At 35.2% G+C, this 144,179-nt stretch overlaps 3 protein-coding genes and 2 pseudogenes across 4 annotated transcripts; 1 reads left to right on the plus strand and 4 right to left on the minus strand.

The window, feature by feature from the left end:
- The first annotated feature begins 20,560 nt into the window (after positions 1-20,560).
- GYRA (DNA GYRASE A) lies at positions 20,561-75,328 on the plus strand. The gene is made up of 27 exons (XM_039029191.2): positions 20,561-21,201; positions 22,075-22,144; positions 22,251-22,316; positions 25,483-25,584; positions 26,275-26,319; positions 26,489-26,587; positions 26,686-26,772; positions 28,017-28,087; positions 28,711-28,819; positions 28,958-29,020; positions 42,391-42,456; positions 42,804-42,892; positions 45,112-45,160; positions 45,495-45,581; positions 46,476-46,569; positions 48,326-48,396; positions 48,484-48,573; positions 49,432-49,557; positions 49,659-49,816; positions 57,674-57,755; positions 57,845-58,009; positions 58,097-58,198; positions 58,763-58,899; positions 65,175-65,295; positions 65,409-65,463; positions 65,566-65,665; positions 74,780-75,328. Exons 1-27 carry the CDS (start codon positions 20,816-20,818, stop codon positions 74,871-74,873), a joined length of 2,784 nt encoding a protein of 927 aa, XP_038885119.1. The 5' UTR covers positions 20,561-20,815; the 3' UTR covers positions 74,874-75,328.
- A 1,278-nt stretch (positions 75,329-76,606) lies between these two features.
- Positions 76,607-87,563, minus strand: LOC120075537 (EAP30/Vps36 family protein). Its single transcript, XM_039029024.2, has 9 exons — positions 86,798-87,563; positions 86,019-86,222; positions 79,818-79,911; positions 79,662-79,719; positions 79,337-79,406; positions 78,548-78,683; positions 78,386-78,470; positions 78,187-78,240; positions 76,607-77,049 (listed from the first exon to the last, which is right to left on the minus strand). Exons 1-9 carry the CDS (start codon positions 87,413-87,415, stop codon positions 77,040-77,042), a joined length of 1,329 nt encoding a protein of 442 aa, XP_038884952.1. The 5' UTR covers positions 87,416-87,563; the 3' UTR covers positions 76,607-77,039.
- Positions 87,564-108,994: 21,431 nt separating this feature from the next.
- LOC120075168 (putative lipid-binding protein At4g00165 pseudogene) lies at positions 108,995-109,918 on the minus strand (annotated as a pseudogene). Its single transcript, XR_016529344.1, has one exon. The product of XR_016529344.1 is annotated as a putative lipid-binding protein At4g00165 pseudogene (transcript).
- A 17,098-nt stretch (positions 109,919-127,016) lies between these two features.
- Positions 127,017-129,317, minus strand: LOC150036389 (uncharacterized; annotated as a pseudogene).
- A 395-nt stretch (positions 129,318-129,712) lies between these two features.
- LOC120076355 (Exostosin family protein) lies at positions 129,713-133,775 on the minus strand. The gene is made up of 4 exons (XM_039030164.2): positions 133,417-133,775; positions 133,171-133,334; positions 131,830-132,181; positions 129,713-130,590 (listed from the first exon to the last, which is right to left on the minus strand). The coding sequence occupies exons 1-4, from the start codon at positions 133,609-133,611 to the stop codon at positions 129,922-129,924; spliced, it is 1,380 nt and encodes a 459-aa protein (XP_038886092.1). The 5' UTR covers positions 133,612-133,775; the 3' UTR covers positions 129,713-129,921.
- Positions 133,776-144,179: the final 10,404 nt, after the last annotated feature.

The following is a 144,179-nucleotide window of genomic DNA, read 5'->3' on the forward strand; positions in this document are numbered from 1 at the left end:
ATATATATATATATATATATATATATATATAACTTCTTAAAAAATGGTAACTCCACTAATTATCCATTTTCTAATTTTCATTCATAATTTTCCATACCTTAATATAATAAATTTCTAAGATATGGATGTTACAATATCATGATTTCTTTATTTTAAGGTCACGAATGTTGTATTGTTTCAAATTTAACTTTTAGAAATCATAGGATAAAAAATTTTAATTATGTATTTATAGGTAAAGTATAATTGTTTTATGAAGAATTTGTATGTATTTTTTAATTAAAAAATGTATTGGAGAAAATCCCATTTAATATATATATATTTTTAAATTGTATTTGGTTAATAATAAATTTAAAAATTTGTTAAATACTAAATATAAAAAGGGAGAAAATTTCATGTGGGAAATCTGATACCTTCGAATTCCTTGTGGGAAATCTCTATGTCAGGTCCTCGTGAAAAATTTCATGGGGATAGGAAATGAAATGAGGGCGAAGACGAGGAAGCTATCCTCAACCCCACCCAATGGTCTCTAGTGAAGGTGACCTTAGAATGAACATTTAGATCACCACACTATTTTAAGTCACTAACACACTACTCCAAGTAGGGGTTTTCACAATTTGATTCGATTTGGTAGCCAAACCAACCTGAACTGTAAATATTTGGTTTGATTTATTATTATCTATATAAACAATTCAATTTGATATATAAAAAAGGTTTGGTTCCTTTTTCAGTTTTACATGTAAATATAAATGACTCAATTCGGCTTTGGATTTAGTTTTCAAGTCCAAAATCGAGTTAAACCAAAAATTTTGTTTTCCTTTTAATTTTAAATTGGATTGAACCAAAAGTAAAATAAAAATTTTCATGGTTTTGTCATCTGGTTCGATTTGATCGGTTTTAGTGTCCGTTCTTAATTTCGAGTTCATGTTTCATCCTTAAATTATAAAAAAGTTTATTTTATATGACGATGGTGGCGTTGAATTATTTGTGAATATTTATAGGGATAGTATTGAAATTTGTTGAAGTAATATTTTATATCAATAGTTCTCTAACTTTTGATAGGTCTCATAAATATATGGTTTTTTATTTAAAAAATGTCATAGAACCAATAATCCATTAAACATAAAATTAAATATTTTAAAAATTATTAAACAAGATAGTAAAAGTTCAAATGCTTATTTGACACTTTTAAAAATTTATATATTAGACATAAAATTGAAATAACAAAAACTTGTTAAAGTTTAGAAACTAAACAAATACAATCCTAGTTTACCGTCTTAACTTGTAATTTAACCTCAAATTTAATTTCACTATTAAATAATAAAGAATCATTTCACCATATGTTTAGAGTAAAGAAAGTTCAACAAAATGACTTGGACTTATAAGATTTGAATCCAATAAACGATTCTAGATTCTTTATTTATTTGGAAAGAGAAATATTTGCAATAATGTAAAAGAATGCCATATGGAAAAAAGAAAATTCCAAACGAGAAAAAAAAAAAAAACACAGACGTGAGACAACATAATTAATATTATGGAAATTATAATAATAAATAGATGCTCATTGTTTAATGTCCCAAAAGTCATGTATCATATTTCGTATTGTCCATGTACATCGTAGTTATTCATGTTTAGTTTCAATGTAAGTCCACATCATACTTGCTATTTTGTCCATAAATAGCTGCATCGGTGGATCTTAAAATTACATACACATTGGGCAAATTCCATACAAAATGGATAAAGTGGAGAAATTTGAAAATTTTCTCATTTCTCATTTCTTTTTTGTTTTATTTATTTTAATATTTTATCATCATCCATGTCTCCTTTGTATTCTTCAAATTCATGACACGTTATCGGCATGAGCTTCTATCGTTTTCTTCGCTAAAGGTAGGTCCTAAAAGTATGTTGGTTTTTTCCTCTTCGTTATAATTAATAAATTTAATGTTATTTTGCATATTCAGTATCTATTAAATTTTTAACATAAGTACAATATTTTATGATAGTGCTTCCATGACAGATCTCACAAAATTAAAATTTGTCGCCCTTGATATTTACAACAATAATTATTTTTCATAAGTACTTGATGTTGAAACCACCTAGATGCTACGAAACTTGGGGAGACTATTAAAGAAGGAAATATGACATCCAGTCATAACAAAGTAAAAGCTATGATTTTCCTTTGTCGTCATATCCACGAGGAATTGAAAATAGAGTATCTTACAATAAAAGATCCTCGTATCTTACAATAAAAGATCCTCGTATCTTGTAGAACAAATAAAAAAAGAGGTGTCATTATAAAAAAAACAGTTATTCTTCCTAAAGCTCGTTATGAGTTAATGTACTTGAGGCCTCGAGATTTCAAATCAGTAAATTATTACAATTCCACATTATTTAAAATCTATTTGAAATTGTTATTATGCAGAAAGAAAATTACTGATTCTGATATGTTAGAAAACACAATTTCTACATTTTATATCTCGAATATGCTCTTGCAACGGCAATATCTAGAGAAATATTTTAAATAGTATTCTAAATTAATTTCATGTATTCTCATGGCCAAACAAAATGATGAGTTATTGATGAAAAATCATGAAACTCGATCAACAGGAACAACACCAGTCCCTGAAGTGAATGTTGTGAATTTTAATAATAAGAGAGGTCGAGGTCGAGGTCATGACCATGGTAGAAAAATAAATTATTATTATTTTCGTGGTGGTCATTTTAATAATTCAATTTAAAAAAAAACACACAAAATGATGATCATAAAGGAAAAGTTCCACAAGATAAGAATTAAAAAATGTTGAAAATAAATGCTTTCAATGTTGGGCATTGATCACATACTTGTCATACGTCAAAACACTTAGTTAACCTTTATCAAGCCTCCTTGAAGGAACAAGAGAAAAATGTGGAAGCAAATTTTGCATACAAGAAAATTGATATATTTGACCGATCCCATGTGACAAATTTGGATGTGGTAGATTTCTTTGAATCTCCTGAAGAGAAGATTGGCACAGTTGATGGAACATCAAGTGTTTCTTTTGATTTTGAGAATATCTAGACTTAATGTTATTGTTTTCTCTTATCTATCTTCATGTTTTTTAGTAACTTTTGTATCTTCCTTCTTGGATAAAAAATGGTCAGATTTACTCCCAGAAGACGACACTTTCTGGGATTTCCTCTTTAAGGTGGATGTAACATTTGCTTCTGCCTCTTTTTAAATAAAGATATGTAAATTTGGAGTTTGTTGAGAAGAGTCGCCTAACTCTTCTTGGCTTTTCTATGATTTAGCGTTGTAATGTTGGCCTTGGCATCGTGACACTACGCCTACTGATATAAATTTCGTTGTTTCATCTTCAGTGAGGAAGGGAAGAAAAACTTAAACTTTTAGAGAGAGACTTCGAATTTACAGAGCTATTCTTGTAAATTTTTTAAAGATTGAATCAATTTGCATTCAATCCTTGTACCAATTATTCAACTATCAATGGATTTCTTGAAGAACATTCATGAGTAGGTAATTATTTTTCTTGGAAAATTATGTAGATTGACACTTTCTTGAGATTTTTCCTTACAATTTCTTTCATGTAATTACTTTCTTTTGAATGTTCTTACTGGAATCTAGAATAAATTTGATTAAGAATTAATTGACAACTCAAAATTAATCAATTTTTGTATGCAAAAATTACATAGTTCTATAACAAATTTGTAATTAGGGTTGCAAGAATTAGTAGTCTCGATAAAAAAAAAATGTGGACTTCTTTTCCTCTTTTCTTTAAAGAACCTATTAATTTAGAACATTTATGCAATCGATCTTGAATTTTCAGTCTTTTGATTTCAAGATTTTGAATAGTTAAGAAAACCCATGAGTTTAATGCAATTTAGGGATTAATTGTGAAATGTTTCTAGGAAGCAATTAAGACTTAAATTAGGGTTAATTGTCAAATTAGCTAATTAGGACATTAGAAATTTATTCTTAATGAACTATTGGATAGTCTAATTGCATGATTGTTTGTTAAGTCAATGATATAATTGTCTAGTTTACATAAAATCCCTAAGATTTCATTTTAGTTGAATCTTATCTCATAATCTCTCTTACTTCTCTCATTACTAAAATTCCTAAATCAATTATTGTTTTTTCACTTAGTTACTTTTTAGTTCTTTAAAACAAACAAACCCCTGTTTAATATGTTGCATTTTATAATTCAATTAGTATATTTTAGGTCAATTAATTGAGGTTATCTTGGGATCGACCTTTTACTTCACTATTACTACGTACTAGTTTTAGTTATAATTAGAGTAATTTTGTTGTAGATATCGATGATAAAGGGAATTTAGTGTCGCTTCCAACCCCTTGCTATACAAATAAAATTTATAAATCACCTAATAAACCCTTTATATCAACTACTAGTACAAGTAGCAAGTCGGGGGTCGAACCACAGAGAGCCTAATATGGATTCTTAAAAAGTTAGAACTTGTACAGAGTAACCCTAGGGGAGAGTGGAGGTTTGTGGAAATTGTTAAAAACTAATTCTGAAAACAAAAAGAAGTGCAATGTAACAATTGTGAAAACTATCAATCAAACAAACACTTAGCTTGGGCAATTGTAATTTAATTCATTCCTCAGTAATTCTATCATAGACTACTGAAGATTTGTGTGAGATTGATTGAACTAAAAGCTTAGCCTACTCAATTAAAATTCTAACCGATAGTCCATAAAATCAAGTTAATTAAAAGAAGAGCGAGGATCCTCAACCAATCAATTAACTAACATGCTTTAAGCTTTAGGGCCAAACTAAGTCAATTAATTGGTTTTCATCGTCTAACCGATTAATTGAGTGAAAATTGTCTAAGTTAGAAAATAAATGCTTATTAATTGGAATCCCTAATTAACACAACAAACTAACTTAACTTTTGCTTTTAGATGATGGCTACCTAACGATTACAAATTAGGGCCAATCAAAGCAGCCAATTAAACGTGCATAACTAATTTGTCAGATTATCCCATACATGAGAACTGAAAATTTACTCAAGACAAGTTCCATAAAGTCACAATAATACTCAGGGAATTATGGAACGAGTCGCAAGAGTTACATTGGAATGAAATCAAACTAACTAACCCAAGCTAAGTTCTTACCTATTAGCCACGAAACATGTGAAAAATCAACATGATTGGCAAAGGGAGTAACTTATTACAAGAAACTATGAGAAAAAGCACAAAAACAAAACAAAAAGAGAGCTGGCGGCGAGGGATTTTTTTTTTTCATCTGTTCTATCCCAGGACCGAGGGGTCTATTTATAGATGGTGCTATCTTGGGCATCTTAGCGTCTTTTTTACCCGAACACTTAACTTGATCACTTGTGCACTTGACTTCTACAAAACAATCAATTAAAACACATTAAATAACTTATCATCCCTGAATTAAGCAAGAAAAGATAGCACATTTCCGGTGCTATCAAACACCCCCAACTTAATTCTCGATCGTCCTCGATCAAAGTAAAACAAGCAATCATGCATGAGTAATTAGTTTGTCAAGCTAGAGTGTTCCCTACTCAAGCCTCAATAGTCAACTAGAATCTAATTCGCAATCAAATAGGTGATAAAAAAGCATCCCATCATTTAATGAGCAGTTTGAAAATTCGTTTTAAAAATATTTTTAATGCATGTAGAAGCTCAAAGTTATTTATTTTGAACCAAAGCGAGCTCGGAATGGCTTTATGAATCTTCCATTTATTTTTTCCTACACTAGCTTGAAGGATAATGAATTAGCTTTCCTAAATTCAAAGTGGTAATGACATAACATTGGATTGGTCAAAATCTATTCATCCATTACCCATTTTTTTAACAACAAAAAAATAAAGAGAGGGAAACTTAGTACAGGAAACCGACTTTCGTTTTGGCTTGCCCACACAGGTGTCATGCGAATCATCAAACTATGGGTCAATTTTTCTTAAAAGATGCCTAAGCTTACTCATTCCTCTATGATACTTTAGCGCAGAGGGAAATCACGAATGTCATGTGTTAAAATATACCATCGTACAATAAAAGTGACCAGGATCTATAAGCAATCTAATTCATTCATTTTGGCAGAAAAGAAAACATGCTTCAGCATAAATAAATGGGTTTCAAGACATACCTTTGAGGAACTTCCTCAAAGCTTGAATCCAGCTATAAATCTCCTATGAATCTTGTTGTAGACCGCCATAAGATCTTCCCTACTATCCTCTTGGTACTCTAGATTGATTTGTGTGACTCAAAATAAGCTTGAATTAAGAAAATATGGAGACTAACTCACTACAACAACCCAAATGAAGAATACCTTTCTTCTCATGAAATTTTCAGAAAAAATTGATCGGTTGCATTACTTCAAAATACTCTAATCTCTTCAATATAGTGCAGACAATCATGTAAAGAGATTTACTGCATGAGATGTGAAAGAGTTAAATAATATGCAGTAGAAGTATGAAGGATCCATAAGCATTCAAATTCACTAATTTTGGAAGAAACTAAAGTATGCTCTTCTAAAAAAGTGGGGTTTCAGATCATACCTTTGATGAACTCTCCAAGAAACTAAGTGTACAACAACAGTCTTCACTTGTTATCACCGTGAACCACCTCAAAGCCTTTTCTACTATACTCTTGGTGCTTTAGACAGAGTTGTGGGATTCAAGAACAGCTTGAAAAGGAGAAGAACCAAAAAGAACTCACAATAGCCAATAAGAAGAACCGTTTTCTCTAACAGAAGTTTTTCTCTAAAAAATTCAACATTCCTCCCCTCAAATGACTCCAATCTTTTTTATATATTGTAGATGAACATGCAAAGAAGTGGAGTGCATGGCTTGCAGCTCATGCTCGGAGAATCAATAAAGAAAGGATAGTGGCATTTATGTGAGCATGAAGAATAAGGTAATGGAAAAAACTCATTTTCCACTTTGTGTAACATGCAAAACGAATTTCCATTTTTCTTTTAAAACAAAATTTTATTTTAAAATCATTTGAATTGAAAATTAGTTTTCTTAAATTAATTTAATATCAAATATTAAATTGATTTTTGTACAATAGTCATCTTCATATATTTAAATCATATTTAAATATATATATATTTTCATGTTCCATTTAATTTGAATATTTCAAATTAATTTCTCAAGTTACCCTAAAGCTTATCCATTTACGAGCTAGTAAGGGGACCTCGCGGGCCTACAGATCATGGGCTCCAACGATTCGAGATTAATCGACTAAACTCATTAGTCTGATCTAACCCCCATTCGTTAACTAATAAAACACTCCACTATAGCCCATAGTTGAACTCCCCTCACGGTAGATATATTATGTCCACTTGATAACCATAATCAGTAAGTCGATCCTTCACATGTTATTCGTAATCATAGCTAGGTCAACAATACCGTTTTACCTATGTGAATACATCTTGTTCCTTAAGTTCATACTGATCCTCTAATGAACAATTTTGATTCATAATCTCTATGACTCAAATCCTTTCTCTATCACGAGAAAGCGAGGCCTCGATTGTTCAATACCTGGAGTTAGTACTTGAGAGAACAACCTATTTGCTAACCCTAAATAGGGTATGAGTGAATTCCATATTGCAAGGCTATGTTCCCAGCTATTCATCCGGTCTTATCCCAAAAATGGCAAGCTTATTAAGTAGTGTTGTTGGACTACTCTCATCTTTTGCAGATCAAAGGATAATCCCGAACAAACAGGAGTTCATAACTAGCTCAGGATTAAGATCGAGTTAACCTATGTTATATAATAAATGAAATAGTCAGTTTTAACAGTAAACGGTCGTTATAAAGAAAATTGACTATTTTCATGGTCCAGTCTATATGCAAACTCATTGCATAGGATGCCTCCACTCTCATGTCTCAACATGAACGCTTTGTGGATCACATCGTTTGTAGCACCTTACAACTTCTTGTAACAACTACAGAGTGGGTTGTATCCATTAGTGTTACCAAGATGAGATACCCAATTTCATCCATATACTCATTAGACCATCTAGGCTATATACTGTCAACTTAGTCCTTTTTATGTCACTACATAAAGTTACAGTTCTCAAACTATAACTAAGGATGCGTTTATTGGATTTTCACAATAAGATGCAAAATCAACAAGTTATTATTATTGATAAAATATAATGTTTAACACGAACTACGAGTTCTAAGACATTCCCAACAAGATGCAGCTCATGCTTGGAGTTAATGAAGCTTGAAAAGTGGTTTGTTGGTGAACTATTTGATGAAGACAATGGAAAATGTTTATTTTCCATTTTTGTGATTTTCATCTTTTTTCCAATTTCTAAAATATTGATTTCATAAATCAATTATTTTAATAAAATTGAAAATATTATTAATTTTACAAAATTAATTTTATTAATAAAATTAATAAATAATTACTTAAACAATTTAAATAATTCTAATTAATTTAATATCAAATATTAAATCAATTTTTACACAATTCCATCTTCAAATATTCAAATCATATTTAAATATTATTTCTTCAATTTCATTTAATTATAATTTGAACGTTTCAAATTAGCTTATCATGAGCTAATCCATTTACGAGCTAATAGGGAGACCTCGCGAACCTACAGATCATGGGCTTCAACGATCTGAGATTAATCGCCTAAACTCATTAGGCAGAACTATCCTCCACTCGTTAATTAATTGGTGATTCCACTAAAGCCCATACCAGGACTCCCCTCACTATAGATATATTATGTCCACTCGATATAACCATGATTAGTAAGTAGACCCTTCACAGTTTGTTCGTAATAACGGCTGAGTATAATCTTTGTTTTACCCCCAAAATTACCTTTTGTTCCTTAAGTTTCATTGATCCTCTAATTAACAATTGATTTGTGATCCAAACAACAAATCGAATCCCTCTCAGGCCAATGAAAGAGCGAGACCTCTTGTTCAAGACCCAAAATCAACACTTGAAGGGAATAACCTCTCTACTAACCCTAATCGGGTAGGAGTGAATTCCGTCTTGCACCCTATGTCCCCAGCTATTCATCCGATCCTATCCCCAAAATGGGAGGCTTATTGAACAGAGGCAGTTGGTCTACTTTCACCGTTTGCAGACCAAAGGATAACCACAAACAAATAGGAGTTCATAGTTAGCTCATGATTAAGGTCAAGTTACCCAGGTCATCGCTTTGAAATAGTTAGTCTTAAACAGTAAACAATGTTATAAAGTAAGAGTGACTAGTTTCGTGGTCCGATCTTGCACAAGACTTATTTGCACAGAACGCCCCCACTCCTCGTGTCACAACATGCACAAATTAGGATCACTTCGTATGTAGCACTTTACAACTCTTTGTAACAACTACAGAGTAGGCCACATCCAATAGTGTTACTATAATAAGGCACCCAACCTTATTCATATACTATAGATCATTTTGACTATTTACTCGAACCTGATCTACTTGTATGTCTCCACATAAAGTTCAAGTACTCGTGTAATAGTCAAGAGACTTAGGTTTATTGGACTTGTAAAAAACAATATATTCAATAACAGCTTATTGGATTTTCAGAATAAGTTATATTGTTTATAAACCACGAGTTTTAGGACATAAAACCCAACAAACTCCCACTTGGACTAAAACTCCAGTGGTAACTTATATATCTGATATATAAGACCGAGTTTTCAAGTTTTATAGAGAAATTGAATAAATTAGGGCATCCCATACCCATGCTTTACCATTCAGTATCCCATACCCGATATTTCTCCTGCTTGCTTTAGGTTATTAACCTGGTATTTCTAGTCTTACTAGGCGATTCTCAAACATTTTAATCGAGAGAATCATTGTAAACATATTAGTGTACAATAGGCTTCTTATAAACTATATGGGGAATGCATCTACTTCTCGATAATGACTAGGAAGCACACTTTCCTCCCACTACATTGAGGTACTCTCAACTCTTTGATTAAAATGCGTTGACCTGCGTTAACAACTACTCTTGTTAACCGTCAGATATAGAAATCTTTGAACTTTTTATACTTTGATCTCGCCATTTTAAATATCTGAATATTTGCAAATGACTTTTAATAATTTGATTCTTTACAGAAGTTGCTATGAGATAGAACAAACATATTTTATGAAAATGAACATTTTATCAAAACAAAAATATGTACAATATGTTCATTACAAGATTTACAAAACCATGTAATATCATCAACGAGCAGAAACTTCTCCCACTGAATGAGCTGAGCAAATGGTCTCCAGGAACTAGTTAGCCTATTTACCTTTCTCTGCTCTATTCTCAGCAAGATATTTAGGGCAATTTCTCTTCCAGTGCTCTTCATCGTTGCAGTGGAAACATTTCCCTTTCTCTGTAGCGGTTTTCTTACTTTTATTGCCAGCAAGCTTCTTCTTCCCTTTCCCTTTGTCTCTATTTGCTTAAATACTTTTACTCTGCGAAGAGAAGGCAACATCAAGCTTGGAGGACATTCCTCTATTCTCAACAGAAGCAACATTTATTTCTTATTCCAGACCCTTAGTTTTAAACATAGTTTGGAAAGTCTGTAGCTCATTCAGTAGAGTAGTCAAGTTGTATTCAATTTTATTCATCAATGCATTCGTACATAATTGCAGAAAACTTTTTGGAAGAGATTATAGAATAAAACCAACTTAATTTCTCTCATCCATAACAGCGTTGTTTACTTCTGCCATATTAAAGTGGACCATCATGTCCAGGATATGTTCACGAACTGAGGTCCCTTCTTTCATGCAGTTATTATAAACGTATTTGATAGCATCATGCCTTAGGGTGAAGGACGGTTGTCCAAAAAACCCTCTCAAAAATTAAATAATCTCTTTGGCAGTACTCATATCCTCGTGTTTATTCGCTAGATAAGCTGGTGAAAATATAAGCACGGGCTTTATCATTCGCCCTGATCCATTTATCAAACACTTCCCGAATAGTTCAGTTAGAATTAGAGCTAGGAATGGGTGGACATTCCTCTATTAATACAAATCGCAAATCGTCTATCGTAAGTATCATGTTCAAATTTGATTTCCAAGTCACATAGTTATCCCCGATAAGTTTGCCCGATGCCAACAATTGTATAATTGAACACGTCATTCTGAAATTATAAACAAATTCTATAAGTGAATTGTTTTTAAATCCAATCAAGTTTTAGCAAAGTGATAATATACCCATAATCATTATTTTTGTAACGATACTTAATTGATTTATAATAAATGCTACTGAGGGGCAGTCAAGAATTCATTCACAAAAGCAAGACAATTCTTGACCAAATACTATCTCAAGAATAACTCATATTCCGATAATCATTTAATTATCATTTTCAGTCAAAATCATTACTAACACTTAGTAAGTATTGTAAATGTAGACCCACCATTATCAGATCTTACAGAACAGTATGAGTATGCCTCCGAAATGAAAGACAAATACCTAAGACAGACCTTATTCATTTTATCGAAGCCTGGGTTGTTCCGGATCCTATGTTACAACCCTCCGAGGAGATCACCACTCTTTTTATTCCCAAAAATCATAAAAACTAAAATAATAGAAAGAATTAGTCTCGATAAATGAGAAAAAATAAAAGGAGAAAAATACTGAATTGAAATCTATCCTAAAAAGCAAGTAAATTTAAATCCTGGTTGCCTCTAGGTAGCGCAAATATTTATGGTCTGTTGCTCGACCGTGATTGCTTATTTCAGATGTAGAATGGCTAGTTCAACTAGTAGGCAATGTCGAAGCAATCCAAAGACTCGCCATCATGGAAGACCTTTAACTTGTACCCATTAACTTTGATGTATTTTATTGTCTCAAGATTAACAATGTCTACTAAACCATGAGGATAAAGATGAAAGACACCAAAGGGCCTAATCCACTTGGACCGGAGTTTACCACACATAAATTTCAATCGAGAGTTATAAAGGAGTACCTTTTACCCTACCTGAAACTCTTTGGGTGCAAGCATCTTGTCACGAAAGTCTTTCGCTCTTTACTTATAAATCAAGGAATTATTAAAATATTCTAACCTCAGCTCTTCCAACTCCCGAAGCTATAAAAATTTGGCCTCCCCAATTGCCTTTAAGTCCCAGTTGCACTTCTTGATAGCCCAATAAGCTCTGTGTTGAATTTCAACTAAAAGATGGCTTGCCTTACCATAAACCATCCAATAAGAAGACATTCCAATAGGAGTTTTGAATTTTGTCCTGTAGGCCCATAGAGCTTCGTCAAGCTGGAGGATCCAATCCTTTCTTCCTGGGTTAATCACTTTTTCCAAAATTGTCTTTACTTCCCTGTTGGACACCTCTATCTGCCCATTGGTCTGAGGGTAGTATGGGGTGGCAATACAATGTTCGACACCGTACTTCTTTAATGGGGATGCTATGATTCTATTGCAAAAGTGTGATCTCTGGTCGTTGATGATTGCTTTAGGGAAGCCAAACCTGCTAAGAATATTAGTCTTAAAAAAAACCTGCAACCACTTTAGCATCATCAGTAACTGTAGCCTTTGCTTCCACCCATTTGGAAACATAGTTCACTGCCAATAAAAATATATTTGTACCCACAAAAAGAAGAAAAAGGTCCCATAAAGTCAATCCCCCAAATATTAAATATCTCACAAAAAAGTATAAGGAATTGTGGCATTTCATTCCTATGGGACATCCCTTCAGATTTCTAACACTGCTCACAAGTTTTGCAAACATAATATACATCCCTAAATAGTGTATCCCAATATAAACCATAATCTAAGACTTTTTTTGTGGTTCTCTTGGGATTCCCCCAAACATAATATTTTGACTCACTTTTAATTTTATCTTGCCTATGTTTGTTCATGCCAGGCAAGAACTTACTAGTGGTCAAGTAATTCACAATATCAATGTATCAGAGAGTAATAGAAATAACATCTACCTGCATCAAACTGTGGTCAAGGAAGTCTCCATCAGAATCGAGGCAACTGCCCTCTGGTACAATTCTACTTAGGTGATCGACAACGACATTCTCACATCATTTTCTGTCTTGGAGTTTTAGGTTGAACACCTGAAGAAGAAGAACCCACCTCAACAATCTAGGCTTAGACTCTTTCTTTAACATCAGGTAGCGTAGAGCTGCATGGTCGAAAAAAATAGTAACTTCAGATCCCAAAATATAAGAGCGAAATTTGTCTAAAGCAAAAATAACAGCTAAAAACTCATTTTCTGTCGTGGTGTAACTGCACTGAGCTCGATTGAGGGTCTTCAAAGCATAGTAGATGACGTGATGTTTCTTATCGATCTTCTGCCCCAACACTGCTCCCACAACATGGTCATTCGCATCACACTTGATCTCAAAGGGATGGTCCCAACGAGGAGCCTGAATAACTGAAGTGCACGATAAGGCGTTCTTTAGCACATCAAGACTTTTCCTACATTCATCATTAAAATCAAAGGTCGCGTCCTTTTAGAGAAGGGAGGTCATCGGCTGAGTAATCTTACTGAAATATTTAATGAACCTGCGATAGAAACCTGCATGACCAAGAAACAAACGAACCTCCCTCATATAGGGAGTTTAGCAATAACATCAATTTTAGCAGGATCTACTCTATGTCATGCTCAGATACTATATGTCCTAAAACTATGCCATGCGAGGCCATAAAATGACACTTTTCAAAATTCAGAACAAGGTTAGACTCAATGTATTTTTCTAGCACCCTAGACAGACAATTAACAAATGAATCTCCATATACAGTAAAGTCATCCATAAAAACCTCCATGCATTTTTCAATATACTCAGAAAATATGGACATCATACAACAGTGAAAGGTGTCGAGAGCGTTACATAGTCCAAATGACATTCTTCTGAAAGTGAAGGTGCCATAAGGACATGTAAATGTTGTCTTCTGTTGGTCCTCTTGATTTATTGGGATCTTGATGGAAACCCGAAAAACCATAGAGAAAATAGAAGAAAGGCTTTCCAGCAAGCCTTTCAAGCATCTGCTCAATAAACGGAATGGGGAAGTGGTCCTTTCTAGTTACAACATTTAATTTCCTAAAATCTATACACATCCTCCACTCATTTTGGCCCCTAATAAGAATTAAACTACCCTCATCATTTTTAACCACAGTAATACCCATTTTCTTAGGCACTACATGAATAGGATTGACCTACTCGCCATCAGGGATAAGATAGATAATACCTGCATCCAAGAGTTTGAAGACCTTTTTCATAACTACCTCATTCAAGACAGGATTCAGACGTCGTTGGGGCTGTCAACAAGGCTTGGCTTCATCTTCCAAAGAGATTTGATGCATGCATACAATGAGACTAATACCTTTAATGTCGACCAGCGTCCATCCAATGGCCATTTTATATTTTTGCAGTATCTCAACTAGCTGCTTTTCTTGTTCCTCGGTTAGGTGCTTGGAGATAATAACAGGCAAGGTCTCAGCTTCCCCCAAATAGGTGTACTTTAAGTGGTCTGGAAGCTCTTTCAGCTCCAATTTAGGTGCCTGCAAAATAGAAGGAAACACCTTATCAGAAGATTCATCATCATAACACGAGGGCATACTTACTGGCTTTGTCATGGACAAAGTGGCAAGCTCTCTAAGGGGGATTAAATCTCTCGAGTCATCTTCATCATCGTCATAGACATCCCATATAACCTCATACTCAAGAGAGTCAAACACATCAATCTGGCATAAAGAATGTAATTGCCCTATGGTGGAAGTTTTCATAGCATCGAAAATATTAAACTTGATCAACTCACCATCGAACTCCACAGACAAATTACCCTCATCTACATCAATCTTAGTCTTGGCCGTCTTCATAAAAGGCTACTCAAGCAAGATTGATGCAGATAAGATGGATGTGGGCTTTTCCATCTCAAGAACATAGAAATCGGCAGGAAAAAGCAAACCATTGACTTGAACTAGGACATCCTCTATGACTTCTAATGGATGAATAAAGGACATATATGCTAATTGTATGACAACTCCAGTTTTAGTTAAGTCCTTTAATTTTAATTCTTGATAAATTGAATAAGGCATAATGATAGCGGATAGAAATACAAGTTATTGTAGCCTTTTATTTAGAATTACGAGGGCTAACAAGCAGTATATGCGGTGATAATACTAAGAATTTATGCAAAAAGTGAGCTTGCATCGATCAACACTAAAAATCCTCGCAAACCTTATATCACACATTATACGACGTCGAAGTGTCTATTTTTGTAGCTATCGCTAGAATCGATCGCATGCCACAAATATCAAGACAGAAAGGCTATTTGCGGGGTTGAAATTGACTTTCGGCGCATCGCCTTCACTCAAATATCGTTTGCAAATTGGTCGCACAAGCCACAGCACGCCCAAGACTTAAAGGGGTGCCTACAAAAACACAAAACTTAACAAACTGAACATTTTGACACCGTATAACGATATTTATGGCATGCAATTGATTCTTGCGATAGCTACAAAAATAGACATTCTGACGTCGTATAACGCATAATATAGGGTTAGCGATGATTTTTAGTGCTGATCAATGCAAGCTCATTTTTCGCATAAATTTTTAGATTATCATCACATAGACTGCTTGTTAGCCCTCATAATTCTAAATAAAAAGCTACAATAGCTTGTATTTCTACCTGCTATCACATAACATTTATTGATGCACCTAAATCTAGCATGACCCTATCAATCTTCCTTTTCCCTATGATGCAAGGGAAAGAAAACATACCTGGATCCTTATATTTTTCTAGTAAGTTTTTCTGTAGGATTGCAAATACTGATTGACTTACCACCATTCTCTCTTTTTCCTTGGCTTGTATTTTCCTCGTGCAAAGCTTCTTAAAAAATTAGCATATTTGGGGATTTTCTTGACGACATCAAAGAGAGGAATAATTATCCCAAACCCTTATAAATCTTCAAAATCTCATTGTCCTTGTCTGCAACTGCTTCCTTTGGCCTAGCAAGTCTGGAAGGAAAATGAGCTTTAGGTACATATGCATCTAAAGGGGGATAAGGGTGAGAAAATACTCCCTGTTTATTTTGTGGTGGAAAAACGGTTTGATCTGAAGAAGGAATTTATGGTTTCTCCAATTCTGGCTCTTTCACTAACTCAACAGGTGGCTCCAACTCCTTGCCACTCCTCAATGTGATTGCACTAACATTTCTCTAAGAATTGACTCAGGTTGGGACAAAAGTTTGCCACACTATCTCTCCAATTTGCTCACATAGGTGGTTAGCTGTGAGACTTGGGTCCTCAAAGCTTCAATGGCTTCCCTTGTATCTTGCTAAAAATGTTGTGTATCCTGTTGAAATTTAAAAGAGTTGTTAGCAAGACTTTTAACAATGTCTTCCAAGGATATACCTGAACCAGATGAAGCTCTATGATTAGGTTGGGCCTGCTCATTCTATCCTCCTCATTTGAAGTTTGGGTGGTCTCTCCACCTAGGATTGTAGGTATGACTAAATGGGTCCCGCCGTTTGTTTTTCCCATTATAGTTGTAGCTTCAATGACATTCACCTCGAAAATTACTCATTGCAGAGCACTTAGGCAAACGTCAGCGGAATGGCCAGTTCCATGACATACTTGGCAAACAGCAGTGGGTTATCTAATCTCCACTTTTGCCAATTGTTTCACAACAAAAACTAAGTAAGATATTTCTTTCTTAAGTTCGCTTACCTCATTGGCAGACTTTACACTGACTGCAACTCTAGTATCAAATTGTTGAGAATTTGCTGCCATAATAGCTATCAAGTTCATTGCCTCAGTCAAAGTTTTATTGACTAAAGCTCCTCCCGTAGCTGCATCTATGCTACTTTTGTCAGTCTGCATCAATACCTCATAAAAGTACTGGATCAAGAGTTGGTATGAGATCTGATGATGGGGGAACTTGGCACGTGTCTTTTTGAATCGTTCCCAATACTCATGAAGGGTATCTCCATCGAACTGCACAATGTTGTAAATTTCCTTTATGATGCTAATAGTTTGGAATTCTGGAAAGAATTTCTCCAATACTGTTCTATAGTTCTTTCTAGGACGCGATGCTTCCAAGCGGAAGAATATAGAGCTATTCCTTGGCATCTCTCTTCAATGAAAAGGGGAATGCCCTCATATTGATCTACTCTTGGGTCACTTCATTGGGTTTCATTCCATTGCACACGACATATAAAAAACTAAAGAGGAGGTAGCTGAGTTTGGTCGGAAGCACGAAGTTAGTGTTGGATGAGGTGGCGGTTTGACCATTGAACATGGGAGGCGGCATGAAGTATAAATAGAGAAACTTCAGAAACTCGGTTTTAGCAAGTGACTTGAGCAAATTAAGTGAGATCAGTGCCGTTCGAAAGCTGGGAGAATCTAGTTTTTGAGGTTGGTCTGCTAGAGAAAGATCTCATAGAGAGAAGAACAAAAAGTAAATAATTTGTAAAAGAGGCAGATTCTCGGATATAGCAAGGCCAGAGGTGAATATTGGAAGCTCCATGTCAAATTACAAAGAATTTTTGGTTGAGATTTTAAAGTAAGAAAGCTAAACAAGTTTGTAGAAGGAAGTTTCTTGAAAAGAGTCCTGGATTTTGAGTTATGGATTTTTGAAGTTGAAACAGGAAATTGGTGCGTAAACAAGCACCTGCTTGGGAAGATCAAGCAAGCAGCTCGCCATAGAGAGCGAGAGCGATAGTGATAGCGAGATAAGGAAGAGGTGGATCTCGCTAATGATGGAAATCTCGCTAGTTTTGTGCTAATCTCGCTCAAGAAGAAAATCTTGTTGAAAATTTTGGACCAAATCTCATTGGTGAAGGTACAAATCTCGCTATAAAGTAGTAAATCTCACTCATGAGGATGATCTTGCTCATAATGATCATCTCGCTAGTAATGCTGATTTTGTTGATGAAGGTTGCACTAGTAAACAAATATCTTGAAGCATTTTGAGGGAATTTTAAGGAATCTAACCAGGATTAGGTTCTTTCAGGCCAATAGGAGTTAGGAGAGACCTATAACCCGTTAAGAGCCCCGACGAGTAGTGAGTGACTTAAATGAACTTAATGCTTTCAATATTTATGTATAAAAGACCATGCAATTTATGGTAATGTTGATGATGAGTTTATACTCTCTCAAGCAACAAATGTTAAATGAATCGCATAGCATTTCTCCTTCAACTTGTATATGATTTAATGCATGCCAAGGTATATTTGTGAATTCATTGCAAAGGCTAAGTTCCTATGATGAGGCATGCATGTCTGGAGAAAGGCTGGGATAGAATGATACTTTATGTAAATGGTATGCAATTAAAGCTCGATTTGATGTTAGAGAATAACTCGGCATTGAAGGACACGAAGAAGATATCTGGGTAATAGTACCTAAGGTACTGACGATACTTAGAAAGATTTCACGTGCACGTGGGTAGTTCTAAATGAGAGGTCGAAGTACGGGTTTCCCAGGCCATATACCAGTAAAGAAAGGTTGAAGTATGAGTATATTGGCCGGTTACAGAAGTTGGGAGCTAGAGCGATGTATACTCGTTCTCAACTAAGGATTAATGATGTTTAATGATGTAAAATGATGTTTAAGAATGTTGATTAATGTTTATGTTTAAAAGAAGTTGCTTGAAATATTCCTCAATATATTTACATGTTATAATATTGTAAAGCACATTGTATTGTGGTTTTATTAGTCATTCACTAGGCTACTAGTTCATAGGTTTTCTATGTTTTTCCTTTCCAGGTAACGGTCAGATTCCTCAAGGTTGATCCTGCCGCTGCTTGCCACTGAAAAGCCCGACTCGTTGAGAAGAACTTAGGTTGATGGTTTATGTCTATGTATACATATTTTGAGAGGAATCGAGCTTTTGTTAGTAAAGTGTGGGCTCAACTGTAAATATTTTCCTGTAGATGTTATGTCATGACTGCTTGCATGTGATTATATAAATTTATATAGAGCCTTATGGGGCGTGCTGCTTTTGTACATTAATAATGTTTATTTGGTTAGGGGTTTTAAGGTGGTAGGGGCTGGCCACGAGGTTAGTAATTGCTACCATCACATCTTCTTTCTGATTAAAAGGGTAATCTGAGAGGGGGGTGTAACAACTACATTATTTTTAGTAAGACTTCTAGCATAACAATAATTTGTGTTAATACTTTATTCCAATGTTATTGTTATTTATTAATTAATTCTCGAACATATCTGTCAATTGTTTTATTTTTTAACAATCTAATTTGTAAATCAATCAAAACATTCATATCATGTGTTCATCATTAGTTCCATGACTTTTAAGTCGATAACCAAGATTTTTCCAATCATTAACTCTTTTATCAGTCAATTGAACTATATTAGATTTAGTACCAAATAACTTACGAAAAAAACAATAAACTTTATCGAAATATTTCGAGTAAATTTAGCCAATTTCTATCATATTTTTCGTCATTAGATAATTTTTTAATATAATAAATATTAGAAAAATGTATAGAATTTTCATATTTTGGAAACAAAATGCATGACTTTCTTTAATGGGGTTTTTTTTCTACTAATAAGTCAACAAATTTAGAAGCATTATTTTTCCATCTTTATGTATCATATATGTCATATTTATAATGCACCATATATGTTTCATTATCATTTCTGATATCATCGTTATTTTCTCTTTTTTACTTTTCTCATTGCTCTCCAGCTTTTTTTTTTTCCTCATTTAAGTTTATTTGATTACATACCTCATTTTTAACCATATAATTATCTACTATTTTCATTTTATCTTTTGATTTGTCTATACTTATTATTTTTTATATTATTTCATTAGTTTTATTACTTTTACTACCAATGACAAATTTATCAAGAGCATTGAGATCTAATCAAATTTTTTTTTTTACTCTTATTTCTTCTCGAGCCTTTCATATCCAAATTCATGTTTTCTAATAGATATGTTGATATTCCAAGGATGCAAATATAAACAAATATTAGATGTTAAAGTATTGACAAATCAATAATATTAAATAATTATCTCGAACGGAAAAAATCCTAGAACTTTGAAGCACCTAGATTGAGTCGAGGAAATGATTTATGCTCTATCATTTGATAATCAAACTTGGACTCGTGAGGTCACATACAATATCGATGAAAATATGAGAGATGAGAGAGATTTAGAGAGAGAGATAATTCAAATCTAACCTACCAAAAACAATATATTTATGATGGAATTGGAAGAGTTTTAGGTTTAAAAAAATAAATAAAAAATAAGAAATATGAAAGATCTTAAACTTTCCCAACGTAAAATTATGAGAATTTTGAGTGAATTACATTAATGGTTGAGATGAAAATTTAAAAGGAAGTATGAATAATAAAAATAAAAGGTTAATAAATTTGAAATGTGAGTCAATTAAAATTAAGAGAGTTCATGAGTTAATTCATTATGATTTTTTTTTAGTAGTTTGTATTTTCAATATTATAAGAAATTTTTTATGAAAAATAATAAATATATTATTTTAAATTTTAAATTTAATTCCATTAAAATTATATTTAATATATATGGAGTAATTCTAAAATGGGGTTAGGCAATAACCTCACTCAGCTATAAGCCTCAGCTGTGCGGCGTTGCATTGTTGACTGAGTAAATAAATAAATAAAAATACTTTAAAGCGGGAGAAAATTGGCGCCAGCGATTCCCAAAAGCCCTAGGGTTTTAGCTTTTACCCTCTTCACTCATTGTTAACAGCGCAATCCTCTGCACTCTGTCTTCCCAGTCCCCCCCACAAAACCACCCCAAACACTCCATCAAATAGCTAACAGCATCCATGCGACCCATCGTCTAGGTGTAGCAAACTGCAAAAGTTCTCAGTCTCTTCCGTCCAGCTCTTCCATGGCGTCTTCTTCTGGACTCCGTATATCTTCCCTGCTTCGCCATCAGCTCGCTCCACCTTCGGTGTCCAATCGTTTCGTTAGAATCTGCCATGGGTTGTCAGAACTTCGCTTTCTATCTACCGCGAATTCCACATCCTCCAGGTCCATCCGATTGGTGAAATCCCGGCGCAGAGACGAGCCTGTGAAAGAGGGAGGGACTGACGGGCAGGATGGAAATGGCAGTTTAACTGTGAAGGATAGAGGTGGGAGTGATGGAAGGATTGTTCATGCAGAGCTTCACAAGGAGGCTACTGATGCTTACATGGCTTATGCAATGTCCGTGTTGCTCGGCCGTGCCTTACCAGATGTTCGCGATGGTTTGAAACCTGTCCACCGCCGGATTTTGTTAGTGATTTCCCCTCACAACTTTTTATTTTATTATTTTATATAGATTCTGATGAACATGAGGACGATGTAATTTATGCGAGGTCTCCCTCTCTCTTAAATTTCATCGGTCTGTTTCTGAAGTACCGTATTTTACGCTTCTCTCTTTCACCCAATTTACCGGCAGTTTATGTTTCTCTTGTTCATTACATCAGCATGGTCGAAACTATATTCGCTTGAGACTATGTTTTAATGCTATCATGCCGAACGGATGGTTCTTTAAACTTTCCACATAAACTCGAGATCCTCCGATATGTCCATAGAGTTGTCGAATGGACAGATTGGAGACTTCATAATCAATATATCACTTCTATCACTGGATTAGGTATGTAGCGGGAGTTAGGTTAGTTGGGAATATATGGAGAAGAGGGGATTTTTTTTGGAGAGAGAGGCGAAGGAATTTTTGAAAACATCAAACCAGTATTTATTTTATTTTATTTTTGAAACAGGAAAACCAAAGCATTGATTGATAAATAAATTATAAAGAAAAATGGATTAGAACAGCTTTTAGTTTTTGGGTAGGGACTCACATTCTCTATAGAAGATATGCCCCAAAGAAGCATTGCTTTGATTGACATTCCTCCCTTGAGATAAGATAACCCCTCAAATCTACAATGGATAAAAACTATCACGCGAAATCAAACCATCTACAAACCTACAATGGCTTGTATGCTCTCAAGTAAATATTGGAGCAATAATAATTATAGTTGTATTGACCTGCATATAGTTGTATTCACCTGCAGTGGGAAATAATATCTCCGTAGATCTGCTGCATATAGATGAATTAAGAATAATCAATAACTGTGTTGACCTGCGGTAAAATTTTGGCTACAGGTTTGCCATGCATGAATTGGGACTTTCATCAAGAAAACCATTTAAGAAATGTGCAAGAGTTGTTGGAGAGGTTAAATAATATACATTTACTCTATGAAGAGTTGAATTCATTTCTCCCTTTAGTCATATTTTATTATCTCAATATGTAACAACATTTTTTTTTATTCTCTTAACAGGTTTTAGGTAAGTTTCATCCGCATGGGGATACTGCTGTGTATGATTCCCTTGTTAGAATGGCTCAGGTAACAGGAAATATTTAATCAATTTGATATTGATTAACTTAAAAAGAATTTGTAGTAACCAAGAAAATATACAATAGACAAGTCAGTGAGAAGGTATCTCCCAAACCTAAAGCAACCATGAGTAAATAGCTACCTAATTGACAACAATGGTTTATTCTTATATATATATTTTTATTTATAAAAAACAATTTCATTGATGTAACATCATTGAGGGTTTTGAGGTTGGGAGTAATAGGGTACCCCTTTCTCATCTTCAATTTTTTGATGATACTATCTTTTCTTGCCATTGAACGTGGAGCCCTTTCTCGTTGTAAACTGCATTTTAGCTTTTCTTGAGGCCATATTGGGACTTAAAATCAATAGGAATAAATGTTAAAATTTAGCCTTGAGTTGTGACCCTGGAAGGTGAATAGTTGGGCCGTTCTTGTTGGTTGCAAGGTTGGATGTTTTCCCCCATCCTACTACCTTGGCCTCTCCCTTGGACATAAGTTGGGGATTCTCTCTCTTTGGAACCTTGTGGTGCACCCTCATTCACTTGGTGTTGTGTGAGATCCCTATCAACCTCTTCTCTCTCTTCTGTGCTTCGCATTATGTGTATAAAGGTCTTGAGAGGCTTATGAGAGACCTTTGGAATGGGTTGACAAGGTTAAAGGGGCACATCTTGTGAGTTGTGAGGTGGTGGGGCAGTTGGTAAGCCTTGGGGTTCGGGTTTTAGAATAGGGAATTTAAGGAATTGTAAAAGGGATAAGTCTTATTAGAATAGGGATAAGCCTTGTTAGAAAGAAATCGAAGTGGTTTTTTTAATTATTTTTTTAGTTCTTATTTTTTAAAAAGGGATAAGTCTGTTCCATGGAATGATTGCGTTGATTGTGCTTGGGTTTTTAAGCTTCTTCATGTTACTCTATTTCCAAGTATTTTTGCAGATTTTTCTATTCAAGATTTATGTTTGAACTGAAATGCATTTATTTCTTCTGCTTAGTCTTTTTCTGTCGTGTCCTTTTTATTTAGTTTTTACTTTTGGTTTCTTTCTGTTTTCTATTTTTGGTTTCTTTGTGTTTTCTATTTTTATTAATAAAAAGTTTTGTTTCCTTGTCAAAAATAAAATAAAAAACAAATAAAAAGCTCAGTTAGCGAAGCCATTTTCCTCTTAAGTCTATTACCCTTTGCTATATGATTATAGCAAGCAAGCACGATTCTCATTCTTATGAGTGCATGCTAGGCGGAGTCAAAGACACTTAAATAAATCCTTGGAAACGAATTACAAATGAGCTCCCTTGTTTTTCTCACCTTTGTTCATTGCTTTTGGGTACCTTTGGGAGGATGGGTGAGTGGGGGATAGACCCCTATGCTTTATGTTTCCCTGATTATATCATATTTTCTCCATGATAACCACTTTGTTGTTGATGTCTTGATTAATTCTGAGAGCTCTTCCTCTCTTTCGCACAATTTGGTTGCTTTTTGTTCAATAGGGAAATTTTGGATGTTATGACTCTTATCTTTATTCTTTGATTAGGGAGTTTCAGTTTAGGCTGGAGAGGGGTGATGATTGTTTTTGGAGTCATAACCTGACTACAGTTATTTTGTTGTTTGTTAGACTCTTCTTCCCCCCGCGTTGATTTTGTCTTTTATGCTATTTGGAATGTGAAGGTTCCAAAGAATGTTAAATTCTTTACTTGACAGATTATCCACAAAAGAGTGAACGCTCTTGAATGGCTTTGGAGAATTTTACCTTTTTTGGTTGGACTTTTTTGCTGTATTCTTTGTCGGAGGATGGAGGAAGACTTGAATCATATCCTTTGGAATTGTTTTTTCTTTTGACGTATTTTTTTTCTAACAAGAAATAGAACTTTTCATTTTTTTTGGTAAAAGAAACTATTATTAATATGAATAAGGGGAAGGCCCCGAAGAATAAAAAATAAAACTTTTTATTGATGTAATAAAAATCAACTAACGTTGAAAAGATATGTTTCTTTTGATGTGTTTGGATTTCTGTTAGTCAGATGTAAACAATGCAAAAAGATGATTGAGGAGTTCCTCCTTTATCTGCTATATTGGGAAGGGGGGGAGGTTCTTGTGGCATGTCGGGGTCTATTCTCTTTTGTGGGGTCTTTATGGGGAGCGGAACAATAGGATTTTTAGATTAGTTGAGAGGAAAAATAGGATTTTAGATTAGTTGAGAGGAACCCTAATGATGTCTTTACCCTCATTAGGAATATTTCTCTTTGGGTAGTCAATGATGAATGCTTCTTATAATTACTTGTTAGGTCTCATTCCTTTTGATTGGAGCCCCTTTCTCTACTTGGGCTCCCTTGTTTGGGCTTATTTTTTCTAGTATGCCCTTGTATCCATTTATTGAGAAAATAAAAGTTGATTCTCTCATATAAAAAAGCCAAAATGAAACAATGGAAGAAAAACGAGAAGGAAGGAAAGTAAAATAATTTCCTAAAATCGGTTAACAGATGGTATTCAAGAAGAACGCTGATCCTAACAAGTCCAAGAAGCAACCTCCTCCTTTGTGCAATAAGAAAACGAGAAAAAGTATATGGAAGGAGAGGCCAGCAGTTAAGAAGAAATTGGATTAGTGAAATGGAAGCATCTGACTAGTTCCGGGTTCGAGTCCAAGTGGAAGAATTTTTTTTGGAAAGGAGGTCTATCTTTGATCACTTGCTCTTGCTCCATTGCTAGCGCTCTGAGTTTAATAAGAAAAATCCTTAATGACCGATGGATTTGACTTGAAAAGTTCAGATAACGAGTGACATGTGCTTCCCCTAGGTTGAGGTAAAGCAACCTTAATAAGGCATTTATCTAGTTTAACGATTTGAGATTAGAGTAAGACGAATGTAGGCTTGGAGACACCTTAACAAAATAAGATGCCAAACCAAAGTTGGGGTCATTTAACCAAGTCCATGATGGTTGTCAAACTTAAATCTTTTGTTTAGTTCTTGCCATGTTTTTCCCCTCTCAATACTAGTCATTCTAGTTCTTTGGGGTTTCACTACTGGATGGTTGCTGGTCACTTTTCATTTTCATTATTTTTTAAAGGAACACAAACAATTTGATAGGTGAAATACAATTACAAAAGGGAGACTTATACTTCATTATTATATTTCTGTCACTTTTGTTCGTATTTTTAGTTCTAATTCTCATTATCTCATGCTTTGTACAGGATTTCTCTTTAAGGTGCCCACTCATCCAAGGCCATGGAAATTTTGGTTCCATTGATGCAGATCCTCCTGCTGCCATGCGTTATACGGAGTGCAGATTGGAAGTGCGTTTAAATATGTTTGCTTTAGAGAATTCAGTTCTTTGAAGATATGAAAAACCATTTTGTCATGCTTCAGTTGACCTACTTTTCCTAAACAAATAAAACTCAACCCCTTGTTTGTCACTAGGAAAGTATAAAGAAAATCATCATAGGAAGTAAAGTATTAGCTGATGATTAAATGCTGCATTTTTTCTCGAGTCTTTTCCCACATTTTGCTCAAATATCTGTAATTTTGGAAAACTGTCAATCCTGTTGTCATAATTGCTGTCTAGGATCTAAAATGTCTGATCAGGTATAAAGCATATGTGTTTGCTTGTTGGCATGTTGGACTAAAATTATATGATTTATAATGAAGTCCCATGTTTGCTTTTGGGCTCACACTTGTTAATAACTCGCAAGGTAGGAGTGTAGGAGTTTGAGATGTGTGGAAATTTGCTCCCAGGTCTTCGTTCAAACAATTTGGTGTGAAGTTCTATCATTTAGAATCTTGCCTTTTTTTTTTTTTTGTTTTTTTTGTTTTTATATGAGTCATTTGGAATCTTGCTGTCTCTCTAACTGTGGAAGAACCTCTGGGAATTACAGTGAGGGTAGGACCATGTTAATGGATTACTAGTTTAAGTAGAAACTTTGATTCGTTACATGTTTCTTTACAAAGTTGGATGCTCATCACGTGTTAGATATCTGATCCTGTAGGCACTTGCAGAAGCAATGTTGTTGTCTGACTTGGAGCTGAATACGGTTTGTTCTACATCTTACATTTGTTTCAAAGTTATTCATTTTTTTTTCCTGTTAATATCTTTTTTAATGTGTGTGTTTATGTGTGTGGTTATTTTTTTTTTATAAATTATAAATATTTATTTATCTATATTTGTTTTTAATTTTTATTTTTTTTAAAAAACTTCTATAGGTTGATTTTGTTCCAAATTTTGATAATTCTCAAAAGGAACCTTCACTTCTACCAGCTCGGTTGCCAACTTTGTTGCTGAATGGTTCCTCAGGGATTGCGGTGATCCATCTGAGTTGTCTTTCTTTTCCCCCCTTGTAGATAGTTTTTTTTTTTTTTTTTTTTTTTTGTCGTTCTTAGTTAGAGGTAAATGCTTTCAGGTTGGAATGGCAACCAATATTCCACCGCATAATCTTGGCGAGTTAGTAGATGCACTCTGTGTTCTTATTCATAATCCGGAGGCTACAGTGAGTACTTTCTCTCTTCCTAGATTTTTCTTTTTGGAAAATGACATCTTCTTTCTGTCTTCCTGAATGTTTGGTTTGACTAGCGTGTGATGAACCACAATTTAATGATGCCAGAAGCCAAATATAAGAAACTTTTTGTATCTTTAGTAAACTCTGGATGAGAAATATTTTTCTTTAGGTTAAATTACAAGTTTAATCCTTAACCGTTTATATTTGTGTCTAATAGGTTTCTAAACTTTAAAAAAGTATCTATTAGGTTCATACACTTACAATTTATTTTTATTATTTTATTAATTTTTGTCTAATAGGTCTCCTCTGAATTTTAAAGATGTCAAAGAAGTCCTTGAATTTTCAATTTTGTATTTAGTAGGTCTTTTAAATGGTCAACATTTCTTAAGATTAACAATTCTATTAGACAATATTTTGTGTCTAATTATAAGCTCGTAAATTTTAAAGAAATGCCGGATATGTCAATGACCTATAATAAAATTGAAAGTTCAAAGACTTATTAGGTACGAAATCGTAAGTTCAAGGACTTATTAGTCATAAAATTGAAAGGATATCTATTGGTCACTTTTTAAATTTAAAAAATCTATTTGACACAAACTCGAGAGTTTAGGAATTGAACTTGTAGTTTAACTTAATTTATAGTAGAGAAAAGATTATGGCTGGTTTTCAACAAAAATTATTTCTGGAGTCTTTGGTGTGAATGAAATGGTAGAATTTTCAGGGACTCGTCCTCAAATCGTGATGGCCTGTATTAATTGTATTTTATGCTCTGTACTGGTGCAAAAATATACATTTTTTGATCATTACAGTCTTACTACGTTAATTTCTAATTGGAAAGCTTTACTGTAATACACCTTTTAGTGTTTTTGGGACTTTTTCCTCCCCATTTCATTCATCAATGAAATTGTTTAATTTTCTAGAAGAATTATAATAGAGTCGAGTGCAGATAATATTTATTTTTCTGGATTTAAATCACATTTCCATGAACTGCATTTCGAGTTGTATATTTTAAACGTATCTTGAATTTTATTTGTTATTATTATTTTATGAGCATCATATCTTTGGAGGTTAACATTTCAATGATTTTATTAATGGACGGAAATATGTTTACATTTTTTATTCATAGTAAAAGTCAACCTAGGCATTGAAATCTTCTAATATGGGAGTCAATCTATCATTGTGCATTCCTCATTTCTTCTTTGCCAGTTCATTAATTTTATTTTGCTTTGTTAAAGTTGCAAGAATTGTTGGAATACATGCCTGGACCTGACTTTCCGACTGGTGGATTAATTATGGGAAATAATGGGTAAGATTTAGTTTTTTTATTCCCTTTTTTGAACAATTTTTTATTCCATTTCATTTGTCGCACTTGTCCCCTTCCGGTCCCACTAGGAAGAAGCCTCATTTAGGATATCTTTGACAACCCGTTTAGTGTACATGCATTCTAAAGTTCTTTTTTCGCCTTCCATTTTCTTATGGAGCAAAATATCATAATCAATTCTAGTGCTTGTCAATTAATTAATTATTAATTATTTTAAAAATTTTAAATCTCTAATTGTCTCTCCAATCGTTTGCCATCTCTCCATGCATTCTAAAGTTGCATTTTTTGATTATATTGGGAAGTTAGAAAGAAAATGGAAAAAGACATGAGGATGGAGTGGCCTTTCAACTGGAAAAGTAATTTCAAATCATGCTTTATTTTCTAAGAATTTATCTTTTAGTTTTGAAAAGGTAAAAGGTTTCTTAAAATGTTGTTACTTCTAGAATAAATATCTTGTTGTTCTGGGAAAGCAATCTTTGTCCATTTCAGTTAGCTATTTGTAAAACATAAACTGCCTGGAATGTGAAATTAGTCTTAGAAATATCCCTTTTATATTTATTGTTCTTTGGCTTCTTTAGGTCATCCTAATAGTTGTTCATCTTGTCAAGTATTTTAGAGGCATATCGAACTGGACGTGGACGTGTTACAGTTAGGGGGAAAATTGACGTTGAACTGCTTGATTTAAAAACTAAACGAACTGCCATTATTATAAAGGAGGTGACTATCGTGGCTTTTCTTTATAGTTTGCTGTTTTAACATGTATTCCTCTTCAACGGTAGAACTTTTAGTAAATAAGAAAGTGACTTTTTTTATTATTTATTCATTTTTATTTTTATTTTTATAAATGGAATACAGATACCTTACCAAACAAATAAATCTGCTTTGGTGGAGAAGATAGCGGAACTTGTGGAGAACAAGGTGATTGTGAGGAAAGTTATATTACCACATGTCTATCTATATATTATTTATTATTATTTTCTTTTTATAAGAAACATAACTTTCATTATGGTTGACTGAAAATTAATTGATACAAACTTTTTCCATTTTCTTGTTATATATTTGTTTGTGTTTATACCATTCTGTGTTTTCGTACCTCGTTGATCAATGAACTTAGGAATTATTTGGCAATGATTTTAAAAGTAGTGTTTATTATTATTATTATTATTTTAACAAATATATCATGACGGCCGATTTGTGCTTTATGATTATTTATTTATTTTTGTCATGGCCTCTGGGAGCGAGCTGGTTCTCCCCCACGTGAGCAAACGACTCAATTCACACTTGCCTTTCACAAATGCCTTATTTTCCCTATAAATCAACCTTCTAACATTCATGCACGCATGATCCCTCTACCTATAATTCCTTTACTTTTCTCACTCAAGGCATCTACCTCCACTCAATCTGATCATGATGGAGATTTCAACATTACATTTGAGGTTGGTATGAGCAGTGAGGAGATTGACGAGCAATTGGCAGATACTCAGTTAGATGATCTTACCGTTGAAGACCTTCTCATAGAAGTTTTTGATAATCTCTTCTCGGTTGATGTTTCTTTCACTAAAAAAAAAAAAATCTCTTCTCAGTTGATGTTTCAGATAAGGTTTTACTTTCATAAGCACTAGTTGAATAGTCTCCCTTAATTCCCACCTCAATCCCTTCCAAATTTCATTCTTTAATTGAGGTGTGTGGTTTACAATCAAACCTTAGTCATCACAAATTAAGATTTAATTGAGGATTTGGGTGGATGCTGTAGTCTGGATGTTGTTTCTCCTTTCTTCACTCTTAGTGGGTTTTTGTTAGCTCGTTTAAGGCCAATAGTTTCTAGTTTGGTTGGGCTTTTCAGAAGTTTTCCTCAGTTGTTTTGTCCACTGGTGGTGTTTGTTTACTTTAAGGATTTTCGCCTTGGAAGAATTCTTTAAGTCTTTCAAGATTAGTGGCTATTTGGTTTGTAGGCCTGAGATTGATTAAAGTTTTGTCTTCTCTTTTTTGTTATATTTGTTTGTATTGGTTGTAATTGCAATATTTTCCTTCTTTTTGTTTCTTTTGTATTTTGAGCGCCATCCATTTTTCATTTATTCAACGAAAAGTTTTATTTCCTTTTTTTAAAAAAACTCCTTTCCTTTGCTAAATTTACCCCTTCTCACACGTGTCTTATTTACTTGGGGCCTAACAAAGTTCTAGTGTTCTTTTTATGATTATATTTGGAGAGAACACTATTCGAGAAGACTAAATTCTTTCTTCAAAAGCTTAGCCACTGAAACATCAAAGCACAAGAACAAGGCTCAACGTTACCTGATTTGGTCATCTCCTCACAATTGTGTTCTTTGCAAGCATATTGCAGAATCTCAAGGCCATATCTTTCTCTCTTGTAATCATGCTACCAAATTGCGGGGGATTATTCTTTCAACAGTCAATTCAAGTAGAGTTTTTCATATGATCCAAAGACTCTTCTGCCGCTTTGTCTCATTTCATTATCTTAACGAAGAGATTGTTTCATTTTTTTTTTAAAAAAGACCCTTCTGTCGCTCTTTCTATTGTGTAATCTTAAAAAGAAAAGGGGAAAAAGCTTCTTTGGATGCAATTGAGCCTTCTTTTTCCTCAAGATTGGAGCTTCTTTTTGTTTATATGGAACGAAAGGAATCAAAGGATTTTCACGGACAAAGAACAATCATTTGATAGAAAGGAAACGTGTAGCTGTGAGGCAAATAGTTGAGTCGGTCTGGGCTAAGGATGGGAATTGTAATACTTCGCTTTTCCATAGTGTGGCGAGTGGTCGAAAGAGCAAGAATAGAATTGAGCCCTTGATCGGTGACTCAGGGGAGGTTTTAAAGGAGGGGAAAAAGATTGAGGAGGAAGTTATTAGTTTCTTCTATCAGTTGTATGGTCCATAGGTTTCAACTGAATCCTTTGTTCACGAGATTGAGTGGAACCCAATATCTGAGGAGGATAAGGATAGAATGTTTGAGCGTTTTACTGTTGAAGAGATTAAAACGATTGTTTTTGGGAGTGGTAGTTCGAAATTTCTAGGGTCGGATGGGTTTATAATGGCCTTCTATCAAGAGAATTGGTCTCTTATAAAGGAGGATCTTGTTAGGGGTCGTTTGGGGAGTTGGAATGTAATAGGATTATTGGGAATCTGATTACGATGGGTTTTGTTGTCTGGAATTAGGATTACTGGGAATCTGTTTACAGTGTTTGAAGTGCAAGGTTGAGCTTGCTGTATTTCAAATTATAATGTTTGGATTTTAGGGTTGGATTTGGGTTGGGTTTGTCTGTTTTTTTTTTCTTTTTTTATAATAATTATTAATTTGACTATTTTTTTTTATATATGTTTCCTACATCATATTATCTAAATTTGTGATACTATATAGATCCTAATTTCATGAACCTATAAAACATAAAAACTTCAAATTGAAACTCATAATGATGCTTTTTTATTATTATTTTTAAATATAGTGATGTTTGTAAATTAAGCCATACTATTCCAATTATTTTTATATTGATATTTAAAATCATTATTATTTTTAAATGGATAATAATATCAAATTATTCTAAAATTCATCCCATTAAATTAAAAATAGTTTTGTTTAATCTAGTTTTTTTCCAAAATAAAAAAAATTGAGTCAATCAAATGACAAATTTGGAATTATTTTAACATTGTTATTTAGGGGAAAATGAAAACCATTTTTTAATCTCATGTCTTTTCTTTCTTTCCCCTCTCTCTGTCCTCCTTCTTCCTTCTCGCTCATTCTCTTCTTATTCTCTCTACACCCACTCTAGATTTCCAAAAAAAAAACCTAAAAATAAATCGAGAAATCTTCTTGGAAAAAGAAAATTTTGTGAAAGACATCTCAATATTTCAAGTAATTTAGAAGAAAACAGTCCTCATACACCAATGAAAGTAGTGACTGGAAGAGAAAAACAAGAAATTGAATTGAAGAAGGGAGTAGAGAAAGAATATGAGAGAAGAGAATGAGAGAGAGAGGAAGATGGGAATTTGATGGGGGAAGAAAAAGGGAAAGAAAAAGAGAGAAGGAAAAAGATGGGAGTGGGAAAGTGATGGGATGTGAAGGACGTGTGGGAGTGGAGTGGTGTAGGGATGGGAATCAACTAGGGTTTGGGAGGGGAATGGAGGGTAAAATTGGAAGGAATTGGGCAAAACCTAGGGATTGGATTACAACCTCCCAAGCATGAGCTTGTAATGCAAGCCATTACATTCCAATCCTATTATAGGTGCCCAAATGGGCACTTAAAGTCTTCCAGGAGTTTTATGAAAGGGGAATCTTAAATAACTCTTTTTCTGAAACCTATGTCTCTTTGATCCCTAAGGAGTCCGTGATTAGGTTTAAGGACTTTAGACCGATAAGTCTTACCACGAGTGTGTCCAAAATTCTAGCTAAGGTTTTGGCGAATTGGCTAAAGAGGGAGCTTTTGTTGACCATTTCAGACGTGCAATGGGCTTTTGTGGCAGGGAGGCAAATTTTAGATCGAGCCCTTATAGCTAATGAGGTGATCAAGGACTATAGAGCTAGAAAGAAGGGAGGGGTGTTGTTTAAGATTGATTTTTAAAAACCTTATGTCCACGTGGACGGGAACTTCGTGGATAAGGTTCTAGATAGGAAAGGTTTTGGTTATACGTGGCGAATGTGGATGTAGGGTTGCTTGAGAAATGTGAGCTATTTCTTTTTCATTAGTGGGAGCCCTAAAGGTAAAGTTAGGGCATTGAGAGGTTTGAGGCATGAAGATCCTCTTTCCCCTTTTCTTTTTCTCTTTGTTGTGGATGTACTAAGCAGGTTGGTGAGTAAGTGTGTCGAAGGTAATGTTATTGAGCCCTTTCAAGTGGGTAAGTATAGGGTGGCCTTTTCTCATCTTCAATTTGTGGATGACACTCTCTTCTTTTGCTTAGGTAGTGCTAATTCGTTCTTGATGTTGAATCATGTTCTTGCCTTCTTCGAGGAGATGTTGGGTCTGGAGATTAATAGGGGCAAGTGTTGTGTCTTGGGTATCAATAGTGAGGAGGATAAGATTAAAAGATGGGCTGAGTGGATTGGTTATGAGGTTGGTAACCTTCCGTCTTCCAACTTGGGCCTTCCTCTTGGGAATAATCTGAGGTGTGTTTTGTTGTGGGATCCTGTGGTAGATAAAGTCCATCGTAGGCTGGTTTCTTGAAAAAAGAGTTTCTTTTCTAAAGTGGGGCTATCTTACTTTGATTAAGTCTGTTTTGAGTGGCATTTCGATTTATTTCTTCTCTCTTTAGAGCTCCGTGTGAGGTTTATAAACGTTTGGAGAGATTGATGCGTGACTTCCTTTGGGAAGGGATTGATGAAGGAAAAGGAAAAGGCTCACACCTAATTAGACAGGAGGTTATGTTATGTAACAAAGCTTGTTTAGGCAAATAGCTATGGCACTTTTCTGTTGAGCCCATTTTTTTTGACGTAGGATTATTGTTCGTAAACATGGTCCCCATCTTTTCGAGTGGTTGGCTAAAGGGATTAAAGGCACCTACCAGAATCTTTGGAAAGATATCTCGAAAGAGCTCTCTGCCTTTGTTCTTTAGGTTCGGTGTGTGGTCGGAGATCGGAGAAAACATATTTTTGGGAAGATCACTGGGTGGGGGTAAAAGTCCTTTTGTGACGGATTTTCTTGTGTGGACAGGGAGCTCTTGTACGTATTCCTTTGGGTTTCGTCGTGCTTTTTCCAATAGGGAAACGAAGGATGTGGTGGCTTTCCTCTTTCTTCTTGAGAGACCCTTTTCGTCTTGAGAGGAGAGATGTGAAAGTTTGGAGCTCTGATCCTTTAGACGGGTTTTCGTTACATCTTTCTTCCAATGTTTGGTTAACCTTTCTCCTATGAGTGAGTTTGTTTTTCCGTTGCTTTGGAGGATTAAGGTTAATTATTTAAAATTAATTATTAGAATTAACTTTATTTTCGTTACATCATTCAAGCCACTCTCTCTAGCCTTCCAACTTATTATTTGTCTTTGTTTCAGGCCTCCTCATTTGTTATTGGTTGTCTTGATAAGTTGGTTAGATATTTCTTTTGGGAAGGTTCTCGTGGTGACGGTGGCTTACATAATGTGAATTGGGTGGTTTCTTAGCACCCTCGATTATTGGATGGTCTTGGCATTGGAAATTTTAAACATCGAAACTCAGCTCTTCTTGCCAAATGGACTTGGTGATTTTTATTTGAGCATGATGCTTTATGGAGGAAGCTCATTGTTGCTAAGTATTATTCCATTGATTGTGTTTGGCCCTCTCCTATTTCTGGTGGTTCTTCTAGAGTTCTTTGGAGGTACATTTGTATTGTTGCTGATCTGATTGCCAATCGGATGAGATGCCGTATTGGTGATGGTTCTTCTACGTCTTTCTAGCATGACTCTTGGCTAAGTTGTGGTGTCTTTGCTAACACTTATCCAAGGCTCGTTTGTCTTGTGCAACAAACTGAGGTTACTGTTGTTAATGCTTGGATCTCTTTTACGTCTGTTTGGAATTTGAATTTACGTCATAATCTTACCGAGTTGGAGATTATTGAATGGGCTTCATTATCCCTTCACCTGGCATCTGTCCGTTTACGTTCCTCCCCTGGTGCTTGGTTGTGGCCTCTTGATCCTTCTATGGGCTTTATTGTTAAATCTCTTATGCTTGATTTGTTGGGGTGATATGGATTTGGTTTTGATTGGCATTTATTCGGTGATTTGGGAGGATAGATATCCCAAGAAGATTAAAATCTTTCTTTGGGAGCTTATGGGGGTGCTATCAATACTGCTAATTGTTTGTAGCGCCGCATGCCTTATATGTATCTTTCTCCCTCTTGGTTTCATGTGTGTCATAAGCATGTGAATCGTCGGTTCATCTTTTTTTTTTCCATTGCTCTGTTGCTACTAGCTTTTGGGATCTTCTCTTGCTTGATTTTGGTTGGTCCTTCACTTGTCCTAATAATATTTCCAATGCCTTGGCCTTTGTTTTAGTGGGTAATCCTTTTGGTGGTACTAAGTAGGTGATTTGGTTGGCCTTCATTCGTGCGTTCCTTTGGTGCTTATGGGGTGAAAGGAACGGAAGACTTTTTAATGATACATGTTCTTTCAGTGCTCGATTTTTAGAACTTGTTTTGTCTACTGCTTTTTCTTGGTGTAAATTAAAGCACCCTTTTGCTCACTTCAGTTTATCTTTTTTAGTCACTTAATTGGCAATCTTTATTGTAATTTCTTTGCTCGGGGTTCTCCCCTTATACATATCAATTAATTGTTTTTTTTTTACCAAAAAAAGGTTTCTAGAAAGTAAGTTCTTTACGGCCATATTAATACGCTGGACAGACATCGATGGTTGAGCCTTCCTGTTGTATTCTTTGTCGGAAGGTGGAGGAAGACTTGGACCATATTATTTGGCATTGACATGATGTGTGCTCATCATAGAGATGTTAGAGATATGATTGAGTAGTTTCTCTTCAACTTTCCATTTGGGGAGAGAGATCGTTTTCTTTAGCATGCTAGTGTTTGTGCTATTATTTGGGTGCTTTGGGGTGAGAGGAATAGCAAGGTGTTTAGGGAGGTTGAAAGGGATGCTAGAGAAATAGGGTCTCTTGTTCGTGTTCATGCTTCTCACCGGGCTACGATTTCGAAGGCTTTTTTATAATTTTCCACTTGACTTGATTTTGTATAGTTGGAGTCCCTTCTTGTAGAGGGTGTCTCCCTTTTATGTGGGCTTGTTTTTTATACGTCCGTGTATTCTTTCATTTCTTCTCCATGAAAGTTATAAAAAAATCATTTGATAGGAAAACTACATTTTATCCTTTTTTTTTATAAGCAAATTTCATTTTATCTTTGGATAGGGTCCTTTTGTATATCTTGGATATTTCATTCATTCAATGAAATCGTTTCCTATAAAAGAAAACAAATTTATTTATAATCATTTTTCCCCTTATCTCTAAAAGCTTGGGCATTCCTTATGAGTTGGGTGGGTATTATTTAGTGTTTATCTATACCTCTTAGCCCTTTTTGTTGTGGGCCTTGTGGCCTTTGTTTTTGTCGCTTTATATATATATATCTATCTATCTATATATATATATATTATTTATTAATTTTTGAAAAATAAGAAGCAAACTTATTTCATACTGTTGAAAATAAGGTTATTAACCTAGAGGCGTTTATGTAATTGTGTAAACCCCTAGGGTTTCCTACTATCTATTTATACAGTGTCCCTGTGTATTCAGTGTATCAGTTTTAAAAGATAATAAGAAAAGTCTCTAAATCGTGGTTTTTCTCCCTGTACTAGGGTTTCCACGTAATTGTGTGTTATTCTCTTCTCTACGCTTTTACTTTTAACATGGTATCAGAGCTAGGCGACGAAACCCTAGCCGCTATGGAAGAGAATCAAGCACAGTCATCTTTTGTAGATGGAACTTCGAGTTTTGACATGAAGACGACGATTCAAGCGGCTGTAAAAGAATGTTTTCAAGCAGCCTTACCGGATTTGCTTTCGGCCGTTCAACAACAGTCGATGGAGAGCCGTCGTTCGTGGGAGCTGCCGTGTCAGACAGGAGTTTCGATCGAGGACGAACAGACCGCAAACAGATCGATCCAACTGTTCTAGGTGATAGGGTGTTGCCGTTCGTGCCATCGGATTCCGCCGTGTTTCCTCAGACGTCTTCGCTGGTTGGGGTCGCGCCGATCGGCCAGCTTGCCTAAGATCCGGTCGAATTCTAGCGGGCTATGCCGAACACGAACGCAACGGTGATCGACAACGTGTTTGACACCTTTGCTGCTGGAGTCGATCGATCGTCCACGTCAAATGGGTCTGACCGACCTTCTGCGTCAAATGTGCTCGACCAACAGAAAGGGTTTCAACCATCGATCTACTACCCAACGGCGAGCCAGGCTGTCGGCAATCACCTCGAGTTGTCCAGTCGGCTGGGTACTTCACAGTTGCCGGCAACCTCCGTCCAGCTGGCGACTACCTTCCAGCCGGTGATGTCATTTCAACGGAAAGTAGCAAACCCGGTTCCAGCCACTTGTGGTTTGACCCATTACCCAGACGATGTGAGATAATGGTTGGCCTATCTGCAACAACAGATTTTAGATTTGGATATAATGTTTGGCACAAATCCCAATCCTGTTCAACCAGTTTATTCAGAGAACTCAGTAAACTCGTTCCCTGTTCTGCCGAATGTTTCTTTTTTATCTAGTTCAATGGGTAATTCTGTAGGACTTCTTGTGGGGGAAAAGTTAAATGGCCAGAATTATTTCTCCTGGTCCCAATCAATCCGAATGGCCTTGGAAGGGCGTCACAAATTTGGGTACCTGACAGGGGAAATTCCTAAACCAGCACTTGGCGATCCACAGGAACGAATCTGGAAAGGAGAAGACTCACTGTTTATGCTATGTTTTGGTGAATAGTATGGAGCCTCAAATAGGGAGACCGTTATTATATACTGCAACCGCCAAGGATATCTGAGAGGCAGCGCAAGATTTGTACTAAAAAAAACAGAATGCCTCTCGTCTATATACAGGTCCATGAATGCAAACAAGTATCCATAGATGTTACATCTTATTTTAACAAACTGTCAATGCTATGGCAAGAAATGGATTTGTGTCGAGAAATTGTCTGGAACTGTACACAAGATGGGGCCCAATACTTGAAAATTGAAGAGGCAAATCGTGTTTACGTGTTCTTGGTTGGATTAAACCCTAAATTCGATGGTGTTCATAGTGGAATATTGGGCCAATGCCCGACTCCTTCATTTAGAGAAGTCTGCTCTGAAATATGACTTGAAGAGGATCGGTCGTGTGCTATGAATAATTCCATTCCTACCATTGATGTAGCTGCCTTCGTTGCAAAGTCGTCCAGTGCTGATGACGATAAAAAACCCCACCTGTGTGTGAACATTGTAAAAAGCTTTGGCACACAAAGGACCAGTGTTGGAAATTGCACGGGAAGCCTCCAAACAGCAGATGACGACAGTCTCATGACAAATATAATACTAGTCATGCCCTGGTAAGTGACTCAGTAGATAAACAGACTCAGAAGCAATCTTTCGTTGACAGTAAGCACAACTTGAGTACGGTTGGGATGAGTGCAATTGCACAGTCAGGTAATTTCTCTTCATTTGGCTTGATTAATATAAATGGTAAAAAGCCATGGATTGTAGACTCAGGAGCCACAGATCATTTTACAAGTTCTTTAGAATTGTTTATGTCATATAACCCAAGTGCTGGTAATGAGCGTATTCACATTGCAGACGGGTCTTTTGCCCCTGCTGCAGGGAAAGGCAATATCTCTCCGTTTGACGGTTTAATTCTACGTGATACCTTATATGTGCCTAAAATATCGTATAATCTGTTGTCTGTCAGTAAAATAACAAGAGATTTGAAGTGTAAGGCAATTTTCTCACCTGATTCCGTTTTGTTTCAGGATTTGAAATCGGGGATGACGATTGGCACTGCCCGGCACGATGGGGGACTATACTTCCTTTCTGAAGAAGCTTCCTCTAGAGATTATCATCAAACTGGGTTTATGTCCTTAAATTTCTCTGTTTCTGAAAATAACTTTATGTTGTGGCATTTCCGTTTAGGACATCCTAATTTTCAATATATGAAGTATTTATTTCCGCATTTATTTCGCAATGTTAATACTTCTTCTTTAAATTGTGATGTGTGTATTCGTGCCAAACATCATCGTGTTTCTTTCCCGTCTCAGCCTTACAAACCCTCAAGTCCTTTTTTCCTTGTTCACAGTGATGTATGGGGTCCCTCATCAGTTACTACTTCTACTGGAAAACGGTGGTTTGTCACTTTTATAGATGATCATGGCCGCTTTACCCTGGATTTTCCTTACTGACAAATCTGAAGTGTCATCTATTTTTCAACAATTTTATACAACTGTCGAAACTTAGTTTAAAACAAAGATTGGGATTTTACGAAGTGATAATGGGCGAGAGTTTTTCAATGCATCCTTCAGGGATTTTCTTGTTTCTAAGGGTATTGTCCACTAGAGCTCGTGTGCTTACACTTCGCAAAAAAATGGAATAACTGAGCGTAAAAATTGTCATCTAGTTGAAGTAGCCCGGTCTCTTATGTTATCTGCCACTCTTTCGTCATATCTATGGGGAGATGCAGTTCACTGTTGCCCATTTCATTAATCGGATGCTTTCTTGTATTCTTAATCTTCATACTCCTTTAGAATTGTTTAAAGAGTCCTTTTCAACTACTCAATTGATCTATGATGTTCCTCTTCGGGTTTTTGGTTGTGTTGCTTTTGTTCACTCCCATGGTCCAAATTGCACAAAATTTACTCATCGTGCTCAGAAGTGTCTTTGTTGGATATCCACTCCATCAATGTGGATATAAATGCTATCACCCGTCATCTCGTAAGTATTATGTCTCCATGGATGTCACCTTCCTCGAGAATTAGTCATTTTTCCCTGTTAGTCATCTTCAAGGGGAGAACATGAATGAAGAGACTAACTTGTCATCTTATGCTATTCCCTTAGAGTCAGCTTCCATTCAAACCATGTCTAAACCTAGTTCTGAACATGATAGTCTGGTCCTTCCTACCAACCAAGTTCTTTGGAAAACTTACTATAGGAAGAATCTCAGGAAGGAAGTAGTGTAACCTGTCGAACCAGAACTGCCGGCTCCAGTGCAGGAGTCAGACCCACCATCAGGTCTAGGTACGCTCCTGTTGTTGAGGAATGGCGGGATTGATTGACCCAATACGTATATTCCTGAAATTAATGATGTTGATGTATGTAAGGAGACTGATGAAGGCAGACAAGACAAGGGAGAAGGAAGCAGTAATACTGAAAGAGTGATAGAAAGGGAAACTGTAGAGAATGAAATGATTCATGCTAATGATGATGTGGAGGATACTATTGAAGGTTTCTGATACACAGATAGTCGATCATGGTGAGGAGCCTGGAGAGGTGAAAGAACGTGATGCATCGCTTGATCTTCCTATAGCTCTGAGGAAAGGAACTCGTTCATGTACTAAATACCCTATGCATAGTTACATGACGTATAGTAATCTGGCATCTGAGTTCAAAGCATTCACAACTAGTTTGGACACTGAGGTGGTTCCAAATGACATAAGTGTTGCAATGAAAAAACCAGAATGACGGTATGCTGTTATGGAAGAAATAAGAGCTCTCGAGAAGAATGGAACTTGGGAACATGTGGCTTTTCCCGAAGGACACAAGATAGTTGGATGTAAATGTGTGTTTACTATAAAATACAAGTCAGATGGGACTATTGACCGGTACAAGGCTAGATTTGTTGCAAGAGGCTTTACTCAAACCTATGGAGTAGATTATTTTGAAACTTTTTCTCCCGTGGCTAAACTTAACACTATCCGAGTGCTCTTGTCAGTTGCTGTGAATAAAGATTGGCCTCTACACCAACTTGATGTTAAAAATGCTTTTTTGAATGGGGAACTTGAGGAGGAAGTCTATATGAGTCCCCCTCCTGGGTTCGAAAGTCAATTCAAGAACAAGGTGTGTAGATTGAGGAAGTCACTATACAAATTGAAACAGTGTCCAAGGGCCTGGTTTGACAGGTTCACAACTTCTGTGAAAGCACAGGGGTATGTTCAAGGACGTTCTGATCACACTCTTTTTATAAAAAGATTGACATCAGGGAAGATAGCTATTCTTATTGTCTACGTTGATGACATTGTTTTATCTGGGAATGATGATGCAGAGATCATGAGGCTCAAAACAGAAATGGCCCAAGAGTTTGAAACTAAAGACTTCGGGAAGTTAAGATGCTTCCTGGGAATGGAAGTGGCTTGCTCGAAAGAAGGTATATCAGTCTCTCAACGAAAATATACTCTGGACTTACTAAAAGAAACAGGCATGATTGGTTGTAAACTTGTTGACACACCAGTAGAGTACAATGCGAAGCTCAGTGATAAGAATGATAGAGTTCCTGTTAATAAAGAAAGGTATCGGCGGTTAGTCGGGAAGTTGATATACTTGTCTCACACAAGACTAGATATTTCTTATGCAGTAAGTGTTGTGAGTCAGTTTATGCAAGCTCCTTGTGAGGATCATACGACAGCGGTTGAACGTATCCTTCGGTATCTGAAAGGAACTCCTGGTAAAAGCCTAATGTTCAGAAAGACCGATAAACGATCTGTGGAAGCCTACACTGACTCTGACTGGATAGGGTCTGTGGTTGATAGAAAATCGACGTCTGGGTATTGTACGTTTGTCTGGGGTAATCTAGTCACCTGGAGAAGTAAGAAACAAGGAGTTGTTGCTAGAAGTAGTGCTGAGGTTGAGTATAGGGCCACGAGTCTAGGGATTTGTGAAGAAATTTGGTTGAAGAAGGTATTATCAGATCTCCAGCAAGATAATGAGCTTCCGATGAAATTGTTTTGTGACAATAAAGTTGCCATCAGTATTGCGAATGACCTAGTTCAACACGACAGAACTAAACACGTAGAGATAGACAGACATTTCATTAAGGAGAGGTTGGACAGTGGAAACATATGTATCCCTTATATTCCTTCGAATCAACAAGTTGCTGATGTACTTACAAAAGGGTTATTGAAACAAAGTTTTGATTATTGTGTAAGCAAGTTGGGCCTTGTCGATATTTATGCTCCAACTTGAGGGGGGGGGGAGTGTTGAAAATAGGGTTATTAACCTAGAGGCGTTTATATAATTGTGTAGACCCCTAAGGTTTCCTACTGCCTATTTATACAGTGTGCCTCTGTGTATTCAGTTTATCAATTTTAAAGATAATAATAAAAGTCTCCATATCGTAGTTTTTCTCCCTGTTCTAGGGTTTCCACGTAACTGTGTGTTATTCTCTTCTCTACGCTTTTACTTTTAACACATACAAAGGCTCCTATCCTAAGGATTTATAATAAACATCTCCAATGGGAGAAAAGAGAAGAAATAATGTAGAGGAAAATAGGGAATTCAATTTACTCCAAGATGGAGCAAGGAAGAGATCACTATAAAAGACGTGATAGGTTTTTTCTTTTGAACCAAAAGTCCATTTCTTTCAATCCAAACTGACCACAAAAAAGCACGAACAAGATTCTTCCAAAGGATCTCCTTCTTATTGAGAGAATGGTCCTAAAGGAGGAGATGAAGAAGAATGAACATTGGAAGACCACCAGCCAGTTTGGTCTTTCATTTTTAGAATGATAGCAACTAAATTTCTAAGTCAGCCACTGTGTGGTAGAAATTAAAATTTCCCTGGTCATGATGTATGCCACCATCTCTTGTTGACTTTAGTTTAATTTATTGTTTGATTAATATTTAAATGTCATTATTTTTATGAACAGACACTGGATGGTATAAGTGACATTAGGGACGAGAGTGATCGGTCTGGAATGCGGATTGTAATTGAGGTAAAATGATGTTGCATATTATAATTTTCTTATCATTATGACCTATTAAACTATCTTGCAACTTCTACTCAGAATGATAAACTCCTATATAGTTCTCGGCAACCCAACTTTTGTAAAATTGAACAATTGTTGAGATTACTCTCCTAGACACTCACAAATTACATTGTAATTGTTACACCAACAAAAAGTTTAAAAAAGGCCTTTGCATCTTAAAAATTGCAGGGAAGTTTAAGAGGAAAAAGTTGACTTCTATCAATTGCTATGTCATGTGAATATTTATTGTGCTAGATAATAAAGGGAGTGGACAATGCTAGTTAGATTGACAGGTTCTTTAATCTTCTTTACAGCTTAAGCGAGGAGCAGATCCATTAATTATTCAGAATAATCTATTTCGGCTTACATCTCTTCAGTCTAGTTTTAGCTGCAATATGGTGGGGTGAGTGGTTTGTCCTTACAGTTCAATTTTCAATGTCTTCTCATTGTAAGATATTTACTTCAATTGCTTTGCCAATTACTACTCCATCTAATGTGATTGCTTAATGAAAAATTTGTGTAGTTTTCATTCTGAAATTTGAATCAGTTTAATGCTTATCTCAAATTCTTTAAGTTAAGAGCATCAGATTCTTGTCATGATTCAGCAACAGCCTGGGCTCGTACAAAAAAAAGCTAGGATTTGATGCACAAAAGAATACAAAAGTATTTGTCAATTCAAATTATTTGCAAAATAAATATTATTCAACTTGCTAGGAATAAATAACTTTGATTTCTATTTAAAATGAAATCTCTTTTTTTATCTTCTTCTTTTTTTAATATGTAACATAACTTAATGAAAGATACGAAAGAAATAGAAAACGAACCAGAAAAACATATATCATAAGAAGAAAAGTCAACATAATATCTCGAAAAATAGGTAGGTCATTTGTGTGTTGGGTGGGAGATAAACCTTTGATATGGTCAGGGAGCTCTTGTTCTTTTTCCTTCGAATTGGGAGGCAACGGAGGTGGTTTCTCTTTTTTCTTTACTCGAGAGTCACCCCTTTAGAAGTGGGAGAAGGGATGTTAGATTTTGGAGCCCTAATCCCCACCTCTTTAGAAGTGGGAGAAGGGATGTTAGATTTTGGTGCCTAGTCCTTTAGAAGGGTTCATGGGCAAGTCTTTCTTATAATGTTTGGTTAACCTTTCTCCCTTAGGTGTGTTCATCTTTTCTGTGCTTTGGAGGATGAAAATTCCTCAGAAGGTGAGGTTCTTTACTTAGCGGGTCCTTCATGGCTGTGCTAATATGATGGATCAGCTTGCAAGGATATTACCTTCACTTATTGGGCCTTTTTGTTGTTTTCTTTGTTGGAAGTGGAAGAAGACTTGGACTGTATTCTCTGGGGGTGTGATTTTTTGAGTAGTGTTTGGGATCTTTTCTTCTAGACATTTGGTAGGACGGTTGTTAGTCATGCTAGTGCTGTGATCATTGAGTTCCTTCTCAATTTTCTGTTTGGTGAGAAGGGCCAAATCTTATGGATGGCGGGGGTGTGTGCGTGATCTTATGGGTTTTGAGCAGAATAGTAGGGTGTTTAGGGGAGTGGAGAGGGATCCTAGGGATATTTGGTCCCTTGCTGTTTCTTTGTGGGCTTATATTTCGAAGGCATTTTATAACTACTCTGTAGGCAGTTAAACACTATTTTGTATAGTTGGAGCTCCTTCTTGTAGGGAAGTTCCGTTTTTGTGGGCTTGTTCTTTTGTATGCCCGTGTGTTCTTTAATTTTTTTTCTCAACGAAAGTTGTGGTTTTCACAAAAAAAAAAAGGAATCTAGAAAAATATGTCCAAGATGAAACATGGAAGCATTCAAACGGGTCAACCCAAGGAAGATTCTTTTCTTTTTTCAAAAAGTTCTAATCCTTTCCCACCACAATTATGACGAGAACTTTGTCCACATGAACCAACTAAAAGCTGATGAATGTTCAGGATAGAGAGATTATTGAGTGAAACTCAAGTCAACGGAAATGTAAACTTACTCGGCGTGAGATTTATGCTAGAAAACAACCAATGGGAGATTTCTCAAGAGCTCAACAAATTCTAATATCACCTCCCATGCATCAACAAATTCTAATATCACCTCCTATGCATCGCTGAATGTTACAGCAGGGAAAAAAATAATCCTCATTCCACATAAAGCTTTCCGACAATCATTTGTAGAGCTAATAAAATATTATCTAAATTCTCTTACAATAATAATTCTTTTAACCCTATTGTAGAGCTAACCAAACTTAGTTCTGTTACTATCTAAAGCTCATTAGTCTTCTTTCCCCTGAAATTTTTTGTCTAATAAGTTTGAAATTGGGATTTTTGTAAACTTCTGTAAATTGAGACTTCTTTAGTCACAAATTTGAATGAAATTCTTGTCTATTTTTCTACGTTGTTTACGGGGACATAGATTAATGATAATTTCTCGAATCACATAATTGAACCTTAATTTTTCTTCTGTATGATGCACTCTTCTTTAATGCTAATATGTGGATATAAGGTTTCTCTTACCATTAGGTTGTTCCTTTTGGCTTTCTATTGCATATACATATCTGCTTCTTATCAATATATGTATATATATCTTATAACGTCTCTTTTGAAACTCCCTTGCATGTAATGCAATTTTAAATTTGCGTGCAGTATCATTAATGGACAACCTAAACTGATGGGTCTGAAGGAATTGTTGCAGGTAAAGCTTCACATAATTCTTTTATTTCTGTCATTTTTTTAGTCTAAAAAAATTCGAGTATAAAAAGAAAACTTTGGCCCTCTGAATTGTTAGTAATAAAAGGTGTTATCCATATAATTTATCTTATGTCAAGCTAAATGCAGGAACTATAGGTGACTTGTGGTAGCTATTATTTATTATCTGTAATTTGTAGTGGGAGCTAGTCATTGAGTACATGTTTAGCTTGATTTTGGCATCATAATAAATAATAGCAAACTATATTTTTCTTTAATTTATGGTGGTTGAGATGAAGATAACTTATTTTCCTTTTTGTCTTAACTTGAGTAAATTCCAGGCATTTTTGGACTTTCGATGTTCTGTTGTAGAGAGACGTGCAAGGTTTAAGCTATCACAGGCACAAGAGAGAAGACACATCGTAGAGGTCTGTTACTGTTTCACACTTACCTGATGACATTGTCTGGGTATTGTCACAGGTTTCGAGGTAGTATGTTATGCAGAGGACATATCTTAAAGGTGTCTTTTTTTCTTTAATTGCTCCATTGTAGAATTAAGACCTAACCATTAATCAAGAGGTGATGGGAATGAGGGAATCCGTGAATACATAATATTCTAAAACAAATCTTAACAATTCATTGGGTAGGATGGCGGAAGGAACCCAAGACCAATCCAGTTATTAAGCAAGACTTTGCATAATGTCTTATTCTCTCATAATGATTTGGAGTCGAGGAAGGCTCCCTCTGAATTCCAAAATCAAAGATTCGCTGGTTAATTTGCTTCCCAGAAGCTTGTTCTTTGTTGTATAAAGAAAGTTCCCTTTTTTTTTTTTTAAAAAAAAGTTTAAATTTAAATGCAGCAAGAACCTCGAAACATGTGGTCTTAGTTTATGTGCAATATGCAATTTTGGTGAAGATTGTTGTATCACAGGATTAAAATAACGCTGATTATTTCAATTATTGAGTTTAAATAAAGTGGAAAAATTGTTGGAATGTTTTGGAGAGCAAGTCTCGTCAGATCTGTAGTGTATTTCCTTTATTAATTTTATGTCAAACGTTAGGTTTATATTTCAAATAATTAAATTTCTTTTATTTCCCTCCTTATCCCTCTGCTTTTATGTTTCTTTCTAATGTATAGATTCTTATTCAAAGAAATCGTAACTTTCTATTATATTCGTGCCATTAACCTTTTTCTTTTAGTGTCACCATTTAGTAAATATTAACGAGAAATTGTCTCAGTTAGAAAGCATTATTTTGCTTTCAGAGGTTTTATTCTTCTCTCGGTTTTCTTGTAGTACTTGATATCATGGCTCTGTTTGTAGGGTATTGTTATCGGACTTGATAATTTGGATGGAGTTATTCATTTGATAAGGGAAGCTTCCAGCAATTCTATTGCATCTGCTAGTCTGAGGACTCGTATGTTTCTTGAAACTTCAAATTTCTTCAATTATTGCTTTTTCGGTAGGTGGCATTGCCCCTTGGTGTTTTTTTTTTAATGAGTCATGATTATCGTTAATTTTTATTAAACGGTAACAAAATTTTTCACTGAAACAATGAAAAGAGACTAATGCTAAAAAATACAACGACCTTCGAGATAAGAGAAATAAAGTAAAACAGAGGTAAATTTGATGCTGAGAAGCCACAACCATTTTTCATGGAAGGACTTACAGTGGAAGGAAATGGAAGGGCTAAGAAGCCATTATCATTCGATATTTAAACACGGAAGGATGATATCTGTAATGGAGAATATTACCCGTAAAACTTCTTTATATGTATATTTTTTTTATCCCCGATCATTTTTAATGTAGAAGCAAATTTGATACTAAGATGATTAAATGCGTCTTCATTCTTACGTAACTAATAAGATTTATACCATTTATGAACGTCACTTTGTGAGATGACCAACTACCGAGATTCCATTTAGGGAGAGCCTAATAGAAGATGCCTTTTGAAGTAGTAATAATAGGAGAAACCAACATTGACTCTCAATAAACTATTTCAAGACTTTCTTACTAGAGGACTTCCTAAAATGCTGAACTCTTGGAATCATAGGGCTCAAACAAACCAATATTCAAAAGGAACCTATTAGTTTACACTCGAGGAAAAAAAAAAAGATCAAGAATTTGAGGGGGATCAACTGATGTAGGAAGGGTCGAGAAACTCTTCAATAGGGATCCTTTGGAATTTTGGTCTCTCGTTCGTTTTCACGTTTCTATGCAGGCTTTGATTTCGAAGACTTTTTGTAACTATTCTACATGCATTATTTTGTTTAGTTGGAGTCCCTTGTAAAGAGAGCTTTTTTCGTGGGTTTATCTTTTGTATGCCCATGTATTTTTTTTTCCCTCAATGAAAGTTATTCTTTTCATAAAAGAAAAAAAATACAAATGAAACTAATGACTTACCTAGTGAAGTAATAAAAAGTTGCAGATGATGACGTGAATTCATTGATTGCTAAAAGAAAAGAATTGTGGACTAGCATTCAACTTCCTATACAAAATTACATCTCATAGAAGTTATTCTTTTCATAAAAGAAAAAAAAACGAATGAAATAATTACTTACCTAGTGAAGTAATAACAAGTTGCAGATGATGACCTGAATTCACTGATTGCTAAAAGAAAAGGATTGTGGACTAGCATTCAACGTCCTATACAAAATACATCTCATAAAAGTTATTCTCCTTTTTCTATGCTTTCACTAATAACAGGGGTCAACCATTCAACTCCTAACAACTAACTAGATAAAACAAGTGATAGAATTACAAGCAATTACAAATGTGCTCAACTAGATCATGAATCAATGAGGATAATGTATTTCACATCAACCAAATTATGAGCTTCCAATTGCTTTACCATTAGGGAAATTGTTTTAATTGGCGAAATTATTGAAAGTATTTTCAAATGCACTGGTATACACTGATAGACTACTATCATCTATGTCTACTATCATCTATAGTGATAGATGATAGTAGTCTATCCACTGATAGACAGTGAGTTTTTGCTATATTTGTAAATATTTTGATTCATTTCACTATATTTGAAAACAGCCCTTGTATTTATTATTTTCTATGACCTATTTTGGATCAAAATTGTATTTATAAATATTTTGATTGCCGGCTCCTTGTGATGTAAATTAGTCTGAAATTATTGCTGCTTCTTATTTTCCTTTCTGCAGAATTCAATCTTTCTGAAAAACAAGCTGAAGCTATATTGGACATTAACCTTAGGAGACTTACACACCTCGAGGTTTGAAGTGGTCATGCTAATCATGTTATTGTCTCCTGTGGCCTTTTTTGAATTGCATCAAATGAGTTATTTTGATCTCTTGTTCAGAGGAAGAAGTTTATTGATGAAAGTAAATCCTTAATGGAGAATATTTCCAAATTAGAGGAGCTGTTGTCTAGCAGGAAGAACATACTGCAGGTATGCCGCCTAATATAGACTTTAATTTCCTATTGGTGTTCATTTGGAGTTCCTTTTACTTTTTCTGATGTGGTATATAAGTTCACTTGAAGCAGTTGTAATGCCAGCTGGTTATCTTAATCTGTCCCATGGATTGTGTGTTATGAATGCAAACTCAGGTTGTTTCTTATGCTTATTTGTTTTGCAATGAGCAGTCTACTACAGTATTTTTTAATGCTTTCCTGGTGTTCCACTGCAGAAGAATCTAGGGAGCTTTGGCTATTATCAGTTTTTTAATTCTTGTTTGAGGCCAGTGAATTATTTTATTTAGGCACTTGTATCATTTGGGAAAGCTTTTTTCTTGTTAACCAATAACCTTATTGTCCATTTTCTTTTCCTGTACAAGTTTCCTTTCTGTTCTTTGTGGTTCTATAAATACTTAAATAGAATTATACAATGGTCTGTTTATGAGAAAAAAGTTAAATGATTAAATGAAACGAACGAAAGGGAGCTAAAGGGTATTTTATTGCATATTCTTTTAGTGGCAAACATCATTTGCATCGTTGCAAAACTGGATACAATAACTTTCATATACCTTCCAATTAATAAAGGATGGGAAATGTTACGTTATATTATGGACACATTTATGGTGACAGTGTGACTCAAGAGGCTAAACATCTAATTTGGTCCCTGATGATTTTAATCTTAATATTTTCCAACAACCGCCTCCCCTTCCTGACTTGTAATGCCTCTATCTACCATCCATACTACTTGCTCATCATTGTAGCTCTCTTCCATCTTTCAATTCATATGATACGCTTGTGGTTTTTATTATGGAGCGAGTTGATTCTCATCCTACCTCTTTTATTGAAATTCTAGTTAATAGAACAAGAAGCAATTGAGCTGAAAAACAAGTTTCCCAGCCCTAGGCGTTCAATTTTAGAAGACACTGATAGTGGTCAACTTGAAGACATCGATGTCATTCCAAATGAAGAGATGCTTTTGGTTAGTTGTAAAGTTCTTTGATATTTATTATATGACATTATCTTCCCTCATGGACTTTTTTAACCCAATTTGTGTAAACGTGTATAAATTATATCTCTCAGGCACTTAGTGAAAAAGGATACGTTAAGCGGATGAAACCCAGCACCTTCAATCTTCAGCATCGTGGAACAATTGGAAAATCTGTTGGAAAACTGAGAGTTAATGATGCAATGTCAGACTTTATTGTTTGTCGTGCACATGACCATGTTCTATACTTCAGGTATTTTTTATATGACTTTATTAAAAATTTGCATTTACTTAACTTAAAAATGGGAGTAGTGTTCGCATTTGGATGATAATTTACTGGTAAATCGGCATTCAAAGTTGGTAATTACCTGAAGATCATTGGTGCTCTTTTTCTGATCAGAAACGATTTCATTGATGAATGACATGATTCAAAAGGATTTAAAAGGGCCCTATTCATAGGGATTGCAAAATTGCCCTATCCAAAAGGTGTAACCTTTGAGGGAAAATAATCATTTACACCAAAGAGAACATTGAAAATGAACATTTCTAAGCCAACATGAGCATAGCTCAATTGGTAGAGTGCTCTACTATCAACCTCGAGGTTAGAGGTTCGATTCCTCCACCTCACACTTTAATTACAATACCTTTGTAAAAAAAAGAAAATGAATTTCTAATACAGCTTTTGAGGACTTGGACATGTCTTTGAAGACTTGCATTCCGCTCACTGCACGATTGATATTGGACCGAACATCTTTCGTGGCTTTGAAGGGGTGTTCGATAAAAGATATTCTGAGCCGATCATAACAGATTGTGGAGCCACAGTGGACCAACCAAAGGCACAAAAAATCTAAGCCCAAATATCTTCGATATAGTTGCAGTGGAACAAAAGATGATGAAGAGACTAATTGAATTCTTGACAGGTGAGCACTATTAAGGGGATAGGCAAGGGCATCGAATTTGAAGTCTGTCAATAGCAATGAGGCGTGAGTGGAAGCTTCCATATGTTTTTGTATAAAATAGATCGAGCTGTTAGCAAAGATTTTGTTGAAAAAATACCACTCTTGCCATATGCTTAATTGGAAACCCTTTCTTTAGAGGGTCGCTTTTAGTGGCTTGTTTTTTTATATGCCCATATCTTTTCATTTTTTCTTAATGAAAATTGATTTTTCTATTTAAAAAAAACCACTCTTGCCAAGCTGCCAAATCCAACAATCTCATTGATCAGTAAGGTGGATGCTAGGTGACACGGTCATGCTTGTCCAGGGCCTGTTGCCCATGGCCGCATGCCCGATCCAACCCCCTTCTAGCATACTTTCATATCTTGTATTGTATTAGCTTAGTTAGCTTGCTTTCTTTACATTTTCATTGTAAGTGCCCACTCGCCCTTTTGCATATGCAAGAGAGCCAGCTTGCTTTCTTACGAAAACCTTTTCTCCAAACCCGTTTTCTAAAACCGTTTTCCCTAAAACGGGGGTGGAGGTTGCGAGAGGCGCTCGGTGTGCCACCGGCAGTCCGTATTCGAGTTGGCTGACTTGTTCGTGAGCGGGAACAAGTGCCGCACAATCGCTAAGAGAAGCTTCCGAAAGAGCGATTGTGACACTAGGGATGATCTTAATTAAACGAGCCCATATGATGATTTCATCATCTTTTATATGCCTTCTGAATTTTAAAGACCACGATTCATTCACATTGTCCCCCATGTCAGCAATGGATGCTTCCTTCATTTCAGCAATAGCATAAACTAGGAGAACTGCATTTGAAGAGAGACGGACCATCCCAATGATAATTCCAAAAGGCATTGGAAGACCCTTTCCCACTTTGATTTGAATATTGCTGTAATTAAGATCCTTCAGCTTCATGATGCGACTCCATGGACTTTTAGAGGAGGTTTGTTGATAGATGGAAGGGTTTTGGTCAAAGTGACAAGACCCATACTTAGCCTTGATGAATCTCCTCAAATTGCCCGTCTCATGCTTAAAACGTCCAATCCATTTGGCTAAGAGAGAGTCGTTGCAGATTCTAATTTCCACAATGTTGAGACTACCCTCATCCATAGGATACTTGAATGTTCTAACGAAGGAGGTTTGATGTGGAACTATTTCTGCTTCCAGTCCATAGAAACTTTCTAAAGCATCTTTCGATATCATATGCCACTTTGGAAGGAAGAGGAGCTGAAAACAAGGGTAAGTAATAAATAGGTAGATTAGAAAGGGTGGAATTCAAAAGAGTAAGCCTACACCTTTGGTTCAATCTTGTTCATGATGGGCTGCCAAAAGGACGGAGAGGTTAGTTTTCAATAGAGAAGTAAGTCCCAGATGGCCAATAACCCACCTTCTATTCATATTTAGCTACCCTTATACATTTCCTGCTGATCTTGCAAGTGAAAAATGGTAATTTGCATATCGACGAGAATCTATGGGTGGTTTCAGGTCGACACATATTTCCCATTGATTCATAATCCTTATTATCTTAAATTTAGTATGTCATTACTTGTCATTTGTGTAATGTGCAACACCTTCTTTTTGGTCCGTGTTTTTGGAACTTTCATCTATTTAAATATAGGCTAAATTATATAAAATGCCATTTAACTCTGACACAAGGTATTTACGATTTTCATCCATATATTAACAATATGGGTCTTTTTGAACTTTTAAAAATTTAGGGGTATTATTGAAACTTTTGAAAGTTCAAAGACATTTTTAAAACAAAATACAAACATTTTCCATCCAACTAGTGGCAAGAGTATTTTTTTTAAACTTTTTTTCAAAGGTTTAAGGGTTTTATTGAAAATTTTGAAAGTTTTGATACAAAGTACAAAATTATGTAATTTTTTTCTTTTCATGTTATTTGTTTGTTTTGGGATTTTATTTTCTCTTATTAACCATTGGTCTAGTTCAAGGTACCCTTGGGATTGTACTGTTTAAGTTTACTGTTTCTTCTTTTTGTTTCCTGTATTTTGAACATTAGTCTATTTTCATTATATCAATGAAAAGTTTTGTTTCCTTTAAAAAAAAGAAAAAAACTATCTTAAGTCTTTTTAACATTTTTATCCTACTAGGCCAGGTTATTAAAATGTGCTATTTGATTCCATCGTATGTCCAACTTTTTTTGAGTTTACAGGTCAACCATGAAAATTCTGTAATTTGCTCTTTTCAATATCCTGAAGAGAAAAGTTCGTTATCCTCCAACAAAATTTCTTCTAGGACCGTTTATCAATGTATTAGTTCTCTATCATTTTATTACAAAAAAACTTCTGTCTATTATCTTAGTTTGTCAATTTATTTAATTAGATTTTTTTTCCTTGTTTTCTTGTGCTGAAAAATATTAATTTCTCTTATTTCTTCTTTGGAGGAAAGGGTTTCTTAAATCGAACACCCCATTACAAATATGGAAAAAAAATGTAGGAAATATAATACGATAAATACAATGGAGAATTTCACAAAAAAGAGAATAATCAACACTCCCCTTCAAGCTGGTTTGAAGATATCATTCATGGCCAACTTGCCAATCAAATTATTGAATTGCCACTTTGGAAGGTAGGGGATGCATATTATTCTTGCATCAATCTTCTCCTTTATGAAATATTTATCAACTTCAATATGTTTTGTCCTATCACGAAGGACTGGATTGTGGACAATGGAAATTGCTGATTTGTTATCACAATAAATGTGTATGGGTATTGTCTGAGAGAATTTCAATTCTTCCAATACTTTTCTTATCCATATGCCCTCACAAATACCATGAGCTAATGCCCTAAATTTTGCTTCAGCACTACTTCTTGCAACCACACTTTGTTTTTTATTTCGCCAAGTAACTAGATTTCCTCCAACAAAAGGGCAATAACCCAAAGTGGATCTTTTATCAGTTGTGCTGCCTGCTCAATCAACATCAATGTAAACCTCAACATGTAGGTGGTCATGCTTCTTAAATAATATACATTTTCTTGGAGAACCTTTCAAATATCTCAAAATTCTATAAACTGCTTCAAAGTGAATTGGCCCGGGAGCATGCATGAACTGATTTACCATGCTAACTGTAAAAACGATGTCAAGTTATGTGTGATAGAGGTATATGAGTCTCCCCACAAGTTTGGTACTTTTTTTTTTCTTTTACTTCTTTTTCAGTTGCAACTACTAATTTTAAATTTTGCTTAGTGGGAGTTTTTGCTATCTTGCAACAAAGTAAACCTGTCTCGTTCGATAGGTCAAGAATATACTTCCTTTGGTTGACAAGAATGTCGCTTTTGGACCTGGAAAACTCCATGCCAAGAAAATTCTTTAAGGTTCCTAGGTCTTTGATTGGGAAATCATTAACAAGTTTTTTCTTCAAGATACTCAGTCCTGTCTCATCATTACCTGTAAGTATGATATCATCAACATACACTATCAAAACAACAACCTTGCCATTTTCTAGTATGTTTATAGAACATAGTATGATCAACTTGACTTTGACTGAATCCATAGCTCGTGGCTACCTTTCAAAACATTCAAACCATGCTCTAGGAGATTGTTTAAGGCCATATGATGATTTCTTTAATTCGCACACTTTATTAACTCCAAGATCCACCTCAAAATCACGTGGCAAGTTCATAAACACCTCTTCAATTTTCCCATTGAGAAAGACATTCTTAACATCTAGTTGATACAGAGGCCAATCAAAATTGACTACAATAAAAAACAGGATTCTGATAGAATTAGTTTTAGCAATTGGAGCAAATGTTTCTTGATAATCAACTCCATAGGTCTGAGTGAACCCCTTGGCAACCAATCTGGCCTTGTACCTTTCAATACTGTCATCAGCTTTACACTTTACATTGAACACCCATTTGCATCCCACAATTTTCTTATCTTTTGGTAGTTCAACTATGTCCAATTTGCAATTTTGTTTTAGCGCATTAATCTCTTTTATCACTTATAATTTCCAATTCGAATCATTTAAGCCTTCTGTATATTCCTTGGAACAAATAGGTTGGTTATTTTGGATGTGATGGCTTTATGAAAGTAAGACAATCTATGATAAGAAAGATAGTTCGCAATGAGATATTTGGTACATTTACGAGTACCTTTCCTATGGGCTATTGGAATATCAAGATTAGAGACATTAGGTAAAGGATTATGAGAAGATGAAGAACTAGGAGGAATAGGAGTGGAGTGTCTAATACCTGGAGCTTTAGGATCATCATCGGAGCATTAGATTGGTCCTGCAATAAGTCAATTGTCTAACCTTGATCTCTTTGAGTCAAGTTTCTTCTAGTATAAATCTGAAGTTTAGGTTTTCGATTTCTAGTATAATCCCACACTTGGCATTGAAGGACTAGAATTCGTTATTTCGGAACCAATGATGTTTCAGAGAGGTGAAGTATTCCAAAAATTATCTTCAAGGTTAGATGTCTCCCTCTGAAGAGAAATTATGGTAAAAAGTGGTTGATTTTTCAAAAAAGACATCCATACTCTGAAAATACTTGGTCAAAGGATCAAAACATTTGTAAACCTTCTTATGAGAGACAACCTACAAAAATGCATTTAATGGCTCGAGGATTAAGCTTAGTTCGAGAAAGGGTAGGAGTAAGGATATAAGCAGTACACCTAAATAATTTTATTGGTAAACCAGAAAACAGTTGGGCATCAGGTAAAAGCTCTTTGAAGTGACTTAGAGAAGTTTTAAAATTCAAACCCTTAGACGACTTTTGATTGATCAAGTATGCAACTGTAAGAATTGCATCACCCCACAAATACTTTGGAACATTCATAAAAAAACATAAGAGCACGAGCAACTTCAAGTAAGTGTATTTTTCCGCTCAGCTATGCCATTCTGCTGATGAGTGTCGCGTCACATAGCTTGATGAAAAATATCATTCTCTTGTAAAAAATTGGTTAATTGTTCAGTGAAAAATTCAGTGTTGTTATGAGAGTGAAGAATACGACTTTTAGTTTGAAATGAGTTTCAATCATATTGAAAAACAGAACAAAAATCTCTTTGAACTCTGACTTTTTTTTGTTAACAAATAGAGCCAAGTTAAACGAGTGTGATCATTTATAATGGTAACAAACCATCGCTTATCACTATGAGTCAAAACTTTAGATGGATCTAAGACATCTGTATGAATTAAGGAAAAATGTGATGAAGCCTTGTAATGTTTAGGCAAATAAGTGGATTGATGATGTTTTGGCAAAAATGCAACTTTCACAATGAAAAATTGAACAATCAAATCCTTTAAATAAATCGGGAAACAAATACTATAAATAGAAGAAGTTTGGATGCCCTAATCTACGATGCCAAAGCATGATAGTTTCTTTAATAGAAGGAGAACAAACACTAATTAAGTCCTAGATTTTTTTATGACTAGCTGAAACTTCATCAAAGTAATAGAGACCATCAATCACCCTAGCACGTCCAATCATCCCCCGAGTCTTGATCCTGAAAGATACAATAAGTTTCACAAAAGATAACACGATAGTAGCATCCTTAGAGATTTTACTAACAGATAATAAATTGCAAGCTAATTTTGGAACATGAAGAGCAAAACATAATGTAAGTTTTGTAGTCAAAGGAATAGTTCCTTTTCCTGCAATTGAGGTGAAGCTATCATCGACAATGCGAATTTTTTATTACAATACATGAGAGAATATGATTCAAATAAACAAGAAGAATTGATCATATGATCATAGGCTCCGGAATCTATAATCCACAGAGATGAATCGAGGCAAGAGAGAGCTTGAGGACAAGTACCTGATTGTGCCAAGGAAATATTAGGATTACCAGATGATGAATTGGTCTTTAGCAACTTCAAAATTTGATCAATTCTCTTTAGTAAATGGGCTGGAGTCAACAACATTAGCACTAGAGGTATGTTGATGGGAATTCCTCTCACCTTGCTTAGAACTTTTCCAATTTGCAGGTTTTTTATGAAGTTTCCAACAAGTTTCACGCATATGTCGAGGTTTATTGCAATGGTCGTACCAGACATGACTTTTCATGTGGCTTGTTGGATTGATCAGACGCCTTCAGTTTAGTATTTTCAGTCACCAACACAGAGCATTCAAATGAATCAATAGTATTTTTTGCCAATTATAACATTCATGCGGCTTTCTTCCCTGCGAACTTTAGAAAAACATCGTTAATAGTTGGAAAAGTAGTTTTCCCAAGTATCCTACCTCTAACTTCATCAAACTCAACATTGAGACCGACTAGGAATTTGTAAATGCGACCATCTTCAACAGTTTTCCTATAGTGCTTTTGGTCCTCTTTAGACTTCCACTCATACCTATCAAAGAGGTCAAGGTCTTGCCAAATTCTTTTTAGGGAGTGAAAGTATTGTGTAACTGAGTTACCTCCTTTTCGTATATCATCCAATTTAAGATTCAACTCAAACACCTGTGACTTGTTGCCCAAATCAAAATACATCCGAGTCACACTATCTCATAATTCCTTGGTTGTAGAGTAACACATATAATTACATTCACAAGCCACGTTGTAACCATGGAGTTTTCCGTGTCCCACCCAGCAAATGAAGGGTCATCTGGGTTGGGGGCGGTTGTTTCTCCAGTAATGTAATCAATCTTTCCTTGTCCACGAATATACATCCGAACACTTTGGGATCAATGAAGAAAATTATCCCCATTAAGTCGAATGGTGGTTATTTGGATAGTGGAATCGTTGGAATGGATGTGATTGTTGATGACTTTAGTGATAGGTGTCTTAGTGTCTGACATATTGCTAAAAAAACGAAGAATCCCCCTCCAAAAAAAAAAAAAAAAATTAGCTTTGAGAAAAAATACCACACAGTGGCTAAACAAACCAATAGTTAGACACTGGCGGCAAGTGGTGAACGGTGATGCAGACTAGATTGGCCAGTGGAGATAACTTGTTGACGAGAGTTGATACCCTAAAAACGCGACAAATTGAGGCGGCCTATAAAATAGAAGAACATCTTGTAGAAGAATACTCCATTACAAATAAGGAAAAAAATAAAATACAAAAAATATAATACATTAAAAATGGAGGATTTCACAAAAAAATGAAATAATTAACATCTTGTATAGTCTTCTTCAATTGTATTGCCTTCTGTTTAAATATCATGTAATGTTAATGGAGAAGCTACTGTGCGTAGTGATAAAGGAATAGTCTATTCAGCTCGTGCCTATAAAATTCCAGAATGTGGCCGAACTGCTACTGGCACTCCATTAGTTCAGGTATTCATAGTTTCACTTTCCTTCATTGAAAACTTCAAAAGTAGTTGATTGCTTTAAGTTTGATCGATCTTCTTTTGTGATCGAGCTAGATCCTATCTTTATCAGATGGAGAGAGAATAACCTCCATAATCCCTGTGAGTGAATTCGATGGCGAACAGTTTCTACTAATGCTCACGGCAAATGGTTACATCAAGAAAGTATCTTTGAACTTCTTTTCAGCAATCAGAACAACTGGAATTATAGCCATTCAATTGGTTTGTTCCCTTAGTGGTGCTTTGATCTTGCCTTCTTAGTTTTATTCTTAACCGAATACCTATCAAGCCTTATGAACTATTTTGCAGGTGAGTGGTGATGAGCTAAAATGGGTCTGCTGTTGCACAAATGACAATCTTGTGGCAATGGCTTCTCAGAATGGAATGGTCATTTTAAGTTCTTGTGATATTGTAAGTCATTGCATGCAACTCCTGGGCTCTCGCCCCTAGGCTATAATTTTATGGCTTTGTTTTGTTTTTTATAATATATCAGTGTTTCTTAACTGAACACGACTGATTCCAATGGTTCAGCTGAAACAAAGTTCATTCAGACTGTTTTCTTATTTCTATTTTTTTTCTAAAAAAAGAAACAGAATAAGAGATCTTATTCAAGAAAGAATGCAAACAACAATACAACCTGGATGCCCCCTTCTTTCAACAAAAAGCCAAATGAAAGGCCAACAATCTAAACTCTAGAAGCGTGGGACCACATGACTCTGGCCTTGGCCTTGAACCACTATCGTGAAAGTATTTCTGGGACTTACTCCTCCAGCTTGTTTTAGCAGCACCACACCATTCAAAACTATTTACAAATAAAATTCGAATCTTGTTGGCAAAACTACATAGTCTACATTGAATAAAGAGATTGGAGAAGGATTCCACATTTCAATTACACAACACACAGGACTGGAAGAACGCATGCCAAAATTACATTGTTTACCATGTGACATTCTTGCACTTGCTTTTATTTCACAGATCCGCTCACAAGGCAGAAACACCAGGGGTGCAGTGGCCATGAGACTAAAAGCTGGGGATAAGATGGCAAGCATGGATATAATTCCAGCTGCTGTGTGGAATGATTTAGAAAAGATGCCAACAACTCCACGTGGCAGGTAAATATTTTATTGTGCCATATTAATTGAGATATTTAATTTATATCAATTTTTTATGGTAGTTTCTTTTAAGGTGCAACGGAACCGTTTTAGAGACAAGTGAAAATGGTTACAAAATAACCCAAAATCTATATTTGGTTTACAAGAAGCCCCTCAATTCAAGATAATCTGATAACTAGAATAGTTACATAAAGAACATGACAAAGTTCATTGTGAAGAAGCTTGAAACTTAGACAGGTCGGCTATTCGTAAAATGCCCTTGAATTGGCTTTGAAATTTCGATAGTTCGTTCTTGTTGATTGAACTGCAGTATTGTAACATTTGTAAGTGACCAATAGAGGACCTCAATTATTTTTTGTCTTGTAGTTGTGATTATGCATGGACAATATAGATGTGTTTATTTCAGAACTTTGGCATCAGTGTATTTCGGCCTCAAGTTTTTCAGTTCTATGTTCAACTGGAGTCATTGCATCATTCATCCTTTAGTAAAAATATGTATATGTATGTGTGTGTACATATATATTTTCTAGTTAGCAAATATTTATGCTTTATTTCTAGAGCGGGGAGAAAAATTTAGTGTGTTTAAATGGATGGAGCGGTCTAGGGAGAAAATTTGGTTCCTTATTAGGTTCCATACCTACCTTTTGGCTTTATCGTATGAGTACTTTTGTAATTGTTTGTTAGGTTTCATCTTTAATTTGGCTCATTTGGGGTTTGGATTTTATGTATGCTCCTTGCATTCTTTCATTCTCTCTCTCTCTAATGATAGCTCAGTTTTATATCCGAAAAGAAAAAAAGGAAAGTCAAAAGTTCATTGCGGCTAGTGAAAAAGTAAAGAGATTTAGAGGAAATGAATTCAAACAAATTGTGGGCCTACATAGAATCTAAAGGTCCAACAAGTTTCCTTGACAACTAAAGGTAGGTCAAGATGGGTTTTCTAGAGGTGTAATCGATTCAGCTCGGCGTTGAACCGCTAGAATTATTGAGGAAATTGAAGAACCAAACCAAATTGCCTAAAGAATATTGATCAATCTGCGTTGAACCGATTTCTAATAGGTTAATCGGTTTGGTCTACCTAGTTCACATCTGTTTAATCTGTGGCTTGGTGGTATTGGTCTCCAAGCGGGCCACTAGCTCACTTTGTGCTAGTGGGCCAACCCAAAAGAGAGTTTACGAACTTTGCCGCACAAGTGTTAAGTAAATTATCTCAGAATATAATAGTTTGTGTTTCCATAGATCGAACACACGAACTGTCATTTCCAACCTCATAACCTTGCCACTGATGCTGCCTATCTCAGATGTTATTGAATCGATTTTTATTGTAAATATAAATATTCGGCTATAGTTATTCTTGGTCCACCTAATATGAAACCCGAAATTGACCAATTATAATCGGGTTTTTTTTGGGATAAGAAACACTTCATTGATGAATGAAATATCCAAAGAGTACAATAAGGAGATACACCAAAGATAATAGAAGATGCCCATACAAAAGGGAGCAATACAACTGAGAAAGATGTAAAGTGTACGAGATGAAAGGAAGATGTACAACCAAAAGATTATTAAGAACAAAAGAAGAATGCCCCAAAAGGAACCAGAACTCACACATCCTTACACAAGAAACGATTATGGAGAAATAAAGTTGATGACGACCCTTCTCCGATCAATGCCTTTTCTTTTTTATCAAAAGATGTAAAGCTTTCAAGATTTCGAAGCTCTCTCAGCCCTTTTTTCTTTGTTGTTTGTCGGTTCAATTGCTTATGAGCTAGGATTGCCTTAATGCGAAGTTCAAGTTCTCTAAACTTGGTGTTAATGCCATCTAATGAGGAGACTCAAAACTTCTATAGAGGAATTAAATCATACCAGTCATCGCCCAGATGTTCATGAAGAGAGTGAGGCGAATGTGGCATGGGGTTGGAAAGATAGGCATCAAATGGAATAGCAATGATGGTTGTGGAATGTTTAGTACCTGGTCGGAAAACCGTTTTTAAGGTACTAGAGGGTGGTCCATAGCTATTGTAGTTGATTGAGGAAGCTCCCATGTTATGATTGGTAGGGTAATTCAAAGATGGTGGAGGGTAAGGAGCTTTCAAAGAGGAAGAATCAGTGTTGTTGGTGAAGGTTAAGAAGGAAGCCACATTGTTGCAGGTTGGATAAGTTGAGGGAGTTGACCATGGCTTTCCATGGATTTCTATCAAGATAATTGGCCATTGATAAAAGAGGATTAGTTTTTCTAGAATTCTACGAAAGGGGTATCCTAAACTCTTCGGTTGCGGAAACTTTTGTGTGCCTTATCCCTAAAAAGGAAAATATGAGTAGGGTTAAGGATTTTAGGCCGATTAGTCTTATCATGAGTTTGTACAAAATTAATTGGCAGATTTGGGTGTGGGGTTGCACACGAAACGTTAGGTTTCCTTTCCTCGTTAATGGGAGCCCTAGAGGTAAGGTGGTGGCTATGGAAGGTCCTCTCTCTCCTTTCCTTTTCCTTCTTGTGGTGTACGTTTTGAGTAGTTTGGTTAGCAAGTGCGTGGAAGGTAATGTTATTAAGCCTTTTGAGGTGGGGGAGGGCAAAGTTCCCCTTTCCCATCTTCAATTTGCAAATGACATGCTCTTCTTCTGCTTGGTTAAGGATAGCTTGTTCCTCATGTTGAACCATATTCTTACTTTCTTTGAAGAAATGTCGGATTAAACATTAATAGGGCTAAGTGTAGTATCATGGGAATGAATTGCGAGGATTCTAAGCTTAGGAGATGGGTTGGGTGTGATATTTGCAGTCTTCTCTCTTTCTCTTGGTAGTAACCCCAAGTCTGCCTCTTGCTGGGACCTTTTGGTGGATAAAATAAAAAAAAATGTTTGCCTCTCGGATGAAAAGCTTTTTTTCTAAAGTTGGTAGGCTAATTCTGATGAAGTCTGTTCTGAGTGGCATTTATGTTTACTTCTTCCTTTTTAAGGCTCTTAGTCGGGTGTAAGCTCTTGGAGAGGCAGATGCGAGACTTCCTTTGGTAAGGGGAGGGTGAGGAGAAAGGTAAAGGATCGTATTTGGTCAGATGGGAGACTATTGATACTCTGGGTGGATTGAATATTGTGAATCTTAGGTTTCACAACAAATCTCTTTTAGCCAAATGGTTATGGCACTTTTCCTCTACGTCTAACTCTCTCTGGCGTCGGGACATCTCGAAAGAGCTCTCTTCTTTTGCTTCTTTTGCTTCTTTTGCTTCATGGGTCTGTCATGGGGAGGGGAGAGAAACTTACTTTTTGGGAGAATCATTGGGTGGGGGAGAGTCTTTTTTGTATCACGTTTCCTTGGTTATATCATTTATCGTCTCTCAAAAATCATTGTGGCAGACTTTCTTGTGTGATTTGGGAGCTTGTGTTTCTTTTCCTTTGGCTTTTGTCATTCTCTTACCAATAGGGAAGCTTCGGAGGTGTCCATCCTTCTTACTTTGCTTGATGGTCACCCTTTTAGGTTGGGGAGAAGGGATGTTAAGAGTCTGGAGCCCTAGTCCTTTGAAGAGGTTTCATGCAAGTCTTTCTTTCATTATTTGGTTGATCATTTCCTCTTAGGCGAGTCTGTCTTTTCGGTGGTTTAGAAGATTAAGATTCTTAGGAAGGTGAGGTTCTTTAGTTGGTAGATTCTCCATGGCCGTTTGTGAAGGAGGGGGGCAGGGTAGAATCGGATGGGAGAGATAATGGAAATGGAGTTGTAGCTTTCGGATGGGAGAGATGGAGAGATGATGGGGAAGAGTAGGAGGCTTGTTTGAGGGATCAGTTGGGAGGGCTGAAAGATGTGCTTGGGGAGATGAAATGGCCGAGGGGTTTATGACTAAGGGTAGAGAGGAAAATTGGTGGGAAAGAGTTTGTGGAGAAAATGTGGGAAGGGAAGTTTGGATAGCTTGGACAATTGGTGGAGTGTTAGAATGATTTGAGGAGAGTGGTTGCTTGTGAGAGGCAAAAAGTAATGATGTGACTGCTGATGGGGTAGGAGGTGGGTGGTCAGTTGATGCTGACGGCCCATCAGTGTGCAGCATTGGAGAGAAAACAGATTGGGCAACTTGGGAAGTGTGATCATTGGTCAAAGGATGGAGCGCGTCAGACAAAAAGGTAGGACAACCAGCTTTCCACACTCTCCCATTGTTTGGTGCCTCGGCTAAATATTAAGGAAGGACAGAAACATGCTTAAGTCCATTGGGTATTGCAGGAGCAGTGGTTGCAATCCATTGGGTAAAGTAGATGGAGCAGTGGTTTCATTGAGCAAGTGACTGTTTTCAGCCTTTTCCTTGGTGGGTGAGAGGGAGGTGCACCTTCGATTGATTGTGTCCTCCATGCGATCAATCTCATGTGCCAGCAAGGGGAGATGACCATGTTTATTAGCCCAACGATCAATCTCCATGCGACCCCTGCCTTTGCCCCAAATTTTTTCAATTGTTAATTTAATATATATATATATATATAAATTACTAAAATAGTAGCTGGTTTTAGTTAATTTTTTTTTCTAATTTTAATTTTCTAATATAATGAATTTAATTTCTATTAAATGTATAATAAAAAGAACTAAAATATTTTTTTTAATTATTAATTTAAACAAATACTTAATTTACAATTTCCATTAATTAATATATTTTTATTTATTAATTATTAATTTATATTAATATTGATACTAACTTCTTATACAAAATTTACAATTTCAATGTAAATACTAAATTTAGTTAATTTTAAATAATAAAAATAATAAAATAAAAAGCAAGAATTTTTCCTTGCAGAACCCGTATCCCCGAATGGGGATTCCTCAACCCCTCAAAACGGGAAATGGGCGAGGACGAGGATGGAGAGTGCATTCCCTAGTTGTGTGGAAGTGCAAAGGATCGGATGTTACCAATTTTAAATTCTAATCAATGGAAGTTTTTGCTAACTTGCAACCAAGTAAACCTGTCTTGTTCAGTAGATCAAGAATATACTTCCTTTGGTTGACCAGAATGCCACTTTTGGACCTGGCAAACTCCATGCCTAGGAAATATTTTATGGTTCCCAAGTCCTTGATTTGGAAATTATTAGCTAGTTTTTTTCTTCAAGATATTTAGTCCTGTCTCACTTGTAAGTATGATATCATCAACATACACTATCAAAACAACAACCTTGCTATTTCCAATATGTTTATAGAACAAAGTATGACAACTTGACTTTGATTGAATCCATAGCTCGTGATTGCCTTTCCAAAACGTTCAAACCATGATCTAGGAAATTGTTTAAGGTTGTGTAATGATTTCTTTAACTTGCACACTTTGTTAACCCCAAGATCCACCTCAAAACCAAGTGGCAAGTCTATAAACTCCTCTTCTTCAAGATCCCCATTGAGAAAGGCATTCTTAACACCAAGTTGATAAAGAGGCTATTTGGGTAGTGGGGCTATTGGAATGGATACCCTTATCGACTTTAGCCACAGATGACTTAGTATCTTATATAGCCGAAGCAAGAATGGTAAAAAGAGGAGAGAAAACAGGTCTAAAAAGGAAAAGCAAACAAATCAAACCCGTCATTGACAACGAATAGTGGCAGATGGCGGCGATCAGAGGCGGACGCTTCAGATAGGGGCGACCAACGATGACCACTCACGAACGACCATCGATAACCAAAAATTGCGAGCAATGACCAACAAAATGCAAAGAACAAAACTGCGAAGTTGTCGGCAACATGCGAACGTCCGGCGAGATGTGATTGACGATGGCAGGAAATCGGAGAAGGAATGATTGGCGACGACGGTGAACAAGCGGAGGTAGGTAAGGATTCTAGGATTTCAAAAAAATTAGGGATTTTAGGGTTTCAAACAATGGACTGCTCTGGTATCATGCCAAAAGATGTACTTTCTTATTTCTCTTAGGAGGAAATGATTTCTTAAATGGAAGAAACATCGCATTACAAATAAGGAAAAAAAATACAGCAAGCAAATATAACACAATAAATACAAGGGAGATATTAATCCCCCACCACCACCCCCCCCAAAAAAAAAAAAAAAAAGAAAGAAATAATCAACAAAAAGTTTCTCAGCCCATTGATCTCCTTCAAATTCTTGATCTTCTTTTTCCTCTTGAGTGTAAACGAATATAGGTTCCTTCTGAATATTGGTTGTTTGAGCCCTATGATTTCAAGAGTTTGGTATTTTAGGCAGTCTTTTAGTATGAAAGTCTTGAAATAGTTTATTGAGAGTCGATGTATTATTGTTAATGGTTAGCTTAATGGTTATTGCAAATAATCTTAATCGTTAGCTTCGGTGTTTCCAGCTCCAAGGGCTTTAATGGTCCATGGCTCTTATTTGTGTCCGAAAGTGGATTTGGAAAGCGAGTTCCATTGAGCAGTTTCCGCTTGTCTCCTTTAAATAGAGTTGGTTTGATTGGATACAAGGTATCTCTAATTCATGTCTTTTTTAATTACTGAATCGTTAATCTACTTATCATTACTAATCTTTCTTTAAGTCCCTCCTTATCTGATCTTCTTTATTTGTTATTGTCATTAAGTTTTCCTTAGAGGATCGCTTGGCAGCTGTTTTTGTAGTTGGATTCTCATTGGCAGGTAATGGATCAACCATTTTTTTTTTTTTTATAATTTTTTTCTTTTGTTTCTTGTATCCTCCTTTTTTTTTTCTTATAACAAATTATGTTTTTTTTTTTACAGAGGATGGTGAAAGTGATGAACAAGTAGTTCTAGTAAGCCAAAGTGGTACAGTTAATAGAATAAAGGTTCGGGATGTTTCTATACAATCTCGCTATGCCAGGTAAATATTAGTTAGTGCTTATTTGGTTAAAATATTCATTTTTCCCAAGTAGTAATGTTCCTGACATAGTTCTCACTATGAAATATTTAAATTTGGTCATGTTTTTTGGAACAAAAATCCAAGTTCCTTACGGGCATGTTTGGTAGGGAATTTGGAAATAGAAATTTGAAAACAAAGTTGTATTTCATGTTTTCAAGTATGTATTTGGTACTAGATTCAGAAATTGGATTATAATTTAAACAAATTTTTTTGGATGTTATATTTATCGTAAAACTCTTAGATTTGAGAAAGAATCAGAATGCTTTATTCATTCATCAAATATATGAATATATACAAGAGTACAAAGCATAGAAAAGGAAAATATCACAAAATATTTACAAGAATGGAAAACCCTAATTATAGAATTATAACACTCCCCCTCAAGTTGGAACATATATGTTAATCATGCCCAACTTGTTACATAGATAATCTATACCTTCCATCCAATGCTTTCGTGAAGATATCTCGTAATTGTTCTCCAGTCTTCACATATCCTGTAGATACCAACCCTCGTTGAATTTTCTCACGTACAAAATGGCAATCAACTTCAATATGTTTAGTCTTTTCATAAAAAATTGGATTAGAAGCAATATGAAGTGTTGCTTGATTATCACACCACAACTTTGTCGGTATGGTGATTTCAAATCCCAACTCAACAAGAAGTTCATATATCCAAATCCACACACAGATTGTGCCATTGCTCTATATTCTGATTTTGCAATTGAATGTAACACCACATTTTGCTTCTTACTCTTCCAAGAAATCAAATTACCACCAACAAAAACACAATACCCTGAGGTTGATCTTCTGTCTTCTTTAGGTCCTACCTAATCAGCGTCTGAGAAATATTCATTATTTGTATGACCATAATCCTTATATAATAAACCACGCCTGGGATCAGCCTTCAAATAACAAAGAACCTGTTCCAATGCAGTCGAATGATCAACTGTAGGGCATGACATGTACTGACTCACAATACTTACTGAATAGGCTATGTGGGGTCGAGTCACTGTAAGGTAATTAAGTTTTCCTACTAACCTCCTATATCTTTCAGGATCTTTTAGCAATTCTCCATCTTTTGTGAGCTGTAGGTTGGGCATCATTGGGATACTACATGGCTTAGCCCTCAGCTTTCCTGTTTCAGTCAACAAGTCAAGTACATATTTTTTTTGTGATAATAGAATTCCTTTCTTGCTTCTTATTACCTCAATTCCTAAAAAGTATTTCAACATGCCCAAATCTTTTGTATGGAATTGACTATGAAGAAAGGTCTTTAGAGACTGGATACCTAAAGCATCATCACCAGTAATCACAATATCATCCACATATACGACTAACAAGATGACACCACCCTCAGATCTCTTAAAAAAGATGGAATGATTTGACTTGATCTTCCGCATTCCAAAGCTTTCAATCACCTGACTAAATTTACCAAACCAAGCTCGTGGACTCTGTTTTAATCCATACAAGGATTTACGAAGGTGACACACCGTTCCATTCTCCCCCTGAGCAACAAACCTTGGTGGTTGTTCCATATATACCTGTTCTTGAAGATCACCATGAAGAAATACATTTTTAATATCAAGCTGATGTAAAGGCCAATGGTTGATTCAAGCTAACGAAATAAACAACCTCACAGATGCCATTTTGGCCACAAGAGAAAAAGTATCAGCATAGTCAACGCCATAAGTTTGTGCGTAGCCTTTCGCTACGAGGCGCACTTTTAGCCGAGCAATAGAACCATCAAGATTGACTTTAACTGAAAACACCCATTTGCAACCGATAGCCTTCTTTCTTGCAGGGAGAGAAACTAAATCCCAAGTACAATTATCATCTAAGGCAGTCATCTCCTCCACCATTGCGGCACACCAACCAGGATGATACAAAGCCTCATGAACAGTTTTCGGGATGGATACAGACTCTAAGGATGCAATGAATGAACATGTGGAAGGTGACAAATGGTTATATATGAAACAAAAGAGGAAATAGGATGAGTACAAGTACGTTTACCTTTACGAAGAGTAATAGGAAGATCATCACCCGTTTCTAGATCCAATAACGAAGAAGACTCTGGTACAGGGCATGGAACTGGAGGAGGTTGTCGTCGAGTATAGACCTTAACGGTGGGAGGAAGAGTGGAGGTAGCCACAGGAAGAGATGAATCAGGAAGAGGATCAAAAGGAGAAATAACTGTGTAGACAAGGAAATCATTCTCTAATTCCTTATGCTCCCCCTGACTCTTGTTCGAAGAGAAAGACAGTGATGAAGAAAATGGGGTATGTTCAAAAAACATGATATCAGGAGAGACTAAATATTTATTTAGACTAGGACAATAACACCGATACCCCTTTTGGACATGGGAATAACCAAGGAAAATACATTTTAAGGACTTTGGATCCAACTTGGTATGTTGAGGCCGAACATCCCGAACAAAGCAGGTACAACCAAATATTTTGGGTTGAATGGGAAACAAATGTTGCTTGGGGCATAAAGTACGAAAAGGTATCTCACCCTTAAGAATGGAAGAGGGCATGCGATTTATTAAGAAATAAGGTGTGGAAACAACATCAGCCCAAAAGGATTTTTGAACATGCATTTGAAACATCAAAGCTCTGGCTGTCTCAAGGAGATGACAATTCTTTCGTTCTGCAACCCCATTTTGAAATGGAGTATCAACACAAGAAGATTGATGAAGAATGCCATGGGTATCTAAATAAGACTTGAGTGTATGAGAGAAATATTCCTTAGCATTATCACTCTGTAGGATTTTAAGAATACCACTAAACTGAGTTTGAATTTCGACATGGAAGTTACGAAAATGAGAAAGTAACTCAGAATGACTTTTCATTAAATATAACCACCGTAACACGAGAATAGTCATCGAAAAGTGTAACAAAATACCTAAACCCTCCTTTGGACTCAACAGGATAGGGACCCCAAATATTAGAATGGACTAATTCAAAAGGAGCACTAGCTCATTTATTGACTCGAGGATACGAACTCAAACGATGAAATTTAGCAAGCTGACATGACTCACAATCGAAAGAAGACAAATGTTGAAGTTGTGGATGAAGACTCTTCAACACAGAGATAGACGGATGACTCAAACGACAATGCTCTTCAAAGGGAGACGACATGCTAGAGCATGTGATGGCTAGGTGTTTATGGTTCAAAGATGTAAAGACCTCCAACTTCCCGCACTTTACGAATAGTCTGTTTCGTCGTAAGATCTTGAAATAAGCAATAACCAGGAAAAAATGAGACACAACAATGAAGATCACAAGTGAGTTTACTGATCGAAATCAAATTAAACAAGAAATTTGGTAAATTTAAAACTGATGACAAAGAAATTCATTCAGTGAGATGCACGGTTCCTAATCCTTAAACAAGAGCGGAGGTTCCATCAGCTATAGTGACATTAGGCGAAGAGATAGATGTACAAAGGGTAGAGAATAAACTAGGGTTACCTGACATATGGTCTGTAGCACCAAAGTCAATGACCCATTTTGACGTGGAGGAAAAAAGGCATTTAGAAATGTTACATATCTCTACGATGGTCGTAATGGGAGTAGAAGATGATGCGCTCAATGACTCTTGATACTGCTGAAATTTAGCAAACTCCCCTGTAGAAATTGTAATTGACTTGTCAAGATTATCAGGAGTAGAGGCGACATGTGCAGAGGGTGATGGCATCCTCTGACCCTTATTTAGCAATCTTCTGCATTCACGTTTCGTATGGCCAGGTTTATGACAATAATATCAAACGACACCTCCTGGATTTGATCTTCATGAATAGTAGTTGGATCCATTCAACTTGTATTCAGTTATTTTTGACACCATAGGAACAATCTCGGACATTACTGGTTTCTTATCAACCATTACCTCAAAAAGTAGACACTAGACAACAAAGAATCAAACCTTAATTTACTGAAGAGATGTCTACACAAGCAATGAGTATATCTATATATCCCAAACAAACACACCACCAAAGAAGAGCCAACAACACTGAGGAAACCCACTGAAGAAGGACGAAAAACGGCAGCGCACGCGCCTATACTTGCTGGCGCGTGGACGGACAACAGGCTGGAACAAACGGTGTGTGAGCCTCACGCGCTGGTCAGATGGCAACCGGACTTTGGGGGTTTTGTAGATCGGCGGTTGGGCTTTTCGTTGGAATGGGTGATGTCGAAAAAACAACCTTTTTTTTTACCGGCGGTGGCGGTGGTGGCAGATGATTGCGGCGACGGTGATTAATGACGGCGAACGAACCAAAGACGGCGACTGTGAGTAAACTCACCTCTCCACAAAACCCTAAACGTATGACAAATGGGTTCTAAATTCTCAAACCTTAAGGTTCACAAAAACCGTAAGTTTATTTAGAGAGCTCTGATACCATGTAAAACTCTTAGGTTTGAGAAAGAATCAGAATGCTTTATTCATTCACCAAAGATATGAATATATATAAGAGTACAAAGCATAGAAAAGAAAAATATCACAAAATATTTACAAAAATGGAAAACCCTAATTATAGAATTATAACATTTGTAAATCAAAAAATTAGTTGTACTTACCCTTTAATATTGTGTTGACTATAAACTAGTCTTAATTAATTTATGGACATATTTTATATTAAAAGAATTGTATAATTATTATTTGTAACATTATATAATCTATAATACATTACATTATATATATTTTTATTATAGAAAAATGAATTGAATTTAACAGGATATACTGTATTTTTTAACATTTTTATCTTTATTTAATATTAGTCTACATTTTAAAATTTAAAATTTAAAATCTAGGCATAATGAAAACATAGAAATGTTTTCAAAATTTCACAGTTTGGATCACAAAAATCCAAAAATAGAATTCAGATTGTTTGCCAAACACATTAGTTGAATCGAATGAATCTAAAAGCATAAAACAAAATTCAGATTGCCAACCAAATAGGCCCATTGCTTCCCCTTTTCGTTGCTTTGCAATATCTTTTATTTTAGTTGTATACATGTAAAATCCCTTCCTTTTTCTTCCTTTTCATTAAGGTAGATAAAATCATAAAACTAGCTCAGTTACTTTTGAGGCTTAAATTTGGTTGGAAATGTTTTCTCAATTTCTTCTCTTCTACGTTGGCAAACAATCTTAGCTCCGAAACAGACATTGTGAACTCCAAAAGAAATCATAGCCACTTCTGTTATTTCTTAAAAAGCCACCTTGTGATCTCTTGTCTAGGATCTTTTAATACACTTGAGCTAGGAGTGTGATAGTGGTGTGAAACCAAAAATCTAATATTTTGAATCAATGAATCTCTCCTCAAAATGAGGAAAGAGGCTTTATTTATAGAGAAAGATTACAAGTTTGTTCAAAACTAACAAACTAACTATAGTTAAAGTCAAAACTAACAAACTAACTATAGCTAATTATAAAAATAAGCCTTCTAGTTGTATCAAATCCACCCCCTCATGATTGGACTCGTCTGCGAGGCAATTAGGATGCTAAATGGAAGCTGTCCAGAGCAAAAATAAGATTCGAGATCAGCAATATTGAATATTGGATTAATATATAGGTCACAAGACAACTCAATGCGGTAACAACATTTGGCCATCGGTCTGCAAATGAGAAGTAGCACTTAAATGCAGTTTTCCACTCATCTCTCAGCCTTATTCGAGTCTTGTGGTATTCACTCTGCAAGTCCTCTTTTGAAAAAATCAAGGCTCCTCTCGGGATTAGGTCAACGTGATGTTGAATATTTCTCAATGGGGGTAGCCCCTCGGGTTCTCCTTTAAGGAGGGGGAATTCATCGAACAATTCTTGTATCACTGGAGGGACCCATTCTCTTGTATTTCCTCGGACTTATCAATAACAACAAGTCCTAATATATCTTCTTCTCTTTCTTTCATCAAAGTTTTTCCACTAATTGTTATAAACAAGTGGTTGCTGTCTTCCTTTTTCACCTTTACGCCTTTATCATTCTTCTTATTTAGTGGAAGTAAGACCACTTTCTTGTCCATCCAATTAAACTCGTATGTATTCTCTCTCCCCTTGTGTAAGGTTCGAGTATCATATTGCCATAGTCTCCCTAACAATATGTGACATACATCAATTTCCAATACATCGCATACTATTTGGTCCGTGTAGCTATTATCAATTGAAAAGGGAATGGTGCAAATTTCACTTACTTGTGCCTCGCCACCTTTCTTTACCCATGCTATCTTGTATGGGTTTGGATGAGTCTCCACTTTGAGATTTAGAGTCGCCACTAGCTTTTTGGAGACAAAATTCTCGCTACTTCCACTGTCTATGATGACATTGCATACCTTGTTGTTGATTGTACAACTTGTTTTGAAAAGACAATGCCTTTGGGGGTTCAAATCCTCTTTAGGAGTGATTAACATTCTTTGGAGAACACAAGAGAGTTTATCACCATCATCCGGTTCAATGAACTCGGCTTCCTCATCTTCTTCGTCACTGTTTTCAGCCATCATTTCTTCTTCCTCTTCTATGTAAGCTATTGTTTTTTGTTGGGGCATGCATTAGATAGATGACCAACTTGGCCACATCGAAAGCATTTGCCCAAAGAAGGTCTATTGAAGGGATTTTGAGCTCTCTTCTTGAATGCGGTCTCAGTCATCTTCTCTTCACTCCATTCTTGATATTCTTTATCTTTGTCTTTGGTCAAGGTTGGTGGATTTGGAGGATTTGGTGCTTTACTTGCAGCACTAACCCTTTTGCTTGTGGAGGCTTCCCAAGCGGACCTTCTTGATGAATTCTTGACTCGGATTTCGGTCATCTCCTCCACAGTTTCAGCAAAAGAGATAGCTTCAGTAAAAGAGTGGAAAGGTTGTAGTTTTACCTTTTCTTTGATATCCATGTGTAGACCTCCAATAAACCTTGCAATCAAATGTTGCTCACCCTCCATAAGGTTTGTTCCTGCTCCTAATCGATGAAATTCTTTAATGTAATCAACCACCGATCGTTCTCCTTGTCTACAATTTTGATATTGACTATACAAGGTTTGTTCGTAATTAGGAGGTAGGAAGCGTTCGTTCATTAACCTTTTCATCTCCCACAAATGAATTGGCCTTCTGCCAATTCTCCGATTGATCCCAAGTTCATTAACCTTTCAACTTTAGTGCCACGAGATGTACTTTCTTGTACTCGGGAGTGTTCATGTATGTGAAGAAATTTTCCGTGTTCTTGATCCAATCAAGAAATGCTTCAATGTCTCGCTTCCCATTGTAACTTGGCAAGTGAATTTTCATCTTGAAATTATTGTTCTCATGTCTCTTGCCTCTTCCTCTTCTTGGCACAAAGAATTCTTCTTCTGGATCCTATTCACTAGATGAATCCTAATCTTGGTTTTCTCGATATCTTTCTTGGCCAATTGGTTGTCTTCTTAGATTTTCGTGGTGTTGTCTTTGAATTCTTGGATGTCTTTTTGGAAATATTTCTTGCTGGTTTTGGCCAATTTTTGCCTATCCGCTACCTCTTCTTCCTCTTTCTCCCCATTCTTGATCAACTGGTTGAATATTCTCTCGATTTTAAGGTGCGGTTGCAAGCATTTCAACTCTTCTAGCAAGGGTTTTCATGCTTTCTTGAAGGTTTGTTAAGGTGCCATGAATTCCCTCCAATGAGTCCTCAATGGACAAGTGTCGGGTTGAGGTTCTTGGAGAGAGGGTGGGAGTATCTTCCACCTCTTGTTCTTGCTCGTGTACATCTCCTTCGATTGGTTGATGGGCTCTCCTTTCCACCATCGGTTTCCAAATCTTGGAGTGCTCTGATACCAATTTTGGTGTGAAACCAAAAATCTAATATTTTGAATCAATGAATCCCTCCTCAAAACGAGGGAAGAGACTTTATTTATAGGGAAAGATTACAAGTTTGTTCAAAACTAACAAACTAACTATAGTTAAAGTCAAAACTAACAAACTAACTATAGCTAATTAAAGAAGTAAGCCTTCTAGTTACATCAGATAGTGTATCAGTTATTGGTCCAGTCATGCATTTTGCCCCAAGGGAAATTGCAAAAAGAAAAAAAAGAAATAACAAATAACAATAATAAATAGGGAAATCATTTCAAATCGTAAAACTATTGAAAATATTTACAAGATATAACAAAATTGTAGAACTATCAATGATAGATGCTGATAGACACTGAAAGACTTTTATTAGTGTCTATCAATGTCACTGATAGAAGTCTATCAGTGTCTATCAGCATCTATCATTGATAGTTCTAAAATTTTGCTATATCTTGTAAATTTTTTGATTCATTTTTTTATATTTGAAAACAACCCTAATAAATAAATAAAAACAGAATCCAATTGACAATAAGAGTAGATCCTCCCAGCCCTGTTGGCCAAGGGTCATGGCCGTACACCTATTCAAAGTTGCACATTCAAATATTTGGGGCTTAATGGCGAAAACCCTCAATGTCTCCAGAGTCTGGAGCTTGGGAGGTTGCAAACTTTTTTCATAGGAAAAATGAATAAAGGGAAACTGCTTTTTATCATTGAAATTCCACAAAAGCCTTGCAAGACATGTCAACCAGTAGGAGCCCTTAGAGAAATTGAGCTGAAGAATGTTCTTATATATTTTAAGAGGTTGACTAGTCAAACTAAGGGGATAGATGGGCGTATGTGCCCTCTGGCATGGCTAAGTACCAAACAAAAGCATTTGTGATAAGGTTCAATAAGTGCCAGTGTGAATATGGGTTGCCAAAGGTATGAAGATATAATGACCTTACTTGAACAGGATCTATTCTATAAATTGTACAACTGTGTCCTTAAGTTGTAAGAAGATATGAATTGGCATTCCTGATCTCCTAAATGGACAGCAACTGAATGAAAGACAAAGGCAGTGGGTTCTTCTCTGCAGCTTGTCTAAAGCTTGATTTTGCAAATTGAGTTTTTGAATATTTCATTGCCCAATAATCAAGCTCTCTGAAATTTGAGTTGTGGTTTTTAAGCATGCAAAGTTTCCATTCTTCACAGGTCCCATTTCCGTTGTCTAAAGTTTCTGGTTCTTTTGTTTTTAATCATGTGTTCTTTTAAAGCATTTTTTAAATGCCTGTTTCAGGGGAGTAATTTTAATGAGGCTGGATCATGCTGGAAAGATCCAGTCCGCTTCTTTGATCTCAGCTACGGATACAGAACCCGAAGAAGAAGCTTAAATTGCTTGCCTACTTTGACATGGCCTATGTATTGACCTAATCAATGAAATCCTCCATCTTTGTCTGCAATTTCTTCTGCCCATCCTTACCTCTCCTGGTGAAGGTCGACTCGGCATTTGGCATCGGTTTTATTTTGTAGCCAAAACCAGTTATTTAAATCGTCATAGGGTGGTTGAACTTGCAATGTGTACATTGCAATATGTTTTGTTTTGGTAGGGCTGTTTCGCATAGGTGATTACCTATTTTATTTACTGTCTTTCCTGTTAATTTGTCGAAGTATAGGTGTGATTGCTTGAAAAACTTCACCCATGATGTTGAAAAATTTATCTACTTAGATCTTGTAATCTTAAATTTAGAATTGTCACCCATAAGGTATATCCATGAATTATTTGTTGTCAACACTCTGAGAAAACAGTTAACAGTTCAAATGGCAGTTCAGATTAATTGTTGTTCAATATCAGATTTTCTGAACTATGGAAAATTCTAGGTACATATAAAATTTATCATAGAATAAAATCTTTTCATTGAAAAGAAAAATGAAACCAAATTTGTTCTAATATGTGAATTGTTGATAAATCAGTTCATGTGTGATCCGGCTTAAAGAACATTTTGTTTGTAAATTTTCACATTGGTAATTATTTCATAGATGCTGTTATATTTATATTGAGGGAACTACCTACATCCCAAACAGATGGACCGAAGATTTTTCCTATAGTTGAAGACTTGAAGTTTTGTAGATTTGGTATGCAGCTTGAAGTCTATTTTTGACTTTTTATTTTATATTCATGAAGCCAAATGAATTTTGTATGAAATTTAGTGAATTTATTTTTCAAAACCACTTTTGGATCATTTGATCAAATGGTGGAGAATTAACGTATCATACATTTCAAATTTCAAATTTAAAAATGTAGAATAATATTAAAAGGGAACTCATTTCAATATCAGGACAATTTTGTGAAATTAAAAACATAAGGCTGATTTCAAATATTAGAAAATGAGGAAGGCTATTTATAAATATAATAAAATCTTAATACGTTTAAAAATAACTTTTAGCAGTTGTCATTTCAAGATTTATTACATAAATTGTGTTCACAAATAATAGTTTATTATTGAATACATTTGAACATCAGTCTAAATTGAGATTCTATATCTAACTTCACTGCAAAAACAATAAAAAAACATAAAATACAATTGTATTCTTATTGAAATATCTCGTTTTCACATTTGTTTTCAGATCACTAAATGTGTGTTATGATGCTTTCCTTTTTAGAGGCATAGATATTGGTTATGAGACGGTCATCTGGCGTTTTCATCCCTGTTATCCTTTTAATGAGCGAACTACTTTGCAAGCTTATCTCATTGTTCTTGAAGTGATTCCTGACAGTTTACAGCATTCGAGTACTTCACCACTGCATTGGTTGACCATTTTGATAAAAATTTTGGTACCTGAATGAATTGACTAAGACTTAACTAAACCTTGTAAACGTTTGTAGAAGACTATGTACGAGATATAATTCATAATACTAATATTCTACACTTAGGTCATGTTTACACCAAGATAAAAATAATACACTCAAGTCATGTTACACCAAGGTAAAAGTTATGAAAAGTAGGTCCTAATAAATTAGGTAACGTTTCGTACTTGCATTGGAAACATGACCCAATCCAATTACATTTGCAATTGTGATCTATACGATTGATATATCAATAGAATCCTATTATGATTACACAAATTTTTATCACAGATCGGTAAACATGGTCTTAATTTAAACATTACTCTTGAGCATAGCCTTCCAGTAACAAGGGCAAAACGTTTTATACAGTACATGGGCAGCAATAAAAATACATAATTGTTTATTTTCCTTCCTATAGAACAAGACTTCATGGTGATTTACCAAGATCTCTTCTGAATGATCAATGTGATTACATTACCATGGAAAAAGTAATCCAAATGGAACAATGCCTCAAATTCCCGAATACCACCTGCCGTTTTACTCGGGCAGATATTGAAAGTCGAAAGAAATAATTGCACGTTCCCTTCCATGCAATTGCTACTTGAATAGACAGAAGCAGCAGGCATTACAGACGTGTGGGTATAGGAAATCCTTCGCCCAATTTAGCGCCCATCCAAATCTTTCATGGTAGAATTTGTCATCTTATGTATCCTTATCTCGGCCTGCAGAAGTTGGACGAAATGAAGCCAAGACAAAATCTTGCCTTCTCTTTTTTTTGATAAGAAAGAAAACTTGCTTTTTCAGCATGCACCAAAACTTAAATTACTTTCCTTATTCCCCTCCCCCCCGTAATCCTAAATTTACTTAGATACCAACAATACTTCAAGCATGAGAAATGTACTTGAGATCAAAATGATGGCATTGGAAAGAATGAGTAAGCATGAGAATACCATGCTATTCACCCATTGTAGGTTACTTACCAATAAAATCCACAGCAAGAAAAAAGTGAAAGAAGGAGAAGGCAATATAGAAAGAGAAAGCTTGATGGAAGTTCAAGGCTATACTACTATTTTTAGACTATAATGATGCAGAACTTAGACATGTTAAAACATCAGATTCCAGTAAAGACAAAGATTCACTTATACCAAACTAAATACTTCATATTCCATCCTATACTATCAATTACAGCAGTAACATTCCGTCGGGCCCCCGTCCCCATGGGGAAATTGATCTCTACTTCTATCACTTGTTCTCAATTTCATCTTATGTTCTATGTCTTTGTTTGCATGCTTGATTGACCATGAACTATTTGGATGACAGGCTGTTTTAAAAAATTGACAATTTCTAAGTTTCCATTTGGTAACCATTTTGTTTTTGAAAATTAAGTCTATGGACATTACTTCCACCTCCAAATTTTTTTCTTTGTTATCTACTTTTCACCAATGGTTTAAAAACCAAACCAAATTTTGAGAACTAAAAAAAGTAGCTTTCAAAAAGTTTTTTTTGTTTTTGGAATTTGGTTAAGAATTCGAACATTGTACTTAAGAAAGATGCAAATCATTTTGTAAAAAATGTAGATGAAATAGGTTTAATTTTAAAAAACAAAAACAAAAAAACTAAATGGTTACCAAACGAGTCCTTAAGTTTTCGGTTATTTGGATTATATTGTGATTCTAATATATCTCTATCATATTATGACCAAAAGGATCGAAATCATGTCCGATTTGGCTCTAAATTCTAATAATGTGAAGAAATCATGAAAAGAAACTAAACAGTTTAAATTACTATGATTGTAGTAAAACTGCTTGATAACAAACCATTATTATGGATAACCATTCTTATGGACAATGAACAGGTACCTATTAGCAATGATGGCCTTGATCCATGAGGCATAGACTGTATAATCTTTAACCCTGAAGCAAAGGATGAACTTTATTAAACAAAAACGCAAGTTATATATATATATAAATATAGGGTTTTTTTTTTTTTTTTTAATTGAAAGCCCAGATTTTGATTAAGACAATGATAAAAGACAATAACTTGAAGAATTTGACTTACAAATATAAATCTTCTGAGTTGATCTCAGGGAATAGGTTAATATAAAACCGGAACCCTTCAGGGCTGACATCTCTGCACAGTAAACCTGCATCAAGTTTTGTGGTTAACTGAAATTCAACGATGTAAACAGTACTTCTTTAAGCGAGTAGCATAGAAATATACCTCTACTCTCTGCTGTTAAAAGATGCTCCTTGGCCATAGCTGGAGCAATCCCAAGAGTCCTTGCAGCATCACTGGCGCTAACACCGAATTGGAGAGCATCGGGCTTTGTTACGAGAGTTCTTATTCTAGCAAGAACCTGTACAAAAACATGGGTTTGAAACTTGGAATAGAAAGCATGGATTCATCATGCTTCTCAGGAATAACACATTGAGATAATGAGCTTTCTTGTAAGATTTTAAAAAGAGGAACAGAGCAGCAACTCTGAAAGAACTGGGAGGAGAAAAGGAGTAATAGTAGTACATCTTTATATTGTACATCACCGCGTGAAATAAATAAAAAGAATGAAATGAATTAGAATTGGATGATCCTTTAAAGTATGCTGGAATATAAGATCTGGCACTAAAGCCAATTGATTTATCCTATATTCAAGAAGCACATAAACATAAGAAGCAATAATAATACCTACTGCTTGTAAGCCTTATTGCTATTATGTGTTTATAGTAAGAAGAAAATGTCTAGTAGGGAACAACGTAAGAAAGGGTTCAGTTACAACAAATATTATAATTCATTGGTACAAGGGTCTATTCCTACTAAGTTGTAATCCTTGTGGTAAAGCTAGTTCATTTTCTTTATTGATTCAGGAACAAAATCTTCGAAGTACACAAGTTATGGGTAAAACTACGATGTCCTCCATTCAAAATTTTCATGTGAACTCACAAAAGCCAAACTCATCATATGATAGCCAATCAAAATTTATAGTTCTTCAATAATCAAGACAAAATAGCTCACCTCATCATCACTGTAGGATTTACTCTGGATTACCATGACTCCACTGTCAAATTTCCGGAGCATTACTGGACTGCAGAAGATCAAAATATGACAAATGATTTTAAAAATCTTCATTACTTATTTTCCTTGAGAAATGATCGTATAAAATATCTCATAAAATTGAGAATTGAAGAAAAAAAACACAAACATATCAATGAAAAATTTTTCATATCCCAAAGAAGAAAAAATCATGCCCATAAAAAGAATAAAAAAAGAATAATAACCATATCTCATATTATACAAAACTTAAAACAAGCATAACGGCATTTTTAAATGTTCTACTTACACGTCAATCTTCTCCCAAAGCAAACATGCTTGCAACAAATCATCTGGTGAGATCAATTCTGTTTAAAATAAAGAGGAAAAATTGAAAGGATTTACTCTTCCACGCCAACAAAAACAGAACAAAATAAAAGTGCTTGTTTATTTTATCATAGAAAACCTGTTCCTCGAGCACGATTGAATAGACAGTATATATCTATAAGACTGATCATTCCACCGGCTATATCAAGTGGAGTTCGAACAAAATCTGCCAGCTACATGGGAAAAAAATGTCTCCTTCACTGAAAGTTCAGAATATGAGACAAAATATATCCAAGGCATATTAAAAATATGAATAACTAAAAACAGTCCAAGAATCAGGACGAAAACGAACTTTCAACACCAAAAATTCAAGTTGACACACACAAAACTTATTGTGGCTCGTCAAAAGGATGTTCGTCTTCCAATTTTTCTTCTCCTGTAGGTTTTATTATTCCCCACACTTCCTATCTCTTTGACAGCGAAGTAACCTGCTCTAAGTATTGAATTTTTCTCCATGCTAATGGTTGAATTCAAATCTTATCACGGAAGATTCCTTTTTCAAAAAACAAAGTTACTTCCCAAAGTTTCACATAGTTTTATAGCATTTTCCATCTTACTAGGAAGAGAATCGGCACAATCTTCTCTGAAGGATCCTTGTGAGGGAGAGTCTCGTTGTGTAGTTCTCTCCTCTCAAATACATGCTCAACCATTTGCAAAAAATACCCAACTCACTCTATGGTCTCTTCCTTAACTTCCAATTGCCTTCAACTTCAATTATCCAAAAAAAAAAAAAAAAAAAAAAAAAAAAAAAGAACTCAATGGTGGGGGAGCTTCATGTACCCGTAATTTATATCTCCTAGTTTTGATTAGGCTCTCCCTCTCCCTACAATCCCAAAAGATATGATGAAGGTACTGGATTGATTCTTCCGTAAAACTCACAACCTTTCCATTTAGATTTTGTTAATGCCTCACTTTTTCCAAACTTTCCTCTTTTAGAGATAAATTAAAATGTCAGTGTCTTTAAAAATCAAATGTGCATTTGTTTCTTTGATAAGAAACAGAAACATGTATTCATTCAATGGAGATAAAAACTATAAAAAAAATAAAAAATAAAAACAACAACAACAACAACAACCTAAGGGCAGGGGTTGAGGCTACCCCCTAAAGAGCTAGTATATAAGGGCCTTCCAATTGTAAAAATCATAGAAAGGCTGTAATTTTGTACATCACCAAGAAGCTGTATGCTGAACAATAGTCCAAAAAGAATCAAAAGAAACAGACATATCTTCAAAAGTTCTACTATTCCTTTCTTTCCAAATACACCACAAGAGGGATCTAAAAGCGCAACTCCAAAGGACCTTCCCTCTAGCACCAAAGGCTCTACACTCTAGGCCATCAACCATCCAATCGTCAATTTTGTTAGGGAGGCAGCAATCAAGACCAAAGGTTCTAAACAGGAGGTACCACCCCTTAGAGGTAAACTCACAGTTAAAAAATAAGTGGTCAAGGGACTCTCCACTTTTCATACAGAGACAACAGATAGGAGAGAGGAATGATGAAGGTTCCTTTGAAGTTTGTCATGAGTATTAAGACTTCCATAAGCAAGAGACCAAAGGAAGAACTTCACCTTCTTTGGAATTTTAGGCTTCCAAACAGTTCTCACCAAAGGAAAAGTGAAGGAAGAGGTGCTTTTCGCGATGTTCACAAAGATGGCCTTTGTAGTGAATTTTCCAGGCTATCACGATCGTTTTGAGGAGCCCAGGAGTTCAAAATTTCCAAAATAGCAACCACGTCACCGATCTCTCCATCAAGGAGGTTCCTCCTAAGGCTCAAAGTCCACGACTGACTGGTAGAGTTCCAACAATCCGCCACAACGACATCCTTCTTCAGGGAAAAGGAGAAGATGTTGGGGAATTTCTAAGCCAGGGGCATATCAACACACCAACTGTCCTTCCAGAACCAAATAGCTCTTCCATCACCCAAAATGAAAAATATGAAGTTGAAAAACAAATCTTTATGTTTAAAGATTCCCGCCCACAGTCTCAAATTTCTTCCTCTTTTAGGCTTTTTTGTGATCCAGCCAGAAGGATCCAAACCATAGATAGTATTCTAGGGGTCTGACAGATAGCCATAATTATGCGCCTCCATAGAGCATTCTCTTCATGACAAAAACGCTAGAGCCATTTCATGAGGAGAGCGATGTTTTTTTTTTAGAAGAGACCCAATACCAAGGCCACCACAAATAGTAGGGAAGGGGTAGAGTTCCAGTTGACAAGGTGAGAAGTAGGGTTACAAGGACCACCATTCCACACAAAATCTCTAATGATCTTTTCTAGGTTATTTATAACTTTGACTAGGGCCTGTATAAGGGAGAAGAAATAACAGGGGAGACTATTGAGAACCAATTGAGCCAAAGTCAACCTACCGCCTTTTGAGAGAGATTATTCTCCACTTGTCCACTTTCGACTTAAACCTCTCCTCAAGATTTCTCCAAGCTTCCTTCGCACTGTGAATCCCACCAATAAGGAAGCCCAAATAGGTGAAGGAGAGAGTCTCAACTCTGCAACCAAAGTTAGTAGCATAACAAGTCACCTCCTCTTTATCAAGGTTAATACCGATTAAGGAGGTATTAGCCATATTAAGGGACAACCCTAAACCCAATATAAACAAGTTAACAAAAATCCACCACGCCTCAAGGTTGTCATCCTCCCACGAGCAAAAGAGAAGAGTGTCATTTGCAAACTGTAGATGCGTTAACTCAACATTCAAGTTTCTAAAAGAGAAGCCTTTTATACACCTCATTTCATTGCTGTATTGAATAGACATCTCAAGGCATCCCTCACAACTGTGAGAAGAAAAGGAGCAAAAGGGTCTCCTTGACGCATGCCTCTTTTAGCCAGAATTTTACCACAAGGTCTTCGATTAATAATAATAGAAAAGTTGGTCGTAGAAAGACAACCCCAAATCCACCTCCTCCATCTCCTGCCACACCCCTTGAGTTTTAGAATCATGTCGAGAAAAGCCCAATCAACCTTGTCATAAGCCTTCTTGAGGTCAAGTTTTAAAAGGGCACCTCTATTTCGAGTCACTTACCACTCCTCTAAGGATTTGGGAATCTACCTCCCCTCCACAAAGGCCACTCGAGACTCATACATAATGGAGGGGAGCACTTTCTTAAGCCTTTTAGCAAGCACCTTAGAAATGATCTTATAAAAGGAGGCAACCAAGCTTATTGGTCTGAAATAATTTACCCGGGAGGCCTTTTTCTTCTTTGGAATAAGACAAATGTAAGTTTCATTGCAACACTTGTTAACAAAACCATTTTTAAAAAAATCTTGGAACACGCCTACTGAGTCAGATTTCAGAATGTTCCAAGATTTTTTTATAAAATTCCCCTATCATACCATCTAGGCCTGGAGACTTAAGAACCCCTAGATAAAAAATGGCCCCTCGAATCTCTTTTTTGACAAACAAAGCTCCAAGGATAAAGAGTCTTGAATGTTGAGAGTTTTCCAAACAGGGCCATCAAAGGTGAAAGGTTGAGAGATTTTGTTATTGTAAAGATTTGAGTAGAAAGCAAGAATTTCAGCCACAATCTCATTAGTATTCGTGAGCACCTGCCCATCACTACTTTCTAGGACCGAAATAAGATTCTTGCTTTTGTGAGCAGAGACCCATCTGTGGAAAAAGCTAGAGTTTTCCTCCCCCTCCCTGAGCCACTGAATTTTGCTTTTCTATGTCCATAATCTTTGTTATTTGACGATTAACTCAAGAAGAGCACCTTTACATTTATCTCTTTCTCTAAGAGCATCTTGGGTAAGGGAGCCACCCTCCTCCAAAGAGTCAAAGGAGTTGATCTTCTCAAGAATAATTTTCTTTTGAGAAAATATATTGCCAAAAACCTCCTTATTCCAATCCTTTAAAGCACCTTTCAAAAGTTTCTGCTTCTCCATAAAGGCATAAATGGGCCAACCTTCACCACTAAAACCGCCCCACCAATTTTTAAGGTTTGAAAGAAATGCATGATAATCAAGCCAAACATTCTCAACTCTGAAAGGAGTTGGTCCCCAAGACTGCGCACCTAAAGACAATAAGATAAGGAAGCGGTCAAACATCATGTGCGGGAGCCTATTGGCTTTGACTTCTCTAAAGAAATCAACCCGTGCTTTTGAGAGGAGGAGACCGTGAATCTTGAAAGTCGCCGGTCTAATTCTTGATCTTGACCAAGAGAAAAAAACCATTCCGAAGGGGAATATCCGCTAAGTCCATCTCCTCAATCAGGTTGTTAAACATATTCATACTTCTTCTGGCATGGCCTCCAGAACTGGTTTCAGGAGTTGGGCACCAAGATTGCACACCTAAAGACAATAAGATAAGGAAATGGTCAGTCGTCATGTGCGGAGCCTATCGGCTTTGACTTCTCTAAAGAAATCAACCCATGGTTTTGAGAGGAGGAGACGGTCAAACTTGAAAGTCGCCGGTCTAATTCCTGATCTTGAACAAGAGAAAAAGCCATTCCAAAGGGGAATATCCGCTAAGTCCATCTCCTCAATCAGGTTGTTAAACATATTCATACTTCTTGTGGCATGGCCTCCAGAGCTGGTTTCATATATCCATCTTACCACATTGATATCTCCCCCAATACACCAGAAATTACTGCAAAGCCCACACAAATCATAACTTGTCTCTATTTTTGTAGGAAGAGGGACCATAGACACCTGTGATCCAACCATAAAAGTCAACGTTAGTTCTACAAAGAATTGAGCTAGAGAGAACTAACCTTGAACAGAGTCAACCATCAAAATAAAGTCCTCCTTCCACATGATTAAGATTTCTCCCGAGGAGCCAACCACATCTAAAGCCACCCAACCAATGCGACAATTGCTCCAAACCGATTTCACCATCTTTCTGTCGACATCACTAATTTTGGACTCTTGAAGAATAACCACGTCCGGGTTGTATTTCACCAATAGGTCTTTGACCAGAGCTCTTTTAGGGCAAGCATTCAGACCCCTTACATTCCAAGATAGAACTAACATGGAGAAACATTGGGTCCTGTGAAGTACTAGCTTTAGCCGCTAACGCTTCCTTCTCCTAGCCACTAATTAAAGTTTTCACTTCTTTGGTAAGCTTTTTGTTTAAGGCCCCACCCTTCCTTTGCGTCCTTCCCTTCCGCGTAACGGCGCGAATGCACAGGTTATGTTTTAACAAAGTCTCAACTAATTCCTTAGTTAGAGGAAATGAATTTTGAGAGGAGGCTATAGGCTCAAGTTTCGTTTCGCTTTCCACACCTGTTGTATCGTCAAGAGTAGTCTGAAGAGGAGAGGTATTACAAACCTCGACTAGTTGCTGCTCCCCAATCTCATTTCTCAGATCAGGCTCTTCGAGAAAAAACATTATGGAGATCTAAAGGGGTATCCGACTTGTCCTCTTCAATAGGGGCAAAAGGATTTTCTGATATCAGACTACCAGGGCTTGAGCGTGATTTTGAAGGAGCGCTCAAGGTCGTAGTCAGTGTCATTGGGGCTCTGAAGCTTTGGAGAGGAAACCTCCCCTTCGCTCGTTGAATAGATGATCCCTTTTCTGAAAAAGGTATGGACTTCGTTCTTTTCAGAAAACTTGATTCCCTTAGTCTTTTAGGCTTTAGGATTTGAGCTTTTAGTTTTCCTGGGCTCAGAAAAATGGGCCCCTTTTCTGAAAAGTCAAATGTGCATTTGGTATGGTTTTTAGGAACATCATTCCTCAAAGACAATTGGACGTGATGCTATTAGAGGTATTATAAAGCCCATTTTCTCTGCTTTAACCAAACAAAGGATTTACAATGATTGGATAAAGATTCCCAAAACTCGCCGGTCACTAGATCATCCAAAATGTAGGTCAGTCTTTTGTTCTCAGATAAAGCATTCCTAAATTCTGGGGAGGAGGAGAGGGCAAAAGTTTACTGCAAAAGTTTAAACTTTGGAATAATGTTGTGCACGGAATGGGAGATTTTCTGTTGTCCCAATTCCCATCTTATGGGATTGGATCAAGTAAAGAAAAAATCCTCTCAATTATTCTGAATCTGGAGACTCTTATAGTGTTAATAAATGGCTATGTATATCACTGTATCAATTCCAAATCTACAGCCCAAGTTGACATGAGGTCAAAATGAAAATTTATAATAAACAAATTACAAGGGTGCAGGGCGAGGCTGCTTAAAACAATTAAAATTTGAAAAGATAAGTTATGATTTGCATATTTTATAAAGGACCTAGTCATTTTAGATAACCATAAGATCATATAGTAATATGAGTTGCAATTGCACTAATTGTAAGCCTTAGAAGCCTTAGATAAAAGGAACCTGACGAGACAACTGCTGATGATAAAGAGCACCAGCCGACTCTTTCGTCACAGGGGAAATGATACCAACACTCAACAACCAATCTTGTATTTCTTCTTTTGAAGCTACTTCATCATCGTTTGTAGCACCACTATGTGAATTTGTACTGGATAGAAGTTTTTGTCTCATCTTTTCTGCTAGCATTACCATTTCTTTAGCTTTACTCTGTAAATGGAAATAATATTTTTCAGGACAAGATATCAACAGTTAAAAGTAACTTCAAGTCTTTCAAACCAAAAAGGCTTAACATGAAATTTTGTGTAAATGGTGCCAATTTCCTAACACAACAAAGCATTAGATGGATTCTAGATCAAGCTTGAGCGTCGGATAATTAATTAAATAGGTAGAAAAAGAACAAGGTAAATCAATTCGGCCTTTTGGTACATCTAAAGTAGAGCAAGAGTATATGATTTCCATAAAAAGATTAGCACATTCACGAACAGGAAGAAGAAAAGATATATTCAATCACTTGGAAAATATATATTCAATCACTTGCATAGTGATGATTAACATAACAACAAAGCACATGATAGTTTTATAATAGCATAGCCTTCCTTCGATAATTAGCACATTAGAAAATATGAGTGGGAGCAAGTTTTAACCCCAGCAAGGACCAGATAAGGTGGCGAAAGAAATTCCTATTGGTTTGCAAAGAGGGCGGGAAAAAACAAATTTCTCTAATTGACATGCGCCTATGGTAGATGACAACTACAAATCAAAAGATGGCATACTGAAGTTACCATTAAAGCATTTAGATCCTGGAAAGCGTCTTGTAAACTCTTATCAGTATTCTCCCACATCTCTTGCTCCTTCCTCAAAATTCCCGCCACTCCAACCATCCTCACCGTTCCTTCACTCGAATAGAATCCACCAGACCCAGTAGAATTCGGCCCCGACGCAGAACTGCTGCTGGAATGTTTACTATTATCATCATTCTCCCACGCCCTGGCTCGCCAGTTCTCCCAAAACTTGCTTACAAAGACCTCGTGATCCCCCTTTCCCCTAATTACAATCGTGATCACAGCCAATCTCGAAACCCCGCCAGAGGGAAACGATACCTGGAAACGGACCCTGGGCGAGGAGAACATCGATTTGATGCCCTTCTTCGACGAAAAGATATGGTTAACAGCGGCGAGAGGCACCGCGACAGCGGAATTGGAGGAATTGGTCGAGTCAGAAATCCAGACAATACGATGAGTGGTAAGGATGATAATGCCAGACTTTAGGAGAGGGAAAGTCGGAATTTCATCGCACTCGAGGTCGACGGAAGAGAGGATTGAGCATTCAATTTCGTTTGGGAGCAGCACCGGACGGCCACTGGTAGTCAGTTCGGCTGCCGGCGGGAAGTGGCCCGCCATTAGAATCCTTCTGCTAAGTTATTTCTTCGTTACGTTGCGCAGTTAACTATGTTTATGGATCATTTCGCTCTTCAATTTTTCAACTTTAGCTAGAATTTTATATTTTTTGCATCGCCTTCGGGTTTTGTCAATTTACGAAGTATGAGAGATTCCACATTTTAGCATTTTAAATTTTATTTTTAAATTATTTGTTAGACTTAATTGTTATGTAATTAAAAAGATAAATGGACATGCCAACCAATATAAAAATAACAGTTTAGTTAAAGGCTCGTTAAGTTAAAAATATAACAATTGAGTTTAGGAGAGTAATGTACCGATATCACATCCAAATTAGAGAGATCACGAGTATATGTATCCATAACTTTATTCAATTATTTAAAATTGTTATCATTTTTGTGATTATTTGATTAGTTCTATTTGGATTAGTTGTTTTTTATTTGGACATTTAGATTCTACTTGAATACTTGTTTCATTTCCATATTTATAAAATTTTCAATGGAATCGAAGCAGAAATTTACATGGATCAAGGTTCTCGCATGGAAAATTCTCCATCTTATTCTTTTTAACCAAAATTTCATTTAATATTAACTATTAATTTGTTGTGAATTTATTAATTATTTAAATAGAGCATTTGCAATACAAATTTTTATTTAAATAAAACGTTGTAAAATTTCTTCATAAAAACAATGAATGTGTGCAATTTGGCAAAGATGTAATTAAAATATCAAATACCTATCATTTATAAGAGTTAAAATTTAATTATTATATCATTACAGTTTTTCTAACTCTTACAACATTTAAGGTGTTAAAAGTGGGAAAGTCTTAAGGTTAAAAAGAAAATATTAAAGCATCCATAATTATTTTAGAAAAAACTTCAATTACATTACAAGTCACGCTACAACTTTTTTAAAAAATAATAATAATACAACATAACAACATAGTCAAATACTGAAAATTTATTATAAATCAATTTAAAAAAAAAAAAATTAGAAAAGTGTAGTCTAAGGTCGTGCTCTGCTTGCCAAAGTAATCAGACTCCAAGTTGGTGATGGCCAAAGTATTTCTGTTTTTCAAGACCCTTGGCTTCCTCATCAATCTACCTTAAAGCCTATCTCTTCGAACCCTTTGGCTTTCAAGTAGACAGTGGACAAAGTTATCGCTAAAGATGGTGGCTGGAACATTTCTTATATAGAGACTTTCCTTAATATTCAAGATGTTCGAAACTATTCAATCCATCACTCTTAGGAATTCTCTCAAGAAAGATAACTGGATGTGGCAATACTCTAAGGATGATTTCTATAATGTTAGAAATGGTTATCGGCTTGCTTATACAACCAATTTCACCTTCTATTGCCCAGTTTTGGTCCCCCATCCCACCTGTTGGTTTTCTAAAGCTCAACGCTGATGGAGCTTGGAAATCAAAAGACTATTCCTCCAACATAGATGTCGTTTTTTGCAATTCTGAGGGGGCTATTGTAACTAGTGGGAAGAAATTTGGGCTCTTCTCAAAATCCTACCCATGTGGAATTTCTCACAATTTGCTGCTTCTCGTTAGCTATTGTTATGGGTTTTTTTCACTTCATGATTCTGTTGTTGCAATTAAAGCCCTGATGGATCGATGCCTCTTCAGAAATTAATTAAGCATCTGGATGGATGAAGCCCAAGAATCTCTTTGCCAACTTTTATCCTTCACATTGTCTCACGCTCCAAAAGTTTGTAACAATGTGTTCACTCTCTTTGCTTCCTTTGCTTCGGACTCATTTTCCTCTTTTTTATGGACTGAATCATTTCCTTATTGGCTCTCATTTCTAGCCCAACATGACTATGTATCTCAGTTCCCTCTTCAATAGAGCTTTTATTTTATTTAAAAATAATAATAATTATTATTATTAAAGTACACTATGAAACAATGGAATGGAAGTGAGAGTGAGAAGAATGGCACATTGCATAGCTAGGGAAGGGTCTGGAATGATGCTTGTGGGTCCCACCATATTTTCATTGTATTTTAAGTAACATTTGATTTATAGTCCCTGTTCTTTGGATAAACCCTAAATTTTGTCCAATGAATTATTTACAAATTGATTAAATAATAATAACAATTTTCATATTAGAAAGTACAATATGTAAATATTCTTGTGAAATCTACAGTGAAAAATACTAATAAATAATATAAAGTTTTTGAAAAAAAACAATAACAAACCCTCATTAGAAACTAATTTTAAGATTTATTGAAACTAAAAGTGTTTGGATTGATTTTCTAAGTGTTTATAAGTAAAAAAAAAAAGTATTTATAAACACTTATAAAATCAATCCAAATGGGTTAAATTGGACATATTTGAAGGTATAATAATTAAAATTAAATCAATCATAAAGGACAAAAAAAAAGGTATTTAAACTTTTTAGGGGACGTTGGCGCGCAAAATTGAGTTGGTAATTATTGTCCGAGGAGTAAGATTATTTGGAGAGTTAAATTATCTCTGTTTGGGGTGCAGAGTTGAATCGAGTTAGTAATTATTATTTATGTTTGAGGTACTGAGTTGAGTCATAAAGCCTGTAATTGGGTTGAATTGAGTTAGGGTATTTGGTGCAGTTTTTTCTAAATGAAATTGATTTTGTCTTGATTTGTTTTTGTTGCTATTGTTGATTTTAATTTTCAACTATAGACATATTTTTCTAAATTGTTTAAGACAAAAAAAAAATCTCAATTTTGCCATTCTTGAAGCATAACAAATTCTTTATGAAGTATTCATATACTAACACAAAAATTTTTAATTCAATTTTTGAACACTCAATTACATAACATATTTTTTTCTCCATTCTTAAACATCAAACATATTCTAAATAAATTATAACTAAACACAAGTACGTAGTATTCAAACATGAATACCGAATAATCTTAAAAATTAAACAAATTTTTTATTTTCTCTTTTTGAAAAATGTAACATATTTAATTTTAGTCTTACAATTTGAACACTCAATTGCAAAACAATTATATTTTTCCACCCAAATACATGTCATATTCCAATAAAATGAACATTTTTCTTCTATATGATAATTACTTTTTAACCCTCAATTACTTACGAAGAAATCAACTCCAATAAACAAAATCAACATATGAAAAACAAAAAAATAAAACAAAAACAGATTTCAATTTCAAAACAAAAACAAAAAATTCCAACTCCAATAAATAAATTCAATATCAATTTCAATATATGGACAAGAAAAAGAAAGAGAATCAATTAATTGAAAACAATTTAAATCAAAACAAAATCAGATAATCAATGAACTGAAAGAAAAACAAGATGATTTATATAGATATTTCTTTAATAATATCGATCAACGGACAAAACAAAAATAAAAACAAAGAATGAATAAACTAAATTTTAAATTGAACTCAAATATTTTAATATGAATTTTAGAACACAAGTGACATATTGGATAAAAAATAATCATCGACCTATGGAAAAATGGAGGGGGAGGGGGAGGGGGAGAGGACAGATCCAAAACCCATAACAAAAACTCCTAAAAATGTAGATCTGAACAAAAAATGAAAGAAGAAGAAGAAAATTGTTGGATCTATAATAAATAATCACACATGTAGTAGATCTTAGTGAAAAAAAACCATGAAAACAACCCTAAAAAAATATAGCGAAGAGCAAAGAGTGATTCAACAAGAAAAGACTCATATGATCGAATGAGAAGAGAAAATATGAGGAAAATAATCAAATGAAACAAAGAGGACGAACTAGACGGATGAAGAAGAGAGAAGATGAGAGAGAGAAACAACATAGAAGAATAAGGAGGGAGTTACGAGGAGAGTTAGAGAAAATGCACCGATTTAGGAGTATTAAGAGGAAGTAAAACAGTAAGTTGTGGGTCTAATAACTCATCGATTTTGTTTTATGAGTAGGCCAAATATTGAGTAATTTTTTTGTCCGCCCAACTCAACTCTCCCAAAATGATCAAACGCCCCCTCATTAATTATTTTACAACATTGCACTTTCTATTTCATCTATATAAGAACCACAACAGATATAATAATTATCTTACGAAATTTCATTCTTTGTTATACACAATATTGGTTGTTGTTTTTAGTCATACAAAAAAATCATGTTAATTTTTTATTTTTGCAAAGGATGTTAATTTATTGTTGGTTAAACTAATGAACATACCTTGAATTAGTCTAAAAAAAACACTATTAATTATGAGGGTGATTTTAATTATACCATAAATTTTTGAAAATTTTATTTTAATCTTTTACATTGGAAGTTTATTTCAAAACAATCATCATAGACTTCTGATCTTAAATTCATGGATGAAAAGGTGTGTGTTTATGTGAACTAATTTAAACACACAAAAAAAGAAAGAAACATAGTATATTTGTGAACCATATTAGTTGCTCTCTCATTTCAACGCTATGTCCTTAATATTAAGTTATTTTGTTAGTTATTTATTTGGTTAACATTAACCCTTATATTTGTTCAATTTAAGTAACATGTGGGCATATACAAACTCTTTGAACTTAAAAGACAAAGCCATAAAGGGTTGTTGTGAAAAAAAAAAAACAAAAAAAAACCTTTAAACTTAATAAATTATAATGAAACTTTTAAAATTTGAGGTATAACTAAAACCAACCCCATAATTAATGATATATTTTAAAACTTTAAAAGTTCGAAAGTATAAATGAAACCCATTAAAGATGATTTTTATGATTCAACCTTTGTTCTATTATTAGATAATTTTCTTTATAAGATTAACATTTTATATTTAATTTTGACGAGTGACTATTTATTAAGTATTTTGGTAGAATATAATATTTTAATTAAATAACATATATTGATTTTTTTTTTTAATATCTTTTAGTTGATATATTTTATGGTCTTAGTTAGTAGTTATCTGTGGATATCAAATAAATTCTTCAACTATAATTCACTATTATTAAATACTAATATATTCAAATCAACATATTTGAGAAAAACTCGATATATTAGGTCTCATTGGTAACTTATTTTTTGTTTTTGAAAATTAAGTCTATTTCCTCCAAATTTCTTACAATGACTTGCATCTTTTTTTAAGTATAATGGTTGATTTTTTCACTACAAGAAATCGAACTTCTCCCAACATCACAATTCGTCGGGAAAGGGTGGAAAACGCATTGGGAGAGCCTCTCCCGACGAATAATGGGTCGTCGGGAGTTTGGTCGGAAAAAATCCGTCAGGAGAGGAACTATCGACACATGAAACAAAGGCATCAGGAGTTGTCGAAGAACTCCGACGCCCTATACATGCGTTGGGAGTTCTTCAACTAACTCCCGACACTTTGTTTTATGCGTTGAGAGTTCAGTTTGTTTCATGCGTCAGGAGTTCGAGAACTCCCAATAGTTTTTTTTATTTGTCGAGAGTTACAGGAACTCCCGACGCAGTAAAATATGTGTGGGGAGTTTCTTCATTAGTTGAAAATTGTTTTTTAAATATTTTTAATTTTTAATTTGTAATTTTTTAAAAATTTGATTTGAATAACCTGTAAAGCATAATTAACCAACTTAAACAGATTCACATAATAAATAAAACAAAGAAAATAAAGTCTATACTATAATAAATAAATGAAAAATTACAATATCTTACAATAAAACAAAGTCGATACTAAATAAAAGAAATTTGTTTTCACAAATACATAGAAGAAATAAAATGAAAACAACGTCAATAAATACAAAAAAGAAAACAACATCTGGAACACAACATTATCTCCGAACAGCATCCTACAATAAAACAAGAACATTCAAAATGTCATCATCTTTAAACTTCACAACACGTTCAAACTTTATAAACAAAACATCCACAAATGTCATAATCGTCCAACCAAACTTCATAAATAAACAAGAACACATTAGAACTTCATAATCGTCCAACCAAACTTTATAAATTTCATAAACAAGAACGAACACACATAAAACTCAAATTTTCTCCCCAAAACAATCTAAACCAATCTCAACCCACCCCCCACAACACATTAGAACTTCATAAACATTCATAAACACACAAAAACTCCAAGTTCAATGACAAAATGAGTATAATCAAACTTTACCCACCCCCACGACAAACATGAAACCTCTCGAACATCAAAAAACACACAAAACCTACAAATTCAACTCTAAAACGATTACAACCGAACTCTACGCACCATCACAACATATTCAAACTTCATAAACAAGAACGAACACACATAAAACTCAAACTTTCTCCCCAAAACAATCAAAACCAATCTCAACCCACCCCATGCAACGCATTAGAACTTCATAGACATTCATAAACACACAAAAACTCCAAGTTCAACAATAAAACGAGTATAATCAAACTTTACCCACCCCCACGACAAACATGAAACCTCTCGAACATCAAAAAACACACAAAACCTACAAATTCAACTCCAAAACGATTACAACCGAACTCTACACACCATCACAACATATTCAAACTTCATAAACAAGAACGAACACACATAAAACTCAAACTTTCTCCCCAAAACAATCTAAACCAATCTCAACCCACCCCATACAACGCATTAGAACTTCATAGACATTCATAAACACACAAAAACTCCAAGTTCAACAATAAAACGAGTATAATCAAACTTTACCCACCCCCACGACAAACATGAAACCTCCCGAAAATCAAAAAACACACAAAAACCTACAAATTCAACTCCAAAACGATTACAATCGAACTCTATGCACCCCCACAACATATTCAAACTTCATAAACAAGAACGAACACACATAAAACTCAAAGTTTCTCCCCAAAACAATCTAAACTAATCTCAACCCACCCCCCACAATACATTAGAACTTCATAAACATTCATAAACACACAAAAACTCCAAGTTCAACGATAAAATGAGTATAATCAAACTCTACCCACTCCCCAAGACAAACATGAAATCTCTCGAACATAAAAAAACACACAAAAACCTACAAATTCAACTCCAAAACGATTACAACCGAACTCTATGCACCCCCACAACATATTCAAACTTCATAAACAAGAACGAACACATATAAAACTCAAACTTTCTCCTTAAAACAATCTAAACTACTCTCAACCACCCCCTACAACACATTAGAACTTCATAAATATTCATAAATACACAAAACTCTAAGTTCAATGACAAAACGAGTATAATCAAACTCTACCCACCCCCACAACAAACATGAAACCTCCTGAACATAAAAAAAAAAACATATAAAAACACACAAAAACGACAAAGCGACAAAAAATACATCAAAATTCAGTTGTTTGGCTACCATAATTGCAGGATAACCAACAGTTCTTTATCATAAAGCTACTTAAGACATAACTACTTTGCTATCATAACTGCAGGATAACAACATATTAGACAACTAAATAATATAGTATTCATACCTAATTTGATGGGCCTCCTTTCTGTGTTCATATCATGTCTTCAATCATTTTTTTCATTTCTTCCATTAGTTTTGCATGATATTCTTTCATTTGTTTCTGAACGTCTTCAAGTTCCTTAATCCTCGACTGAGATTGTTCGAAATTGGCTATCAATTCCTTCATCACCCTCTCTGTTCCTTGAGTAGACGACGAACTCGATGAGCTACTCCCCTTCTTGACTTAGGTTTAGGGTCTCAACCTAGGCCTTTCGAATATTCAGGTCGTCTACCCAAAACCGTCTCACAAATTTCATCCCCTGTTAGTGGTTGAGAACCTTCTAGAGTGGGGTTGGATTGTAATTCTAACATTTGATTCTAGACATATTAATTAAATGTGTAAATACGAGCGACTGAAGTTAGAAATGAAAAACAACACGATAGTAAAACAAAAAATGTTACATGTGCATTTTCAGCTACCTCGTTCACGAACTTGCCACCTTTAGAGTAAGTTTCCCTAAATAGGTTAACACGTCCTATTTCTTGATCTTCCTTTGCCTGCAACTTTACTTGAATTTTCAACATTGACTTTGATCCGCTTACGTGGTCGAACGGTAATTTCTCTCTATTCTTCCTATTCGTCTCCGACATTTCCTACATTTCAACAAAAAAATAAATAACAAATATTCTATAATAGTAAATGCAATAAATGATACATGCCTTAAATTATTTTAACCTGAAGCGCTTCACTCTCGAAGCGGTCACACAAAAAATACCAATCTTCTGGCCTATTTTTAAGCCAACTAAGCAAGTTGGCACGCTCTTGTTGAGGATCTCCACATTTACGGTAAGGTCTGTGCAAATCTACACTAAATTCTTTGAATGAGTTTTGTATTTGATGTTCCATAAAATGGTTAAGTTGTTGACTGGATAGATCAAGTTCGAATGAGGCTACAAAAGAATGAAGGAAAAAATAGCATATATGATGTTCATGACTCTTAGTCTACAATTGACTTTAAAAGAATAAACTTATAATTACTTACCAACAATTTACTCTTAGCCAATTCTATAAACTCATTTGGAACCTCAACAAAAGTATGACATCGTACTGAAATGCATATCTCACAGCGACACCAATCGCATTACTAAATCGTATTGAATGTTGAGAAATCGGCTTCACCCCCCCCCCCCCCCATTTATCACAATTGTAATTCTGCCATGTTTTTTAACGTATTTTTCTAACTCGATGTTCCGCGAATGCTCGCGTTTCCTCCGAGTAGATGCTGAGCTATTATCTGAGGAATAAAAAATTTAAAACAGTTTATGATGTATTTCAGTTAATAGAATATATTTCAAAATATACTAACCGAAAGTGTCACCCACAGAAGATTCCGTGTTGTCTAAATATATCTCCTGGAATTCTTCAATAGCCTCTAGTTGCCTATTAGAGGTTGACATCGTATCTATACAAACACAAAAAGATAAACAATATTAAATTAATGTGAAATACGTGTAAACAGAGAAAAAGAGAATTGAGTAGATACATGATTACTCATCATCGTAATCTAAATAAAATTATTCATCAGCATTTGAACTGTTATTGGGAGATAATTGTTCTTCATCATCATCGTTTATGAAGTCACCGTCGCCATGTCCAATATTTGGTCTTTCCATAACTATAGGATCAACGTCAACTCTGCATAAAGTAACCTCCTCAATGGTTTCATCCACTCGGACTCCACCGATAATTTCTAGTAAATCTAGTTATGCATTTTCAACATTATCCACTTCTGATACATCTCATATTCGCTTATTTTTGATGTCATCAATGTAAAATACTTATTGTGCTTGGATAGCAAAGATGAAAGGCTCATTGACATATCAAAAGTGTGATGTATTGATCGATTTGTATCCTAAATCCATATGTGTCCTATTACTTTTGTTGTTATCCGTGTCAAACCATCTACATTTCAACAAAAAAACACGTCTTCTGTTCACATATTGGAAATCTAATACTTCGTCTATAACACCGTAGAAATTGTTATCCACACTTCCATTCCCACTGATCTCCCCGGTCACTAGGACTCCACAATTTTGTGTAGCTCGACGATTATCACGCTCTACAGTGTGAAACCGTACCCCATTAACAATGCATCCATTGTAAGAGCACACCTCAGGCGAAGGTCCCATTGCAAGTGAAAAGAAATCATCGGAGATATCTTCTCTCTCGTGTCATTGTGGAACCTGATAATTAATTATATATTAAAAATGATTATGAAAAATGAATCATCTCTCAACTTTCAATACTATGTATACCTGAGATTTGAACCAATCAGTAAATTTGTGTTGATGTCTTATATACAAGTCAGAGGTGCTTTGAGCTTCACGACAAATTAACCTCAAGTGTTGCCTACAAAATTGATCATTAGAAAGTTATATCAAAGGATTTACCCTAGAACTTAGAAATTTATAAAGTTTGAAACGTACTTGCGATAGTCTATTATTTCTTTATAATTGTTGAGAATGTACCAATGTGCGATATGCTTTTCCTCCGCTGATAGCGTCCGTAAAGTTGACGCCCCTAATGGTCATACCTTTTACCTAAATAATTCAAATTCCCCAAATATCTCATGATTGAGAATGTTATCATCATTTCATTCATCTCTATTGAATCTTATTTCAATCTCACTTAGATATTGCGCGCAGAAGTTCCATAATTCATTCATTACATATGCTTTCGCTATAGACTCCTCGGAACGTGATTTATTCCGTACAAATTGTTTTAATGTTCGTAAACTTCTTCCAATAAGATACATCCAACTGTAACTAACTGAACCCACCACTTTGGTTTCATATGGTAGATGAACTGTAAGGTGTACCATTACATCAAAGAAGGCAGGCAGGAATATTTTCTCCAACTTACAAAGTATAACTATGATGTTTGCTTGTAGTCTATTCAAATCATTTACACATATTATCTTTGCACATAAGTCGCGTAAGAATGTACACAATTCAACAATAGCAGTGGATATGTTCTTCGGTAAGTATGCTCGAATACTAATAGAGAGTAGTTTGTGAAGCAACACATGATAATCGTGTATTTTCAGCCCCGATATTTTTCCATCTTTGCCATTCACACATTGTGATATGTTAGATACGAATCCATAAGAAAATTTCACTAGTTTCAAATACTTACAAAACAAAATCCGGTCACCATTAGTTAATGTGTACGCTGTATGTGGTTTTACAAATCTGTTATCGACCTGTATCAAGTGTAAGTCCTTTCTTATCTTCAAATCTTGTAAGTCTAATTGAGCGTTTGTTGTATCATTTGTCTTTCCTTCAATATTTAATAATGTGCCCACCAAATTGTCGCATATGTTTTTTTCAATATGCATTACATCCAATTTTTGTCGTAACAATAGTCTGGACCAATATAGAAGTTGGAAAAAAAAATACTTTTCTTAGTCCAATTTAGAATTTGTTTTTTTTTATCTTGCTTCGATGGATGCTTGCTAAGCATAGAAAAGTTTAACGTATTTATTTATTGTAAGATCTCTTTTCCATTTATTACGACTGGAGGAGGTCTACATTCAACTTTTCCATCATGTTGTCTACTTGACGCCAACTATGATTCTCTGGAAGATAACGTCGATGTCCCATAAATGATATTTTCCCTCTTGTCCTGAAGGACGAATTATCTTCTTTGTATATTGGACATGCTTGATAGCCTTTTGTACTCCACCTAGATAGGTCACTGTACGCAGGGAAGTCATTAATCGTCCATAATAAGGTAACATATAGTTGAAAAAACTCACCAGTAACAGAATCATAAGTTCACACACCAATTGTCCATAACTCTTTCAACTCTTCAATCAACGGCTGCAAGTAAACATCAACTTTCCAGGAGATTTTGGACCAGATATGAGCAAAGACATGAAGAAGTTTGTTTCCTTCATGCATTTCCAAGGGTGCAAATTATAAGGAATTATCACTACAAGCCACATACTATAAGAAGTGCTCATATTTCCAAACGGATTGAACCCATCTGAAGCTAATTCTAAACGAACATTTCGGGGATCTAAAGCGAAATGAGGAAATTCACGATCAAAATGTTTCCACCCCTCTGCATCAACTGGATGTCGCAATAAATCTTCCGTTTTAACTCGCTTATCTTTATGCCATCTCATGTCAGAAGTGCCTTCTTTTGATGCAAACAATCGTTTTAATCTCGGTATCAATAGAAAATGACACAATATCTTATGTGGTATTTTCTTACCCTTGCCATCATTAACTTTGTACCGAGACTCACCACAAACGGGGCATTGTTGCGAATTTGCAAACTCTTTCCAATACAATTCACAATCATTTTTACATGCATGAATAGATTTATAACCTAGGCCTAAATCATGCAATTTTCGCTTGGCTTCATAAAAGGAAGTAGGTATAGCGGTGCTAGCTGGAAACACTGCTTTTAACAATTCCAGCAACATGTTAAACATTTATTACTCCAGCTGTTGAGAACTTTGATATGCATCAACTTCGCTAAAAAGTTCAAGGACGAAAATTGCAAACAACTAGGGTATAATTCATTACGCGCTTTGGTCATTAAATCCTCGAATAAGTTCGTGGTATCTCTTTCTTGACCATTAGAGGACATTTCATTCTCAATCCCTTCTTCATTTGCATCTTCGTTTTTAATTGGAATTTGTAAATCATTTATAAGATTCAACATCTCATTTTCTTCGACAACATTACCCTCTATACTATCTACTTCAACATTCTATATTGAATGAGTTGTATGACTTTCAAAACCTCTAGATAAGTTTACTGGTTTTCCATGATATACTCATTCACAATATGAGAGAGATATTCCATATGTTAATAGATGTCGTTCCACGATATCTATTTTTTCCCAAATTGAATTCATACAATTCTTGCATGGACATCTTATTCATCCGGAATCATTAACAAGAAACTTCGCCATATTTAAAAACTGGGATAATCCTTCTCTATATTCCACTGATAACTTATTCCTTAGTTTAATCCATTTTTTATTCATCCTTAAAAATAAATCTTTTATGACCAACTTATAATTCAAAACAATAACCTAGATTAGAGGAAAAGTACAAAGTCTTTATTAAGCATGGATTTTGATTAATTAAATAAACAATTCCAAGTTTGTTCAGAGAATTTAAAATTTTAAATAATTTCTAATAAGTGATTTGACTTTTTTTTCCCTATTGTTATTGATTTTTTTGTCCCTAAACTAAGTCTAAAATTAAGTAAATTGTAACATCTATAATCCACCAAATTGCAGAATTTGTAACATCTATTATAGTAAATTAAGTAATCCATAACCTTAAGAATTAAAAGGAAAAAAAAACTCAATCCACAATAACATCCACAATCCATAATTCATAATTCACATTAGATTACCAACATGCTAGAAATTAAACATTAACAACATTAATTACCAACATTACCAACATGCTAGAAATTAAAAACAATGGCTTAAATTAATATATAAAATAAGAGAAAATAAATGAAATGAATGTGCGCGAATCTTGTTGAAAGCTTGAAAATAAACAACAAATTCACAAGAAATGAAGGGGGAAGGCGGTGATGCGAAGGAAGAAGGGCAACTAGCAGCACGGGTGGGAGAAGAAGAAAAATGAGGGCGACGCTATGCAGCGAGCGTGAAGGGGGAGGAGGAGCGGCGGGGAAGAGGGAAAATTGATGTGGGAGGGGGGGGGGGGGGGAAGAGGTTAGGGTTTTGTGATAGAGAAGAAGGGGAAAAAATGAAGGGGGGAGGGGTTAGCTTAAGGCGTCGGGAATTCCCAAATAACTCTCGATAGTGCTTTATGGCGTCGGGAGCTTTACGATCGAGCTCCCGACGACCGATTTAAGCGTCAGGGGAGCTCATTTTTCTTGTAGTGTTTAGCAAAATTTCAAAAATAAAAGAAGTTTTTAAAAGCTATTTTTTTAGTTTTCAAAATTTGGGTCGGTTTTTTAAACTATTAGTAAAAAGTAGATTACAAATAAAGAAATTTGGAGGTAGAAATAGTGTCTATGTACTTAATTTTCAAAAACAAAATACTAAAAACCAAATAGTTGTCAAACAAAGCTTAAATATTCATTAGTTAGTGAAATTTTATTTTAATTGTTTATTATTTGTTAATACTATTTGAATCACTCAATAAATTGTTGGGCTTTTGACATATATAGCTTTAACGTAAGGTCATATTACGCTATTGTTTACAGTCTTCTATTTATTTCAAAAATAGCCTAATAAACTACAAATTCTCATTAATGTTGGTGTATATTTACCATAAACGCCTTATCCATTATTTTTATAAAATAAAAGAATTGGAAAAAAATTAGGGTTTTGTGTATCTTTCCCCATACATAGTCTAGAGCTATGTACCCATTAATGTTCCTTTTCTAAAAAGAAAAAAACTTGGAATCCATATTATTTTTCCTTCTTCTAATTGAACCCTTTCTTCCTCCTCCCTCTCTTTTTCTTCTTTTCGGTGATGCGGGTTGCAGCGGTTGGCGACGATAAATGGACGCCGGAAGACGACTGGCGTGGGGCGATTGACAGCATGAGGCATGGTGGATTTGAGCGGTGTGGAGTTCTGGGCGATGGCTAGGAATCCGTTGATGACGATAGGTAAGTCGGCGATGATGAGCAAAGTGGCAGTGGACAGGAGTAACGGTAGATCTAAGGTTTCACGAAGAAGAAGAGATGAAGATGAGAAGTGTTCTTGTCCAGCAAACCAATGAATAAATGTATGTACATGCATACATATATATGTATATGTAAACGAGGAGTATTTTTTATTTAGATTTTTGTTTAGTGATATATATGCTTATATATGTTTTAGGTTGAATATTGAGTCCATTTATGATTTATATATTGTGGTAGATATTTTTATTTATTTCCGACTACTTTGGATTTATGATACATATTATGATTATTGAACATTGAGTCAAATTGTGCTTTATATATATTGTGGTATAACTGATAAATGAATTTGGTTAAACAATATATATTCGTAATTTATATATTGTAATGTTATATTGAATGGTACAACTATTTATTTGAGTATATTTATATTTCATATATTGGTTAGAATATTTGCAAACATCTAATACATTGTTCTAAGATATATTTAAAAATAACCATGAATTCACCAGAAAAACCAACAAGTTGCCATGAAACTAATTTTATGTAAGAAAATATCAAATATACTAACGTGAAAGACTTCTATCAATGGTATATGGATATATCACTATATCTGTCTATCACTCATAATTGTGATTTTGTCTTTCCGTGATAGACAGAGATAGAATCTATCTTTGTCTATCATTGATAGACAAAGATAGACGTCTATCTTTATCTATCTCTTTGTTTTGTCCCTGTTTTGTTTTAAATTGAATTCACTACTTTGTATTGTATCAGCAAGATAGAACTATTCATTAATAAACAACGATATATCACTATCTCTGTCTATCACTCATCATTGTGATTGGGTCAATCGGTGATGGACATAGATAGAATTCTGTGTTCTAGCAATTGCGCTCCTTATACCACAACTTGGAATGGATGGCTACATAATTCTATACTTCAGCTTTTCTCACAGTAAGACCTATAGAATGAGCTCAGATTCATCCATACTATTTCCAACCTACCTTGCTTTGTGCATTATTGGAAAGTCAAACGAATGCCTTATGCAATCAAATATGTGAAAAGGGACAGAGATAGAACTCTATATTTGTCTACTATTATAATTGTCTATGAGTGATAGACAAAGATAGAACTCTATCAGTATCTATTAGTCTATCACTGTCTACCTGATAGACAATGATAGAGTTATATCTTTTTCTATCACTCATAGACAAAGATAGAACTTTATTTCTATCTATCACTATTGGATATTTTCATTACGTTTCTTACATAATTTTAGTGATATTTTCATTATGAGTTTCTTATATAATTTTTTTTTCATCTTTCAGAATACCATAACTATTCCTATAATTGTTTTCTATGGAGGACAGTGGAATGATTATCACTTCTATGGGAATTATGAGGTTGGTGGAATTTTGGTAGATGATTGGATAGACTTCTATAGTTTAGTTGGTTTAATATATGAAGAGATGCAATTGGATGAGTTGGTAGATTTCTCAGTTTTATTGGATTTTGGTTAAAATAGTATTCAAACTATGGTTTCGAAAGAAAAAAACAAAGGTATTTTTGGGTATCTGACTTTGGCTAAAAATACAATCAATAGACATCTATTAGTTGTTCATGTAAGTGTTTGTTCTTTGGAAGAGTCTTCTACTGCTATTAGTAGTGTAGATGACGGTGGTGATAGAATGTTATATTTAGGTTATTCTTCTTCTTCAAATGATGAAGTTATATGAGATATTTTTTTATGGTGATTTGAAGGAAAAAATGTATTTGAAAGTAAAAAAGTATTTTTACATAAAAATAGTGGAGAATAATATTCAATTTAGGACTACAAGATCAAATTTGAAGTCTATTGAGTTCAAATGTTTGCAAGAAGACTACAAATGGTATGTTAGTGTATCTCGTATAAGAATAGTGAGTTGTGGATGCCTAGGAAGTATATTTCTGACCGTGACTAATCCATTGAACACGACTCAGAGTTGTCACAAGAAAGCTTCATCAGTAATTGGTAATTGCTTGATAGATGATTTCAGGTTCATGTGTATTGATCAATCCATTTCTAGAGACATGTTCATAAGGCTCGTATAAAACTTAGAGTTAATATAAGTTATCAAAAAGCTTGGAGGCCAAAAGAACACATAATAAAGATATTAAAAGGTGATGAAGTTAAATCATACACCTTGACTCTAAGTGTTTTATTTTCCTTAACAAATTTTTATGATAAAAAGTGATAGATAGCTATCAATGTCAATCAGTGATAATTGCCTATCACAATCTATCTTAGATAGACAGTGATACTTGTCTATCAGAGTTTATCTTAGATAGACATGGATAGTTGTCTATCAATAGATAGATAGCGATAGACATCTATTACTGGCTATCTACACGATTTTGTTTCTATTTACACTGATAGAAATGTTTTTATATATTTTTACACGTACCTATACTGCTTTAGAAATGGATGATAGTGTCCTTTCAAGTTTTGCTTCATGGCTTTTGTTGCTTCAATCGAGGGGTGGAAGTATTGTAGACATTTCATATATGTTGATGGCACATTTTTGAACAGTAAGTTTGGTGGCATGCTATTAACAGCCTCATCACTAGATGGTAAACAATTAGATCTTTTTCCTTGCATTTTCTATCATAGATTTGGAAAATGATGCATCATGGACATGATTTTTTGAAAACATATGAAGTAGTTTTGGGGAACGAGAGAATTTAGTCATTGTTCCTGATAGGCATCTTAGCATTTCTAAAGAAGCTTTAAGAGTGTTTGCTAATGTTGAGTAGTGTGTATGTATACAACATCTCTTAAGAATCTTGAAACTTCATTTTAAGGATCCATTGCTTGATAAGTATTTCTTTGGTTGTGTTAATGCCTACATTACTGATGACTTTGAATACCACATGAGATCCATGGGGCTAATCTATCCAAATATTAGAAGTTATCCTAGTTGTGTTGGGTTTGAGAGGTGGTCTCGGGCATATTCATGAAGAAGAATGTATGGAATGATGGCATCGAATGTTACATAAAGTGTAAACTCAATTTTAAGGATGTTAGAGATTTATCCGTGGCTATGCTTGATTCAATTAGAGATATATTGAAAAAGTGGTTTTATGATTGAAGTAAAGCTACTTTTGCAATGAAAACTCTTTTGACTTTTTGGGCGTAGAACATATTATGATGAGAACATTACAAATCAAGAATTTTCTTAGTAAGAATTCTGTCTTTTTCTTATTTTTTGTTGGATATAAAAAATTGAAGGTTTATTAGTGTCTATTTATGATTTTCATAAATAGACTTCTACCAATTTCTATTGTAGTTTATCAGAGATAGACACTGATAGTCCATGTCTAAGTCTATTTGTATCTATCAGACTGATATAGTCTATCAATGTTTATCTCTGATAGAGAGTGATTACCTTTTTTCTTGAATACTTATTGATACTAATTACCTTTCTCGTATTTATCTATTAGGTTGATCCCATTAGTAACATTAAATACAAGATAATGGATGAAGACAACAATTCATAGTGAAGCTAGGCTTGGGATCTTGCAGTTGTTGAGTATGGGATTTTGAAGAAATTCCATGTGCACATACACTTGTTGTTCTCCAAATGCTTAATTTAGATACCTATTCCTATGTAGTTGAGTTTTATTATAGAAGAACATTGCTAGCAGCATACAGTAGTTGTGTTTGACCTATTAGAGTTCACTTGGATTGGAGAACTGAAGATGATGTCATGAAAACATCACCTCTTATTGTTAAATGTCAAGCTAGAAGACCTAGAAAAAAAAATCCATCTGTAGGTGAATTTAAAAATTCATCAAAATGTACTAGTTGTAATCGTAAAGGTCACAGTAGTAGGACCTGCAAACTTGAACCAATTAATCAAATGATGTAATCATTATTTTTGTATTATAATGTATGTATAGACAGATGGATTAACATTAGAGTTTATGAATGATATTTTCTGATTTATTCTGTTCTTGAGTTGTAAATATTTTTAATAGTAATTTCACTTTTTAATAGAATTGGAAGAAGCACAAAAACATAGGCACAAATAGTGTCTATCTGACTCTATCTACTGATATCAAGTAGGTGAATTTCAGGGAGAAAATCAGTAGAACTATCTATGTTTATCACTCTGTATATAAATTATGATATCTATTTGAATCTATAAATAGATAGATTCAGATAGATTACTATCAGTGTCTATCTGAATCTATCGGTAGATAGATTTAGATAGATCCAGATAGTTGCAACATTATTTATCACTAAATATACAGACCATTATACATTCATTGCAACTACGTTCCCCCTTCTTCTAAGTCAAATCCTTAAATGATAGAACTCTATCATTCATTAAAGTCACTCATCCTCTAAAAGCTCATTCATTGAAGTCTATCATTCTTTATCTCAGATAGACACTGATAGTGCTCTATCACTGTTTATCTTGTTGGGTTGTATGTCCTAAACTCGCAGTTTGTAAAGTTAAACATTTTCTATTATTAATAAAGGTGTTATTCAACATTTATACAATAAAGTTATTATTGAATTTGTAAATTGCAATTGTAAAGACTAAATCCAATAAACTAAGATCCATGGCTATTACATGAATACTTGAACTTTATGTGGAAATATAAAAATGGATCAAGTTCGAGTAAATAGCCAAAACGGATAGTATACGAATAAGGTTTGGTGCCTTATTCTTATAACACTATTGGATGCGACCTACTTTGTAGTTGTTACAATTTGTTGTAAAATGCTATAAACAAAGTGATCCTGATTCATTCATGTATTGACATGAAGAGTGGGGGCATCCTATGCAATGAGTTTGCATAAGATCGGATCAAGAAATAAGTCACTCTTAATTTATAAAGCTGTTTACTGTTTAAGACTGATTATTTCGCTTAGATGACCTAGGTAAATTGATCTTAATCTTAAATTAACTATGAACTCTTATTTATTCGGGATTATCCTTAGATTTGCTTAGGTAAGGGTTGACTCAACAATGCTGGCTCAATAAGCCTCCCATTTTAGGGATAAGATTGAGTAAATAGTTGGGGACATAGGGTGCAAGATGGAATTCACGCCTACCCGGTTTAGGGATAGGAGAAAAGTTGTTCTCTTAAGTGCTGAATCCAGGTCTTGAACAAGGGGTCCCACCCTTTCATTGGCCCGAGAGGGATCTGATCTAGTGATTAGATCACAAACAAATTGTTCATTAGAGGATCAGTGTAACTTAAGAAGCAAGATGTAATTTCGGGGGTAAAACAACATATTGACCCAGCCGTTATTACGAACAATCTGTGAAGGGGCGACTTACAAATTATGGTAAAATCAAGTGGACAGAAATATATCTATAGTGAGGAGAGTGCAACTATCGAGCTATAGTGGTGTGTCTCGGTAGTTAATGAATATTGATTAATTCGGTCTAAAGAGTTTAGCCAATTAATCTCAAATTCGTTAGAGCTCATGATCTGTAGGTCCAACTCATGATCTGTAGGAACATAAGGTCCATCTACTAGCTCATAAAAAATGAACACCTTGGATTAGTGAATTGAGTAATTTTGAAATGTTCAAAATAAAAATTGGATTTTCAATTTGAAGTATTCAAATTGAATTTTAATTTGAAATGTTCAAATTGAAAATTAGGGTTTGAATTTGAATTGTTCAGTTTCAAATTAAGGTTTGAACAATTATATTTGATATAATTAAATGTTTAATTTATCAAAATTAAACGAAATTGGAGAGTTTAAAATATTTAAATATTGATTTAAATATTAATTATATGAATATGATTCATGTATAAATTAGGTGTTTGATTAATTTAATATTTGATATTAAATTATGTAATTAATTAAAATTTTTTAATTAATTAAAAATATGTTGGGAATATCCTAAACTCGTAGTTCGTAAATAATGTTAACATATTCTATCTATCAATAAAAGTTTTATTGAGTATTTTATTCAATAAATTGTTGTTGATATTGCATTCTATTTTGAAAATCCAATAAAAAAATCCATGGCTATAATATGAATACTTTTAACTTTATGTGACAACGTAAAAGAGTATCAAGTTATAGTATATACCCAAAAAGGTCTATAAGTATATGATAAGATTGGGTATCTCATCCTGGTGATACTATTGGATGCAACTCATTTTTGTATACTGATACAAATGATGTGATCCAAAAATCATTCATGAAGAGACATGCGAGTGGGGGCATCCTATGCAATGAGTTTGCATAAGACCGGACCTTGAAATAGTCACTTTTTTTTTCCTTATAACAATCGTTTATTGTTAAAACTGACTTTTTCAAACTTAATGACCTAGGGTAACTCGATCTTAATCTTGAGCTAATTATGAACTCTTGTTTATTTGAGATTATCCTTTGATTTGCATAGGCGATAGTAGTTCAACAACACTACTCAATAAGCCTCCTATTTTGGGATAAGACCGGATAGATAGCTGGGGACATGACTTTGCAAGATGGAATTCACTTCTACCCGACTTAGGGTTAGCATATAGGTTGTTCTCTTAAACGCTGATGCCTAGTCTTGAACAATAGGGCCCCACCCTCTCATGAATAAGAGGATTATGATTTATAAGTTGTACTATAAATCAATTGTTCAATAGAGGATCAGTGGGAGCTTAAGGAGCAAGATGTATTTACAGGGGTAAAATGATAATCTTTGACCTAGCTGTAAATATGGACGATCTATGGAGGATCGACTTACCGATTATGGTTAAATTGGATAGAAATATATCTATAATGAGGAGAGTTCAACTATCGAGCTATAGTGGAATGCCTTGGTAGTTAGCAAATAGTGATTAATTCGGTTTAATGAGTTTAACCAATTAATTGCAAATCGTTGGAGCTCATGATTTGTAGGTCCATAAGGTTCCTCTACTAACTCGTAAATTGGATTAGTAAATTGAGTAAATTTGATAAAATTCGAAATTAGGGTTTAGAATTTGAAATTTCAAATTCAATTAGGGTTTTATTAATTGTATTCGATACAATCGAAACATTTACTTTTATCGTAATTAAACAAAATTGAAGAGTTCAAAATATTTAAATATTAGATGAGGTGTAATATTATATTTAATATATGATATTCAATTTAATTAATATCCAATTTTAAGTTCAAATTTTGAAATTTTCAAAATTAGAATTTATATTAAATTTTTTCCAACAAAATAAGAAATATTAATTTAAATTTAAATTTAAATTTATTTTTAGAAAGTAAAAAACAACTACATATAACTAAAAAAGAGGGATATATGGTTGACATTATTTATTTTAATTATAGCATGCAAATAAAGAGAAAAAAAAAGATGAATAATTATAAAAAAAATAATGGTCTCAATATGGGAATCACGAAAATTCATGTCTTATGAGGATATGCAAAACTTTCAAGATGTCTTCTTGAATATCTTCAGATGCTAATATGTCCGACATTATCGCAAATTAAACATTAAAATTCATGGAAAAAAAGGTGAATTCCCACTAAACAAAAATCTGAAAGGGAGTACAATTTAAATTAAACATTTAAAGCTACCATCAAAGACTAATGAAACAAAATATTACAAATCATAGGATGAAATTGATAGTAGTATCCTTCTCACCACACATATAAATAATTTAACACTTGCAAGAGAGTAATGACTTGTGAAATAAAAAACAGAGGAAAGAAAAAAGAGACTAATCTGACCCAAAAGGCAAAAAAAAAAATCTTGCCCATTTATTGACCCACAGAACTTGAACAAAAACAAAAACAAAGAAGACTCATAAAACAAAAACCAAACTTTGATCATTTGCACTGAAAGCCAGTGGGAACAGTTTTCTTGCAAGAGCTGATGAGCAAACTGAGTGAAACAGGGACATCCAAGTCAATTCCAAGGACATTGGCTTTAATGGCAGTGCAGAGACAAGCGGCAGCTTCAACATTCGTCAGCCCAGTAAGCAGAGCACAACATTTGTTCGAAACAGGGCTTCCAATTACACTCCCAATTCCAAGAATGTCGGTACAAACACCGAACTTCACAGTGTCTTTTGGGCAGTAACTCGATTGTACTGCTGGAGAAGAAGCCGCCGGCGGCCGGATTATTTTGGGGATGGCGGGTTTTCCTTTTGGCACGGCCGGCGCCGGCTTGGTTTTGGGTTGGTCGCATGGGGTGGCCAGGGCAGAGCAGAGGAGGAGAGAGAAGATAAGAATGGTTGATAAAGAAAAAAATTTGGAAGCCATTTTAAGGAGGAAGTGAGATGAAATTGAGTTTATGGAGAGTGAGTAAAGGAGAAGGATAGTGGGGGGTTTATTTAAAGATGGTGAGTTGTAGATTGTAGAAGACGATGAAAATGCACCTAGTGGGAATCTTTGGATTCTTGTGGGGAAATTGTAAGGAAAATGTTGGGGGTTCTTTTCTCTTGTCCATCACAAATTATTTGAGCAATAATAACGTGAAGCAATAAAAAAGGACGAGAAAAAGTAACACTCGAGATTATGTGTAATCTTTTACAATGACATGTTTAAACTGATGTTTGACGATTAATCAGTTTCAAAAAACTACAACCCTAATTGCCTTGATCACTTCTAAAACACCACAATAGTAGTTATTCAAGTTTGCAATAATTTATACCCTCGCTCAACATTTTGAAATCTCTTATCCTTACTCTCTTTACCATGGTTGTATTCATGTAGAACAAAATTTTCATTTTTTTTGGGAGAAAGTGAAAGAAAAATGTAGGTGGGTGGATTTTTATTTATTCCTTGATGGGATTTGTGTCCAAGAATAGTTAAGGGGGTGTATTTTTGTGGAGGTTAAGAATATAGATAACAAGTTTAGGGTGTGGTAGGGTAAGTTGAATTGAAAGGGATTGCAAATTGTGTATTACAGCAACAACCAATTGTGATATGTTGGGGTTTAGTTTGTCTTCTTTCATATGTCTCGACAAGCATCCGAAGCTGTTCATTCAATTATTGATAATCAAATTAAGTCTATTCCACAACACAAAAATATGAATATTTATACCTTCATGGCCCTAGATATTATAGGTATGCGTCGGTAAACATATTCTTAATTGATTATTTTAATATCATCCTATAATTCTCAATTGCAATTGTATCTTTTCAATTTCACTCCATTCATGTGGTTAACAATGTGAAAGATAAATGAATCTCATATTATAATAATGTAGCATTTGTATAATATAAGAGAAAAATTAAGTAGGTAGTGGCAAAATGAGGATCCATGTGAATTGTAGATATTTTTTCATTTGTATGAATATTTTTAAATATCTGAAATTTAAAAGTTTAAATTTCATATGTATATGATAATTAATATTTGTGTTTTAATATACATGATAATTATGATAATTAATATTTGTGTTTTAATATATATGATAATTAATGTCTGAAAATTAAATATCTATATTTGACTTATTAATGTTGTATATAGAAACCAAAACTAAATAATAACTTAAACTTCATTTGACAACGATTTTCGTTTTTATTTTTTCGTTTTTAAAAATTAAGCCTAGTATCTATAGTCATTTTAAAAAACAAAAACAAAAAACCAAATGGTTACCAAATGGGGTTAAATATCTTAAGTTTACAATTTCGTAAGAGAACAACCAACGTAATCATAAATTTAGTGTATCTTATATATTGTTAGATTAAACTTAATTTAATTATATAATTTTATATTTTAATAATGAAATAAAATTAATAATAATAATTAATTGATATTAATTTTTTTAATTAATTAGGCTATATATTAATCTCTCAGTACAAAAAAAAATAGTACAGATGGTATTAAAAAATTACTGTCGAATAGATTTTAAATTTTCGTAGATAAATAATATTATGAAATTTAAAAATTAAAAAAATGTGAAATAAACATGCTCTAAATAATTTTTAACTCTCTATTTCTCTGTATCTCGATTTCTCTCTACATGTTCAAGAATAAATGTCTGTTTAGATTGATCTGAGAAAAAATATTTTTAAAATTCATTTTAATTTAAACATTTTTTTAATAAAAAAGGATAAAAATACACTTAAAAATCTATTTTTAGTGATGGTAAAATATTTTAATTTTTCTCAAAATAATTTATTTTTAAAACTAAATACTTGAAAATGTATTTTAAATATAACCTAATTCATTTTGGATGGACTCTATGATATGGCTATGTGGAGAGAGGTAATTCTAATTTGTGGTGAGGAAGAAATAAAGGGACATCCCCAAAGATGTATGGACACTCAATTTCATATAAAATCACAACCAGCTAGTTAGTATAACATAACCATGAACCATGGACCCTACATTGAGTGGGACATTTTGCAGTTTCATATCTCAACAGGGCTCTATCATCTCCCTTCACGTGAACAACTTACTATTTCAATGGAATATATACTTACATGTGAGTAAGGATCCTTTGCAGTCTAGGTACTACAAAATACTACACGATTGCTTACAGTCTCTATACGATCGTTGAGTAATACTAGATGATTGTTCACAAAACATCCTGCGATCGTTTACAAAGTACTATACGATCGCTTACAAAATATTACACGATCGCTTATCGAATTCTATATTATCGCCTACTAAATGCTATAAGATCGCCTACCAAATGTTACATGATCGCTGAACTCTACTACACGATCGCTTAGTAGAAGAAGTAGACGAGCGACACACAACAATGAATTCTACACAATAGAGACTTCCGAACTCCCACTCTCGAGAGCTCTCCTTCCTCACTCTTGATATTCACTCTCGAATTCTATATTATCGCCTACTAAATGCTATAAGATCGCCTACCAAATGTTACATGATCGCTGAACTCTGCTACACGATCGCTTAGTAGAAGAAGTAGACGAGCAACACACAACAATGAATTCTACACAATAGAGACTTCCGAACTCCCACTCTCGAGAGCTCTCCTTCCTCACTCTTGATATTCACACTTCCCTCCCTCCCTTCCGGTTTCTTTCTTCTCTTTAAACCTCAACTTCTCTCAATAGAATTGACAGTAATCCTTAACCGATTCAATCGCCGACTTCTCCTTATCTCTTTTATTCTTTCTTTTTTGATATTGCAACATAATTGGAGACCTATCATCTAGTCATCTAAAATTACAAGTCATCTCATCATTTTGTGTAAGAGTTAACATAATCTTAATAACAGGAATTAAAGTAAGCACTTTTTAAAAGTTCAGGGATTAAAATAGAGGTTTCTAAAAGCTTAGGGACCAAAATAGAATAAAATTCAAAGTTCGGGAATTAAAATAGAATTTAATCCAAGTATTTTCCATATATATTATATAAATAGTACCCTCCCTTTTTTAGTCTAGTCTTCATTAATTTTGTTCGAATGTTTTAGAAAGTAACACTTTTACTTCGTGAATTGTGAGATTAATTTATGTATTCTCAATCTCAAACATAACTAATTAAATAAAGGGACATATATACGTAGATTTGTCAATCCAAACATATTCTGAATAAAGAGAAGAATATCATCTTAAAAGGTTGATGTTTTTATCTCCTACTCGCAAATTGTTGACCAAATAAAATAAATGAAAGTAGAGACCTACATTAAGTAGTGTTCCAAGAACTTTTAGAACCTCTTTAACATGTCACTCAAATTAGAATTACAAATAGTTTGATAATCATTAATGTTTTGTTTTTATTTTTAAAAAATTAAATCTACAAATACTATTTTTTCCTCCAAATTTCTTTATTTATTAAATACTTTTTATAAATGGTTTAAAAAGTTAAGCCAAAATTTGAAAACTAAGACCCCATTTGGTAACCATTTGGTTTTTTGTTTTTGTTTTTAAAAGTTAAGCCTATTTCATTTATATTTCTTACAATGATTTACATATTTCTTAAGTACAATGATTGGATTCTTAGTCAAATTTTAAAAATAAAAGCAACTTTCTCAAAATTTGACTTAGTTTTTTAAACAATTGGTGAAAAGCAAATAAAAATAAAGAAAATTTGGAAGTAGAAATAGTGTTTATAGGCCTAATTTTAAAAACAAAAACAAAATAGTTACTAAATGGAGTCTTGAACTCTAGAATAAATTTTTGGAGAAAATTCAATTTTTACTCCTAACCTTGGTTGAAAATATTTTCACCTCAAACTTCTGATTCACAAAGTTGGACACTGAATTTGAAATATAATTTCCATCTTCAACCTAATTCTCACCGACTCATTTTAACAAGGAAAAAAAAAAAAGCTAGATAAAAATCTCAAAATTTCATTCATTTTAATATTATCAAGTTTTACACAAATTTAAATTTAATGAGCCTATGAATTAACAGTTGAATAATTAATTTTACCAAAACTCATCCATTTTGACAAAAAAGTTAGCTATAATGTTTAATGTTATTTTTTAAAATAAAAAACTTATCAAATTTATACCAACATTGAAAGTATATTTTTTTCAACAAATTGAGAGTAAAAATTGGATTGTTTCTAAATATAGAAAAATGAATTAAAATATTTATAAAATATAGTAACATTTTAGAATTATCAATGAAAGATGTTGATAAACAAGGATAAACTTCTATCAGTGCCTATCAGTGACATTGATAGACATTGATAGAAGTCTATCAGTGTCTATCAACGTCTATTATTGATAGTTAAAATTTTTTACTATATCTTATAAATATTTTTAACCGTTTTACCCTCATAAAAATTTCTACACTATTTTAAGTTTAAAGATAATATTGCAACACTCATCCAAATTTATAACTAAAAATTTGAACAAATTACTAAAGATAGTGGGATCACATCTATTACAACCTCATGTACAAATTGAAAAGTTTTTTTTTTTTTTTTTGTTTTTGTTTTTGTTTTTTTTTTTTTCGCCTTAAAATTGTGTAAAGAGGCTAAGGCGTGCGTTCTACTCCTACTCCAACCCTCCAACAACATTCCTTCTTCTTCAAGTTTTCCCTAAAATGCCATGTCAATATCTGTTATTCTAGGGATGCCCCACTCGTTTTAGCCCAAATTAATTAACATACTAATTTTAAGAGCTTAATTATTGGTGAAAAGTGCAAGAGTTGGAATAAATTTACTGATTTAGAGATAAATTAATGTTTACATTAAAATTCTTTCTAAATTTATATGCTTAACTTTACTTTTTATTGAGTATTTAGACCCTCTACTTTTAAACCCTTCCTTAATTATAATATTAATCAACAAAAGTTTAATGAATCAGAGTTATCTGTGAGTATAAAAGAAATCAAACCAAATATATTTATGAACTTAAAGATAAGTCAATTGATTAAAGCATATATGATTGATTTAGAAGTTAGATGTTAAAATTCTTCAATCCAAGGTTAAAGCATATACTGTTTTTAAAAAAATATTTTAATTATTTTTCCATGTATATGATGAGACTGAGATGCATAAAAATAGATGATGCCGGGAATGCTCCGAAGTATTACTTGTAAAAAAATATATCTTTGAAATATTATACAAACTATAACTCATTAATTTCTTTGAAAAAAAAACATCCACACAAAACCCAAGAAAAGGATTAAAAAAAACCTCAAAGAAGTCAAAGAAGACACTAGAAGGAAGACAAAAAACTCTTTTCGTAAACCCTAAAACTTGAGTTTCTAAATACCTCTAGATTGAAATTTACTTTGATGTTGGTATGCCTTAAGATAATTACTAAACTTAACATTTGTTGTTTAGGTAAAAAAGTTTAGTAAGGTGAAGAAATGGAAGAAGAAAAATTTCTAAATGTTAAGCTTGAAAAGACTTAAATGAACCCATGTGGGTGTTGGTTTAAGGGTTAAGCGTTCCTAAACGCTTTGTGAAATTTTAAGAATGATTGAAGGAAAGGAGGTTAGACGTGGAGCTTGGAAGGAGTAAAGGAGTAAGTGAAGAGTGAAGGAAAGTGTAGCCTGGGTATGGGACTAGACATTGGCCATAAGGACTTGTGGTTAGAATGAGTATGGCTAGGAGGTGTATGTGAGCAAGTCATGGGAAGCCTTGCTTAGTGGATAGCATGAGGCATGAGGGGAAGTGTAGCATGCATGTGGATGTGTGGCTTAAAGTGACCTGCATGTGGATGTGTGGCTTAAAGTGACCGAAAGGAAGGTAGGCATCTCAATCGCATTATTAAATTGGATATGCATTAAGTAGATTAATTAAATTTTAATTATTGGATTATGTGTCTATATAATAGGCTTAAGACAAAACTTAGTGGCCTGAGCTGCCAGATTTTGGTGTGAGGAAGTCATGCAAAGAAAAGTATAAATAAGGGATAAAAAAGAGGAATTCGGTTTGCCCAATTTACTCATGTAAGGGAAGAAATTTTTCAACCAAATTGAAGCATGATCTATGTAGCCATGGCAAAATTCTGCGAAAAAGCTATTCAAATTTGGAGGAAATCCAAGATGGTCTTAAGTTTTTGGGCAAAAGCCGAGCAAGCTGTGAAGATTGGTGAAATTTGAGCTATCTGGAAGGAATTAGAAGCTCAAATTTAGAGGTAAGTAGGCTTAAAGATTGTTTAAGAGGTTTATGGAAAGAAAAATTGAATTAAATAGGTTGGAACTAGCATTTTGAGTACTAAAGTGGAATTTAAAAATTAGGTGTCTGGAGGGAAGGCTATTGGCCAAAGGTTGAAGAAGTTAGGTGGGGAGTTGGTCTGTCGATAGGGTGTCTTGTGTGTGTCAGCTGAACGCAACACATCTAATGTACGTGTAACAGCGCCCAACTGTGTGATAGTGACAGCCCTCGCTCACCCACGTTTAACGCCAGTTGTTTGTTGCTCGATGCCTAGACACATAATCGTTCGATGCCCAATCCGCGCATCTTTTATGCCTAGCGCACATGTGTGTTGCTAGCCTTATCACCCATCTAAAGGCTCTGTGAGCGCGCCTAAGCACCTATATGCATGTTCTAGTGCCTACATCTGGCCTAACAGTGACCCTAGCTGCCATGGGCTTGGCATTGGTCTAACTTTGAGAGTTTGAAGTTGATAAACAATTTTTGAGCCATTAAGGAGTGCTTTGGACTTTAAGCTATAAAAGTGACTAAGTAAGGACTCAAAAAGAGGTTTAAGGATTAATTAGGGATTTAAGGAGTAAGCATAAACATTGAGATTTACTTAGAAGTTATCAAGCTTAAAGGATATTCAGAAGTATTAATTAAAGGATGTTAATCTATTTTACAGACCAAACTGAGATTGGAAAAGCCTACAAACCATGGGAGTCAAATAAGTATCCGTGATTTACAAATGATTTAAAATGATTTCCTTTAATATTTTCAAAGCATGGTTTTACTTGAAATGAAATGGTTTTCTGATAAAGTGTGCCATATTAACCATATGTTCAAAGCTTGATGTCCTAATGTTTCTGAAGTTATGTTTTAAGCATGATTTCTCTCTCAATAAGTTGTTTACTTCAATTTATGCTGGAAATGATTGACTTAGTATGAATTTCATATACTATCTCTACAAGTGATATGTTCAAGCATTGATTTCACAAGATGAATTTTCCTAGCATGGTTTTAAGTATGATATTATAAAATTACCTATTCCTATGATATGTTATTTATGAAATGATAACTGAGTTTGTACTTAAGCACTGTTTTATGTACCTTTCCTTAAAAACTCCTGACACTCAAGGAGAAGAAGTTATCTGGGACCTTGATGCTTAAGGAGATGAAGGTACCTGGAAAATTCAGTCAAACATATAATATTGGTCTTTGGGACCCACCTTGGCACACACATAGGCTTTAGATCGTGTGCAAGGGTGCTTAGCCTTTTGGGGGCATTTCTACGTGCACGTATGAGAGTTATTGATGTTGAGTGTATTGAGCTTACTCTACCTCAACCAAGATTGAAGGGTACTAGTTATGGAATGATGCATAATGAGATATAAGTATGTTATACTATGTTTCCAGGGTTTTCATGATATTTTTTTTTTTATGAATTGATGTTGTCAAAATCTATTGATTTACAAGCATGTTTCATAAACCCTGAAGTTCTGAAAATATATTTGATTTATAGTGGTTTCTTTTAACTTAAAGTATATTTATTCATCTAAGTAGTCACTCACTGAGCTTCCCAGTTCACGTTTTTTATTATAAATGTTTTTACTCTCTAGGTAGCAACCGAGTTCCCGATGTCAAGCTTATAGCTATCATCTACCAAACCTAACCAAAGATCTCAAATAACCCAAAAGCTTTTTAGGTATATATTATGTATTTTGTTGCCCTGAAGTCATGTACATATTAGTTGGGTTGAGAACCTTGTTTGTAAATAGGTTGTAAATATTGTTGTATGATGGTCCCACTTATGCTACCGGAGTTCTGAATGCTTATAAGGTTTTAATTACAAGTTGTGTATATAAAGATATAGATATATAAACTTGTTTACCAGGTCATTCAGGAGCAAGGAAACTGGTTATAAGTATTAGAGGGGCAATAAGTGTCATAAGAGTATTAGGATCTACTGTTTTCACATCCCTTCCCAGGTTAAAAGAGTAACTTGGAGGGGGTATGACACTTTTTGATTACTAAGGTTTTAAGTCTTAATTACCTTAATCTTTATTTGGTCTTTAGGTTTTAAAATGTTACACTTTTATGATAAGTTTTAAGTTTATTTTTCATTTGATTCCTATCTAACTCAATCTAAATGTTACATATTTACTAATTTTAATTTCATTTGATCCCTAGATTTTAATACCTTAAACTTTTACCCTTGAGTTCTTATTAATGCTCACTTTAGTTTCTAGTGTTAATTTTCTGTTGAAGAAATTGGTACAAAAGGAAGAGCGACAATCTTGGAAGAAATAAACTTTTATTATGAATGTACAAAATTGGACACTTTTGAGAGAATACTTTTTCACTCTCTTAAGACACACTTACTCACTTTTCACTCTATGTTTCTTTCTAACTCTCTTGCTTTTTTTTCTTCCTCTCTTCGCTTGCTTGGCTTAGAAATGGAGCTACACTTCCTATATATAAGCATGAGATCCTTAGAACCTAAGCAAGAAGATCTCTTAGATTATTCTGGGATTCTAAATAATTAGATATTTCTTAGTTTATTCTTATCTAAAGGAATTCTTTAGAATTTCTTAAACCTAAGGTTGTTCTAGAATATTTATAGACTTTTTCCTTTGAGATGTTTATTCATACTGTTGGGATTGGTGTCCTAATTCTCCCGAAGTCTCGTTGTTTTGTAAAGATACACATTGTTCATGAATAAAATAAGTGTTATTTAATTATGACATTTACTCTTATCCAATAAATAAAACTCCTTAGTTATCTTATGTGAACTTAAGCATGTATAAGTGATATACAAGTGGATCATGCCTTAAGTGATAACCTAAATCGGTCTGTAGTATAAGGATTAAGGTGAGATACTTGATCCTGGTAACACTACGGATACGACCTGTTTTGTAGAGGTTTGCAAGTGTCGTAAACTACTACATATGATAAATCCTAACCATTCATGTGGAGAACGGGGGTGTCCTATACAAAGAGATATAAGACCTGGACCACGAGATGACTAGACTCTATATATAACGTTGTTGATACTAGAGACTTGCATCTCACCTAAATGACCATAGGTGACACGACTTCAATCCTGAGTGTTTTGGGAACTCCTGCTTTTTTATGCTTATTTTTATGAAGTGGAAATATGGATGATATGCGATAGTGAAATTGTGTTGTATACTCAAGTTTCCTCAGTGGAATCCAAGTGTAAATTCCACTGAGTTTCCTGGTAAGTCCAAGGTCGAACTCAGGGACTTGTGAAAACAGGTTGCGTTGGTAATTTTTAGGAAGACTTTGCGGTAACCAAATAAATAAATTGTTGGTTTGTTGTTGATTGCGTTAATGAGAAAATAAACAAATGCAGCGGATTTGAGAAAATTCAGTTGTGTGATAGATGCACTGAGTATGCGATGAACGAGTTGGGAAGATCTTTAGCTAGCGTTACTTAGGAATGCGTTAGACTATGCGATCATGCTACCACCATGCACAGCAAGTCATTTTCTAATGAAAATGCGATGCTCCTAAGTCTAGGACGCATGTGTTGAATACAAAAGTGTCCATAGAGCTTATCCCTAAGTCTCTACTCTTGTCCTATGTGATGATGCAAAATGCATAAAAGCAAGGTGACCACATATAATCATATCCTATCTTTAGGATGCATGCGATGCGTTGATAACAAATAGTGCTTATTCCTAAGCTCCTATCTCTTGATTATGCATTCTAATTTGACTCTCCCTAGCCTAGATTCTAACCTGACCTTCCCAAGCCTAGATTCTAACCTGACCTTCCCAAGCCTAGATCCTGTCCTTAGACTACCCTCTTGAATATCTCTAATGGACGAATGAAGCATACATAATACAAGATAATCACATAGAGTGAAGATTCCCTAGTTGTGCTAGTTAAATGCTTCTCAACCCATTCAACTAATTTAGCTACTCATGCATGAATAACAGAGAGTGAACAAATATAGAGAAATAGATTCCATTTTGATAAATGAGTGGAGTACAAAATAACAATGGAAGTTAAAGATAGAGAGCCTAGTAACAATTCCTTGCTGACCAAGGCTTTTATACTGTAATCTTTATTCGGTTCTAAAGATGTTCCCGCTTCCGCAGGCGTCGGCCCTCTCTCTATCCTTGAAGCTTCTGGTGCTCTCCCAAGCTTACCAGAACGATCTATCGGCAAAACCTCCTCTCTCGCGTCCGCCTTAAAACGAAAGAAAACTATGAACAAGGACGTATGAAACTTCGAACTAAAGAATGGTGAACCCCTTTTCTGAAGAATGCCTCTAGTATTTATAGAACATCCAATGTGAACGACAGTTTCTCTCTCATGATTGTACAGATGGGATGGCTTTAATTCCTGACTGATGTGTCGAATATTTGTCACCAAAAAGCTGAATATACTTGTGATCGTTATCGACTATCAACTTAATTCGGATTCGACTGTCATCAGCTTTCTGTCCCATCGCGATTAACCCAGATGCACCCACCATGTTCCGCTGACCAAGTTGCGACAATCCTTTTTGGTTGAATGTTTGCGAACACAATCATCGCAAAGACTTGCGGTGAAGTTGCGCTCGACCAATGATTTCCTATGATTGGAATTCTTTCATTGCATCAACGCATATTCTGCATAAAAACACAAAAATCAACTATTTCTATGCGATGAATGCATGCGATCGCAATATTATCAAATTGATGCTTGATGGACGCAATTTAACATGTTTTATCAATGCAATCCAACATTGTTTAAGAACTTAGCACTATGATAATGTGCATTTCTGCCCGTTATCATACCCCTAAATTTAAAGAATGTTTGTCCTCAAGCATAAGCTAAAGATTCCTTTAGCAAGTCAATCGCAATATTCTTTTCCTAGATTTCTCAAGGATACTTCGTTCAAATCCTACATACCAAAATTTCCTTAAGTCTTGTTTAAGTCTCCTCTCAAAATATTTCTAAGACCTAGGGATCGCAAGTTTAATCTTCAAAAGGACTTTACTAAATTCTGGAACATCGCATGATTTATTTCAAAAAGAAAATTTTCTACCGGGGTGTCAAATGATTTTATCCTTGCATATCTCTTGTCATTGTTATTTTTTTCTGACCTTGCGCTGATCCAAGTGCATTGCCTCGTTTTGGCTTGCCCCCACGGGTGTCATGCGAACATCCAACTATGAGCAATGCACTCTTTCTCAGACTATACTCATGCCTACTTGGCAGTGGAGTTACGGTCATTTATTTATGCGTTGATCCTGGTGACTTACTTTCATTTTGGCTTGCCCCCACGTGTGTCATGCGGACATTCAACTACGGGTAAGTGCCTTTCACAACTCAACTCTTATCAACATGGGTTTTCCATTGCATTGATAGTGGAGTTGTTATTCTTTGGTCGAAAATAAATACCTCACCCCCAAATTTAAAATGCGGCAATGCTCTCATTGCCAAAAGATTGAAATGAGTCATGCGATGTTCTTAGAATGCGTTGTAAAGAGAGTTTGAAAGAAAGCTAGTAAACCCCTAACTTCTAGAAATATTTCATGAGGTGACTATCTTAAAGTTAAGATGACTCTAGTATATACGAAAGAAATAGAAGCATGTTTTTCATCATTGAAATCATACTTGACAAAGAGATAACATACGGTAACTTACTAAATTTATCTATGTCAAATGATTGCGGTAATCAAAGAGGATGCGGTGATAAGACTTTTAAAACTAAAATGACTGTGAGCTGGGAACTCAGTCCACAATATAGAATTCACTCCTTTCCCGAAGTAGGGATAAGTAAAGAGATTGCTCCCTTAAGAGCTGATTCCGAGGCTTGAACATAGTGGCCACAGGTTCTCTGTGGAAGAGAAGACTCAGTCATAGTAGAACTATGACTTATGTTCATTAGAGGGATTAATGGTACTTAAGGAGACAGATGTAACTATAGGGGCATAACGGTTATTAGCCCAACTATACTTACGAGCGATCTGTGAAAGCTTGTCGCCCTACTAATTGGTTAAGATGGACACATAATATATCTGTAGTATAGAGAGGTCAACTGTCGGTCTTTAGTAGAGTGTCTGGCAGTTAACGGATGGTGGATCCTGTGACTAAAGAGTTTAGTAAGTTATTCACGTACCGTTGAAGCTTTGGAGTTACAGGTCCATGAGGTCCTCTTGGTAGCTTGGATACAGTTGAGGATCAGTTCTTGGTGTTGATTTGAAATGTTCAAATTGACAATAGGTATTTTGATTATATATGATATAATCGGTATGATGTATAAGATACATCTAGTGGAGGATTGATGTAAATGAGATTTACATTAAGTACCATGGAATAGAAAAAAAAAAACTATGGTTTATATGTTTCATGAGATGAAATATTAAGACTATAGGTTATAAATATAGTACGATAAGTTGGTTATCATTTATGTTATAATAATATTAATTATTGGATAATTAATATTTTTTCTTTTAAATAACCAAAGTAGTGGGTGGTTATTGGATCATGGTAACCGTGAGTTTAAAAGGAAAGTGGTTTCCTATTTTCAAAAAGAAGTTTTACAAAAGATTGAAAAGGATTTTGAGTTTTTCTCTCTCGCGCAAAGAAACTCACGGGTCGTCAAGTAAATACGAATTTATTAAACGACGGTTTGGCGAGCTAAACGATCGTGCAGTGTTTACTAAATGATCGCATAACTTTGCTAGACGATCGTTGGCCTAAGGTAAATGATCGTGTAGAGTCTGTAGGCGATAGACCGAGCTAAACGATAGAGCTAAACGATCGCATAGGTTTTGCTAGACGATCACATAGCTTTATCTAAATGATTGGGCATCGACCTATACGATAGGTCTCCGCCATCTCCCACTTGCCCAATCGTGTACGCGATCGTTGTTTCCTCTGTTTATCTGCCTCATACCAAGTTCGAATAGAGCCCACCCTCTAGATTCTCACACCGAGAATACAAGGGTCGCCTTATTGGTGGTGTCAGACTTAACTCGACACCATTGAGGTTTTCTGAAGGACGTTCGTGGTGCTGTGGAGGCCGTTCGTTGTTGCAGAGGAGTTCTGACCGAGGACATCATTGAGGATGAGCACGAAGTGTTCGTTCTGTGTTCGTGCGGTATTGCGGTCGTATAGATTGGGCATTCGAGGTTGTTGTTGTTCGAGCGTTCATGCGCAATGGAGCGTGGAGACGTTTCTGCCATTGTTTATACAGTTTTCCCTTTGTTCATTTGAGTGTATTCATGCTGTAATTTATCTGTATGGTTTGAATAACCGCTTGTTTTATATTCGACTGTAAATATATGTTCATTCATGATTGTAATTTGGAATAGTCTTATTCTATTGCTCATGAAAATCTCGAGTCCGATTTCCTTCAATTGGTATCAAAGCTAGATTATTTGATATTCCAAATTACAGATCTGAATCGAACGCATTTTTAAATCGAGGTGGGTTTTTGCATTTGTAGTTAACCGTTTTCTGCATTTGTGGATGATTTGATGAACGTTTCGGGTTTAAATTGCCTTTTTTGTTAAAGCTTTCAATATTACAAAGTGTTAATTGTAAGGGCCCTTGTGTTTTTGGGCGAAATTAACTTTGAAATCGAGTCTGTAATTTGAAAAGTTGAAGTTCGTCGAGTTGTTCGTGATGAAGCTTTGGCGCATGGTGATGCAGTTCTCAATGAAGAAGAAGACTAAACGTTGGTCGGATCGTGTAGCCTCAGGTAAACAATCATGGGGATTTAACTAAGCGATCGTTTAGATTATTTCTTCTAGACAATCGTGTAGTATTTTCTAAACGATCGTTTAGCTAATGCTAAGCGATGGGGTAAATCGTTTACCATATCGCGTGGTGTTGGTTGTGCGATCGCGTAGGCGCTGGGGGTAGACGATCGTAGTGGGAGCATGCGATGCTCTTCGTTTAGTAGAAGGCGCGCGCTAGATGATCGTGTAGTTAGCAAGCTTCATCGCTTAGTTACTACTTATGCGATCATGCGTATGTGATATGGAGGCGCTAGCTAAATGATCGTTTAGGCGATGGTGCTTCGCGGCATCGTAGTCGCTTAGACGATCGCAGAAGGCGAGCGTTGAGTAGAGCGCGCTAAGAAATCGTGTACTTCAGGCTTCATCGCTTAGTAAAGGTACACAATCGTGTAGTAATAACTAAACGATCGTTTGGATTTTTTTAGACGATCGTATAGTGAATGCTAAATGATTGTTTAGCTCTGGGAGCATAGGTAAGCGATAGAAGGAAGGGTTTTCTTTATTGTGTAGACGATCGCGGGGTGCTTAGTACACAATGGATGGTTGGAGAAGCGATGCTTTGCTGAGCGGTTCAAGACCCGATTCGTCTGTTTGACTGGAGACTCCTTGTCTTTGTAATAGTTAGCTTTCCTTTTTGTGTTTTAAGGCAATTTTACCTGGTTCATCAACTTTTATTGCTTATACATGTGATGTATGGTGCTTATATGCCAAAATATTTGTCATATAGTTAAAAACCCACCTTAGGTTGTGCAATTATTCATGCATCATGTATTATAAATGTTATAATCAAGCATGAAAAAATTACTTATAATCAAGTATGAAATACATTAATTTGGAGGAAATTGAATATAAATATGATTTATATCTAGTAGAGGAAAAATACTATGATTAATATATGATATTAATTCATAGGTTATGAATATGATGTGATGATATTCATTTTCTATTAATTGGACGGTTAAAGGAGTAATAGGACGGTGTCTCTTCTGTTTTCATAATGGATGAGTAAGTTGAAAAATCACTTTAAGACGCTTAAATAGCTCACAGTGTGTTAAACATTGGATGCGCGGACATTGTGTTGAAGAGTGTCATCGTTTAGCAAAACCTGTGCCTATACGATAGTGCTTGAATGATCGCTTACCTATACAATAGTGCTGAGCGATCGCTTAACAATTACACCTGCGCGTGCTATTTACTAAATGATCATTTACCTTTTCCTAAGCGGTCGTTTAGCGTCCGATATTTATTAAACGATCGTATAGACGATCACTTACCTTTTTCTACATGATCGTATTTTTCACCTAAACGATCAAGCATTTTATCTATATGATAGACGAGCCTATCTCCCACTTGCTTGATCGTTGTATACGATCTCCCTTCCTCCTTCCTTCTACCAAATCCAAACAAAGCCCATCCTTTGGATTCTCACTCTAAGAATACTGAGGGCTCTGAGTGGTGGTTTCGTCCTCCGTTTCCTTCTGTTTGTGTGGAGACCGTTCGAGGTAGACGATTGGATTTTCCTGAGCGATTGCTTACCGTCTCAGCGAAAGCGAGATTTTCTGTGAAGAATAAGTCTTCAACTGGTATGATCTCTCGATCTCTTATTTATTATTCCTTTGAGCATGTCAATAATTTAGCATTATGAATGCATATTAGTATGTTTGAATACATGTGAAAATTTTGTCACAATAAATTGGAAAGATCCACTTCCGCTCGTAGGTACTCTTGAATAAAAGTTCCTTCAAGGTCTTGTTAAGGTAAGGAAGATTAAGCTACCTATCAACTGGAGATGCATCGTTGAGTCTACAAGATCTTTACCTTCATGCATGCTGAACTTTTTGTTAACCTCCATTGGTGTAGATATTAGCTTGCAGTCACTCATGCCATACTTCTACAGAAGATCCTTTGCAAACTTTTGTTGTCCAAGGAACAATTCTTTTTCTGAGCGTTCCACCTCTAATCCAAGGAAACACTTTAGTTCTCCAAGCTCTTTCATTTCAAATCGGACTAGTAGATTCTGGTTTATTTGTCAAACTTCTTCTATATGGTCTCCTGTTATGATTAGATCATCCATATAGACTAATATGATTGTGACCTTTAAGTCTTAAGCTTTGACAAATAAGCTGGAATCTGCTGGAACTACTACAAAGCCACTTTCAACTAGAAACTTTGCAATTTTCCTGTACCAGGCTCTTGGTGCTTGCTTCAAACCATATAAAGCCTTTCTTAGCTTGCAGACGTAGTCATGATGAGTTTAATCCTCATATCCTTTTGGTTGCTCCATATATATTTCTCGATCTAGCTCTCCATTTAAGAAAGTATTCTTAATATCCATCTGCCATAACTTCCATCCCTTACTAGTAGAAAGTGCTAATAAGACTCCAACAGTGGTAAGCTTTGCTATAGGACTGAAGGTCTCATCATAGTCTAAGCCATATTGTCGAGAAAACCCTCGAGCCACCAGTCGAACTTTGTATCTTTTTCCCATCCTATCTACTTGAGTTTTAATTTTGTAAACACATTTACAAGATGTGGATTTAACATCTTTAGGCTTCAGCACCAAGTCCCACGTTCAATTCTTTCTTAATGCATCAATTTCTTCTTTCATGGATTTTCTCCATTGGATATTCTTTGACGCTTCTTCGTATGTTGTTGGCTTCTCAAATGTTACTAATGTTGCATTCACATATCTAGAATTAGGTTTTCTTAGTCTTGTTAATCTCTATAATTGTGACTCTTGATTATGTACTCCATTTTGCCAAGGGCTTTTTGTTCTTAATTGATTTTTATCGTCTTCAATGTTTTCTTCTTCTATTTCTATTGGAGCTTGTTGTATTTGACTTATTTCTTCTTCTGGTTCTTCTTTGAAAGTCTTCTCATATTTGGGTGCCTTTTCTAATTCGGGTGCCCACTATGATGATGCTTCATCAAATATCACATTCCTTGATGTATAACATTGTCCATTGATAGGATAAACTCATCTCCACCTTTGTCTTTGGTTGTCATATCCAACAAAGATGCACTTGATTGCTTTCTTGTCAAACTTTTTTCTCAGATGATCTGGTACAAACACATAACACACAACCAAAGTCTCGAAAGTGTCCAACTATTGGCTTGATATTCAGCAACCTTTCATAAGGCGACTTGAACCCAAGTCTTTGTTGGAGAAGTCTGTTAACCACATGGATTGTTGTTCTCATGCATTCAGCCCAAAATTTTCCTACCACATTATTTGCATGTAACATACTACAACATACTTCTACAAGATGTATATTTTTTCTTTCCATCACTCCATTTTGTTGTGGAATGTTTGGACACGTCAATTGATGGCGTATCTTACACTTTTGCAAGTATTGCGAGAATTCATTAGACGTATATTTTCCCTCGTTATCTGTACATAGGCATTGAGTTCTCTTTCGGAATTCATTTTGAACTTGTTCTTTGAATTCTTTAAACTTTATAATTGTTTCAGACTTCTCTTTCATAAAGAAAACCTAAACATACCTGGAGAAGTCATCAATAAAAGTCACCATGTAGTGCATACCACTGATTGAAGATTACTTGATAGGACCAAATATGTCAGAATGCAACAGCTCCAATGATTATTATGTTCTAAATTTGGACTCCTTGAATGGCAGTTGATATGCCTTTCCATATTGGCAACCAGCATAAACCATGTCTTCTTTGATATCAAGTTGAGGCAGCCCTTTAAGCATAGGCTTGTTTATCACCATTTTCAATTTCCTGTAGCTAACATGACCAAGTCTTACATGCCACAAATCTGTTATTTCATTCTTTCATGTCTTATTCACGTAGGCGGTCTCTGCTACATTACGTAGATGGAGTCCATTCTTCGCTCTTCTCTCAATGACATACCACTAACTTTGAGATTATGGTACACTTTGACATCGTCAGGTCCAAACACAACAAAGTTACCTGTTGATGTCAATTTAGATATTAACACTAAATTCTTCATTCCAGGCACATAAAATTCGTTCTCTAGTTCCACTTAATTGAAATTGAAGCAAGGCATTGTCATAATTTTGCCAACGTGGGCTATTGGCAACTTTGAGTTGTTGTAGTTACAACTCAGCTTCCTTTATACTCAGATGTGTTTTGCAGCTTCCTCTTATCTCCTGTCATATGGTTTGAGCAACCTAAATCAACAATCCAATCATTTTCATAACTTACCTCTTCCGCATAGAGAGCCAACACTTCGTTCTTTACCATATTGGATGTGGACTAGGGGTTGAGATCTATTGTTGCAAAGCATGCCTCTGCATACCACTCTTTTTCACTAATGCTCTCAGCCTAGAAGGTGACTGCGTTGCTTTCTGCTGCCTTTTTATTTCGACGACAATCTCTAGCATGGTCTATCTTTCTACAGTTATAACATTCACCTTTTTTTCTATTTTCATGACTTTGATTAGTTTTACTAGCTCCCTCTACTTGAGAGCGTTTTGGAGTTTCTTCATCTATTATTTATCCTATTTTCTTTTGATATTTTAAATGACCTTTTCTTTGGCCACTAAAGAGTGCTTCTTCCTTATTGCTCTTTAATGTGACCTCTGACATTTGCTTAGCTAATACTTCTTAACTGGCAAGCATATTTTCTAGATCAATCAAAGAAAGTTGGACCGCCCAACCTTGAATAGTAATAATAAAACTTCTATATTCAGGTTTAAGACCATGGATAATAATTCTCCTCATTCTTGATTTTGAAAGAGCGGAAGTAAAATCTAATTCACAGATTTGGATAATAATTCTCCTCATTCTTGATTCTGAAAGAGTGGAAGTAAAATCTAATTGAGAGATTTCACGACATAGAGTTTTTTTTTTTTTTTTTATTTATCTTGGTGAAGTATTGGTTGATAGTCATCTCCCTTTGAGCAATTGACAGGAGTTCGTTCTCTAGAAATTGCAATCTTGCATCATTTTTCTTTGAGAAAAGTGAGGCAACATGTACCATGCTTTCTTAGGCACCTTCATTGTATTGATATGCTCCAACATTTCTTCATCAACTATAGTCTTAATTGCAAACATGGTCTTACTTACCTTGATATTCCATTTCTTAAAGCAGCAGCATCCGCAGGTGGATTGACTTCACTGCCTCCCACAACATCTCACAAGCCTTGGCTTTGGAGATATGACTTCATGCATGTGGACCATGTTTTATAGTTCTGAGCGTTGAGCTTTTTTATTCCTCTAACAACTTGAAGGTCACCCATCATTTTGTAGTGATGAATGCACTATACGAATAGCTGTGTCCCAGACAATAAGCTTCATAGCCCCAAACTGTACTCGATCTTCAGAAGCCCCACCATAGCAAGCTATGCTAGCTTGGCTCTGATAGCACTTACTGAAGAAATTGGCATAAAAGGAAGAGAGACAATCTTGGAAGAATGAAACTTTTACTATGAATGTACAGGGTTGGACACTTTTGAGATAATACTTTTTCACTCTCTCAAGACACACTTACTCACTTTTCACTCTAGGTTTCTCTCTAACTCTCTTGCTTTTCTTTCTTCCTCTCTTTGCTTGTTTGGCTTATAAGTGGAGCTACGCTTCCTATTTATATACATGAGATCCTTGGAGTCCAAAAAAAAGGATCTTTCTAGATTATTCTTGGATTCTAAATATCTAGATATTTTTTGGTTTATTCTTATCTAAAGAAATTCTAGAATTTCTTAAACCTAAACTTGTTCTAGAATATTTATAGACTTTTTCCTTTGAGATATTTATTCATACTACAACATAGTTCTAGAAAAAACTAATTTACATATATATATGTCATATGGTACATACTTTAAGAACCTTCTAGACTAGTCAATGTTGCTATATATTTTAACAATTTCCATTAACAAATTTAAATAGTTATGAAGTTAGTTCTTATTGATCCATTTTAATAGTGATGAAACACCAATTGACATTATTTTAATTATAATTAATATATTTCTTTTAAATTAATTAATAGCACTAATATCAAGAATTTAAAACAAGTATTCACTTATAAGTGTACAAATTGAAGCTTAGAGACATAACTAAAATAACTTAGAGACTAAATAGAAATTAAGGGTGTGTAAAGTATAATACTCTTAAATTTATGTACCAAAGAGAAATTAGGACATAAACTTAAGGCTACGCGAGTTTTACATTTAATCTCCTAAGCCAAACAGAGTGCAAAATCATATGAAAAGCATCAAACCTCTTAGCCGGTCGGTTCAACACAAAGTGTTTCCTCACAGTCCTCAAACCTTCCAGAAGTTTCACATACTTTTCCTCCGACACGCCCATCAAAATCTCTTTCAACCTCGGAATTTCCGACACACTCACTTGAATCGAAAACCCCTCCCATCTCAACACATCGCTGAACGGCAAAACGTACCGCTCCGAAATAATAACCGGCACGCATTCCGCATAAATCGCCTCCACGATTCTCGGACTCGCCACCTCGTACCCGCTTGGGCAGAGGCAGAATCTGGACTGCAGCATTTGGTCGTAGTAGTCGAGTTCTTTTGGGAGGTATTCGTACACGAGGATATTGGTGTCGGTTCGGTTTTTCCAGTGGTTTAGGATTATGGGTCTGATTGGACCGTGGAGGCCGCCTGCGAAGAAGGCTAGGTGGCGACGGTGTTGTTGGTGTGGCGGCGGAGAGAGGAGTTTGGGGGATATGTCGCCGTCGTAGAGGTGGATCTCCGGGAGGCTGACGTCTTTTTGTGGGTTGAAGCCTTCGGAGGAATTGGCGTTACAAAGGACGCGGATGGATGTGTTGTATAGGAATGGGTTTCCTTCTGTTGCTATTGGACCCTGTTCATTCATGCAAAATAAAATTTTAATGAAGTCCAAATTCATAATATTTTCTTCACGCAATATTATTTAAGAAAAAAGTTTGAATTATATTTTTGTACTTGAATTTTGTAGGTATCATTATTTTGGTCCTTCGTGAAATAAAATATTCATTCGCTTAATATTTGTTTTAGTTCTCTCTCCAAAGTTTTGATGAAATAAGTAAATTTGTGTTTGTTATTGTTGTACCTAATATCTCTATATCAAATACATACTTTAGTCAACCTATATGGTTTTGATGCATGTCTATGTCACCAAGCACAAGCTAACATACAAAGAAAAATATTGGGTATATTGATTCACTCATCTTTTTTAATCCAGTTAAATATTTAATTATTGTCACGTGAATTCCTTTTTAATAGTATTATTTTTTTTTTATTTGTGATTGAAATAAATACATGGAGACAGAGTCTAATTTGAGTTAACATGAATATATATTACTCATGGACGCTACATTTTCTCAAAAGAAAAAAGGAAAAAAAAAATTGAAAAGCCACATTATATCTTATCTAAAAAAAATATTAAGTCAAAATACAAGTTTATACATTTCTAATACGTCTATGCACTTTAAATTTTGCCTTTAACAAAATCCTTGAATTTTTACCTTTTAAATCATTAACCTATCCAATATATTTTTTTTTTTATCTACCAACACACACATAAACAAAAAAAAATATTATTAAAATTTAGGATTTTATTGGATAGAATATTCAGAATTATATTAATAAATTAATTTGTTTTAAAATATTCAAACACCTCAACAATTTATTACATACAAAATTAGAAGTCTAGAGACCTAACGATTAGCATTAAAAAAAAAAAAACAGAGAATCTATTAGACATATTTGAAAGTTCAGAACCGACTGAAACCTCAAAGCTTGGAACAAAACATTATAATTTTAACAAAAAATTAATTTCAAAATAAAAACTATAAATATTACTAAATCCATTTTTTGTTAAAGTTTTAAGAATTATAATAAATATATAGTTCGAAAAGTTGAGTATAAAGAAATAGACCTTTTTAAGATTTCAAAGATAAAGAATGAATAATAAATTAAATTATTAGAAGAAAATGAAATTAAAATCAAAGAGCAAACTGAACCAACTAAACTACATCATTAAAAAATATAAAAAAAAGCAAGATAACTTTGTAGAGAAGAAAAGAAGAAAAGAGTACAGAAAAAGAGAGAGACGACAAACCCAATCATGGCATGCAAGGATGAAATGGTCAGCTCCATTAGTTTTATTCCAAAACGGGTACTTCAAAGACACCACCCGCACGTAATCGCTCACAAACATTCTTAACGGCGTTTGATCATAGCTTCCATCTTTATACAAATACTTCACCATCCAAGCCACACTAAACGGCATAAACATAACATGAGCCCCACTCGGATCCACCGTCCTGAACCCGTTTCCCCCATCCTCCATTTCATGTATGAACCTCCCTTCGATTGTGTATATGTTTTTACACGGCCCGTCATGTGTTATCGGCAATTCTCCTTCTGGGTACACGTATACTTTGAATCTTCTCTCCATTTCCACGTAGCTTCTGTTATAATTTTAAAACAAAAATGGTCCATTATTATTCCATTCATTTCGGTGCTACATGCGCTGTAAAAGCTGAAAATTGTTCATCATTGTTTTGGTTTTGTGAGTTGTAAGGGAAGTCTATTATTGTCGTTGTTATTGGTTGATAATATGTGGATTATTTTTGGGTTAGTGGGTTAGAGATAATTAATGGATTATTAGAGAAAGAAATAAAGTAATGAGTAGAAAAGGTGTGGATTTCACTGTCGCAATTGAGTAATGTGCAATTCTATTTCAGAAAAAGAAAATTGGAAATGAGTGTGTGCACTTAACACGCCTAAAGTCCGTTTTGGGTCAGAGCAGTGTAGAGTAAATATAAACTCCACAACCGGCTTTGACAAGAACTACTTCCCATTTAATGATGGTAACCTGGCTGTCATTTTTACTCACTACTAAATAAATATATAAGCAATTAGTCTATGTTATATGGACTCCGACATAAACATAGTTATACCATAATTCATACGTTACAATTATATAATAAAATTTTAAAAATCAATAATTAATGAAATTTAAATAAAATTACTCAATAAGACCATTGAATGTGATTCGAGATTAATCTATATATTTTCTAATAATGATAATAAAATGTCTTTAAAAAAACAATGACATTAAGTAAATTTGAGGTATCTTTTAAGATATTTTTTTTATACATTCAATGATGAAAAATTGTACTACATTATTCTCGTTTTCTACTTATTATTATTATTATTATTATTTATTATTATTATATTTCTTTTTAAAAAGGTTAAGTTTGCTTCCCTTGCATGATAAGTATGGAAAAATCGCAATTAACTCTTAACTTATGGAATTTATGACGAAATTGGCATGATTACGAGCAGGTTTATAGGTTACAACGTAAAATGATTAATAATTTTCCTTTTTTCTTTTCAAAAGGTGAAAATTCGTTAATTAAAAAAAACGAATCCGAGTAAGAATAATAATACTCACTGATAAAAGGCACGGGGGTTGTGATAAACTGAGAAAGAAGGAACGTAATCGACGGTGGTGGATAGGTTGGAGTCACTGGCCGCTTTGCGAATGGAAGCCCTAGCCTGAGCGAGCCCTAGTTCGAGCTTTTGTTCTCGACTCAGTCTAGTTTTAGCCACTTTTCTCTGCGAAAGATTTACATGCATCAATTAAATAATTAAGATTAAATATGTATACACGTAATTAAATTGGTTTTGGATTTCTTACCAGGCTAATTACGGGAGGAGAATTTTGTGGGAAGTGAAGGGCTCGGAATTGATCGGAAATAGAAGGAAATCGGTAATTGATGAGTGGAGGTTGGTGAAATTTGAAGTTGGAGTAATTGTGTAAGAAGAAAATTAGAAAGATGAGGAGAATGAAAACGGAAGAGAATATAGTGATGGGTTGGTGAAAAAGCTCCATTATAATAAGGAGAATTTTTTGGATTGTTGTTCAGTGAAGGAGACCGGCGTTGAGATGGGATATATAATAAAGCCTTATGAACTTTCCATAAACAAAATTTGGAGCTTTATGGAAATTTTAATGGAAGGCAGTGGGAGTGACTTATAAGTTGTAATTGACTTGACTCTCACTTCACTACGAACCAGACTCGAGATCGTATCCCATGGGGTGCTTTGGCAAATCCCCAAAATGCCCTCCTCTTATTTACTTTTCTCTTTCTTTTTTATTTTATTTTATTGTTCTTATTAATATTATGGTAAATTTTGAACATCTTGCCGTAGAGATTTGTGTGTGTTTTTTTTTTTTTTTCCCTTTCTTGAGTTTTACCATGTGTAGAATGCATAATAGGGGAAATGGGGGAAATATTAGTTTATTATAGCTAGTAATGAAGTTAGTATCAATTTAAACTTTGACTTTTAACAGTATGCCAATTTACACTTTTTATTATGTTTCATTAAAAAAAATGTCTTGAATACATCAATTTAGACTTTTAGTTATATTGATACAGAAATCAAATCATGAAACAACGATGCTTAATTTTCAAAGGGAAATAACGATAAATCTATTTGTTTGGGAAAGAAAGCTTGCGAGCAAAACTAAAAAGCAACCTTCACCTCAATGTGGCAAATGTCAACACTACAAGAATTTTTGTATTTTTCGATGAAACTTTTCTTGACGCTTTTCGAGAAAGGTTGCTTTTCCCGCTGCCAATATTGGCGTCAAGAAAAAATGGTTTTCTCGACCCAATTTTCTTTGCTGTCGAGAGAAATGAGATTTTTCAACACCATTTTATAAGGTGTAGGGATAAAATGGGCGAGGAAGATTTTTTTGGGCTCTATCTCAATACTAAGTTGACAAGGATCGGGAGACATCATTTTTTCCGACACCGTTCTAGCGTTGGGATATGGTCTTTAAATGTGGGTGGAATTTGAGATTAGATCTCCTGACGGTTTTTCATGAATCGCTAGGATATGGGGCCTATCTCGACACCTTTTTATGGTGTTAGGTGAGGATTTTTAGGGTGTTTGAAACACTCTCCCCCTCCATTTTCCCATTCACACCCTCAACCCCCTCTTTCCCTTTCCCCTTTCTTCTTTTGTATTTCACATACTCACTGCCGCCGCTCACCCCACTAGACCCCGTTGTGTATACGTTTCTCTTTGCATGCTTTCTACCGAAGGTTTTCCGTGGAACATCTTCTTCGAAAATATGCTTCCATTTACAACAATAAAATCTATGTGTACTGTAACGACCTAAGTTCAAGAGGGTACATGAATGAATCGATATCATATCTGAATGAGAGGGATCCTGAGGACATGAAAGTATGGTTAAGAAAAGCTTAAAAGAATTAAAAGTTATTATCTATACCAACAAGGTTCACTTTCCTTTTCGGTAGCTCAATCATAAGAACTTCAAAGTTAAGTGTGTTTAATTTGGAGTAATCTTGTGTTGGGTGACCTCCTGAGAATTTTAACTAGGTCACAAGAGAATCTTGAGCTTGGGGTGTTACTATTTGAGTGCTTCCTTTTATTTAAAGGCCTAGGATTCCTTTTTTTTTGGGCCTGGGGTGTCACCATTTGAGTGTTTCTTTTATTTACAGGCCTAGGATTTCCTTTTTTTTTTAAAAAAAAAAAAGAAAAAAAATTAATTAAGTGGTTGTTTTACTCTTTCCTAAAAAGAGGTAGGGTTAAGGGTTTGGTAATTGTTTTAAATAGGGTCCTTGGGTAACGTGAAAAAAAAAATAAAGAAAAGGAAAAAGAAAAACCTTTCTTCTTCCTTTTCTCTTCCCACCAGCCGCCCGCCGCCCTCTAAAGGTTTTTTTTTTCTTTTTCCTTTCCGGCCGATCTTCTTCTTCCAGCTGCACGAAGAGCCGCTGCAGGTCCAGCCGCTCGCAACCGCACTTCATCTTAGCCATCGATTGAGTCTGTGTTCGCAAGCCGCCATTCTTCCTTGTCTGTCAACCTAAAGCCACCGTCGATTGCGAACCAGCTGCGCCCAAACCGCCATTTTAGCTTGGAGTAATCTTATGTTGGGTGACCTCCTGAGAATTTTAACTAGGTCACAAGAGAATCTTGGGCTTGGGGTGTTACTATTTGAGTGCTTCCTTTTATTTAAAGGCCTAGGATTCCTTTTTTTTTGGGCCTGGGGTGTCACCATTTGAGTGTTTCTTTTATTTACAGGCCTAGGATTTCCTTTTTTAAAAAAAAAAAAAAAGAAAAAAATTAATTAAGTGGTTGTTTTACTCTTTCCTAAAAAGAGGTAGGGTTTAAGGGTTTGGTAATTGTTTTAAATAGGGTCCTTGGGTAACGTGAAAAAAAATAAAGAAAAGGAAAAAGAAAAACCTTTCTTCTTCCTCTTCTCTTCCCACCAACCGCCCGCCGCCCTCTAAAGGTTTTTTTTTCTTTTTCCTTTCCGGCCGATCTTCTTCTTCCAACTGCACGAGGAGCCGCTGCAGGTCCAGCCGCTCGCAACCGCACTTCATCTTAGCCATCGATTGAGTCTGTGTTCGCAAGCCGCCATTCTTCCTTGTCTGTCAACCTGAAGCCACCGTCGATTGCAAACCAGCTGCGCCCAAACCGGCCCGCCGACCCAAAGCGACAATCGACGAATTGAAGTCGCGAAGCCGTGTCCTTCTCTCTGGACCACGTCATCCTCCCCTTCCACCAGCCGCCGGTCTTAACCCAAGCATCATCCGTCAGTCTTGGCACGACCAATTCTGGTTACCATCCGTTACGAGCTAGTAGGGGGACCTCGCGGACTTACAGATCATGGGCTCCAACGATCCAAAATTGATTGGCTAAAGTCATTAGACCAAATTAATCCCCATTCGTTAACTAAAGGGTCATTCCACTAAAGCCCATAGTTGTACTCCCTTCACTGTAGATATATTATGTTCACATGATTTAACCATAATCAGCGAGTCGACCCTTCATAGGCTGTTCATAATAATGGCTGGGTCAAATAATCTATTTTACCCCCAAGATTACGTCTTATTCCTCAAGTCTCTACTGATCTTCTAATGAGCAACTGCTTTGTGATCCAATCACCAAACCAATCTCTCTCAGCCCAGTGAGAGGGTGGGGCCCCTTATTCAAGACCTGGATTCAGTACTTGAGAGAACAACCTTTCTCCTATCCCTAAATCGGGTAGGTGTGAACTCTGTCTTGCACCCTATGTCCTCAACTATCTATCTGGTCTTACCCCTGAAATGAGAGTCTTATTGAGTCGACGCTGTTGAGTCAACCTTTAACTATGCAAATCTAAAGGCAATCCCAAATAAACAGGAGTTCATAGTTAGCTCAGGATTAAGATCGAGTTACCCAGGTCATCTAGGTGAGACAGTCAGTCTTAAACAGTAAACAACTTTATAAAGTAAGAGTGACTTATTTCCTGGTCCTGATCTTATGCAAACTCATTGCATAAGACGCCCCCACTCCCCATGTCATAACATGTACGAATTAGGATCACATCGTATGTAGCACACAACTCTTTGTAACAACTACAGAGTAGGCCGCATCCAAGGGTGTTACCAGAATAAGGTACCCAACCTCATTCATGTACCATAGATCATTTTGACTATTCATTCAAACCCGATCCACTCTTATGTCTCCACATAAAGTTCAAGTACTCATACAATAGTCATGGGTCTTAGTTTATTGGATTTAGACTTTCATACAATTTATGAGATCAATAACAAGTATATTGATAATAGAAAATGTTTATCATTTTACAAACTATGAGTTTTAGGACATAAAACCCAACAATTCCCTCAGTTGGAAAGTCACTCATTTGATCGCCTTGATCACTAAGCAGGTTCAGTTGTGTAAGGATATGAAGTGAGCAAAAATTGCGGTGGCAGTGGGGGAAGTCACTTCGCAGCTAGCTCAATTGACAGTGCAACCAACCTTGAGGTAGAGGATTATTGTTGCACAGCAGGATGATTCGAACCTGGTTTAGAAATGTCATCAGGTAGGGTCAGGCCAGGCCAATGAATTTTCTGTGTCGGTGGACAAGGGTCTTCTGTATCAAGGATAGTTGTGCGTTCCAGCAGATGATGGCTTGAATGGGAAACTGTTGGCAGAAGCTCACAACTCTCCATTCTTGATGCACCCGAGAAGTACCAATATATACCAAGATGTGAAGCGGTATTATTAGCGGCCTAATATAAAAAGGGAGATAGCTGACTACGTCAGCAGATGTTTAGTCTGTCAGCAGGTAAAGACCCTGAGGCAGAAGATAGCAGGCTTGCTACAGCCATTGGATATGCCAGAATGAAAATGGGAGAGTGTGGCTATAGATTTCATTATGGGTTTGCTCAGGATAGCGAAGGGTTTCTCAGTGATTTGGGTTATGATAGACAGACTCACCAAGGTGGCATATTTTATTCCAAGAAAGCCCATGTACGCGGTGAGTAAGTGGGCTCAGTTATATATGAAGAAGATAGTAAGATTGCATGGTGTGCCAGTATCAATTGTGTCCGACAGGGACCCTCATTTTACCTCTAGTTTTTGGAAGAGCCTCCAGGCAGCCTTAGGGTCGTGGTTAAACTTCAGTACAACCTTCCACCCCCAAATTGATGGGCAAACAAAATGTTTGAATAAGACGTTGGAAGACATGTTGCGCACTTATGCGTTGGAATTCTCAGGGGGTTGGGACTCCCACGCATTTGGCAGAGTTTGCTTATAATAATAGCTATTAGGCTACCATTGACATGTCTCCATTTGAAGCTCTTTACGATAGAGGTTGCAGGTCTCCTATTTGCTGGGGTGAGATTGGGGAAAAAAAACTGGTGGAAACTAAGTTGGTGGAGTTGACAAATGAACCCATGCAGAAGATCAGGGCTCGAATGCTAGCAACGCAAAGTAGACATAAAAGTTACGCTGATGTTAGGTATAAAGATCTTGAGTTCGAGACAGGTGACAAAGTGTTCCTGAAAGTGGCGCCAATGAAGGATGTGCTGAGATTCGGAAAGAAGGGTAAGCTAAGTCCACGTTTTGTAGGGCCATTTGAGATCTTAGAGTGAGTCGACCCTATGGCTCATCGTTTGGCCTTGCCACCGTCTCTCTTTGCGGTCCATAATGTCTTTCATGTCTCTATGCTGAGGAATTATTTAACGGACCTGTCTCATGTGGTGGACTTTGAGCCCTTGTAGCTGAATGAAAACTTGAGTTATGAGGAGAAGCCTATGTAAATTGTGGCTAAGGAGGTGAAAGTCTTGTATAGCAAGGAGGTGCCACTGGTGAAGGTTCTGTGGCAGAATCATCAGTTTGAGGAAGAAACTTGGGAGCGAGAGGACGAGATGAGAACACTGCATCCAGAGCTCTTCCAGGACTAGACCTTTCGAGGACGAAAGTTTCTTAAGGAGGGAAGGTTGTAACGCCCCAAAATCTAGGTAAGATTTAAATTAATTCGTGCATTTGAGTGTTTCTTTTATTTAAAGGCCAAGGTTTAGGATTTCATTTTTTTAAAAAAAAAAAAATTAATTAAGTGGTTGTTTTACCCTTTCCTAAAAAGAGGTAGGGTTAAGAGTTTGGTAATTGTTTTAAATAGAGTCCTTGGGAAGTGTGCAAAAAAAAAAAAGGAAAAAGGAAAACCCTTATTCTTCCTCTTCTTTTCCTACCAGCCGTCCGCTGCCCTCCAAAGGTTTTTTTCTTTTTCCTTTCTGGTCGATCTCCTGCTTCCAGCCGCGCGAGGAGCCACCTGATGACATAGTTTTGATCTCTTTATCTACTCTAACTCTAACGCATGGTTTGTGAATGAAATGAATGATGTGCTAAATGTGCGCTCAAGTTCTTTACGATAAAGAGATTTTTATGCGATACTACATTCTAATTATATGCATTGATAGTGATATGCTCGTAGTATGCGATGAAGTAGTACGTGTCACAAGTTTCCTTGCTCTGAAACTAAGTATAATTCCAATGCAAGTTTCTCAGAATGATCCGAGGTCGAACACGGGGATTGTTTTCGTTAATGCGATACTTATGTGATACGTGCGACCGGTTTTGTTTACAATGAATAAAGAATTCGGGTTTGTACAGAAATATAAATTGCGTTAATAAAGTAAAATCCTAAACTAATATGATACATGATACAAGATACATGATACATGATTCTGAGGTCGAGAACTGACTGGGAAGTTGTATAAAGAATCGATGTATGCGATGGCAAGTCTTATGAATGAAGCAGAAAGAGAAAGAGTAAGGAGCAAAAACATCGCAAGTTTGTCAATCAAATTAAGGACGCAACTAAGGTTTCGCTTTCCCTTGGCGTACACCTCTCGGTGATCGGCTGTGTTCCCATATTTCTATGGTGAAATAGAGATGAACGTGATGAACGCAAGGTTGTTTCCATCTCTGGAAACACTTCTCGCTTTAACACATTCTTCCAACCTTCTCTTGATAGGCGGAATAACATCTACACTTCTACTCTCACAAGTGAAGATGCCGTTGAGCATGCTTTAGCTAAACTTAATTATTTCCTTAACACAAATTAACTCACTTGCTTAGTTCTCACTATTTACCCAGGGGATTAAGAACATATCATGGAGAAAATGGATTATGAATGTACGGAAAGAGACAGAGAGATGATAATAGTGACGATGATAACATTTAATTCTAAAATTAAGCATTTGATACATATTGTGAATGAAAGATTAAACAAGATGAATACAGATGATGAAATAGAGATTAGAAACAAATATGGAAAGAGTGTCAACGTCTTGACACAGATCCCGTTCGGAGATTGTGCTTGCTGGTGTGTGGAAGTGGTGGAGAGAAAAGCTTCCCTCTCAGGTTTGCTTTCGGGGTAGAATTGACCTTCGCACAGAGCTTTTAACTACGAGAATTGGAAGAATTATTTGCTCGGAGACTCATCTCTCGACCTTGTCTCGTAGTTCACTCGAATTTACTCTAGACAGTCGCTTCAGACCAGCTTCCTCTCAGGATCAGTATATGCACGTCTCTATTTATACATGTATATCAAGTATGAATTTGAAGAAGCTATTTATAGGTGAGACTTGGCTCTTTGAATTTGTGTTCCCCACTATATATTTATGGTAGATCCTAAAATGGCAGAATGAAAAATTCCTTCTGTTACGCAATAAACCCGTCATAAATGCACAACTGAAAGCTACACACTTGTCAAAATCTTCCGCAAATGCGTTGATCTTCACATCTTCGATCTATCGCCGCATGCGGTGTTGTTTTTTATTACCGCATGTGGTTGAAATTGCGTTGATCGCTAAAGCTCTTGATCGATTGTCGCATGCACCGTCATTGCGTTGATCATCTTTTCATTCTTGATTGATGGGCGCAATGCGACGTAGATGCATTGTTTATCTTGTCTTCGAGCCATGAACGCATGCGGTGACTTATTTCCTGCAAATCAGAAACTAAAACCTTCTATCTCGCCGTTGCAATGGTGTTAGTGAGTGTATTTATGACATTTCATAATTTTCATATTTCTTAGCCAATTTGTATACTATCGACACAACTTTTCTTTCTTTTTGCCACAATATCTAAATAAAACAGTATAAATAACTTGTATTTTTAAAAGTTATCACACCCCCAAATTTAGATATATGCTTGTCCTCAAGCATATCTTCGACTAAGGTAATTTTCGCTCAATTCCTATCCTAACTTTGCGTCGATTGGTTGCTCCGAATGCTCCACCTGTACAACATTACTTAATAACGAAATTTCCTTCTATCCTTTAATAAGTCATAAACATACTCTACTTTATTCTTTTATACAAAAAATATCTACTAAAAAATTCCCTTCTTGTTTTGAAAAGAATGTTTACCTCTTCTTGCAAAAACAACTTGGTGCATCTGTATGTGGTGGTCTAGTTTGCATCGTTTTATTAGAGACTGTTGATCATGGTTACACTCTTCGTTTTAGTTTTCTCCCATGGGTGTCATGCAAACATCCAACTACGGTTGTGTACCAATCTCAACTTCAACTTTTGATTTTTAGCTAAGTTTTACTTTTGCTGGTCAGAGGAGTTGTCTCTTATATTCTTATTTTCTTTTTTTTTTTCTTTTCATATTGCGTCGATCTTGGAAACCTACCTTTGTTTTGGCTTGCTCCCACGGGTGTCATGCAAACATCCAACTATGAGCAGGTTCTTTTCACGACTTAACCCTTATCAGGTTGGGATTTTTCCTTGCGCTGACATTGGAGTTTATATGAGATTTTTTTTTATAATGAACGCATTTTTCTAAGGATAACCGCATCCTCTTGATCGCATCTGCTCATACCTTCCCCACCCAAAATTTAAGGTCCTCATTGCGTTGTTTTGGACAGAATAGACAAAACACTTAGTCAAATTTTTGAAAAGAAGGTTTGAGCAGAGTCTTGATGTATAAAAGGTAAAGCAGTTCTATTACTATGAATTATCTAAGTGTTAGTCAGAAAATACAAAGTGTGGGAAATATTGCTAAGGGTATGCATATTACTCATCATGGCAGCGTAATAAATAACGAAAAATGTAAGATAAAGAACATCGCAATAATTGACAAAGAATAATAAGTATTAAGGCTAATGAATACGGAAAGAATAGTTACTCAGTTGTATTAAAATTAACTAAGTACACAAATAATTACAATTATTGCAATACAAAATTTCAGCATGTACAAAGAATCAAGAAATAGCTTCTATACATAAAAATAATGAAATGAAACAAAATGAAAGAATGACCGTAACAAAAATTTTCTAGATTTATTGAGAAGGAGGTTCAGGAGGAGGATTTTGTGGAAGAACACGAGGAGCTTCTTCAAAATGCAGATGTTGCTGTAAATGCAGAGGCACCATGAGACCATGTAAATAGGTTGTCAAAAAGTTAAAGTACTCATGGTTGCGCTCTACCACTTGTATTTTGTTCATGTGGATCGTATAGATATTGCGTTGAATGTTGATCTAGCACTTGCCGTGTCATTGTAACACTGCGTTGCAACTTTGCTTGGCTCTCATGTAACTCCGTTATTCGCTGGTAGAAGAAATCGTGTTGATGAGAGAGAAGAAAACGCATTTCTGCAAGGTCAGCAACTAGGGATGCGATGGTGGGTTGCCTGCGGTGTTTCACCATCAACGTTTTGGGGTTGAGTAGAGGTGCCTTCACCCAAATCGTGTGGGTCGTTAACATGCGGCGATGGAGGGGAAATGGTGTGGAGATGAAGGGGTGGAGTGTGCTATTGGAAATGCGTTGGGTGAATTAGGAGCGAGGAAGAGGTTTGTAAAGTGTTCTGGGAGTGGGGAAGGGGTTCTGTAGGAAGGCTTGGAGGTCGAATAACCAGAGGTAAGGGGTCCAAGGGTATTTGATCTTGCGGTGATGGCCCTTGGACTTTTTCCTTGCCTTTGTCAACTTTGCGCTGTTTCTTGGGTTTTGGCTGTTGCGGCGCATTTAAATCGATAATGGGCCTTTTCAGTGGAAGCTCGGGGCAATGAGGGGAATCTTTGAGAAGCATTCTCAAGATCTTGACATTGATGAGACCATGGACTTCTGGCATTGGTTCTTCTTCAATACCTATACCCAATGAGAGGCATAAGCTCGAAACTGTCCAAGGAAAGAAATACTGGCCTCTTAAACACCCTACAAAACCACGAATCTGCTTTGCGATCAGTTAGCCCACGTCGATTGGAATGTCGCGTGCTATGCAGTATGCGGCCATTACTCTATCCCTTGAAACTGTTTTGTCATGAGATGTAGTGATGAGTCGCCTTTTCACCAAATACACCCAAAGGCACGCTTTCGGAAGCAGTTTATTGGACGCAAGGGTTCTGATGCCTTTCATAGACATCAACCACTAAGTGCCCGGTTACGTTAATATCTTCAGCGCATCCTCCATTTGTTCTTTTGTGGGATCATCAATGATTTTGTTACCCGGCACCTCCAGGATATCCTTCATCTGATATAACTCATTGATGTCTTTTGCGCTGAAAGGCACTACCTCCCATTTCATGATCACCGCATCTTTGGTTCCATGAAGTCGTCCATTGTAGAAATTTCTCACTAGCATTGGGATTACGATGGATGAGTATTAGCAGAATGTTTCCCACCCATGTTCCAACACAACACTTGTAATTAAATCCGATAGTGGCGTTGGCACAGGAAAGAACCTTATTTCCATCATCATGTCGTCATTCTCCTTCTTCTTTGATGGGTGTCCTTTGGCCACCGTAGGCTCACTGCTTTCAACTTTCGCTTTGCCCTTCTATTTTTTCAACACAAGGTGGGATCTTTGTCTTTATCTTCATTCCCGTTCCTTGCGTTGTTCTTCCTTTTCCTACTCTGCAATTTCTTTGCTTTTCTTCTCTCGAATGCACTGCACATTTTCTTCTTCTCTTCCTTCTTCTTCTTTTATTCCTCTTCTTATTCTCTCATTTCTCTTTCAAATTGCTTCGAGACCAACAATATGCGTTGTTCTTCCTCGAGCCTATTCTCTCTTCTTCTGCCGAAATTGCGTTGTTACAACACACTTCTTCATCGTGTAGTTTTCTTCTTAAATTTCTTTCTGTGATGATTTGTTG

This window comes from Benincasa hispida, chromosome 4 (genome assembly GCF_027475165.1).
Source record: "Benincasa hispida cultivar pf3 chromosome 4, pf3_genome.v1.1, whole genome shotgun sequence".
In the NCBI taxonomy this organism is placed as follows: domain Eukaryota; kingdom Viridiplantae; phylum Streptophyta; class Magnoliopsida; order Cucurbitales; family Cucurbitaceae; genus Benincasa; species Benincasa hispida.

Bases quoted from the DNA above. Each gene is read 5' to 3' on its own strand.
- LOC120075537 (XM_039029024.2), bottom strand. From the start codon at position 87,415: ATGGCGGGCCACTTCCCGCCGGCAGCCGAACTGACTACCAGTGGCCGT. The intron at 86,223-86,797 runs GTAACTTCAGTA...TTCCATTTACAG, and splicing joins AGGATCTAAATGCTTTAATG to AGTAAAGCTAAAGAAATGGT. The intron at 78,241-78,385 runs GTAAGTCAAATT...CCTTTGCTTCAG, and splicing joins AACTCAGAAGATTTATATTT to GGTTAAAGATTATACAGTCT.
- GYRA (XM_039029191.2), top strand. From the start codon at position 20,816: ATGGCGTCTTCTTCTGGACTCCGTATATCTTCCCTGCTTCGCCATCAG. The intron at 45,161-45,494 runs GTAAAGCTTCAC...AGTAAATTCCAG, and splicing joins GTCTGAAGGAATTGTTGCAG to GCATTTTTGGACTTTCGATG. The intron at 65,296-65,408 runs GTATCTCTAATT...ATTGTCATTAAG, and splicing joins TTGGTTTGATTGGATACAAG to TTTTCCTTAGAGGATCGCTT.
- LOC120076355 (XM_039030164.2), bottom strand. From the start codon at position 133,611: ATGGAGCTTTTTCACCAACCCATCACTATATTCTCTTCCGTTTTCATT. The intron at 133,335-133,416 runs GTAAGAAATCCA...AATCTTTCGCAG, and splicing joins CTCCTCCCGTAATTAGCCTG to AGAAAAGTGGCTAAAACTAG. The intron at 130,591-131,829 runs GTTTGTCGTCTC...ATGAATGAACAG, and splicing joins TCCTTGCATGCCATGATTGG to GGTCCAATAGCAACAGAAGG.